We start from the raw sequence: 115,352 nt of genomic DNA on the forward strand, positions 1-115,352 counted from the left end.
AGACCCATACAGTAGGCTCCAGACGCTCCCATCTCTTGCACTGTAACATCACATGACATGCTCAGACACCTCCAACAAACCTCCACCCACCGCTGGCGCTGCCCAAACACACTGTAAATGTGAATGCGCATTTCTGAGCCAGGCGCCAGTCATATTTTTTACTGGCAACTTTTTCCTCTCACTGGCATTTACTGGCTGGAGAAAAGTGCCCATTTTTTACTGGCTGCTAATAAAAATACTGATGGTTGGCAACACAGCTTCACACCACAACACCCATAGCAATTCACGAAACCTCATTGAACACCATTTTACTGCACATTGACACATTTTTCATAAAAACGAGAGAGCGGTTCACCTTCGTAGTGTAAGTGATAGTTCACACCACATGTGTTTCAGTGTTTTTTTTTTTTCTGCATCCAAAACACATAGAAAGTAAGTTACATGGTCTTCATTGGCCTAGTTCACACCATAGCTTGCAGTTCCACTGTGTTGCGGTTCAAGAAAAAAAAGGAGAACATGCTGCATTTTTCCTGCACAGAACTGTGCTAGAATGCAGTAATGCGCATAAACAAATGCACTGGAATACACCAAATGCATAAAAAATGAACCAGACTCCAGTACAGTGAAAATAAAAACAGAAGGAAGATGAAAAAAATCACCTGGAACGCATACAAAAATGCACTGAAACACATAAAAAAAATTTGCATACAGAAGGGCATCTGGAATGGATCTGGAGTGTGTTTTTGTGATGTGAACTAACCTAAGGGAGAAACACTGAGCAAAAATAACAAGGGGTGGAGAAGAGGTAGACAAGGTGGAGAGGTGAGAGTACATGGAGAGGATTTTTATCTGAGCCCGCTCAGTCTCTAAGAATTCCAGTCAACAGATAAAGAGCAGGATCACTGGCAAGAAATTCTGGGAATATTAGGCCCCTGTCAGCTTTTCAGATGGATCCAGACTGAACCACAATGTGTGTCTATGGGTGGGTGGATGTACAGTGAAGGAAATAATTATCTGATCCCCTGCTGATTTTGAATGTTTTCCCACTCACAAAGAAATGATCAGTCTAAAAATTGAATGGTAGGTGTATTGTAACACTGAGAGACAGAACAGCAACAAAAAATTCAAAAGAAATGCATGTCTAACAAATGATGCACTGATTTGCATGTTCATGAGGAAAATAAGTATTTGATCCCCTATCATTCAGCAGGATTTATGGCTACCAGGTGTCTTTCATGCAGGTAACAAGCTGAGATTAGAAGCAGTCTCTTAAAGGGAGTGCTGCTAATCTCATTGTGTTACCTGTATAAAAGACATCTGTCCACAGGAGCAATCAAACAATCAGATTCCAAACTCTCCACCATGGCAAAGACCAAAGAGCTGTCCAAGGATGTCAGGGATAGGATTGTAGACCTACACAAGGCTGGACTGAGCTACCAAACTATCGCCAAGCAGCTTGGTGAGAAGGTGACAATAGTTGGTGCAATCATTCGCAAACCGAAGAAACACAAAACAACTGTCAGTCTCCCTAGGTCTGGTGCACCATGCAAGATCTCACCTCGTGGAGTGTCAATGATCATGAGAACAGTGAGGAATCATCCTAGAACTACACGTGAGGATCTTGTCAATGATCTACAGGCAGTTGGGACCACAATCACCAAGAAAACAATTGGTAACACACTATGCTGACAAGGATTGAAATCCTGCAGTGCCTGCAAGGTCCCTGTGCTCCAGAAAGCACATGTCCAGGCCCGTGTGAAGTTTGCCACTGAACATCTGAATGATATTGCAAGATTATAGCACAACTGAGTTTTAAAAGTGAAAGTAATTTAAAGTGATTCTAAAAGTATTTAAAAAGGTAAAAAAAAAAAAGTATACAGTATATCATACTTATGTGCTTTGTGCAATGGTATTGCACAGAATGGCCCTGATCCCCTCTACTGGGGTCCCATGCTGGCACTCCTGGCTCCTGCCCCTTTCCTAATGCCCCCATAGCAAGCTGCTTGGTTTGGGAGCACTCTTACAAGCTTGCTCCCAAGCCCTACTCTGTGTGCCCATGGACACACACAGTGTGGCGTGACCCCACCCCTTGCGCTCTCCTCACAGGCTGCGATTGACAGCAGCAGGAACCAATAGCTCCCTCTGCTGTCCTGTCCAATGAGGAAAGAGCCGCTGTTCTCGGGCATAATTCTGGATCGAGATCGGGTTTAGGTAAGTATACAGGAGGTGAGGGAGCAGCTGAACACAGAAGGTTTTTTACCTTAATGCATTAAGGTAAAAAAAACAAAAATTGCTTTTAGAACCATTTTTAAAAAGCACATATCATTACATTGAAATAATAAAGTATAAGTTCCTCAAAGACAACATACAGACACCCCATGAATATTAAACCTTAGTTTTATTATTTTTAAAACAGTAATGTGACCTTTTCTTGTTTAATGTTAATGGTATATAGCAGGGCCAGCTCTAGCCTGTCTAATGTGGGGGTGCAGTAAAAAATGTCAGGGGGGCAGAGGATGGAAGGTCAACAGGGCAGTGTACAGGAGATGATAGGGCAAGCATTTTGTATGGCAGTGTACAGAGGCCATTCGTTTGTAGGGCATTGTACAGAGGGTCAGAAGGGTGGAGAACTGGGGTCAGTAATAAGTGAGGCGGAGTTCAGGGATATGTACTCTACAGAGGTCAGGAGTGCGAAAGAACAAAATCCACACTCATCTATTTGTCTTTAACCACCTCCCGCCTGCCATATAGTCCAAGGACAGGCGCAAGGTGGTTCTCTTGGTCTGGGAGGACGTCATATGACATCCTTCCACTCTCACCGCGCGTGCGCGGCCCAGGGAGCGCGGCGATCGGCGGTGCGCTGTGTCACTTGGACACAGCGCATCACCGATCCACGGAAAGAGCCGAAGATGTTGGCTCGGTCATGTGATCAGCTGTGTCCAATCACAGCTGATCACATGTAAACAGGGAAATGCCAGTTATCGGCATTTCTCTCCTCACGAGCTGTCACCTCGAGAGGAGAGCCAGTAATCGGCATTCCTCGGAGGGGATATGTACACTGTCCATCAGGGCACTGATGATCAGTGTGGCCCCAGAAGTGCCACCTATCAGTGCTAGCTGTCAGTGTTGAACAGTGCCACGTGCCAATGCCCATCAGTGCCACATCAATGCTACATATCAGTGCCTAAAAGTGCACATCAATGCCACATATCAGTGCCCATCTGAGCTGCCTTTCAGTGCCACCTATCAGTGCCAGTCAGTGCTGCCTAACAGTGCCAGTCAGTGCTGCCTATCAGTGCCATATATCAGTGTTGCCTTTCAGTGCCCATCAGTGATGCCTGTCAATGCCCATCAGTGCCACCTACCAGTGCATCCTCATCAGTGCCACCTATCAGTGTCCATCAATGCAGCCTATCAGTGCCCATCACTGCAGCCTCATTAGCGCACATCAGTGAAGGAGAAAAATCACTTATTTACAAAATTTTATAACAAAAACTAAGGAAAAAAATTTTTTTTTCAAAATTTTCAGTTGTTTTCGGTTTGTTTAAGAAAAAATAAAAAACCCAGAAGTGATTAAATACCACCAAAATAAAGCTGTATCTGTCACAAAAAAATGATAAAAATTTCATATGGGTACAGTGTTGCATGACCATGCAATTGTCATTCAAAATGTGACAGCGCTGAGAGCTGGAAATTGGCCTGGACAGGAAGGGGGTATAAGTGTCCTGTAGGCTAGCGGTTAAAGGATCAGCGATTGCAGACAGATAATGTTGCCCTCTTTTATATGATAAGTTCACCTTTTAACAAAAAATAATAAATGCACATTTTTTTGCATTTTTTTTTGTTGTAGGAGCCTGTAAAGCATTGCATCAGCAATCAGCCTCGAAGGAGGAGAAGGATAGGGAGGGGGGGTTAGGGAGGACCTGGTGCTCAGCAGTGACAGGAGCATGCCAACCCCACCACCTCTGCGACCACTTGGTCTGGGTGAGTGGGTCCAGACGAGGCCTCTATAGGTGAGGGCTGCAGGGGAGGTGGAGTCAGTGGCTTGGATCCAGGTTTTGGTGACCGCTAGGAGGTTGAGGGAGTGGGAGACAAAGAGGTCATGGATGGCGGTGAGCTTGTTGCAAACCAAACGGACGTTCAGGAGTGCAACCGAGAGAGGAGGGGTGGATGCGGGGAGGAGGGGGACGGGTATAAGGTTGAGGGGGTTGCGGCAGCTGGCAGGAGTAGGAGGGTGCCTAGAGGGGGGGTGGGGGGCCAGGGATATGTCCCTGGCAGTTAGGAGAAGGGTGAGGAAGGTGGCATGGGAACGGGATGTGCAGGAGCATGTGGATCAGTTAGTGGTGGCGTGTGGGTTGGCGGGAGAGTGAAGTATCAGGAGGAGGTGGTGAGGAGGAGGTGGTGAGAGCCGTAGTGGGGAGAAGGAAGGAGTGAAGGAGCAATGTAGAGCTGTTTTGGGGGAGTAGGGGGGTAGAGGGAGGTGATTTTGGGAATGGAGGAGAGGAATACGAGGAGGAGGAGTGCAGGTGACATGTTAGGGTGAGCAGAGTGCTGGTCAGATCGGGGAGGTGAAAGGTTTCACATCTGGGCGTGAAGATGCGGAGAGTCTGTCACGTCGTGGCAGAGTTTATCTGTGTCCATCTGTAGGAGGAGAGTGAGAGTGGTGGGCAGCTGGGTCAGCAGCTGGCTAGTTGCAGTCTGTGGGTGCTGTAGGCTGGCGTCCGTGGGTGCTGTGGCACGGCGTCGGTGGGTACCGTGGCTCGGCGACTGGACGAGTTGTAGGGAGCGGTGTCTGGGGGTGTTGTAGGGCACGGCATCTGGGGATACTGACGGCTCGGTGTCTGGAAGTGCTGTAGGCCCAGCGTCAGGAGGTGCTGAAGGCCCGGCGTCAGGAGGTGCAGAAGGCCCGGCGTCAGGGGGTGCTGAAGGCCCGGCGTCAGGGGGTGCTGAAGGCCCGGCGTCAGGAGGTGGTGTAGACCGACGTCTGGAGGTGGTGTAGGCCGACATCTGGAGGTGGAGTGGGCTAGGCATTGGTAGGTGCAGAGGGGCCCGGCGTCAGTGAGTGTTATGGGCCAGTGCATGTGGATGCTGCGGGCCAGCGACTGAGGGTGCTAAGAGGCCCAGCGGTAGGGTCCGGCGATCGTAGGTGCCCTACACCCGGTGTCAGTGGGTGCTGGAGGCCGCGTGGCAGGCTCGCCTCCGCCGAATTGGACGGGACTCGGGGCTGTGCGGTGGCAGGGGCACGGCTGTGTGGTACACGGTGGGGTGCAGGGAAGCAGATCCGGTAGCGGTGGCTTACCCTCTCAGTGCCGATGGCGGCTTACCCTCTCGGTGCCAGTGGGGGTGGTTGCTGCTTCCCTTCTCTCTGCGGCGGCTGTAGGTAGGGGAGGCAGTGGTGGTAGCTCCCCTCTCACTGGTGCAGACGTTGGGCAGTAGCGAGGCTTAGAAGGCAGCGGTAGGCCGCAGGGGACAGGGCGCCCAGTACTCCTCCTGGGTGATGGCAGGACCTCCGGAACGGCTGGTGAGGGTACCAACAGGGGCGGGGGTGGTGGTGGCGTCCCCTCTGGAGCAAGGGTTGCGTCCCCTCTGGAGTGGGGCGTCTCGGTCGGCCGTGGTCCTCCGCGGTTCGCCGCAGCCGACAGGAAAGGTGGAGGCTTTAGGGGCCGTGGTAGGCCGCGAGTCGCATTGAGTCTGTATTGATCTATTCAGATTAGGACAGCTTAACAGATGTGGCATGAATGAGCCCTTAAAGTATACATTCTATGAAAATGGAAGGTCCATTTATATGACTGCCCTGCACCACCTGTTTGAAAAAAAATACAAAAAAAAGAGCTCCAAGCTTGTTTTAATTGTATTATCAGGCTCCCTGCTACAATGTAGAAGTGATCTGGCTTTCTGCCTCTCACAATGCAGTACAAATAGGTATAGGATTCTTTAGGTTGCTCCAGTGAAAGATCAGGGTGGAGAAGCACACGGGGGTTGATTTACTATAGGCAAATAGGCTGTGCACTGCAAGTGCACTGAAAGTATAGTTGCTCTAGGTCTGAGGGGAACATACAAGGAAAATTTAAAAAAAAAAAACAGCATTTTTGCTTGCACATGATTGGATGAAAGAAATCAACAGAGCTTCGCTTCTTTTCAGAACTTCCCCTCGAATCTAAAGCAAATACACTTGCAGTGCACAGAATATTTACCTAAATCAACCCCGTGTAGTAAAAGCAGGCACATTATTGTGTATGCTGTGCAGACTGTGTGGTTTATTATTTTGTGTCAGTACAGAGTCACTTTAAGAATTCTGGGTGGGACAGACAACTAGTATATTATCTCCAACAGACATCAGAGGAGGAACAACATATAATGTGGCAACTGTGGCATTTTTGGTTTATCAGTTTCTGGCCTTTTGGTTAAGATCAAGTGTAGTTTCTGTCTTCATCCGTATCCAGGAGGGGAAACCTACTGAGGATCTTTATTCTGCAGTGTTATTTGTTAAGGATTATCCCACCAAGGTTAATGGGGACTTTGAGGTTCCTTTTCCTCCCACTAGCTGCCTAATTTACGCATGAGATCAAACGGGTTTCTAAGGGGCCTAGTGTCTCCTGCCAGCCTAGGCCCAGAAAGCCTGTGGTGCTCTTCTACATTAAAGCAGTATTAAAGCGGAGCTGCAACCAAACAGGGAAGTTCCGCTTTAAGCCTTAGTCCCCTGCTCCCCATTAAGGATTGGCACATTTGGGGAGCGGGTACCCAAATTTGACAGGTACCCGCTCCCACTTCCGCTGCGATCTCCTAGGCGATCGGAAGCGGAAGTTGTCCTCCCCTCCCTCCCCGTAGTCTTCTGGGACACGTGACAGGTCCCAGAAGGCTACGGGGTCATTCACAAAGCGCAGCGCTTCTCACACATGTGCAGTGGGTACCCGGCTGTGAAGCCGCAAGCTGTCACAGCCGGGTGCCCACACTGAAGATGCCGGCACCAGGGAGAGAAGATGGCCGGTGAAACCAGCGGTGGTGAGGACCAAGGGAGAGGTTTTAAAAGTCAGCAGCTACAGTTTTTGTAGCTACTGACGTTTATTTTTTTTTTTTTAGGTGAACTCCGCTTTAAACCCAAAAGCAAACATTTACTATATTGCAGCTTACCAATTCTTAAATGTGATGGCTGCATTAGTTTTATTTTTTAGGCTTTCTTTCTTCTATTTTCTTCTGGCGATCCAGCCAGTAAGACTGTTATTTTTAAAAAGAGCAAGTTTTCCTGCAGATTTTATCAGCAGGGATGAGACAAACTATTTACCACTGACAGGGGCACTTACAATGATTGTTTTTTTATTTATGTAAAGCCTTTATCCCAAAAGGCCAAAAAAACTGTAACTGTTTATAAAGTATCAGTGGAGTTTGGCTTCAATTTGATAGTGTATCTAAATCTGCTAGCACATCTAACACCTTCTTCCCCTCAGACTGACATTTCTGCTGTCTAAATGTGCCCCCTGTGCTCCTTCATCCAGAGTGGGGACACTAAATACAGGAAATGTGTTTTTGGCTAGATCACCAGGTGAAATCAGAGGGAAAAAGCCCCCCAAAAGAAAACGAATGCAGCCATGTAATGATTGCTAGGCTGCAATATATTTAATTTTTGTTTTTTGGTTTAATACCGCTTTAAATGGCAACCAAGGGTGTCAGAAATAACTTTGGTTTGGGACCTCACTGTTCATTATATGGTATTATGGTCACTTCTTCACTTTGTTTTCTTCTTGCTTCTTGGGCTGGTCCTTTTGGCTAGGACAGTGGTCGGCAAGCCGCGGCTCGCGAGCCACATGCGGCTCTTTACACACTCTAATGCGGCTCTTCTGTGTGCCGGGCGCCCGCTCCCCTCCCTCCTCTCGGTCGGCCGCCCCAAAAGTCCGCGCGGACCTTTTAATCCGGCCCGCGGATGTGGCTGTCAGGATGTGTGTAGGCGGGGCAGCGTGACGAACGTGAGGGGAGGATAGCTAGGCTCCTCCCACAGTCCGCCCTGGAACGCGCGGAGCAAAGGTAAGTGAATTGACACGGGGGACTTGGCTTACTACTTGGGGGGGAATAGTACTGTGGGGGATGAAATACTATATGGGAGATGAAATACTATATGGGGGATGAAATACTATATGAGGGATGAAATACTATATGGGGGATGAATTACTATATGAGGGATGAAATACTATATGGGGGATGAATTACTATATGGGGGATGAATTACTATATGGGGGATGAATTACTATGGGGGATGAATTACTATATGGGGGATGAATTACTATATGGGGGATGAATTACTATGGGGGATGAATTACTATATGGGGGATGAATTACTATGGGGGATGAATTACTATATGGGGGATGAATTACTATGGGGGATGAATTACTATATGGGGGATGAATTACTATGGGGGATGAATTACTATATGGGGGATGAATTACTATATGGGGGATGAATTACTATATGGGGGATGAATTACTATGGGGGATGAATTACTATATGGGGGATGAATTACTATGGGGGATGAATTACTATGGGGGATGAATTACTATATGGGGGATGAATTAATATGGGGGATGAATTACTATATGGGGGATGAATTACTATGGGGGATGAATTACTATGGGGGATGAATTACTATATGGAGGATGAATTAATATGGGGGATGAATTACTATATGGGGGATGAATTACTATGGGGGATGAATTACTATATGGGGGATGAATTACTATGGGGGATGAATTACTATGGGGGATGATTTACTATATGGGGGATGAATTACTATGGGGGATGAATTACTATGGGGGGTGAATTACTATATGGGGAATGTATTTTCAGTTTTAAAAATGTGGCTCTCAAAATTAATTTCAATCGTGGTTTTGGTGAGATTTGGCTCAGTTGAAAAAAAAGGTTGCCCACCACTGGGCTAGGACAATAATACTTTTTTTTATATCGCGCAGAAGGCCTAACCAATGCCTTTGAATATAAGAGCACTTATTTATTTTCTCACTTATATAAGGTATGTAATAGTATAGCAAAGTTGGAGTGTCATATCCAGTCTTCCAGAGGTTCAAATGAAAACCTGAAAAACTATTTTTGACTTTTTGCTATTAAACATGTCCAGTAAAAAAATTTTAAAAATCAAATAAATTTACACCAAATTGTATTCTGCTACATGTCCTAATATGTGTAAATTAATTAAGTAAGGGCTCGTTACACTTGACTGTTTTACAAACAGCGTTTGGTAAGCGTTGGTCCGGCGTTTGCGGAGCGTTTTTTAGCGCTCCGCAAACGCCGCATGCGCGGTTTAGCGGTGTTTGCCGAGCATTAAAAACGCTCCACAAATGCCTATAATGAAGTTTAAATGGTGTTACCGCTCCACAAACGCCCCACAACCGCGTCGCAACCGCGCCGCAAACGCCGGCCGGGCATTTGCGGAGCGGCACCATAGACTAGAATAGGAGGCTTCAACGCCTCCTGACTCGACCAAAGGCATCCGTTTTGCCGCGACGCTAATGCTCCCGTTAGAACAGCACCATGTGCTGCAAGGTGCAGAATTGTCCGAGGCGTTTGGGAAGCGGTAAAAATGCTTCCCAAACGCCTCTCTGCCGCCTGCACACAACGCTAGTGTGAACGTAGCCTTACAGCGTTTGCAAACGGCGTTATAGATACTGGAATTTTTTTCTTTTCATTTTATTTTTACTAGTAATGGCCCAGTGATCAGAGACCTATAGCGGGACTGCGGTGGGCATTCTGACACTGGGGGGAACTGACTTGGTGACACTGACATCCACAGTGACACCAATACAGTGATCAGTGTAAATAAAAAGCACTGACTCTGTACTAATGGCACTGAGCAGGAAGGGGTTAACATCTGGGGCGATCAAAGGGTTAACTGTGTGCTGTGTGTGTTTTATTATGGGGCTGTGTGTGTGCTTTTAGCAGCCAGTGCTCCCCATCCCCAACACAAGGATGGCCACCTCCAACCTAACAGATCCTGTGCACACCCTGCGACGGCCACCAATGCCCTCCTGCCTGGCGTGGCCCTCCTGCCTGGCGTGGCCTTCCTGCGCTCGATTCGTCACCTCCCGCTCCGAGCTGCGGCTCAGTCACCGGCCTCAGGATTTATGAATGAAGCTCGGAGAGGAGGCCCCACCCACCCGGCACACGTGACTCTTGGCAGTCTGCGGGCAGGGGAGGTGGTGATGGTGGGAGATAGCGAAGAAGGGGAGCTGTGCACCTGAAGGCACACATCGAGCTCTCCTCAGGGTGGGTGTCAGCACACACTCGCCCCCACATTATTTCCACTCACCAAATACGAGCAGAAATTTCAAGGCAAGCAGTAGATGATAGTTTCTGCCCCCTCAATCCTTCATTGACAGGTAAGAGGGTCTGACAAATTAGTTTATCTTCATAACCTTTAAAGTATTTCTATTAATATTCTCCACCATCACAGCATAATGGTCACATATAGTCTGATCCGTAAATTGTTTTTCTTTTTATCTTCTCAGTAAAATGGTGAGGCCAACATCGAGAGTCTGGAAACATTTCCACAGAGCAAAACTGCAATTTGCAATTATTGTGAGAAGAAATAATCTTTTTCAAATGCTATGACAAAACACATCCTTGCATGCCAGAGGTGCCCTAAAGACATTTAAAAATATGGAATTAAATTATGAGAATCATAATGAAAGTACAAGTAGCTTTTCCCTCCAGAGGGATACTTTTATAAACACTGCATTTCGCCTTCCCAGTGTAACAAAACTACTTTCAGTTATTAAACTACTCCACACTGAATTGTTTTTTTCGGTTATTTCACAATTTCCATTTTTTTGGAAAAAAACAGGGAAAAAAATGATTTTTTTCGAATGGCTTCAGAATTCCTGGAAATGTTAAATTTTTAGTTAGGACAGTATGCAAGCACCTGAAACAGCAGAGAATATAAAGAGGCAAGGAAAGTTTTATCCTACAATAAAATTAGAGAATATTATCTGAGAGACAGTAGCCACAAATATTATTCAGTGGTTGGACAGTATGTTAGCAGCTTGGTTATGTCACAAAATAAGAGGCATAGACAAGGCAGATTTTATCTTGAAATAAACTTTAAATTGTATTATCTGAGAGACAATAGCCACAAATATTTCTGAGTAATGGAGCACTAGAATAAGAGGTGCAATTCGAAATTTTCTCTGCAGTGAATTCTAAAAAGTTGACTGCAGAGGTCCAGCTGCAGAAATATTGACTGTCAACTTCTAGTGTCTAGCGATTAGAATCAGCTGAAAACTTCAAGACCAAAAGCAGGATTTATCCTGCAGCAAATATTAGAATTCTGGTAGTTGAGGTTGAGCTGCTTAGACATTGTTTGGCAACATTACTGCTCTTGAGCAAAAAAAAACTATTCATGCTCACCTCTATGCTGCAGCTTCAGTGTAATGCTGCAGCTGTCCCATGTCGGCTCTAAAACTGCTTGATCGCATGACTGCTGATTGCTCAATTCTCAGTCTGCTAGGAGTGAAGTGCCTGTCAGTTATTGCTCTCCGCTCTGCTCCTTCAGTGCTCGCTGGATCCCCGGGCAGGAGAGGAACAGGCGCAGCTGGCTTAGACTCTCAACCGTGCACTGAGAGGCAGAGCCAGCTGACAATCAGGCAGCTGAGTGGATCCAGACAATATTGTCAGGATCCCTCCAGAGCCTGAGGCAGCTCTGCTACATCAGCTGAAAATGGGCAATAGCCTGCTATTGACTGACTCAGGGTCACAGGAAAACAGAAGTAAGTGCACTCTTGTGACCCACAAAGTATGACCAAAAAGGTGTTGGCCATACTTCTCATTTAAAGTGTATGTCTGGGCCAAAAACAAAGTATTCACATTTTCACATGTTTTGTCTTGAAAAAGACTACACATTTAGAAATATACTTTCTGATCTTCCAGAAATCCAGTAAGCTCCTATCTTCCTGTACTGAATTAACAATGGTGCACTGAAATTTCAAGCAGTGTTATTGGCTGTGTCCAGTTCTTCCTTCTGCGCTACAGAAAACCCCTTTCTGATGTTATGGGAGGAGAAGAGGGTGGTGTTCTGTAGTCTATAAGGTTGAACTGGGCAGAAATTTTAGTTCAGGAGAAGTACTGTGTTGTCAGCTAAAACAGAAAGTAAGAAACACACTGGACTTGTGGCAGATCATGTACTTGCAGCATTAAAGGGAAAATGCATAGGAAAATGTGCAAATATATTTTCTTTTTTTCCATGACATACAGTTTGAGAAACCTGGGAGGTACAGTTTGTGAATGCCTTAAAATACTAGTGGCCTGGATGGCCTCAATGCTTTCTGAGTCACTGACAAAGAACAATCATTAAGAGGAAAAATCAGGGTACAGTCACTTCTGATCTGTATACTTGCATTACACATTTTTCTTTTGTAGCCTAGGTGTACTATATGGTTGGTTAATGGATAATACTTCATGAATGTCTTGACAGAGAGAAAGACAGACATGTTTTAAGGTGTTACTAAACCCAGGACCCTGCATTCACTATATCTGGTCTCACACAGTACACAAAACATTGAAATGCAGTTATTTTAGTAAATATAAACTGTTAATTACCTTTTCTCATCAGCAGTTAGAACAGTCTTGTGACTTCTATCAGTGTGCAGCCGAGCACTGGTTAAAGCTTGGAGGAGGAGTTTTCTTTCTGCTTTAAGGATGCAGAAACCCTGACTTCTGTCTGGACAGTGCTGATTGGCCCTGTGCATTCTCCCAAAAAGAAAACCAAAAAATCTCGCTAGCAATACACACCAAACTGAGCATGTGCAGAGCACGGACACTGGAAGAAGGGGAGGATCAGAAAAGTCAGGATCAAACAGCATTTTTACACAATGCAGGGATTAACCCCTTAGGTTCCACAGTGAGTATAACAAGCATGCTTTATTGCATATAAAGACTGATTTTACTGTTGTGGTTTAGTAACTCTTTAACCTCCCTAACGGTATTCCTGAGTGTAGCTCGGGGTAAAATGTCAGTACCAAAAGCGGTAACCCCGAGCTACACTCGGGCTTACCATGCGGCGCTGCATAGGGAGTCCCTGCAGCACTTACCTTGTCCTGCGCTCCCGCGATGTGTCCCCTGCAGCGTCCCTGGCCATCTCCTCCGGCTGATGCCGGCATCCAGCTCCTGTGTTCCGGTCCCTGTGACGTCGGGACGTACGGGCGCCGCCGCCGGCGGCGGCGGGAAATTTGAAAATTTTAAAAAAATTTCATTTTTTTCAAAACGATTTTCCATAGTAAAACATTGCTGTTTCAACCCATTTCACATACATTTTGTCCCTAGTGCTCTGTCCTGTCCCCTGTCTGCATTTTGAATGTTCTTTCTGCCTGGAAACTGAGAAACGTCCATGGCATCCAAAAAGTGTCCCTTTAGGTCAAAAGTGGGTTTAGATCAGCTAGAGAACAGCGATAGTAAATCAGAACCACTTGCAGAATTGAGTGATAATGATTTGTGGGAGAAATTCGCCATCAGACACTGAAAACAATTTTGCGATTTTGCTCAGCAATGTGCGAACTTGGCGTTATATTTCAAATTTCAGTGTTTTTGGTTTGATTATATTATTGAATTAAATGTAATATTATTTTTTACGATTATTTATTAAATTATAATTTATGATTTTGTGTTTCAAATTTTATCATACCCGGGATGTTTAATAGACTCTTGTTCGGACAGATTTCAGTGAGTTATTCCTAAATATTACAGCCTACAATAAAAAAAACTACATATTTCCATGCAAAATAATGGTACCGCTTTCAGCACCAAAAATCTGAAATAATCATACCGCCAGGGAGGTTAAGGTAAAAGTCAGTGAAATACCAGTCCCCCACATTGGTTTCCACATCTTTTTGAATAAATAAGAAATAGTAGAAGAAGAAATAATTCTGGCATTTGAAATGGAAAGAGGATGTACTACGTTCTGGTAACAGATTGTGAGAGATAAGTTGTGGTTTGCCATGGAGAAGTTAAAAGGTTATACCTAATTGCAAAATTACTACAAACGTTTTAACAGCTAAATCAGGGACCATTTCACAACTGTGTTCATTTCAAAGCAACATGTTGGTCACAGCTGGCTTTTGATTGCTTTCTTTGGAAATAAACTCTCCAAGATAGAAATGAATATTCAGTTAATGCGATAAATGACAACTTAAAGTGATACTAAACAATATCTTTATTCTCCGAAAAAGTTATTTATACACATGCACAAATTAATGGCCCTGTAATCTATTTTTCATTCAATTGTTTCTTACTGCATTTTTCTGCCTCCTGTCCTCTGTGTGCTCCCAAACCTCTCTTTTTCCAACTCACTTTTGTTTGTTTGGAGTAACCAGTGCATGTTAGTTGTGGTCAAGTGCACGTTTCTATGTACACTACACATCCTGAATCCATGGGGGTTTATTTACTAAAGCTGGAGAGTCCAAAATCAGACTCCCTTCTGCATAGAAACCAATCAGCTTCTAACCTCAGCTTGTTCAATGAAGCTTTGGCAATGAAACCTGGAAGCTGATTGGTTTCTATGCAGAAGGGAGTCTGATTTTGGACTCTCCAGCTTTAGTAAATAAACCCCATGGTGTCTAGTCTAGTCCATCTGGGGAGTGAGCAAAAAAGGGTGGCTACATTCCTATACACAACAGGACAGCAGAGGATGAATATAGCCACCCTCTAACAGTGCATCAGATCACAGCAGCAAAAAAATTTTAATTCGCAGGAGGCTGAGAGCAATAGAAGGTGCTTTTTGAGTTATATATTAATGAGATTACATTAATATTATCAATGTGAGTTAGCTTATTAAAGGATATCTCTGCAAAGTGAAATAACATGCCATTGCTGACCTCTCCTTATGAAAATACTAGTTACCTGGCTGTCAGGCTGATGAGATTAATACCCTTTAAGCGACTGATCAGTTCTGACTTTTATCTGCAGCATATTTGTTACAGGCCAGTTACTCAAAATATTGCAGCCAAAAACAACTATCATTTTCATAGGCAAGCTAGCAATGAAAATCTAGATTTCTCTCATGACAGGTTTGCTTTAAATGAAGAAAAGTATCAACAAAATGGATTTTTAAGGTGCCATGGACGCAGTATAATTGAAATAAAATACTCAAAATTCAAGAAGTTGGTCACAATTATGGGACTCTCCCCAGATCCATATAGGGATTACCCCAACTATTGGGGGGTTTTATTGGCTGGATATGAAAAAAGTGAGTTTTCTTATTGTAAGAATACCAACACAAATCTCCCTAATGGACAGAAATTTACAAAACAATACGTATCACCAATCCAAGGGCCACCGGGCAACACTCTGCCGTATACCCAATAATGAGGGTGTCCTCTCAAACGCTAAAGGTCAATGCACATCACCACATACATTCTTGTTGAAACCATACGATCCCCTCTAATGTGCATATAGCTACCTAAGGCTCTATAAGACCACAGTATTTGGATCTGGAGAGAGTCTAGATCCATTTACAGTATCTGTATATGGATCTGGAGAGAGTCCCATAATGGTGACATCTTCTTGAATTTTGAGTGAACCACTTGCAGCTGGTCCTTTTGTTTACCCCCACATCTGCCCGTGGTAGTGGAGGTTCTGGCACCCGCTGAATGTTTCTTGTTTCTTGGTCTGGGCCGTCTTGGACATATTGTTGTTCCTAGGTTACCTTCTGATGAAGCAACCCCCAAGCAAAAATAATTTTTTGATTCCCATTGTTAGACATATGGTTCTATAAATATAATTGTATGCTGTACCTACTTGAGGTGGAGTATCCTTGGGGAAGTAATGGTGGAAACCTCCTACGCTTAAACCTAAAAACCTTTATCTAGTCTAAATAAATAACGGAAGCTGCTAGCATCCAATCATACACCCAAATGATTCAAGATATAAAAATACAGAAGTGATGCAGCGCTACTCTGATGATAATATTGATAATACTATATAAATAAACATATAAATGTTCATGGTATTGATTGTGTTTGATTTGCATATACATTGATTGTGTATAAAAACACTTTTATATTTTTTGGATTTGGATTTTTTTTATGCTTATGCACGTTTTGCACTTTTCATGCATTTCCTTGAGTTTTCTGTTGGACGTATCACTATTTAGTCCGATTTGGGCTAAGTTCATATATTTGTTTGCTTGATCTGTTTACACCATCACTTTGGATTCTAACTTGGGTTGTATGCTCAATTATACCATACGATCAGTATTGGTAAATCTGAAATTACCATCATTTGAGTGTCTCAACATTCACTGTGTACACCTGGGATCCATTTAGGATCAGTTCACTTATTATAGATCCCTGGAGGATCAGGTCACTGTTTATGGGTTTGTTGCACATTGTGTCACTTTTATACACTTTTTCATTTATATGTTTATTTATATAGTATTATCAATATTATCATCAGAGTAGCACTGCATCACTTCCGTATTTTTATATCCTTGGGGAAGTGACTTCTTTTGGAGACACCTGGAATATCCCCACGCTCTCCTCATTAGCTCACTGGCTGTGATTGAGAGCAGCGGGAGCCAATGTCTCAGTCAATGAGGACTGAGGGTCCCCATACAGCCGAGGCTTTTGTGAATATTGCTGGATCAGAGGGGGCTCAAGTAAGGATGGAGGGGGGGGTGGGGGAAGAGCGCTGCACACAGAAAGTTTTTTACCTTCATGCATAGAATGCATGATGGTAAAAAATCTTCAGCCTTTAGATTACAGTTGTTTTAATTATTTGTGATTTTATAATTCCTATGTAATAAAATCATGTTTAAAGTAAATTTTAATGTGTCCATGGCACCTTAAAAATCAATTTTGTTGATTCTTTTCTTCATGGATGTGGTGCCCCTCTCCCTTTTTGTTTCAGCCCATCCACACTCTTACTTTTTGAGGTTTGGTTTAAAGTTGCAGATTATTAGAATGAGTGAAAATGTGATAAATGATATAAAGGAAAGAGCCAACCAGCAGTATAACATTGAAGTACTATGAAAAGGATGAGGGGGAAAAATGGGGGAAAGTTGGGTTCAAGGTTCAAAGACCAAATGAAGAATCCAAGAAATTATATGGAATACAGGCTGTGGCTGGATTTTAATTTCACAAATATGATTCTACTAATCTTGTGGATAAAGAATAAATGGTTTGAATTTTGGGCCATCTAAAATCACTGAATTTTGTAATTTGTCTTTATGCTTGTAATTTTGTGTTAAATGAATTAAGGGAAACTGCAACATGTTCCCATTATGTATCATTTAGTTAACATATAACTCTTGTTATAATTGTGTATACATTGTGTGGTCATGTTTTTTTTTTTCAGGAATTCTTCTGTCTCTTTATATTGAAACTGGATAAGCTATATATTAAAGCTTGAACAAATACTTACCTTACTCCTCAACCCATCATTTTTCAGGGTATGTATTTTACTGTGAGCCTCAGCGGGGTGCATGTTGTGCACCTGAACAATGAATTTATCAGCTTGGGATACTTTGGAGTGCAACCAATTTATTTTACCATTTATTGCATATGCTGAGAGCATAAACAACCTCTTGTTTAGTTGTGCACCTGATGGGAAAGAGAAGCCAGTAGGACTTTAGTCTGCTTTTTTTTTCTTCAAAATTATCTTGACTGTTAAGCCTCTAGCAGGGGAATATATTATTCCAGTCCTGCTTGCAATATCAAATTTGACCAGTAGATGGAGCCGTTAATAAATTTACTGTTTTACAGAAACTAGAGACTGTTAAAATAAGAGTTAATAAAAATTCCCAATTCTGAGAGAAACGAAAGAGATGCATCTTGGGAGCTCAGACTCCATCCTAGAGACTGGGAGAGAAGGAGCCATCTATCAAAGCGAATGTTGGACCAAGACTCATCTTTTTGCATTCCCCAAAGGCAGCATTGCTGGTAGGTTTGAACCTTCTGCCATCTATTGCCTACTTATTTATTGTGTTTTCTGTATGTTCTCACATATATTTTATTTACTTCTTGTCTGTTTTTTCTTAAATTGACACTAAAGCTTCATTTCTTTTTCTTTTTTTTTATAAAATAACAAACATGTTATATTTACCTACTCTGTGCACAGCAGTTTTGCACACAGCTGCCCTGATCCCCTTCTTTTCGGGTCTCCTGCCTGTTCTCTGGATTCTCCCCCCCCCCCAAGCAATGTCCCCAGGGAAATCTGCTTGCCATGGGGGCACCACTATGTGCTTGCTCCCAAGCCATTGTCCATAAGACATATAGAGCTGTGGCTGCCCACCCTCCCCACTCCCACGCTCTCTTCATTAGCTCACTGGCTGTGAAAGACAGCAGCGGGAGCTAAAGTCTCACTCAATGAGGACTGAGAGTCCCCATATAGCCGAGGCTTTTGTGAACATCGCTGGATCACAGGGGGCTCAAGTAAGGATGGGGGGGCACTGCACATAGAAGGTTTTTTACCTTCATGCATAGAATGCATAAAGGTAAAATATCTTCAGCCTTTAGAACCACTTTGATATTTCATCCCACCTTGTTTTGTTAATAAAGCTTAAAAATTACACTCAGTCTGGCTTATTGCAGAATAGGACAGTTTAGCTGCATGTTGAGCTACACACTGGGAGAAATTGAATTTAGGTGTTTCTACTGTAGGATACTGCTAATCCTAAAACCCACAAATAAATTTTACATAATTGTGTACTTCTAACCTTTTGGCAACAGTTTAGAGAAGGTCCTTTCTGTTACAGCATAACTGCTCCTCTGTGCAGAATACCATGTCCACAAAGACCTTGTTGGATTAGTTTGGAGAGGAGAAACTTAAAGTGGTTGTAAAAGCACAGTTTTTTTACCTTCATGTATTCTATGCATGAAAGTAACAAACCTGTGTGCAGCAGTACCCCCTGCCCCCTCAATACTTTACTGAGCTCCATCGCAGTCCATCGATGTGCACAACAGCTTCGGCTGTTGCTGGTCTCTGCCTCCTCATTGGCTGAGACAGCAAGTGGATTGGGATGTCTCTTTGCTATATGGGGATGTCTCTTTGCTGGATTTGGCTGTCTCTTTGCTGTATGGGGATATATCTTTGCTGGATTAGGCTGTCTCTTTGCTATATAGGGATGTCTCTTTGCTGGATTGAGCTGTCGTTTTGCTGGATGGGGATGTCTCTTTGCTGGATTGGGCTGTCTTTTTGCTATATGGGGATGACTCTTTTACTGATGGGAATGTCTCTTTGCTGGATTGAGCTGTCCTTTTGCTGGATGGGATGTCTCTTTGCTGGATTGGGATGTCTCTTTGCTGGATTGGGCCATCTCTTTGCTGCATATATAGGGGGCACTGTGATTATTAGCAAGAAAAGGGAAGGCATCACTGCACGGGCCACTGTGATGAGGGGCTGTGATTTCTAGGGGCACTGTGATATAAAGAGGACTGCACTTTAATCAATATAGTGCCCCTTTACAGTGCAGTCCCCTTTATATCACAGTGCCCCTTTACATTACAGTGCGGAGGACCCACTCCGTGAATATTACATCACCAACCGCCCCCATGGATGCCCTTACCCAAACCCCCCCATCTTGCGCACCTACGTATGCAAATCTCTTTCTTGGGTGGTGGGAGTGTACTATGGTCTGTGTAGGAGAACTAGAATGTTTTACGTCACACATTCTTAGGTGGGTAAGATTAATTGGTGATGTGTTTATATTATGGCAAGGTTAAAAGGATCTGTTCTTGGAATTTGTAGCCATCTTAAATTGAAACAATATTGGGATGTATTCCACGAGTGAAATTAAATAGGATAGCATACATTTTTTGGACTTGGAGATTAAAAGGGGTAAAGGAGGCAATATTAATACAACAATCTATCAAAAACCAACCTCCACGAATAGCCTGTTACATTGGGGAAGTTCACATCCAGCAGCCTTGAAAAGGGGAGTCCCCACTGGTCACTTTATGAGAGAAAAGAGAAATTGCTCAATGGAAAGGGCATTCCAAATGGAGAGTCAAAAATTGTTTGATAGATTTATGAGACATGGCTATCATAAGACTGATTTGATTAAATCCTATGAGAAAGTAAAAAGGGGTTCAGAGAGAATCTCTGTTTGGAGAGAAGACCATAAAAGTGGATGACCAGCAAAGCATGCGTATCATAGGTACATACTCAAATTAATCAGGGCAGATTTTCAACATCATAAAGAGATATCGGAACATTTTGCATGAGGACAAATATCTATCACAGATCCTATCTAAAGACCATAAGATAACCTACAGACGGGGTAAGAATTTGAGAGACATGTTAGTACATTGTCGCCTAGAAAAAACCTCTAAAACATCAATGAAACACACCTGGCTACCTGAGAAACCAAAAGGTAGTTTCAGGTGTGGTCACTGTAAGACATGTACTTTCTTGAGCAATACCAAGGAGTTTGTTAACCCTAAAAATGGGAATATTATTAAAATAAGAGATTTCTATAATAGCAGTACAGAGGGGGTGTTTTATCCTTAAAATTGCCCATGCCCCTAATATATGTAGGAAAAACAATTCGTCTCTTTAGGAGACTAGTTCTTGAACATGTGAACGATTTTGCTCGAAACAAGGATAGACCAGTAGCAAGACATATGATACAAAAACATGATGGTAAGGCTGACCTCTTAAACTTTCGGATTATTGACAAATATAATCTGGGTCCTAGAAAAGGAGACCTAGATTAATGTCTTTTGAAACCTGAAGCAAAATGGATTTTCCATTTAGGCTCAAGGGTACCTTATGGTTTAAATGAAGGATTTACCTTCCTTCCTTTTGTGAATGATTAGGGATTCTGTGCTTTTCGTTTGATTTTGCTCCATAAATGCTATATAATGGTATGAACTGTAATTTTGGTCCTTAACTAGTGGGGCATTGACAGTGTTTGAGAGCACCAGCAGTGTCTATTGAGTTGTGGACTGATGTGCTGCTGTGGTGTTGTTTTTTGTCCACAAGGTGGCCTCTGTTGAGGTACTGAGCATGTGCGGGGGGGCCATTTTGATGGTCGGCATCTTTATATATAGAGGTGAAACAAAGGATAGGTGCCATTTCACCACCATGTGCAGCTAACCACAACCTCCAGCCACTATGTGACCTATTTTAATTCTTTATATTCCTGACAAAGCTCTGTTTTCTGGAGCGAAACATGTAGTTTCTTTTTTTCTTCGGGTCTTTCCTTGAGAGCACTTTTTGAATGCACTTTGGTATTCACTCCTTTCCCCCACCCCCCGTTTTTTTGGAGAGGTCTGTACTGCGTTTTACAGTGCATCATTTGCATTCCTCAAGACAGTGAGGTATTTTTGTCTGGATATGGTGATGTATGGGGCTTGTCCATGAGAGGCTGACATTTAAGCCCATGGATGAGTGTACCCGTATTACATATCTGTAGCAAGATAGATTACACTATCTAATTAGTTTTGTCCATGGGGTAACTCCATTTCCTTAATAGAGATTATATATTCAAGCTGATATGTTTATGATCAAACTACAGTGTCTCTTTTTATGCCATAACTTCATCTAAAATGGTATGGTATTTGATTTGGTCTGGTGCTATTAACCATTTGGATGTAAGGTAAGTAATTGCAATGGTATCCAGCCATATTGTTGTGCGCAGTACATTCTACTCTAATAGGCATTAATTACAGCTGAGCATACATTTTATACATTTGAATAAAGGTTATATTTTAGATTCATCAATTTTCCAGATGGTGCATAGGGACACGCACCCTCATCCGGCATAGATTTGTTATAAGTAAACACACATAAACAACAATGTTAAAAATTCTCATACTGTGACATATGAGAATAAATGTAGTCCTGGAGGTTAGACTGTGTAACAAGACATATATACAGACACTAATGGGACCAGGCTGCCAACTCCAATCTGGCTTGGGAAGACCGATATCTGAAATGAATAAATGGGGAAGAGGAGAGAGGCGCCCAAGGAGCCAATATAGTGTACTATGTCAATTTATAAAAAAAAATGTTTAAATCATATAATATTTCGCTCACAAGGGCAAAGTGTTTGAAGGCATGTCAATATGGGAAAAGTCCATAACTGCAGGCAGATGGATGGCTTGAGCCACTGGGAGTTGGATGGATAGGCAGCCACTGGAGGTGCAGAGAGGATGGTCACCTTAGAAAGCAGGATGCAAGGCCAGGAGCATAGCAAAATGTTCAGGAGCTTCAGCTGCTGTGTCCACTGGCAAATCAGTGGATTGGCGGATCACTGGAACTGAAGATTGACTGGACAGGACTGCCATGCAGGAAAGGATGAGCAGCCTGATAATACCACCGCAGGAGGGAGTGTGTGTGACTCTAGGGAACACTTTCCAGAAGGACAACAAACTTCCTTCATCAGCCTAACACAATAGCCTATCTCCTAAGATTAAATAGTGTGAGTTAATTGTTAGCCCCTGCTGATCTGAATTCTGGATGGAAATAGCCATTCTAATCTGGCCTATTTGGAATGACAGTTCCTGTGTTATCTGTCTTGATGCTAAGTACAAACAGACTCATATCATTAGGCAACATTTAAGCCAAAAAGAACAGTTGGAATAATAAATTATTAAGTGAACATCTTTAAAGTCTATATTGACATTATTATCATAAATCCTAAAAAAATTTAATATAATTAGATTTAAAAAAAAAAATATGGACATTGCCTGAGACCGTAGACTATGTCCAAAAACATCTCAAAAACAGAAGCTACTATCTTTAGGAAGGGGGATACTTGGATATTGATTCTTGCAAGCAGCAGCCAATGGGTTTTGTAATATGGAATGACCTAAAAGAGGGGAGACAAAGGCGGGAGAGGGATGATGTGCGTCTAACCATGACAAGAGATCCCACATGGTTGTAGCCTCAAAAGGTAAGAAATAATGGGAGATGAATAGGAATTGAGAATGAAAAATTGTTGAAAGGTGTTGGAACAGATCATATGATGGTATTAACTTCCAGTTCTTCATTTAGGCCATCGGGTGTAAGACTACCTAGTTTAAATATCCAATAGGTTTCTTGGGCACATAATTTTTTTAACCTCTCACTGATATGGAATGAATGGCTGTGACTCTAAGTTTGGAAGAGTCACTATTGTGATATTGTATGAAATGTCTAGCAATGCTGGATTCAGGGGCTTCATTTTCTACATTTTGCCTGTGTTCTCCAAACCTAGTTCGCAAGGGCCTGATGATATAACCCTGATAACATAGTTTACAGGGACAGGTGATGAGTGTCAGTTGACTAGTCAAAGAATGACTGGCACTATCGCCAATCCTCAACATGGCCGCAGGTTGCGCGCTCCTGTTCACATTGGTGCGTGCATCAGTGTGTGCACATGCACGGTGCCCCGCACAGAGCAAGATAGATTCTGGTGTCTATTCTCCTTTAAAAGGACAGCAGCTCTGACCACTAGTTTCTGAGTGATCATCAGCCCCCACTGTGTTCCTGTGCGTGCTGCCAAGTTCTGCCTGCCATGTCTGTGGAACATCAGCTCTGCAGCTGCTCCTGCCAGTCTTACATCTTCAGGTGGTTGTCATCACAAGCTTATCAAGCTCTTACAGCTGACAACCCATGCTTCTCTGGGCCGAGCACCTCTTATTTCTACCCTCAGGAGTGTTCTGCCGCAAGGGGAGCCCTCTCATCACTCCGGCCTCGGACCAGGTACGTGACAATGCGATCACAAAGTTGAGCATGTTCCTCTCATAAGACCGGCCATTCCTATCAGTAAATTGTTTTTGTCCACAAGGCATACATTTTTTCTTTCAGCACTGGAACATCCCTCTGAGTGAGAGGAAGGTGGGGATTATAATTTGAGATCGAGGGCCTTTATCCTTCACTTTACTAGGAGCTATTTGATTTTTTTTATATTTCTCTTTATATTTTGCTTTCTTAAACACCAAGTTTGGCACTTCTGAAATCTGGTCGTTAAGTTTAGGATTGTTGAGGAGTATCCCCCAGTGTTTAGAAATAATTCTACAAATCGACCAATGTTGGTCCTTGTGTAATGAAAAAAGGACCTTTTCTGGGTGATAGAGCTGACCTGGATGAAGCAGCATGGGGGGACTAATATGAGGTCCAATATTTGAAAATTGCCTGATCAGCATCCTCTTTATGACCTTTTTTGAGACTTGTTTTTTAGAATAACACTTTGAGCTTGATAGTCAGCTAGAGTGCTGCAGTCACGTCAAAGCCAACAAAACTGGCTGAGAGGAATATTGGAGATCCACTTCTGATGATGGCAACTGTTTCTATGGAGATATGAGCTAAGTGTGTGTGAGATCTAATTACAGACTGATCATGATACAACTCAAGGTAAAAAAAAATTAGAGTATTGGGATCTGTAACAATGGTAAATTTGATTCCAAAAGGGTTATCATTTCAATAACCGAAAAATTCCATTGTCTTCGCCTTGCCAGAGGATGATGACATCATCAATATACCTCCTGTAATATACAAAGTAATGGGAGAACAGGTTGCGGGCCCATATGTATTGGTCTTCCCATAATGCCATGAATAGGTTGGCATAACTTGAAGTGAAACTCACACCCATTGCTGTGCCATGGATTTGAAGGTAAAAATATTGAATAAATTGAAAATAATTGTGGTATAGTATAAACTTTGTGGCTTCCATCAAAAAATTGGCCTAAAGAGAATTTAAATTTCCTTTTTTAGCTGGGAAATATTGAACAGCAGCTAAACCCTTGTCATGGAGTATGCTCGTGTAAAGAGAGGTGACATCAAGGTAGATCCAGTAATAGTTTTCTTACCATATGTAACATTCCAGCATCATTAACCACTTCATGTCCAGCCCATGTATATAAACAGCCGGACAATGGCAGTGCAGGGTCGGGTGGCCGTTTATAAACGGTCTCCCCACCCTCTGCTTGTGCGCGCTCCCTGGGAGCGTGCAGCACCACGATCCGGACACGGTGGAGCACCAATCGTCGGATGGGACGTCTGTGCGAGGTCCCGATCATGTGATCACTGATTGGCCAATCAGTGATCACATGCAGAGTAGTAAGCAAGATGTCACTTATGACATCATTGCTTACTACGTGTGACATCTGTGAATTATCACAGAGGTCACATGGTACAAGGCTATTCACAACAGCCTTGTATAATGTAACAAGCTGTGACCAATCACAGCTCACATAGTAGTTCTCAATGGCTGCAAGAATGCAGCCAGAGAGAAGGAGAAATGATTGCTTTTACAGCCTTTATAGGTGTAAAAATAATCAGTGTAAAAAGAAAAAAAAATGTTCATCACCCCCCACAAGCAGTACAGTGTCACCATGGTGACACTGTACTGCTAGGGTGACCGTATGTAAAAAAAAACATAAATAATAATATAAACAATAAAAATAAAAATGTAAAAAAAAATGTTTAAAAATTATACTTTTTGGTTATAAACTAATTTGGATTGTTTATTTGCAAACATTTTAAAGAAAAACACTTTTTTCAAAATTTTTAGATTTTTTCAATTACATAGCAAAAAAAAAAAAATCCCAGTGGTGAATAAATACCACCAAAATAAAGCTTTATCTGTCTCAAGAAAATGCTAAAAAATTAATATGGGTACAGTGTTGCATGACCACGCAATTGTCATTCAAAGTGTGATAGCACTGAAAGCTGAAAATTGGCCTGGACAGCAAGGGGGTAAAAGTGTCTGGATTGGAAGTGGTTAAGAGATGACTGGAGTCCCTGATGTAAGCTGGAAGATTCTGGACACTGGGTTGGAGGAAGCTGTCAACATAATCTAATAGATGGCTTGTAAGACTGCCCATTGAGGCCACTATGAGTCTACTAGGAGGATTATGAAGGTCCTTGTGGACCTTAGGTAAGTGGTAGAAGTATGGAGAAGAACCCAGGGAGGAGGAAACGTTTTTCATTCGGATCGAGAACCCCCTCTCTGACTGCCTTGTCTGACTGACCCCCTGTATATTTACCTGTGCCCAATCTCGATCCAAAATTGTGCCCCTCTACAGCGGCTCTCTCTTCTCCCTCTGCTCATGGAGGCAGCAGTGGAAGCCATTGGCTCCTGCTGCTACCAAGCAAATCCTGTGAGCAGAGAGCAGGGGGAAGGGCTGAGCTGCTTTGTGTGTGACACACTCAGCTTGGCTTGAGATTGAGCCAGAAGATGTGCCCCCATACCTTGCTATAGGGGCACACAAAGAAGAAGAGTGCCAACTGGGGACCCCATAAGAGGAGGTTAAGGGCTGCTCTGTGCAAAACCATTGCACAGAGCAATTAAGGGGTTGATTTACTAAAGGCAAACAGACGGTGTACTCTGCAAAGTGCAATTGCTCCAGAGCTTAGTAAATGAAATAATGCTTCACTTTGTATGGAAATTAAACAAAAACAGTATTTCTGCTTGCACATGATTGGATGATGGAAGTCAGCAGAGCTTCCCCTCATTTACTAAGCTCTGGAGCAACTACACTTTGCAAAGTGCACAGTCTTTTTGTCTTTAGTAAATCAACCTCTAAGTATAAGATGTTTGTTATTTTTCATAATAAAAAGCCTTTATAACTGCTTGAAGTGGTTAAAGTACTTTGCCCATACTAAGCAAAACAAAAGATTTGCTGCATAGGAGGCACTGCACTCATGTGCTGCAATGTTGGGCCAGTTATGGGAAATCACTATGGATATTGCATTATTTATAAATGAATTAGGAAAGGTATGCAATCAAATTACATCACTTTGAAAACTACTACTGCCACGGAAAAGAATGATTTTGTTTGCTTGGTAATCCATTATTCTGCTAAGGCTGGTTGTGATGTCATTCCTTTCTTTGTGATGGAGAAGGCACACTGCGGAAGACGGAGGCTTATGATAAACTTTTTGCAGGGTGCTTGTGGGACTTAGTTACTGATGTGGTTTATGTACAAGAAGTTTATATTTGTGTAAAACCACATTCTCATCCTGAGTGGAAAGTTCATTGTGCAATGTATTCACAGGCAGAGCAACGGAAAGACATCTGAAACATCCAGCACTGTGGGCATTGAGAAGACAACACACCGCACTGATGCAATTGCTAAAAAGTTGAAAAACAAATGTTCAACCATTATATCACTGCCATTCACTTTTAACAATTTCTTCCCAAATAAGCAGGGATTGGCCAGCCAGCAATGAATGGTGCTAGGTGTTTGTGGCTATGCACTTATGTCTGTAAACAAGAGAAATGTGGGGACCAGCATAAGATCCCCTGACGGATGGAAGCAAGGTCTTTTTTGTGAAATTGGAAGTAATTCCACAATGTCTGGAGTATTTTTCCACTTTACATATTTCATTCTTCAATTTTCCCTGCTATCACTCACCTTAAAGCTACATTCCAGGTATGATTTTTTTTTTTGCATAGGTATTGGTTTAGATTGGACCAATTGCATATTCCTTATGTGGCTGATCCATGTGAAAACAGAGAATGACTATAGTGACTGTAGTCTCACTTTAGAGCTGCTGCTACTACAGTGATCCTCGCTGCCTTCCAGGTCCCGTGCCGAGTGGCTGCCCTGCTGCATAGTAACCACAGAGGTTGCCCACTTAGTACGGGCCTCTCCATCTCATCCAATCAGGTGAAGCTTTGCATTCTTTGAAAAAAAAATGCAGGCGTTCACTAAAGAAAAATGCAAGCTTTTTACTAAATAGCGCCCTTGCTGAGGGGGAAATCTCCTATGATTACTTTGCAGCAGGGCAGTAGGTTGGCATGTAACCCAGAAGTCAGCAAAGATCACTATAGTAGCGGGGGCTGCTACAGTGATTCTCAGCTTCCACATGAATCAGCCAGATATCAAATATGTAGACCTGGTTCTAAAATCTAAAAAACACCTGCCTCCCCTCACCAATCCAGTGCTATTCCCAGCTGCATCATTGATCCTTATCTTCCTAAGGTCCTGCTGCTCTAAAATTCTGTGAGGAAGGAGCGGGAGGCATGGCCAAACCACACTATGTGTATCTATGGATGCACACAGCTTGGCTTGGGAGCATGTCCACCGGGTGCACCCTCAGCACAGGGCTTGCTGAGATGGCACTTGTAAGAATAATGGGAGGACAGCAACGGTAGGGAACTTCAGAAGAGGAGGAAAGGGATCACTGTTCAACACCATTGCACAGAGCAGATAAGTATAACTTTTTTTAAATTAAAATTTAAATATCACTAATTAATCATTAATATCACTTTAAAGTGTAAATTAACTCAAAGAGTTATGATTTGTTGTGCTATAGGAATAAGAAGTACCATTTGTCTGAAATTTCTCCTGGACACTTCTGTAACAGTTAGCATCAGAACAGACATCCCCATGGAAAGATTTACTCTCAGCTTTTGTTCTGGTCACAACTGAAACATTTTGGATTTCCTATCACTGTTTGCTTGGTGCCACTGGTCACCAGGACAAACAGAAAAGCTGAAGTGGGAACACAGACAGCAATGTAAACTTTAAATATGTGCAAATTCTTCCCTATTCTATGCAAAACAAAAATAAAATGTTGGTTATACATACATTTTGAAAGCAAACCATTATTTTATTCTGTTAGTAAGGGACAGACTGTGATTTGAATAGCTAGTATATCAAGAAAAATTGCAAGGTAAAGTTGTTGTAAACCTCAGGCATGAAATATGAACAAAGGACATCCTTTTATACTGTGTGCTTGCCCCTATTCAAAACACTGAGATTTCTGTCTGCAGCCCTGTTACTCTGTTATCTGCATGACAGGGGAGGAGAGCTCCAGCATACAGCCAGTAATTGATATCCACAGCTCTGCATGTTCTGCGTGTACTGTGTAAAGGGGGGTATGTGTGTTTTTAGAACAATCTACAGTAGAAGTTCTGCAGATAAACAAGTACAACTTATGTTTATGTTGGAGGATTTGTTTAATCTCTGTGTATCATCTGAGGCCAGTCACCTCACTGGATATATGTGAGAGATTTCAACCACTTTGAGGACATACTGATCTAAAGGGATATCAAGGCTATGTTCTTTGTTAGAAGACCACAAGCAGAATTTCTGTATCTAAAGATATATGTGTTGATACAATCATGTATTGTACAGCTGTCAGTGTCCAGTAGAGATATACTCCTTAACCAGTAGATGCCAGTGTTTGAGTTTGCACCTGCATCTATGGTAAAACATTATGTCTAGAGATGAGCGAATCGAAGTAGGCGAAGTGGAATTCGTTTCGAATATTGGGAAAATTTCGATTCGCGTCGAATCCGAAAATAAGCAGACTTCGGATGCGCGAATCGAAATTTTTCCTAAAATGGCGGCGACATGTGCGGCGACGGAGCGGGGATGTCTGGGAAGGCGCGCAGACAAGGTGCGCTGACCCATAATGCATTCATTCATGACATGTGATCGCATTAGCCAATCAGCAGCCAGCCAGCCAGCACAGTGTAATGGTCGAGCTATAAATGGCGGCCATTTTAGAATTCTCCATTTGCCTCCAGTCATTCAACAGAGGCAGACCTGGCTGTATTCAGGGAGAGAGTTAGGGACAGAGAAACGTTAGTTAGGGCCACAGAATCGTTACTTAGGGCCACAGAAACGTTACTTAGGGCCACAGAAACATTACTTAGGGCCACAGAATCGTTAGTTAGGGCCACAGAAACGTTACTTAGGGACACAGAATTGTTACTCAGGGACAGACAGAATTGTTACTGAGGGATACAGAATTGTTACTGAGGGCCACAGAATCGTTACTTAGGGCCACAGAAACGTTACTTAGGGCCACAGAATTGTTACTTAGGGACAGACACAGAATTGTTACTGAGGGACACAAATTTGTTACTGAGGGCCACAGAATCGTTACTTAGGGCCACAGAATTGTTACTTAGGGACAGACACAGAATTGTTACTGAGGGACACAGATTTGTTACTGAGGGCCACAGAATCGTTACTTAGGGCCACAGAAACGTTACTTAGGGCCACAGAATTGTTACTTAGGGACAGACACAGAATTGTTATTGAGGGACACAGAATTGTTACTGAGGGCCACAGAATCGTTACTTAGGGCCACAGAATCGTTACTTAGGGCCACAGAAACGTTACTTAGGGCCACAGAATTGTTACTTAGGGACAGACACAGAATTGTTATTGAGGGACACAGAATTGTTACTGAGGGCCACAGAACCGTTACTTAGGGCCACAGAAACGTTACTTAGGGCCACAGAATTGTTACTTAGGGACAGACACAGAATTGTTACTGAGGGACACAGATTTGTAACTGAGGACCACAGAAACGTTACTTAGGGCCACAGAAACGTTACTTAGGGCCACAGAATTGTTACTTAGGGCCACAGAATCGTTACTTAGGGCCACAGAAACGTTACTTAGGGCCACAGAATTGTTACTCAGGGACAGACACAGAATTGTTACTGAGGGACACAGATTTGTTACTGAGGGCCACAGAAACGTTACTTAGGGCCACAGAAACGTTACTTAGGGCCACAGAAACGTTACTTAGGGCCACAGAAACTTTACTTAGGGCCACAGAATTGTTACTTAGGGACAGACACAGAATTGTTACTGAGGGACACAGAATTGTTACTGAGGGCCACAGAACCGTTACTTAGGGCCACAGAAACGTTACTTAGGGACACAGAATTGTTACTCAGGGACAGACACAGAATTGTTACTGAGGGATACAGAATTGTTACTGAGGGACACAGAAACGTTACTTAGGGCCACAGAAACGTTACTTAGGGCCACAGAAACGTTACTTAGGGCCACAGAATTGTTACTTAGGGACAGACACAGAATTGTTACTGAGGGACACAGAATTGTTACTGAGGGCCACAGAACCGTTACTTAGGGCCACAGAAACGTTATTTAGGGACACAGAAACGTTACTTAGGGCCACAGAATCGTTACTTAGGGCCACAGAAACGTTACTTAGGGGCACAGAATTGTTACTTAGGGACACAGAATTGTTACTCAGGGACAGACACAGAATTGTTACTGAGGGATACAGAATTGTTACTGAGGGACACAGAAACGTTACTTAGGGCCACAGAAACGTTACTTAGGGCCACAGAAACGTTACTTAGGGCCACAGAATTGTTACTTAGGGACAGACACAGAATTGTTACTGAGGGACACAGAATTGTTACTGAGGGACACAGAATTGTTACTCAGGGACAGACACAGAATTGTTACTGAGGGACACAGAATTGTTACTGAGGGCCACAGAACTGTTACTGAGGGCCACAGAAACGTTACTTAGGGACACAGAAACGTTACTTAGGGACACAGAATTGTTACTGAGGGACACAGAACTGTTACTGAGGGCCACAGAACTGTTACTTAGGGCCACAGAAACGTTACTTAGGGCCACAGAAACGTTACTTAGGGCTACAGAAACGTTACTTAGGGCCACAGAATCGTTACTTAGGGCCACAGAAACGTTACTTAGGGCCACAGAAACGTTACTTAGGGACACAGAATTGTTACTCAGGGACAGACACAGAATTGTTACTGAGGGACACAGATTTGTTACTGAGGGCCACAGAACCGTTACTTAGGGCCACAGAAACGTTACTTAGGGACACAGAATTGTTACTCAGGGACAGACACAGAATTGTTACTCAGGGACACAGAATTGTTACTGAGGGACACAGAATTGTTACTGAGGGACACAGAATTGTTACTGAGGGACACAGAATTGTTACTCAGGGACACAGAATTGTTACTGAGAGACACAGAATTGTTACTCAGGGACACAGAATTGTTACTCAGGGACAGACACAGAATTGTTACTCAGGGACAGACACAGAATTGTTACTGAGGGACACAGAATTGTTACTGAGGGCCACAGAACTGTTACTTAGGGCCAGAGAAACCTTACTCAGGGACACAGAATTGTTACTCAGGGACAGACACAGAATTGTTACTCAGGGACAGACACAGAATTGTTACTGAGGGACACAGAATTGTTACTGAGGGACACAGAATTGTTACTGAAGGCCACAGAACTGTTACTTAGGGCCACAGAAACGTTACTCAGGGACACAGAATTGTTACTCAGGGACAGACACAGAATTGTTACTCAGGGACACAGAATCATTTAATTAAAGAGTATGTCAGACAACATGCAGAGGAGTGGCAGAGGAGGCAATGTTTTAGGAGCGAGCAGACGTGGCAGCAGAGGAAGGGGTCGAGGCAGCACTATTCGCAGCCAGAGGCCAGTGCTCCCGGTGTCATCCAGCGGTCGTGTCTCCACCGACAACCCTGCCATCATCGATTGGTTGGCTCGGTCGTCTTCCTCTTCCCAGGTCACCTCTGACACCTACAGCCAACGGTCGGTGGGTACGTCAGACACAACCGTTAGTTGGCATGGCCCGGGAGCAAGCCCACTGAAATCACGTGTCCTCTACCTGCTCCTGTCCTTTGGTGTTCCCTCACCAAGCGAAGTATCGCATGCTGTGGGCTCAGCCCCACTGTACAGTGAGGAAGAGCTAACAGAGGGCGGTCAGGAACGGGGGGAGACATCCGCCTCTTCAGCAGCCAGGCGAAGAAGTAGTGGCGAGGAGAGTGGCTCCTGACCCAGACGCAGCCGAGGGGGCTAGTAGTGAGGAGGAGACCCTAATTGATGATGATGAGGCTGATCGCACTTGGCAGCCTCGTCGTCATCAGGCTATTGCTTCCGCATCATCAGGAGAAGAGGGTGGCAGCTTGGCAGCGAGCAAAACAGTCGGTGGGTTGCCCAGGAGGCAGCAGGGTCGCAGCAGTGTCAGTGGAGGCAAATGGCCACGGAGTACAGCACCAGCTCCACTGCAGCCTACCATCACGGCCAGTAGTGGTGCCGGTGTGCACGGAGGAAGCAGCAGTCAGCCAGTGAGGAGTATCGGGGGCAAAGTTTCCTACTCGGCGGTGTGGCAATTTTTTGTCAAGCCGCCCGAGGAAGTAAACGTAGCCGTATGTCGACTATGTGGCCAGAAAGTCAAGCGTGGCCAGGGGGCCCATGTTGGCACTACAGCGTTGCGGCAGCATATGCAGCGTCGCCATTTGGTGGCCTGGGAAAACCGTGATAAAGATACGGCGGTTCTGCCTGCCCCAGCCCCCGCTCCATCACCCGCTCCGTTACTTGCTCCGTCACCCGACGTCAATCGCCCTCTATCAGCCAGTCAAGGCTCCAACACCTCTGCTGAGGGGAGTTGTCGCTCGTTGCCATCTTCCGCTCGTTCAGATGCTCCTTCTCCTGCTACTCCTCTTCACGGATTACGTCAGCAGTCTTTCTTGGAATCCGTTTCCAAGAGACAACAGTTTGCGAGCACGCACCCGACGGTGCAGAAGCTGAACGTCCTCCTGTCCAAGTTGCTGGTGCTGCAGTCCCTCCCTTTCCAAGTGGTGGACTCAGCACCTTTCCGAGAAATGATGGCTTGTGCCGCGCCGCGGTGGAGAGTGCCAAGCCGTCATTTCTTCGCCAAAAAGGCAGTGCCAGCCCTGCATTCACATGTAGAAGAGATGGTGGGCCAGTCTTTGAGCATGTCGGTCTCTGCCAAAGTGCACGGCAGCGCCGACGTGTGGAGCTGTAACTACGGTCAGGGACAGTACATGTCATTTATGGCCCACTGGGTGAACGTGGTGCCGTCACAGCCGCACCAGCAACTTGGACAGGTCACGCCGCTTTTGCCTCCACGTTTGCACGTCCTTGGTCCACAAAAGATGTCCGCCTCTACCACCTCTTCTTCCTTCGTGTCCTCAGCCGCCACCCCCGTGCCAAGTCCCATTACCCGACCGGCATATCACATGTGCAGGGCGCAACGGTGTCACGCTGTGCTGCACCTGGTATGCCTTGGCGAACGTAGTCACACAGGGGAGGAACTTCTCAGTGTAATGAACAGAGAAATCGACAGATGGCTGTCTCCGTGCAAACTGAAAATCGGAACCATGTTGACCGACAACGGAAACAACATGGTGTCTGCTCTGCGTCAAGGAAGGTTGTGCCATGCGCCATGCATGGCTCACGTGTTCAATCTGGTTGTCAAACGGTTCCTAAAATCCACCATCCCACTGCAAGACATCCTTAAAATGTCACGTAAACTTTGCATGCATTTCAGCCATTCCTACACCGCAAAGCACACCCTCCTTGAGCTGCAGCGGCAGAACGGAATTCCACAGCATCGCCTGATCTGCGACGTTGCAACAAGGTGGAATTCAACCCTACACATGTTAGACCGCCTTTACGAACAGCGAAAGGCCATCACCGATTTCCTGATGTTACAAGCGGATAAAGGTACTCCCCTGTGTAACTTCGATGTCAGCCATTGGCAGCTCATGCGTGACACCTGCCGCTTGCTCAGGCCCTTTGAGGAGGCCACGCTATTCGTGAGTCGGCAGGACTATGGGATGAACGACGTCATTCCTCTGTTGCACGTCCTGGAACAAATGCTGTTAACAATGGCTGGTCAGGGTGCGGTAGACGTGGCGCACAGATCTCAACGCCACATGACCCCTGTGGGGGCAGGACAGGAAGAAGAGGAGGAGGTAGAGGAGGACATTGGTGCTCAGGAATTATTGAGTGAAATGGGTGGTTTTTCCACTCAGCGGACAGGAGTGGAGGAGCAGGAGCATCTGGTAGAGGAGGAGGAGGAGGAGACAGAGGACCCAGACGCACCGTGGCAGTATGCTGTGGAGATGGAGGCAGGGAGTCCCTCGCATTCCTTGGCACAAATGGCCCATAGCATGCTCGGTTGCTTGCGTAGCGACAGCCAAATAATAACCATCAGACAGAGGGATGACTTTTGGCTGTCCACCTTGTTGGACCCTCGCTACCGTTCAAAAATGGTGGCCTTTTTCACACCTGCTGAGAGGGAGGCCAAAATAACGTACTATAAAAACCACCTATGTAGTCAGTTGGTCTCTGCCTTTGTGCGCCAACGTCCATCCTCAGACACTGTGGGCCCTGTGCGCTCGCGTTCCGCTGCCATGGCAGCAGGGGAGGGGTGGGGTGGTAGGAGCAGTGGTAGCTCCACCAGCAGCGGCTGCCTCAGTCTGCAGTCAATGATGAGTAGCTTTCTTCACCAGCGCAGTGAGAAAACTACTAACCAGCCGCAGCAGCAGCAGCATCAGGTGGACCTGGAGCAGGACCTCAAACAACAGGCTTAGGTCAACTTGGACAGCACCCTGCCAACCGAGGTAGACAATCCCCTTGACTACTGGGCAACGAAACTTGACCTTTGGCCCCAACTAGCTGAATTTGCCCTTGAAAGGCTGTCATGCCCGGCCAGTAGCGTGGCATCGGAGCGCGTGTTTAGTGCAGCAGGAGGTATTGTAACTCCGCGGAGGACACGACTGTCCACCCAAAGTGTGGAGAGACTCACGTTTGTGAAAATGAATCAGGCGTGGATTAGTCTGGATTTCAAACCACCAGTTCCTGACACAACTGACTAAATCCGCCATGAATCATGCCCCTGCCATGTGCCACTTTCACGTCTCCTCACACTGCTGGTGTGTTCCATTTTTTGTCATAGGGTGCTGGCAGATTACGGGCCTCCCATAGCTGCTGCCAGGACCATAATCTGCCATGGGCCCCTGTACCGCCTCCTCATGCTGCTGCCAGGTCCACAGTGTCTCATGCCATGTGCCACTTTCAGGTCTCCTCACACTGCTGGTGTGTTCCATTTTTTGTCATAGGGTGCTGGCAGATTATGGGCCTCCTATAGCTGCTGCCAGGCCCCTAATCTGCCATGGGCCCCTATACCGCCTCCTCATGCTGCTGCCAAGTCCAGAGTCTCTCATTGGTCCCTGTACGGCATCCCATTGCTGCTGTTTCCATCGCCACACTCTGCCATGTGCCACTTTCAGGTCTCCTCACACACTGCTGGTGTGTTCAATTTTTTGACATAGGGTGCTGGCAGTTTACGGGCCTCCCATAGCTGCTGCCAGGCCCCTAATCTGCCATGGGCCCCTATACCGCCTCCTCATGCTGCTGCCAAGTCCAGAGTCTGTCATGGGTCCCTGTACGGCCTCCCATTGCTGCTGTCTCCATCGCCACACTCTGCCATGTGCCACTTTCAGGTCTCCTCACACACTGCTGGTGTGTTCAATTTTTTGACATAGGGTGCTGGCAGATTACGGGCCTCCCATAGCTGCTGCCAGGCCCCTAATCTGCCATGGGCCCCTATACCGCCTCCTCATGCTGCTGCCAGGTCCACAGTGTCTCATGCCATGTGCCACTTTCAGGTCTCCTCACACTGCTGGTGTGTTCCATTTTTTGTCATAGGGTGCTGGCAGATTACGGGCCTCCTATAGCTGCTGCCAGGCCCCTAATCTGCCATGGGCCCCTATACCGCCTCCTCATGCTGCTGCCAGGTCCAGAGTCTCTCATGGGTCCCTGTACGGCCTCCCATTGCTGCTGTCTCCATCGCCACACTCTTCCATGTGCCACTTTCAGGTCTCCTCACACTGCTGGTGTGTTCCATTTTTTGTCATAGGGTGCTGGCAGATTACGGGCCTCCCATAGCTGCTGCCAGGCCCCTAATCTGCCATGGGCCCCTGTACCGCCTCCTCATGCTGCTGCCAGGTCCACAGTGTCTCATGCCATGTGCCACTTTCAGGTCTCCTCACACTGCTGGTGTGTTCCATTTTTTGTCATAGGGTGCTGGCAGATTACGGGCCTCCCATTGCTGCTGCCAGGCCCGTAATCTGCCATGGGCCCCTGTACCGCCTCCTCATGCTGCTGCCAAGTCCAGAGTCTCTCATGGGTCCCTGTACGGCGTCCCGTTGCTGCTGTCTCCATCGCCACACTCTGCCATGTGCCACTTTCAAGTCTCCTCACACACTGCTGGTGTGTTCAATTTTTTGACATAGGGTGCTGGCAGATTACGGGCCTCCCATAGCTGCTGCCAGGCCCCTAATCTGCCATGGGCCCCTATACCGCCTCCTCATGCTGCTGCCAAGTCCAGAGTCTCTCATGGATCCCTGTACGGCGTCCCATTGCTGCTGTCTCCATCGCCACACTCTGCCATGTGCCACTTTCAGGTCTCCTCACACACTGCTGGTGTGTTCAATTTTTTGACATAGGGTGCTGGCAGATTACGGGCCTCCCATAGCTGCTGCCAGGCCCCTAATCTGCTATGGGCCCCTGTACCGCCTCCTCATGCTGCTGCCAGGTCCACAGTGTCTCATGCCATGTGCCACTTTCAGGTCTCCTCACACTGCTGGTGTGTTCAATTTTTTGACATAGGGTGCTGGCAGATTACGGGCCTCCCATAGCTGCTGCCAGGCCCCTAATCTGCCATGGGCCCCTATACCGCCTCCTCATGCTGCTGCCAAGTCCAGAGTCTGTCATGGATCCCTGTACGGCCTCCCATTGCTGCTGTCTCCATCGCCACACTCTTCCATGTGCCACTTTCAGGTCTCCTCACACTGCTGGTGTGTTCCATTTTTTGTCATAGGGTGCTGGCAGATTACGGGCCTCCCATAGCTGCTGCCAGGCCCCTAATCTGCCATGGGCCCCTGTACCGCCTCCTCATGCTGCTGCCAGGTCCACAGTGTCTCATGCCATGTGCCACTTTCAGGTCTCCTCACACTGCTGGTGTGTTAAATTTTTTGACATAGGGTGCTGGCAGATTACGGGCCTCCCATAGCTGCTGCCAGGCCCCTAATCTGCCATGGGCCCCTATACCGCCTCCTCATGCTGCTGCCAAGTCCAGAGTCTGTCATGGGTCCCTGTACGGCGTCCCATTGCTGCTGTCTCCATCGCCACACTCTGCCATGTGCCACTTTCAGGTCTCCTCACACACTGCTGGTGTGTTCAATTTTTTGACATAGGGTGCTGGCAGATTACGGGCCTCCCATAGCTGCTGCCAGGCCCCTAATCTGCCATGGGGCCCTATAACGCCTCCTCATGCTGCTGCCAGGTCCAGAGTCTCTCATGGGTCCCTGTACGGCCTCCCATTGCTGCTGTCTCCATCGCCACACTCTTCCATGTGCCACTTTCAGGTCTCCTCACACTGCTGGTGTGTTCAATTTTTTGTCATAGGGTGCTGGCAGATTACGGGCCTCCCATAGCTGCTGCCAGGCCCCTAATCTGCCATGGGCCCCTATACCGCCTCCTCATGCTGCTGCCAAGTCCAGAGTCTGTCATGGGTCCCTGTACGGCCTCCCATTGCTGCTGTCTCCATCGCCACACTCTTCCATGTGCCACTTTCAGGTCTCCTCACACTGCTGGTGTGTTCCATTTTTTGTCATAGGGTGCTGGCAGATTACGGGCCTCCCATAGCTGCTGCCAGGCCCCTAATCTGCCATGGGCCCCTGTACCGCCTCCTCATGCTGCTGCCAGGTCCACAGTGTCTCATGCCATGTGCCACTTTCAGGTCTCCTCACACTGCTGGTGTGTTCAATTTTTTGACATAGGGTGCTGGCAGATTACGGGCCTCCCATAGCTGCTGCCAGACCCCTAATCTGCCATGGGCCCCTATACCGCCTCCTCATGCTGCTGCCAAGTCCAGAGTCTGTCATGGGTCCCTGTACGGCCTCCCATTGCTGCTGTCTCCATCGCCACACTCTGCCATGTGCCACTTTCAGGTCTCCTCACACACTGCTGGTGTGTTAAATTTTTTGACATAGGGTGCTGGCAGATTACGGGCCTCCCATAGCTGCTGCCAGGCCCCTAATCTTCCATGGGCCCCTATACCGCCTCCTCATGCTGCTGCCAGGTCCACAGTGTCTCATGCCATGTGCCACTTTCAGGTCTCCTCACACTGCTGGTGTGTTCAATTTTTTGACATAGGGTGCTGGCAGATTACGGGCCTCCCATAGCTGCTGCCAGGCCCCTAATCTGCCATGGGCCCCTATACCGCCTCCTCATGCTGCTGCCAAGTCCAGAGTCTCTCATGGGTCCCTGTACGGCCTCCCATTGCTGCTGTCTCCATCGCCACACTCTGCCATGTGCCACTTTCAGGTCTCCTCACACACTGCTGGTGTGTTCAATTTTTTGACATAGGGTGCTGGCAGATTACGGGCCTCCCATAGCTGCTGCCAGGCCCCTAATCTGCCATGGGCCCCTATACCGCCTCCTCATGCTGCTGCCAAGTCCAGAGTCTGTCATGGGTCCCTGTACGGCCTCCCATTGCTGCTGTCTCCATCGCCACACTCTGCCATGTGCCACTTTCAGGTCTCCTCACACACTGCTGGTGTGTTCAATTTTTTGACATAGGGTGCTGGCAGATTACGGGCCTCCCATAGCTGCTGCCAGGCCCCTAATCTGCCATGGGCCCCTATACCGCCTCCTCATGCTGCTGCCAGGTCCACAGTGTCTCATGCCATGTGCCACTTTCAGGTCTCCTCACACTGCTGGTGTGTTCAATTTTTTGACATAGGGTGCTGGCAGATTACGGGCCTCCTATAGCTGCTACTAGGCCCCTAATCTGCCATGGGCCCCTATACTGCCTCCTCATGCTGCTGCCAAGTCCAGAGTCTCTCATGGGTCCCTGTACGGCCTCCCATTGCTGCTGTCTCCATCGCCACACTCTGCCATGTGCCACTTTAAGGTCTCCTCACACACTGCTGGTGTGTTCAATTTTTTGACATAGGGTGCTGGCAGATTACGGGCCTCCCATAGCTGCTGCCAGGCCCCTAATCTGCCATGGGCCCCTGTACCGCCTCCTCATGCTGCTGCCAGGTCCACAGTGTCTCATGCCATGTGCCACTTTCAGGTCTCCTCACACTGCTGGTGTGTTCAATTTTTTGACATAGGGTGCTGGCAGATTACGGGCCTCCCATAGCTGCTGCCAGGCCCCTAATCTGCCATGGGCCCCTATACCGCCTCCTCATGCTGCTGCCAAGTCCAGAGTCTGTCATGGGTCCCTGTACGGCGTCCCATTGCTGCTGTCTCCATCGCCACACTCTGCCATGTGCCACTTTCAGGTCTCCTCACACACTGCTGGTGTGTTCAATTTTTTGACATAGGGTGCTGGCAGATTACGGGCCTCCCATAGCTGCTGCCAGGCCCCTAATCTGCCATGGTCCCCTGTACCGCCTCCTCATGCTGCTGCCAGGTCCACAGTGTCTCATGCTATGTGCCACTTTCAGGTCTCCTCACACTGCTGGTGTGTTCAATTTTTTGACATAGGGTGCTGGCAGATTACGGGCCTCCCATAGCTGCTGCCAGGCCCCTAATCTGCCATGGGCCCCTATACCGCCTCCTCATGCTGCTGCCAGGTCCAGAGTCTCTCATGGGTCCCTGTACGGCCTCCCATTGCTGCTGTCTCCATCGCCACACTCTGCCATGTGCCACTTTCAGATCTCCTCACACTGCTGGTGTGTTACATTTTTTGTCATAGGGTGCTGGCAGATTACGGGCCTCCCATTGCTGCTGCCAGGCCCGTAATCTGCCATGGGCCCCCGTACCGACTCCTCATGCTGTGACGTTGCAACAAGGTGGATTTCAACCCTACATATGTTAGACCGCCTTTACGAACAGCGAAAGGCCATCACAGATTTCCTGATGTTAAAAGCGGATAAAGGTACTCCCTGTGTAACTTAGATGTCAGCCATTATCAGCTCATGCGTGACACCTGCGCTTGCTCAGGCCCTTTGAGGAGGCCACGCTATTCGTGAGTCGGCAGGACTATGGGATGGACGACGTCATTCCTCTGTTGCACGTCCTGGAACAAATGCTGTTAACAATGGCTGGTCAGGGTGCAGTAGACGTGGCGCACAGATCTCAACGCCACATGACCCCTGTGGGGGCAGGACAGGAAGAAGAGGAGGAGGTAGAGGAGGACATTGGTGCTCAGGAATTATTGAGTGAAATGGGTGGTTTTTCCACTCAGCGGACAGGAGTGGAGGAGCAGGAGCATCTGGTAGAGGAGGAGGAAGAGGAGACAGAGGACCCAGACGCACCGTGGCAGTATGCTGTGGAGATGGAGGCAGGGAGTCCCTCGCATTCCTTGGCACAAATGGCCCATAGCATGCTCGCTTGCTTGCGTACCGACAGCCGAATAATAACCATCAGACAGAGGGATGACTTTTGGCTGTCCACCTTGTTGGACCCTCGCTACCGTTCAAAAATGGTGGCCTTTTTCACACCTGCTGAGAGGGAGGCCAAAATAACGTACTATAAAAACCACCTATGTAGTCAGCTGGTCTCTGCCTTTCTGCGCCAACGTCCATCCTCAGACACTGTGGGCCCTGTGCGCTCGCGTTCCGCTGCCATGGCAGCAGGGGAGGGGTGGGGTGGTAGGAGCAGTGGCAGCTCCACCAGCAGCAGCTGCCTCAGTCTGCAGTCGATGATGAGTAGCTTTCTTCACCAGCGCAGTGAGGAAACTACTAACCAGCCGCAGCAGCAGCAGCATCAGGTGGACCTGGAGCAGGACCTCAAACAACAGGCTTAGGCCTACTTGGACAGCACCCTTCCAACCGAGGTAGACAATCCCCTTGACTACTGGGCAACGAAACTTGACCTTTGGCCCCAACTAGCTGAATTTGCCCTTGAAAGGCTGTCATGCCCGGCCAGTAGCGTGGCATCGGAGCGCGTGTTTAGTGCGGCAGGAGGTATTGTAACTCCGCGGAGGACACGACTATCCACCCAAAGTGTGGAGAGACTCAGGTTTGTGAAAATGAATCAGGCGTGGATTAGTCTGGATTTCAAACCACCAGTTCCTGACACAACTGACTAAATCCGCCATGAATCATGCCCCAAACATGTGCCACTTTCAGGTCTCCTCACACTGCTGGTGTGTTCCATTTTTTGTCATAGGGTGCTGGCAGATTACGGGCCTCCCATAGCTGCTGCCAGGCCCCTAATCTGCCATGGGCCCCTATACCGCCTCCTCATGCTGCTGCCAAGTCCAGAGTCTCTCATGGGTCCCTGTACGGCCTCCCATTGCTGCTGTCTCCATCGCCACACTCTGCCATGTGCCTCTTTCAGGTCTCCTCACACTGCTGGTGTGTTCCATTTTTTGTCATAGGGTGCTGGCAGATTACGGGCCTCCCATAGCTGCTGCCAGGCCCCTAATCTGCCATGGGCCCCTATACCGCCTCCTCATGCTGCTGCCAGGTCCAAAGTCTCTCATGGGTCCCTATACGGCCTCCCATTGCTGCTGTCTCCATCGCCACACTCTGCCATGTGCCACTTTCAGGTCTCCTCACACTGCTGGTGTGTTCCATTTTTTGTCATAGGGTGCTGGCAGATTACGGGCCTCCCATAGCTGCTGCCAGGCCCCTAATCTGCCATGGGCCCCCGTACCGACTCCTCATGCTGCTGCCAGGCCCGTAATCTGTCATGGGCCCCTGTACCGCCTCCTCATGCTGCTGCCAGGTCCAGAGTGTGTCATGGGTCCCTGTACGGCCTCCCATTGCTGCTGTCTCCATCGCCACACTCTGCCATGTGCCACTTTCAGGTCTCCTCACACTGCTGGTGGTTTCCATTTTTGTCATAGGGTGCTGTATGGCCTCCCATTGCTGCTGCCTCCACCGCCACACTGTGGCTCCACACTCTGGTTTTGGCCCCGTGACTGCCCAAATGAGTGAAGTGTGCGGTGATTCTAAGATCGACGGCACTCATCTGCATGTCATACTGACTGTCAGTATCATTTCTCTTCCCCAGCAGACTCCAAGGGCATTTAAATTAAAGGTACAGTGTTCTGCACTAATATAAAGGCTCTCTGAAGCCTAGAAACACCCTTTTATAAGGTAAATTCGCAGCGAATATATTCGACTCGAATCGAAATTTTTCCACGAATTCGCCGAATCAGTTGAATCGAATTTTTGAATACTTCGCTCATCTCTAATTATGTCTTTTCTCTATAATAAAGTTAATTTTTCCTGTTAGCAGAGAAGCAGCAGATAAACACACGTGGACTGTGCACTGTCTGTTCTGTAGGGCTATATACAGAATATCTAACAGGTTATAGGCCCAGAAACCCAGTCAGAGCCAACTACAGCAAATGAGTTCAAGATACAGCAACAGAAAGAAGACTGCAACAGAATAAAAGAAAATGGCCAATAACACAGCTACAACAAAGCTTTCATTTGCAAATCTGACAAACCAAAACTACTAGTTTTTGAAATTCAAGATGAAATTGCTGCTAATAAGAGAATGTATGTGGAAATGTATAAATTAAGGCAGGTCAGATCACCCTTCAGATAAGTGGATGGAGAAAGATCAGAAAGCTCAGAGCACAATCCCTCTTAGCATAGAAGATTATCAAATCATACATATATGTAAGTGTGAAACTGCTAAAGAAATGTGGGAAGAATTACAAAAAGTAATTACAAAAGGTGCATGAAAGAAAATCTCAGAAACAACCTGTATTTGATTTGAAAGCTATACCAAACCAAGCTGATGAAAGGCCAGTATATATGCAAGATTACATAGGGTACACCTTGAAAATGGTAGAACGCTGAGCAGCATAGGAGATGACATAAAACATTTTCATGTTGCAGTACTATTACTTTTTACCAATAAGTTATGAAACACTTGTCACAGCACTTGATGCAAATCCAGATGATGAACTGAGATTGGAATATGTTAAAAGCAAAAAAAGCTTGTGGATGAATATAAGCATAAAACAGAAATCATTAATAGTGATGGTGCCTCTGTCACAGAGTCTGGTTTAACCTGTTGCTGCCCAACCAATAGCAGAATGACGGCCGAGCGGGACTCTCGTCAATGCGGGTGGGCATAGTATGAAGTCCTTCCCGGATCGCTCTTCGTGTGTGCCCGCGGGGCCATGCTGTGGTGACATCTGTCATCAGCTGTGTACCCCGAACACAGTCAATGACAGATCTGTGTACTGGCCCATTGTCAGTACCATGTGACCTGCTGTAACCAATCACAGCAGGTCACATGACAATTGTAAACAATGGATGGATTCCTTTCATGCCATCCATTGTATGCAATTGTGTCACTAGATGTGATTGGTCACAGTGATTACATGTACAGACTGGGCCAATCACAGCCCATCTGTGTCATGTGATTAGTCGTGGCCAATCACAGCTAATCACAACAAAAAAACCTGAATTAATCGATTTCATTCATTTAAATGCTTGCTTATAGCAAAGAAATTCTTTGCTATAAGAAATCATAATGTGTAAAAAAAAAAAATATTGATCATTTTCCAAGAGTAGTACAATGTTACTATGGTAACAATATACTACTCTGGTTATAGTGTATTATGTAAAACAAATCGTAAAAAAAAGAAACAAAATGTAATAAAAAATACATTTTCTTTTTTTTGTACTGTCACCATTCAGTGTCTCTGATCACCTCCACACCAATTATATGATGACACTGTACTGCACTGGTGACAGTATGTAAAAAAAAAAGTTGTCAATTTTGCAAATTTGTGAAAATAATTTTTTTAATTTCTTCATTTTCCAAAACATTATGGCAAAAAACATGACAACTTCAAAAAACTCGCCATGCCTCTTACTAAATACTTTGGACTGTCTACTTTGCAAAAAGTGGGGGATATCTGTACTGTTCTGACATTTTTGGGCCTCAGTACTTCAGGATTGATCGAATTTCAGACATACCATAGTTTGTGAACTCTATAACTTTCCTACAGACTAAATAATAAATACTTATTTGGGTTATTTGTGTTATTTTCATCAAAGAAATGTAGAAGAACACACCTTGGCCTAAATTTATGAAGAAAAATTATTTATTTGCAAAATTTTATAACAGAAACAAAGAAAAATGTGTATTTTTTTCAACATTTTTTAATTAATTTAGCAATAGATAAAAATCCCAGTGGTGATTAAATACCATAAAAAGAAAGCTCTAGTTGGTTGAATAAAATGATAAAAATTGAGTTTGGGTACAGCGTTGCATGACCGCGCAATTGTCATTCAAAGTGTGAGAGCGCTGAAAGCTGAAAATTGGCCTGGGCAGGAAGATGGTAAAAGTGCCCGGTATTGAAGTGGTTAAAAATGCAAAATAGGAATAAAAAGAGTAACATTCACCAAGAAATGTGAATGCTTTGTGTGCAAGAAACAAAGTCATTTAAAACAGATCTTTAGAATCTGAAATCTAGAATGCAAAAATAAACTAAACTGCAAAAGGCTAAAAGTGTGAAGGAAGAAACCGATTTTTCTTCAGACAATTAATATGTTTTTCAATCCAAAAGCACCTTATCTTTGTAGGCATGGTGTGTTGATTTAGGAGCTATGAGTCACATGACAAATGACAGAAATTTCTTTATTCACCTTGAACAGAGTAAAAGGGAAAAAAATCAAGACAGCTAATGGGCAAATAATGGAATCAAAAGGAATAGGAGACGGTTTTCTTTATTGTCATATTTCCCAGAGTGTCACCAGAAAGATACTTGTGAAAAATGTCCTATATGTCCCTGCTCTTGAAACTAATCTCTGTCAGTGAAGAAGCTCAAAAAACAAGGCAATGTAGTGACCTTCCAAGGTAACAGTTGTGCCATCACTAAAGGGGATATCTTACTTGCAAAGTGTAAAATTACAGATGAAACTACAATGTTTTCAAAATTGAATGAACTAGCACCAACCCTTGAAACTGAGAGAAATTCCACATCAGTGTCACATGAAGACAAGCAACAAAATGACACAGAAATAAAAATTAATGCAGACAATCCAAATACTATAAAATATGAAACCAGGCCACGAGAGACTTCACTCAGGAAATGCACCAGAAGCAATAGCAAGGCATCCCAGACAAACTTTTGTCCTTTTGCTCGCATAGCATTTAAACCAGAGCCAGAGTCATGGGATGAGATGCAAAGACTTCCAACCCAACAAAAGTGGATCATTTGCATGTGCATTTGACAAAACTGATTACAAGAAACAGATTCATTGGACTGATATCCAAAATGGGACTAATATAAGGGGTAGTTGTTGAGTGCGGGTGTTGGAATTTCTCTATAATAAAGTTCCTGTTCCCTGTTAGCAGAGAAGCAGCAGATAAACACATGAGGACTGTGCACTGTCTGTTCTGTAAGGTTAAATGCATAATCTCTAACAGTCTGCTAATGTCCTTGTTCAAATTTGGGTTTAATAAAAGACAAAAACATGTTAAACATGCACTATTTTACTATATAAAGTACGGTATGGTAGTTTTGGCAGTTTTGCATTGAAAATACTGCCATTATGCACTGTGTAATTCCCCTTTATAGTGTAACCCCACTTTTGTTGAAAAAAAAAAAATTCTCCTCTGGGTGATTAATCCTTTTGGCCAATAGAAGGAGCTAGAGACTCCGAGCGCATAGCCTGCTTGTCCCACGTCTGTGTCTTGTGATCCAACTGACCCTCCGCCTCTTCCGGTGACGTCACGTCCGCCTGGTGCGCTCCAGGCTGGTTACACCGTCTTTTCCTGTACAGATGCTGCTGGATCTGCCACACAACACCATCACACTGCAGGATTGACTCTTACTGTGACTTCTTACTACTCCATCAGCCAGGCACACACGGTGGTGCCTGCAGGACGTTGAGGAAAGTAGTAAATTACATTTCTGAAGGGATGTTCCATATACTATATGAATAGAGAACTCTTCCAGGTTGCCATATTGCATTTTACCAAATTCTTGTGCTGTAGATTGGAAAGGAAAGGTCATTTTTAATAACATTCAATTACAGCATTGGATATGCTATATTATTTATTTTATTTGCTATTTTTTCCCCGTTAAAGTGGAGTTAGCTTAGGAGAGATGCTTGCTCGCTACTACTTTAAAGCAAATTTTTTATTTCCAACTCACTTTAGGGCTCGTTCACACTTGACTATTTTACCAACGCTTGCCAAACGCCCCTATAGCGTTGTTCCGGCGTTTGCGGAGCAGTTTAGCGGAGGTTGCTAGGCGTTTGCCGAGCGTTAAAAACGCCCCACAAACGCCTATAATGAAGTTTAAATGGTGTTACCGCTCCGCAAACGCCCCACAACCATGTCGCAACCGCGCCGCAAACGCCGGCCGGGCGTTTGCGGAGCGGCACCATAGACTAGAATAGGAGGCTTCAACGCCTCCTGACTTGACCACAGGCGTCTGTTTTGCCACAACGCTAACTCTCCTGTTAGAACAGCACCATGTGCTGCAATGTGCAGGATTGTCCGAGGCATTTGGGAAGCGGTAAAAACGCTTCCCAAACGCCTCTCTGCCACCTGCACACAACGCTAGTGTGAACGTAGCCTTAATGTTTATACTATATAATATCCATGTCAGCCAGCCCATACCTACTGAAATGTGACTATATTGTGATCAGATTCCATAACACATGCTAATAAATGTGAAAACACAATCACAGTAATAATTTTCACAGTAAATTCCTTGTGTAAATGTGGTGGTCTCTTACTAGTTAAAGTGGAAATGAACTCAACAAAGGAAGATCTGATATCTTATATGAGAAACATTTAGAAGTATACATTCTGCCTAAGCCAGGGGTGTAAAACTCAATTTCATCATGGGCCACATCCGCATTATGGTTGCCCTCAAAGGGCCAATTGTATCTGTAAGACTAGATGTAGCACCCCTTCTTACATCAGATGTCAAGAGCCCCCCACCATCAGAAGTCAAGAATACCCCACCCTCCCTTACATCACAATGCAACCCCCTTTACCATGTGTTGCTGCTGGGAAGCAGAAAGTGCAGGGTCTGGAGGAGGACCAGAGGAGGGCAGGAGTCAGCTGCTGAAGCCTACTGAAACCCTGAGACCAGGGATGAGGGGATACTGTTGCAGAACAGAGAGGTGCACAATCTGTAGAAGTTCTGTCCTGCTCTCTACTGCTGACTGATGAGACGGGGGACATAGACAAGCCTCTTTGCAGCTGCATGGAGAAAAGCAGGATCTGGTGGAGGAGTTCTGTCCCATACTCTGCTTCCAACTGCTGATACAAGGTGGGGATGGAGATGAGGAGAGTACCACAGCTGCAAGAGAGGTGTAAGGGCCACATAAAAAGGCCTGGCGGGCTGGATTTGGCCCGCAGGCCTTGTGTTTGACACATTTAGCCTAAGCAGAACCCTAAAAATATACCTTTTATCTGGAATTCCTCTGGAATAAAGCAATGTACTTCTTGGTATGTGAATGTGGCTAGACACTCCTGTACCTACAGCCTCAAAGCGGTATATCAGATGTGAGAGATCTAAGTCACTGTTGCCTCTTACACATATACTACTATGCTGTCCACTGTTCTTCTTGATATAAACTCTGACATGAAGAAGGGCAAGCTTGTAACAACATGGACACCTCAACATAGAGTCACAGTGCAGGACAAGGCATGGTAAGTCAATAAAGGGGTAGAAGATCAGCTTCAGGTAGACCATAGGCAATTCTAGTCCTTTGCCCTCTGTCTGTCTTTTTTGGCCACAACTTCCAAAGCTCAGTTCTTGTTTCTTTAAAAACCTGTGAGGAGGGAGCGGGGGGGGGGGGTGGAGCCAAGCCACACAGTGTGTGTCGATAGATGCACATAGCTCAGCTCACGATCGAGCTCCCACAAACGCCCCTATAGCAAGCAGCTTGCTATGGGGACAATCAAAAGGGGGGAGAAGCTGGGAGAGCCGGTGGGGGCCCACAGAGGAGGTTCGGGGCCACTCTGTGGAAAAACTATTGCACAGAGCAGGTAAGCATAACAAGTTTATTATTCTAAAATAAAAAAACAACTAACCTTTACAGTCACATTAATTGTAGTTTAATCCATTGATTCATACACCTGTAAGCATTGTCAAAGGCAATGCTCAGCAGATGGCTGAGAACGTGACCATAAGAGATGCCTATAACCTAATTGATTTGGCATTTATAATACCAATTCATTTTCACTTTGAGTTGAACCACTGTCACTGGTATCTAGTTTTTTTTTTTTTGCTCCTACTTCCAAAGGCTCCTATACATTTGGGATATTGTAAAGATTTATATTCACTCATCCCTGCATTTAGCTTGCCTTAGTTTGGCTGAGGATACATTTTGGATCTAATGTGGGAAGCCACCTAAGGTCCTTCAGTTGCTGCCTTGTCAACTTCCTCTACTGATACCCTGAGCTGGCGTACAGTGAGACTCCAATGCTCAGAGTGGGACATGTCTGTGCTGGGAAGGATTCATTAATGTGACAGCTCCCTGCACAGGGCTCTATCCATAACCCCATTCAGCTATCAGCCAGGTTATACCCAGGCCCAAAGCTATAAGGAAAAAAAAGGGTTCGGGGATACAGGCTGATATTGTCCAAATATGCCTGTGCCCTTATTTGTTCAATGATGAGTCACTTTGGTGGTAGACCTGATGAAGAACTAGTCTCAGAGTTCCCATCATGCTCCACCAGACCAACTTCAGGGTTGCAGCACCTGTTTTGTGCTGTCAATCAAAAGCAAAGCAGACATGTTGGGGAACTACTCTGTCAGTTCTCCATCAGGCTTCATGCACCTCACCATGAAACTCCTCACCTATGTGCCTGTGTGTGTTGGGCAGCACTGACGACAGTGTCTGGCCACCTCCTAAAACAGATTAATGCACCTGCTCCACATGGCGCATTAATCTGTTAATGCAAACATCAACAATTTTGGTGTGGAGGTGCAAGGGAATTCTAAAGATTGTCTGTGACACTCTTTTTTAATTCCCCTCCAATATATCCTAGGCAAAAGTAGAGGAGATCAAATGTCTACAGGGAAGATTTACAGCTTCTGTCAGGCTTTTTTTTACTGTCTATGCCCCTTTTGTGGAAATTTACTTTCACATCCTATAAGGGCAGCAAGAGATAGGAAATATCTTCAGTGGTGAGTCAAACCAAAAAAAAACATGTTTGTGAGCATGAAACGATTAGAAAATCGTACGTTGTTATAATGTTGTCCATTCCTTCCTGTCCCAGTGACAGCTATTCCCCCTTTGCTTACACAAGCAGCTTAGCTTTCTTTTCTTGGTCTTTTTATATATTCAGTTCACCTGGTAATCCTTCCAGTGATGCACGTCTTGTGTAACCCTAGGATCACACCTAAGTGTTTTCTGCAGCGTTTTGTCCATTTAACAATATTCTCCTATGGGACACGTTCCCATCTCTGTATTTTCACCCAGTGCATTTTTTGGAAAGGGTCAGGGACTTTTTTAAACACAAAATGTTGTATTTTTGTTTCTATAGACTTCAATGGAAACGCTGCAGAAAAGCATGCAATGCGTTTTTGCTGCATTTTGCGTTTTAAATCTGCCTAGCAACAAGAAAAAAAAGCATCAAAAACGCATGTGCAAAAAACGCAAAAGGCAACACAAAACGCACTGCAGAAACGAATCAAACACAAACTGCATAGGTGTGAACCTAGCCTTAGGGTGGCTATGCTTTATGGAGGAGCAATTTAGGCACCCTTGCACAGCAGTATCTGTCAGCCTGTGGAGATGTTTGTGTTAGATAGACTAGTAGATTTAGATAGATTTTTTATAACTGACTAACAAATTAAAGAATAACTTAAGCTAACACTCTTTAGGCAGTTATGGAAACAGATTTTTCCTTTTTGTACCACTTTTGCTAGACAGCTTGGTCTGTTAAAGGAAATGTAAAAATAACAGGCTTACTGGTAGGATCAACAGGTAATAAAACTAATGTTATGGGGGATGCAGAAAAAAGACTGCTGTTACAGAGATACATAGTTGGAAAAAGGAAACAGCAATCTAGTTTAACAAACAATAAAATAAATACATTGAAAACCTCCATATACAGAGCCCTTTACCCACAATATGCTGTGCATGCTATTGACAGACTGCATCGTAAATGTGATATTTTATTTTACTTATAGTTCCACTTTTGTTTCCATTTGATCTCCTAAATTACTATTGAACATGTTTTGTTGTGCCTGTCTTTGCTGATTATCAGTTAGCATTGTTCCATCTTCTCTATATGTGAACTAGAGAAAGGAAGGGGGTGTTCTTTGGTCCAAACCACCCACCCTAGAGCAGCAGAGTTGCTGGTCCATGTATTCTGACAGCGGAGAGTCCTGCTGTCAGAATACAACATCTCAGCAAGGGGATTCCTCCATCCACGTTGCTTGTGTGGATGGAGCAATCTGTTCACTTTTTTCATTCAGCCCGATGACTTGCTAATAAAAAAATGAATCATTTATGACCAGCTTAAGGCAACAACCCTGCTCCTCCATACAATACAGTGAGTGGATGTTGCTATCCTAGGACTGAAAATGTGTTTGTGGCAGGATCATCAGGAGATAATAAAGGAAAAAAAGAAAGACTGAAAAAAAAAAGATAACGCAGCCACCACATCTAAGGACTGGAAAGCTGCAGAATGTCACATTTTTGTTCTTGTGTACTTCAGTTGATGCTGAGCTTTTGGATCTTCAACAGTTGTAGCAAGCATATCCAAATGGAAGACGGCACAAGGAATTTATGAAACAGCATTTATAGAAATGTCTTGGAATCCTATGGGAGGAGCTGGAGTCCACGCCTTGGCAATAGTTAGTCCAGCTTGGCTACTGTACCTACATTTTATAAGAGAATAGATGGTAGGAATATTAATAAACAGATGCATCCATGACCTATTACAAGCTACAAGCACAGATGTGTATTTTAATCCAGCTTCAAACACTTCCAAGCAATCATGAATGGATTACCAAACAAATAATTATATTTAGGCAATGCACATGGAATTTAACAGGCACATGAACAATAGCAGTCACATTAAAAGAATACAATACATATCTATATGCTGTAACATGTAAATGTAACAGAACAGCAGCAAAGGCTTGCATACTCTCAGCATGGCCCAGATAAGTATACTCCGTACAAGTTCTTACTACGCTGATAACAGAGCTTTATCTCTGGTCCACAGGGAGACATTTTTGCTGTACAGCCAGCTGTCCAGTCGTATACACAGCCACAGTCTCGCAAACTGATACTTGATTACTACCACATACTGCTAAAAACCATACTAGAAAGGTGGTTTTGTATTGGTGGATTCGTAAAGGGGCTAGTGAGCTGTCAGGCCAGAAATTATAGCGTCTATCTGAGTCTCAGCAGAAGCCAGGGGATGGGGAGGTGACGTAAACTGATGGGACCAGAAATTAGACCCATGTCCCACTAAAACACATACTCAGTTGCTGCAAGAACCAGTGTGAATGTAGCTGTCGTGGATGGCGCTGGTCTGCGTTTAAGGCCTAGTTGCCACGTGTTTACCCACATTGAGATGTAACAAAATGTCCCCAGCACACCACAGATTCCTCAAACAGGTCCAAAGATTTATTCAGTCTTCACATAGTGTAGACAAAGGAAATGTTTCAGAGCCACACAGGGCCACTTTGTCAGGAAAGTGACAAGTGCAATACACAACAGCAGGTATTTAACAAACAATCCACCAATCAAGACAGCAAACAGAAGTAAAATCCCACCCCTTGAAGTCACAATGACCTCATAAGCCCACCAGAACACTCTGTTTAACAACTTCCCACCTGCCCCATAACAGAAATACTGCTACAGGGAGGCACGGGTGCAAAATCATGTATATATATATATATATATACGTGATTTTGCATTACTGGGTAGGCGGCGCATGTGAGGCCCTACATGCGCCACCATTCGCGGCCACAGCTGTCAATTGCCAGGTCTCAGCCGGTGATTACTAGCCGGTGGCCAGTGATTGCTGAGCATCTCTGATCGGGGGAGACAATACAGTTCTCCCTGTCAGCTCCTGCACAGCACAGCCATTCAAAGCAGTGTGCTTACCATGAAGCACACAGACACAGCCCAAAGTAAAACAGCACACAGTTAACCCTTTGATCGCCCCTCATGTTAACCCCTTCCTGCCCAGTGCCATTAGTACAGTGTCAATGCTTTTTATTAGCACTGATCACTGTATTGGTGTCACTGGTGATGTCAGTTCCCTCCAGAATGCCCACCGCAGTCCCGCTATAAGTTGCTGATCGCCGCCATTACTAGTAACAAAAAAAAAATCCCAGTATATATACCGCCATTTGTAAATGCTATAACTTTCACGTAAACCAATTAATTTACACGTATTGGGATTTTTTTTAGCAGAAGACATTTTGGCCTAAATTTATGCCGAAATTAGATTGTTTACATTTTTTACTGGACATGTTTAATAGCAAAAAGTCAAAAATATTGTTTTTTTTTCTCAAAATTGTCGGTCTTTTTTTTTTTATAGCGCAAAAAAATAAAAAATGCACAGGTGATCAAATACCACCGAAAGAAAGTTCAATTTGTGGGAAAAAAAGGATGTAAATTTCATTTGGGTGTAGTGTTGCATGACCGTGCAATTGTCAGTTAAAGTAACGCAGCCCGTAATGCAAAAAAATGGCCTGGTCAGGAAGGGGGGTAAATCTTCTAGGGGGCAAGTGGTTAAATAATAACTGATGTCAAAGCAATCAAACAAAATAATGGTCATCAGTGCTAATGGCGGAAAATGCATGGCCATTATTTTGCTTTGATGTCATTATGACATCAATGGGCGGGGTTTTACTTCATTTTGGTGCACTGATTGGTGGATTGTCACTTGCCTGATGAAGGGGCCCTGCGTGGCTCCGAAACATTGCATTTGTCTACACCACAGGTGTCAAAACTGGAGGCCCTCCAGCTGTTGCCAAACTACAAGTCCCATGAGGCATTGCAAGATTGGCAGTTACAAGCATGGCTCCCAAAGGCAGAGGCATGACGGGACTTGTAGTTTTGCAAAAGCTGGAGGGCCACCAGTTTGACACCCCTGTTCTACACTATGTGATTGAGAAATAAATCTTTGGATCTCCTTGAGGAATCCTTGTAGTGCTGGTGACATTTCTTTATATAAAGTGTTCTAGGCTCCCAGCCTGTGGTCACTGCAGCACCCAACTATATTGAATAGCCTTCTCCAGGAACATGTGTGTTGGGAATATTGTCATTGGACGTACTCACATTGGGAGGCACAGGTGTTCCATGCATCCTTGTGCAGGCACTCCCATTCATGTCAGTTGGGATGCAGTGGCTGCTCTGACACTGCCGCTGCTCCCAATTTGACAACCATGCAGATGCGCATGCACAGCCCCAAAACACACTGTCTGCTTTCAGAACTGTGCACCTGCATGGATGTTGAACTGCCAGAAGCGACTGTGTCCATACAGCCTCTGTGAACCCGGGAGCATTGAACACCTGTGCATTCTGCATGGGCGTACAGTAGACACATGCGTACAAAGCCTAAAAGGTTGATGATATTATGTTACCAGCGACACAATTTTATTACCTTCCTGTCACTTTGCCACCATTCTGGCTTATCCCAAACAGTCTGCACTACCCCAATGCAAACCTGCATTTAGTGACAGTGCTGCTTTCTGCTGTCACTAATGGACTTTGGTTCCTTTCTGTCACATGATCTGCTGAAAAGCAATAAATAAGTTATTGGTGGCAGGAGAATGCCTGTGGCAGGATAACCAGACACTACAATATGACAATATATTGTGCAATTCAGTCTTGCCTGCAAAGGTGTACTTTCTTCTGGAAATCTATATAGTCAACTTTGCTTGAGCTGATATCAGTGAGAATTATGCCTGTCCCAACGTTGGTACAAATTCATTTTGTTTTGTGTTTTGTTTGGTTTGGTCTAACTGGATGCCCTTATAGACCTGTCCTCTGGCTTGTTAGCTGACTGCTTTGTTCAACTTTTGTCCCCACCATGCTCTGCTTTATCCAGTGGTACTGCACCTCCAAGTCTGGTTCTGACCCAAGCCTGTTTGGATGGTCCATCTCCTGCACCTGGTTGGGGACAACCACATTGTTCAGGCTCAGTAGTCCAGCACATAAGTACCTGAGGTCACTTAAGTAAGCGGCAAGGACATAAACCTTTCCTGAAAGATGGTTGGTGGAGGAAAGTGGTAAAAAAACCCTGAAGCAGCAGTCATCCTCAAGTGTGGACACTGACTATCCCGTACAGAAGTATGTTTAGAAAAACAGGAGATTGGACAGGTGTGTAAGTCCAACTGCCGTGCACGGCCAACTGCCATTTCATATCTCTCACATTTTACATTATTTGACTGACTAATATACAGTACATTTCCTTTTTATAACTAAGAATAAAACTAAAGAAATCATTGGGTGGTAGACTTTGTTTTCCCTTAAATACTATAGCATTATTAGCAACTAAAATATATCTACTTTGCAACTTTTCTGTACTGACACTGAAACCGACACATATGAAATGTGTGCATTTTTATCTCGTTTAAACAACTGTCCCTAATCTTTACTCATGGACCTCAGTGACTATAGAGGAGGGAACTGTGATCAAGAGGGTGGGGAGAACTAAGGGTGGGGAGAGGATGCCCCTGTCTCAAGTTTGTGGTTTTACATCCTAATACAACCAGCAAGAGCTGATATAGAACTATGTGCAGGCAACGCTTGTACTGATATGTCCATAAGTCTGTCATGATGGGTGCAGAAAGGTAAGGAGCATTGACCAAAGGAGGGGAAAGCTATGGATGCTGAACTATAAATGTGACATATCTGAATGAAAGGAAAGAAAAACTGATACACAGAGAAAAAGGCAGATTATTTTAAGAAGAAAAGAATAAGAAGAATGTAATTGTACATACAAAAAGGGATCGAGACACAAAAGAAAGAAAGCCTGATACAAAGTCGAAAAAGGTAAATGAATATGAGAAAACAAAAATAAGAAGAATGTAAAAGTAGATGCAAAAAAGGGACCAAGAAGCAGATACACAGTGGAACTTAATGAGAGAAGGGTGACAGTGACTGTTGGATATTAATTAATACACATCGTTTCAGAAGAGGAGATTCCGACAAGGAACATTGCATTTGACAATAACAAGGTAACAATTATACATGGCAAACCTACAAAGGAAACCCAATGCAGTTTGTAAGCAATATTTAACCAAGACAGCTGATCAACCCATGCCTCTATCTACAAAGAAGGATACGCTTAAGTGTGAAAACTTCTGGATTTCGTCCATTTGAAGTGATTACATTTGATCATTGCAACACCTAGGTAAGATAATTCTATGAAACAACTTTAAAGCTGGCTGTACCCATGAGATGGAGGTTGAATGCTCTGACCACCGAGCAATTGTTTTTATAACCACCATGCATTCATGTTAATGTATATGGAAGATGGAGCTTGGACAGAACCACAGCATTGTTTAACGTACACTCTTACACCTGTGGATTGCCATTCCTGGCTCTGTATGAAAACAGTAGCTGCCTGCCTGTGTCTGGCTACACTACGTCTGAGTCAAAGTCTTGGATTATTTTAGCATTAGATTAAATTCAGAGTTAATTAAGAATTAGTTGGGATTGATTTACTAAAGGCAAAAAAGCTGTTCTCTTTACAAGGCAATTTATCACAAGTGAATGTGATGAAAATCCAGTTTGCTAGGAATACCTGGTCATGTGCAGTTTTGCTTGCATACAATTGAATGACAGAAGTCTTCAGAGGTTCACCTCATTCAAGGAGCTAAAGTACAATTCCCTTGCTAAGTGATCAGCCTTATTTGCCCCAAGTAAATCAACCACTTTAGCTCAACACTTGTTTCAGGTCTGTGACAATAGATCAGTATTTGACAGCCTACATAATAATTTGTAAAGTCAGGTTTCCTTTAGGAAACAGTGGTGGGTACCAAACAATACAACTATGATGATTGTTTGTCTCCCATTTAGAAGTGTCTTCTAGTAGATTATATCCTGTAGATATAATCATATCCTGATCTAGCCAAAATCAGCCAGATCTTGTGGGGATTGTCTCCTGTCCATGGGCATTTAAAATTGTGCAGGCTAGTATGGCAAAATGCCTAATTTAGTCTAACTGCAAATCCAAGCTTAAAACATATCTAAACTGAAAAAAAAATGTATTATATCGCAGCTGACCAATAGATGTGGTGGTGGCATTCGTTTTTTTTTCCCTTTATTTTCACTTGGTGATCTGGCCAGTAACACACTTCCTGTCTTAAAGGGTGTCTCCACTCTGGAAAGAAAGGCGATGGAGACACCCCTGGATAACTGTCTGGAGAGGATGGTGTTAGATGGACTAGCAGATTTAACAGACTTTACATAAGTGACTAACCAATTAAAGCCTACCTTCAGTACCATTTTTAGGCAGTTACAGTTTTTCTCCTTTTGGGATAAAGGGTTTACATAAACAAATAAAAGCTGATCATTGTAAGCACCCCTGTCAGTGGTAAATGGTTGGTCTCAATCCTCTAACTGCTGCTTTGTCTGGTACAAAAAATACAAAAATGGCCACTGCCCCAGTCTATAACTGGCCTTCACAGCAAGGAATACATGGAAGGGCGATGCATGTCAAACAACAAAAATTCCCAGCTCAACTTGCCAGCCAGCCTGCAAACAAACCGAATTAACTTGTCTATCAGTATGTGTTAAAAACAGGGGTTTAGTTAGCACACATTTGCAAATACAGGTGTAAGCTACAGAGCCTCGTCACCGCACCCTGATATTCTGTAGTTCATAACTCTACCAATTTTGAGAGAACCTTGGTCTGTTAAAGAAAGCTGGAAAATAACTGACTTACTGGACAGATCACCAGGTGAAAAAGAAAAAAAAGGCCTAAAAAGAAAACTAATGCAGCAACCACATTTAAGGACTGGTAAGCTTCAATATAATGTTTTTTTTGCTGTTCAGTTTAGATGTGTTTTAACCACTTTCCCGCCACCCTATAGTAGAACTACTGCTACGGGGGGCAGAGCTGAGCAAAATCACGTGTATATATATATGTGATTTGCACTTCCAGGTAGGAAGTGCACGCTCGCCACCCTTCCCATTCCACCATTGGTGGCTAGGGATGTAGCGATCGCCGTGTAAAGCTGACAGGGGAGAGACCTGTGTGTAAACAACACAGGTCTCTGTACTGCCCGCAAGGACATGCTGCTTTATATTTCTCTGCACAGCAAGTAAAACACACACAGAACATAATGTTAAACAGCACACAGTTAACCCATTGATGGCCTAGATGTTAACCCCTTCCTGCCCAGTGTCATTAGTACAGTTTTTTCAAAATTGTCAGTCTTTTTTTGTTTATAGCACAAAAAATAAAAACCAGAGAGGTGATCAAATACCACCAAAAGAAAGCTGTATTTGTGTGAAAAAAGGACATAAATTTCATTTATGTACAGCGTTGCATGACCGCGCAAGTGTCAATTAAAGTAACGCAGCGCCGTATTGCAAAAAATGGCCTGGTCAGGAAGGGGGGGGGGTAAATCCTCTGGAGGGCAAGTAAGTTTTAGAAAAAAATTATAAATGCAAATTTTTTTGCAGATAAAAAATGTGCATTTATTATTTTTGTCTGCAGGAGCCTAGATAGCATTGCTCCAGCGATTAGCAGATCAGTCAGTACATCTGCTTGCTCATATGGAATGTACGAACAAGCAGATATTCAGACAGGAAGAATGAATGAGCTACCACGGAGTGCCATGGTAGTTTATTGAAGACTACAAGCTGACAGCCACTAAGGCTGTCGGGACTTGTAGTCTCTCATTCACAGATGACTGTGAATGAGTGACACTGAAGCCACATCTTTTTTTTATTTAACTGCTAACGAGGGGGGAGAAGATCCCCCACTAGCTGTCAAAGCGGGGAGCGGGGACCAGTCTGATCATAACATGTTATATGCAGGATATGAGTGTAAGAAATAACATGTTACGAAAGATGAACTTATCCTTTAAAGTTAGCCTGTTTTTGGAGGGCATCATAAGCCTGGTGCAGATACAGCGAAATTGAAAGATAAAGAAACATCAGTCAGCTGTTTAAATACTGCAACATTAACACAGACATTAGACTCTCTTAGACTGGCAATTAACAGGTTAACATTTGTGACCAGTCTTTTCCATTCCTAACTATTTTACTACATGTTCCTGGAGATGGTTCTTATTTGTAGTGTTTAACAATAATTTTCTTCATTTAGATTTTATTTTGTAAAGTTTTATAACAGATAGACAACAAAAACAACTAGAAAAACAAAAAACATTTACACCAAAGTCAGATTGCTACGCTAAACAATATCAGTATCAGGGGTGGACTGACCGTTTGGAAACTTGGACACTGCCCGGGGGCCCGGGGTCAGTAGGGGGCCCCATGAGATGCCCCTGGTACCTTTTTCATAGGCTTTTTTGAGTTTGGGCAAGGACACAGGGGCCCCATGATCCCCTATTGCCCGGGGGCCCCATGAGTTGTCAGTCCGCCCCTGATCAGTATCAATACATTTGATACATTATCATCTAATTTTCCAGAAATATTCAAAGATATGCTATATTATTCAAACATATTCAGAAGTATTCCAGAGAAGATGTTATAAAAAACTTCACTGTGACAGGCCTTCCCTATCTATTAAAAAACATGCCCAATCTATCCATTTTCTCCATATCTTTTCAATGTATTGAACTGTATTGTTGCTGTATTGTCTCCCTCCATAATGTAAAGCGCTGAGCAAACTGTTGGCGCTATATAAGTCCTGTATAATAATAATTCTTGCAGTTACTTAAATAGGTTGTTGGGTCTTCATATGAAAAAATAAACCCTTTGTAATAAAGCACAGACAAGCATAAGGTGTGCTCTCACTAGAATTAAACCTGTGCAGTTTTTTAAACAATTGGAATTCACTGCAAGTTTTAGGAGGCAATGTTAGTTCTGTGCCCTGACTTCCCATGGGGAAATATATGTCCTTTCTTCCCCACAAATGGAGCTTTCTTTCAGGGGTATTTGATCACCTCTGGGGTTTTTATTTTTTGCGCTATAAACAAAAAAAGACCAACAATTTCGGGAAAAAAAACAATATTTTTGACTTTTTGCTATAAAACATATCTAGTAAAAAAAATTAAAACAATCAAATTTCTTCATAAATTTAGGCCAAAATGTATTCTGCGACATGTCTTTGCTAAAAAATAATCCCAATACATGTAACTTAATTGGTTTACATGAAAGTTATAGCATCTAAAAATGGAGGTATATATTCTGGAATTTATCTTTTTTTTTTAAATACTAGTAATGGCAGCGATCAGCGATTTATAGCGGGACTGCGGTAGGCATTCTGATACTGGGTAGGAACTGCCTAACTGCCACTGACATCCCAATGACACTAATGCAGTGATCAGTGCTAATAAAAAGCACTGACATTACTGATGACACTGGGCAGAAAGGGGTTAACATCTAGGGTGATCAAAGGGTTAACTGCATGCTGTGTGCTGTTTAACATGATGTGCTGTATGTGTTTTACTAGGGAGACATGCTGCTGTGTATTCCTCTGCTGTGCAGCAGCATGTCCTTGCTGGCAGGAGAGAGACCTGTGTTGTTTACTCACAGGTCTCTTCCCTGTCAGTTCTACACGGCGTTCGCCGGGTGCCGCAGGGAATCTCCGGTCAGGACCTGGTGATTTACATCCATAGCACGTGCGTGCCCCCTACCCAGAGATGCAAATCACGTACTGTATATATACTATACGTGATTTTGCGCAGCCCTGCCGCCCTGTAGCAGTAGTTCTACTATAGGGCGAAGGGAAAGCAGTTAAATCAACCCATACTTTGCTGGGGTCTGCTGTGAACTTTCCAACAACTAATATCTTTAGAAGATGTCCATTATTTTCAATATGGGATTCCTTGAATATTCAGGGCATATCATATATATTTTTTTAGCATGTCATTGAATCATGGGATACCTTGATTTATTATCTATAGTAAATAAAGTAGAGCTATCATTAACATTTTCACTTAATACAAATCAATAGGACATGTGTTTGTAGTATCAAGTCACATTATTTCGAGCAGAAAAATTGTCTTTCCTAATTCCAGCCTAAGTAGTTCAAGTGTTTGGTCACCAATCCTTCCTGCTGTGAATGTATGGTTTTTAATCAGCAGTGAGGTAAGGCCCCATGCAAGAGATAATTGCAAAGTATACAAAGGATTTTTTGTAAGAATTAACATGTCAATAAAATGTATAACATTAAGTGGATTTCCTATACATATTCTAAAAATTATTTAGAAGACGTTTCCTTGAATATTTGTATTCTAGTGCACAAAGGTTATAAACCAAATATATTTCAGCGCAATTATATATCACCCTGTCATACTCTCCACAATAGACTGCTGCTGGCGCTATATGTGCTCCCACATATACAGTATATCACAATGTAATAGCAGCACAGCACACAAAGGTAACTATAAGCACCCCCCCCCCCCCCCCCCTCCAAACACACACACATACACATACTCTGATATAATTTCCTTTTCCTAAGACAATGTACAAATACATTATCATTAGCCAAGTCCTCTGTGTCACAATGTTCTGAGCCAGTTATGCAATAACTGAAAAACCTGCATTGCCACTACTGGGCACATCTGTTTAGGCTTTTGTGCACACTTAATAAATGAAGAAGTGTTGTACAGTAACTCTTAGAAGCCAATAAGAAATCCAATTTTAACATCATAAAATACCTTGGCTGCTAAGAAATTATTTCTTGTTTGTTTAGATCATGTTACTGCATACGTTGGTGTTTGCACTTAAATATCAAAAAACACCAAATGTCCCAATATGAGATACCAATGGCAGCGAAAACACTTAGAGAAGACGTTTAGGTATGCATTTTATTGCATAGCTACATTGATTCAGCTATGACCAATGTGGGAATGCACATCTCATACTGGAGCGATTCCTGTGGAAGCTGCAGATTACTGTAGTAGTAGCAGCTACTACAGTGATAGCAGCAGTCTTTTCATTGCTGAGCAGCTGACCTTTTGCATAAAAACCACAGGACATTGCACACTCAGCACTGCCACCATGTACATAATGCATTGTATTTTTTTTTTTTTTTTTTAATAATACAAGGTGTTCTCTGATTGGGTAGGATGGAAAAGATCTCCACCTTGTTCAATTAGAGAACACCTCTTTTGGCACTGGTCCTGGAAGACTACTTCTATCACTGTAGTAGTGGTGACTACTTAAGTGATTTTCAGCTGCCACAGCAATAGTTCAAGTATGTGATATGCATACTTACATTGGACCAATATAACTATGGAATAAAATCCATACCTTCAGCTTCAAAGCATATCTCAACCCCTTGAAAATTGAAATGTATTGCATATTACCAGTCTTTATATATGGTGGTTGCATTCGCTTTCTTTAGGCCTTGTTCACACCATACATGCAGAAAAACTGATGGAAACGGACACTCAGATTTCACTTGCAGACACACCAGTTTACATCAGTTTTCATGCCCATTTCAGTGAGTTTTATACACATTGCAGAACAAATCTGCATGTGATACTAGTGATGTTGTGTGAACAGGACACATAGAGAACAATTTTTTTGTGCCCTTGCAGAACATGTGCAGAAAAACTCTGCACACTAGTGTGAATAAGGCCTAAAAGGGGAAGCCAGCTATATCTGAGAATCACAAAGTAAAAATGTTATTTAACCTCCCTAGCAGTATGATTATTTCAGATTTTTGGTGCTGAAAGCGGTATCATTATTTTGCATGGAAATATGTAGTTTTTTTATTGTAGGCCTGTCATTTTTAGGAATAACTCACTGAAATCTGTCCGAACAAGAGTCTAGTAAACATTCCAGATATGATAAAACTTGAAACACAAAATCATAAATTATAATTTAATACATAATTATAAAAAATAATAATATAATAATAAATTTAATTCAATAATATAATCAAACCAAAAACACTGAACTTTGAAATATAGCACCAAGTTCGCACATCGCTGAGCAAAGTCGCAGAATTGTTTTCAGTGTCTGATGACGAATTTCCCCACGAATCATTATCACTCAATTCTGCAAGTGGTTCTGATTTACTATCGCTGTTCTCTAGCTGGTCTAAAACCGCTTTTCACCTAAAGGGACGCTTTTTGGACGCCATGGACTTTTCTAAGTTTCTAGGCAGAAAGAACAGTCAAAATGCAGGCAGGGCACAGGACAAAGCACTAGGGACAAAATGTATGTGAAATGCTTTGAAACAGCAATGTTTTGCTATGTAATAATCGTTTAAAAAAAAATGAAATTTTTTAAAACTTTCAAATTTGCCGCCGTACGTCCCAACGTCACAGGGACAGGAACACGGAAGCCGGATGCTGGCATCGGCCGGAGGAGATGGCCGGGGACGCTGCAGGGGACACATCGCGGGAGCGAAGGACAAGGTAAGTGCTGCAGGGACTCCCTGAGCAACGCCACATGGTAATCCCGAGTGTAGCTCGGGGTTACCGCTTGTGGTACTGACATTTTACCCCGAGCTACACTCGGGAATACCGCCAGGGAGGTTACAGTGGAACTAAGCCAAGGAAACTGCCATCTTAGCCTCTGTTTGATCTGCAACTGCCATTGTGCTGCACATATAATCAGTTATGACACCAGCCATTTGATAGTTTGACAGTTTGGTTGAAAGCACAAGCAAATGTGACAGTTAGAATTCCTGACATGCCGGTAATGTAACTGATTTTTTTTAAATTGTTAAACTGATTGGTTTCAGCTTCAATTCATCTTTATTATTCAGAATAAACTCACCCACCCATTCATGTCCCCATGCTTTATTTTGGAGAGAAATCACTTTGAATCCCCCCCAGGACTTCTAGCCACAGCCTTCTTGAGTAAAGCCAGATGATTCATGTAGAAGTTACTTCCTGGAATCAATCTCCCCTTAGCTCAGGTATGCAGACAGGAGGGCATGCTTAGCTGAGAAAGCACCTCCTCCAGATGAAAGAAACAAAATGCCCATGAAGACTCCTGGAATGTATGACATCATTTTGGCCTCGGTCAGAACCCAGGAAGCAACTGAACTAAATGTAAAAAAAATATTAAAACAAGCAAATATAATATAACTTCCTCTCTGTTTACTAATGCTAGCAACATAAGGAATAAAAATAGTTAATGTTGTTTGAGAGCATTTAGTTCCACTTTAATTTCTCCTGGTGATCCTGCTGGTAACAGTTCCTGTCCTAAAGTGACAGCTCTAAGTCATCGTACTAAATCGATGAAGGTGTAGTGATTTTTAGGGTTTACATATACCTTAAAGCATAACTCCAGGTTTTATTTACTTTAAATAGTTTGTTTGGACCAAGTTGGTATACCTCACTAATACAAATGCCTACTGGGAGTACTGAACAAACTGTACAGTACAGCGAGTATACAGCGCTGTATTCCAGCAGCGGTACAGGGACTTCCCATTCCATTCCGAGAACAAAATCAAGTCAAGCTCAATACTACTCAGCCATTAACAGGATGCTTTGTATTTGTGTGAATGAATACAAGGCTTCTTCTGATTGGCTGAGGTGGATATCATGACATCATCTGCCCACCTCAGCTATTCAGAGGGAGCCTTGAATTCATTCATAAAATACAAGCCTCCCTGTGAATAGCTGAGCAGGAATGGGAAAGGAAGTTCCAGTACAGCTGCTGGAACACAGTGCTGTATAATGTATGTAACTGATGCTACATAAACTTTACGCACCACGCCCAGTGTGCAGATATATTAAGAAAGGAAATAGTTCATTTGGACCAATTTGGTCCAAACAAACTATTTAAAGTTGAATCAAACCTGGAATTCCGCTTTAAAGGTATTGCTTGCATGTGTCTCCTTTGCTTTTGAATGATGGGTGTGAGGGCCCATCATTTCATTTCAGTTTACACTTTTAGATGCTATTTATTTCCGATCTAGTACAGTCTGTAAGAAAAATGTTATCCATTACAGGGATGAGAACATTTGGAGTGTGAAATAATGAGGAAAAACAATTATTACTTGTAAGAGTTAATATTTCCAAATGCGGAAACTGTGGTAAATGGACTATTCAGGAGCACGTGGAATTGACAATACATAAAGAGATGTGGTAACTTGAACTCACCAGCAGGCTTGAAGCCAATAGCTGAACTTCTACTTACACTATATTGCCAAAAGTATTGGGACACCCCTCCAAATTATTGGATTCAGATGTCCCAATCATCTCCATGGCCACAGGTGTATAAAATCAAGCACCTAGGCATACAGACTGCTTCTACAAACATTTGTGAAAGAATTGGTTGCTCTCAGGAGCTCAGTGAATTTAAGCATGGTACCATGATAGGATGCGACCTGTGCAATAAGTCCATCTGTGAAATTTCCTTACTACTAAATATTCCACAGTCAACTGTTAGTGGTATTCTAACAAAGTGGAAGCAACTGGGAACAACAGCAACTCAGCCACGAAGTGATTGGCAACGTGTAATGACAGAGCGGGGTCAGCGCATACTGAAGTGCACAGTGTGTAGAAGTTGTCAACTGTCTGCAGTGTCAATAGCTAAAGACCTCCAAACTTCGTGTGGTCTTCAGATTAGTACAACAGTGCGTAGAGAGCTTCATGGAATGGGTTTCCATGGCCGAGCAGCTGCATCCAAGCCTTACATCACCAAGTGTAACGCAAAGATGCAGTGGTGTAAAGCACGCCACCACTGGACTCTAGAGCAGTGGAGATGTGTTCTCTGGAAGGACGAATCACGCTTCTCTGTCTGGCAATCCAATGGGTTTGGTGTCTGGGTTTGGTGGTTGCCAGGAGAACGGTACTTGCCTAACTGCATTGTGCCCCGTGTAAAGTTTGGTGAGGGGGGATTATGATGTGGGCTTGTTTTTCAGTGGTTGGGCTTGGCCCTTTAGTTCCATTGAGGGGAACTCTTCAGGCGTCAGCATACCAAGACATTTTGAACAATTTCATGCTGCCAACTTTGTGGGAACAGTTTGGGGATGGCCCCTTCTTCTTCCAACATGACTGAGCACCAGTGCACAAAGCAAGGTCCATTAAGATATGGATGAGCAAGTTTGGGGTGACTGGTCTGGCCTGTGTTCTGACCTCAACCCGATAGAACACCTTTGGAATGAATTAGAGCGGAGATTGCAAGCCAGGCCTTCTTGTCCGACATCAGTGACTGAGCTCACAAATGTGTTTCTGGAAGAATGGTCAAACATTCCCATAGACACACTCCTAAACTTTGTGGACAGCCTTCCCAGAAGAGTTGAAGCTTTTTTAGTTGCAAAGGGTGGGCCAACTCAATAATGAACCCTGCGGACTGAATGGGATGCCATTAAAGTTTATGAGCGTGTAAAGGCAGGCGTCCCAATACTTTTGGCAATATAGTGCATTTAGTAAGCATTTACAGCCTGTATATCACTAGTTTTGTTGTAGTTTCTCCTTGTATCATTCACTCTTTAGGATCAATGAAAGTCCCATGTGGAAATGATCTGTTCTGGAAGTAATACTATAGGAATCACAGTTTACATTCTTCATTCAAGATCCTCCATAGGCAAAGTGCTATATTTTACTTGTCACTCCAGCTAAGATGATATGTACTTTGTGAAGACTGGAATGTTTTGGAGGCCTCTCTTGCACCTCCCGCCTAACACTCCTGGAAGTCCTAACACTCCTGAAAGTGGAGACAGAGAGTGTGAAGGCACGAGTGCTGGAGTAACTGGCTGGCGTTGTCCACTTCTAGGTGGGTAGAGCTGGAAGTTGCAGTCCTCAGGACAGGATGCTGAAGCAGCTGGGCACCAGAGCAGAAGATGGAAGCAGAGCCAGGAGGCAGACAGCAATCAGCTATGGTTGGACGGCAAGGAACCAAATCAGCAGACAGAGCAAGTCAAGGAGACAGGCCAGGGTCAATAATAGCCGGGCAAAGCAGTACAAGATCAGCAGAAAAAACAAGTCCAGTAAACAGGCCATGGTCAGAAAAAAACAGTTGAACATGTAGAGGCAGGAGCAGAGGCGACATCCAGTGGAAAGCCAGGTCATACACGGGTAAGAATAAGCAGCGGGTCAGGACTCAGGAACAAGCTGAAGACCATTCAGCAATTTCTCATAGTGACAGATCAGTTTAAATAGGCCACTGGTAAACTGTCCATGGCAAACTGTCTGAGACTGAAGGATTTGGGCACCCCTAGAGCAAGAGAACTCATACACATAATCATATTCAGATTCCTAAAGGCTAACATACAGAGCAACTGAGGGCCAAATGCTAGAGAAGGAAGTCAGTTGATAGCAGGTGTCATAACTGCATTAGACTAGATAACTATGGTGCACATAGACTAAAGGATCATATAACCGGATGTTACTATGTTACTAGAAGCTGGCAATGAGAATGTCTGGTCTTTGCCAGAGTTTCTGATAATGGAGCTGGAGTTGTAAAGCAAACACTTCCATGCAGTGGACATGACTGGCGACTCAACAAAGTCTGACGGACAGTGAAATGGACACTGACAAACAAGCACCAACAAGGAGCATAGTATAGCACAAGGTAAAACCAGGCAAGGATGGACAAAAGGTGATGAACAAACACTGAGGGTAATAGAGAAAGCTGGAAAACAGCCAATACCCTAAATCAAGGAGACCACACAGGAAATGTAAGGCTAAGGACAGGAGGGGGTAAAGAGATAAGAGCATACACCAGACTAAAAACATGATAAAGACCAAAAGCAAATGTTACCATGGGCATGAGACAGGAAATAGCAAGCAGGGCATATACTCAGGACACCAGAATAAAAAATGTAGGAGCTATGAGCACAGGTCAAAAGCTGGTCAAGGTTCAGATGAGAATATTGTAGAACAAGACAAATGGACACATTTAAACAGCAGAAATATGGAAACTCTGGACTCTGAACAATATAGCTGCCAATCAGTGAGGGATAGGCAGGAGGCATATACATAACAGACAGTCAAGGGAAATACAAGAAAGGTATGTGCTGTGAAGTACAGCAAGCAAGCAAAGTATATGTCTAATTCCTTAGGTTTGTTCTTTTTTAGCAATCAACAGAATTTTACTATTGCATGAAAACTTTCAATTGATCATAATAAGTATTTCTGTTAAGATTTTAATTTATCCATATCATCTTATAGTTAGTAGTAGTCACATTCACATCCTATTGCCTGAACACAGTTTTGCAACCTTAACATGTGTTAGTAAAACTGTAAATATCATCACACCTGCTGCTTAGTGTATCCAGATGAATTATACCTTGTTTTTTTTCAGGACATATTAGGCCTTCATTTGGTGGTGAATGGCAATGGATATCTCCTGATTTTTTTATTATCAAAATGCAGACTGTCACAAAATAGTAAAAAAAAAATTTTTTTTTCATTTAGCTGTTGCTTTTACCATAACCTACCACCAAAAAACAACCCAAAATAAATTCTCCTGCTCCTGTTGATTGCAACGGTACAACATATGCGTATGTTTTTTGTTTGTGTAGTAGGACCCAGAAACAATACACCACATTTTGCTTTTTTTATCCAGCCTAAAACATACTGCCATTGATACTAATTTTAAAAAGTGCTTTGTTCTAGTCCTACCTAAAATACACTGACCCTCACTTTTGACCCCAGCCCTTGACCCTGACCTTTGACCCCAGCCCTTGACCTTAACCCTTGCCTAGATCAAACCATGATCTACCATCTTTATCTTTTTTTTTTTCTATTATTTTTTTTACACACATTTGTCTTTGCCTATACTTTTCTCCTAGCAAGGAGAAACATGTACATTGTATTTTTTTCTCCATTGAATAGCAGAAAAAAAACACAGGGACAGGCTGCACAGTGACTGATCACTATAATAGTCAATCATAGGCTATCACAGTGGTCAGGTGATCAGGAACCACTCCTCCCAGTTCCTGATTATTAGAACGGGACCTGGACCCTCGGTGAGAGCCCAGTGCCGGTGCTGTGCAGTGCATCCCATCACAACCACAGCTACACATATATGAGGCTTCACAAAAGACAACCCACTTCTGTGAGGCCATATATATGTGTACACGTGATGGGAAGGGGTTAATGTGGAAGACGTTTTGCTTCTTTTTTAGTTCTGAACTGAAGAAGGCACTTGGATAGACAGTGAAAGTCCATCTGAATGATACTAACTACTATGATTACACATACAGTGTATATCATTTATAGCAGCAATTGTGTGTTTTTTCTGCATGATTACGAATATTGTACAAATGTCTCTTGCTCTGTCAATGTGCTGTTCTTTCTAAATTTAATTCTATGGATTATACAGCAGGTAAAATAAGTATTGAACACGTCACCATTTTTCTGTGTAAATATATTTCAAAAGGTGCTATTGATATGAAATATTCACCACATGTCAGTAACAACCCATGCAATCCATACATACAAAGAAACCAAAACAAATAAGTTCATAAATTATGTTATGTGTAATAAAATGGAATGACACAGGGAAAAGTATGGAACACATGAAGAAAGGGAGGTGCAAAAAAGGCATGGAAAGCCAAGACACCAGCTGAAATCTAACATAATTAGAAAGCAGTCCTGCCCCTTGTTAGTGCAAATGAATATCAGCTGGTTTAGTCTCAGCTGATGGCCTATAAAAAGGTTTCTCATTACCAAGGTGTCACACAAGAAACACCTCATGATGGGTAAAAGCAAAGAGCTCTCTGAAGACCTTTGCAAGCTTATTGTTGCAAAACACACCGATGGCATTGGTTACAGATGGATTTCTAAACTTTGGAATGGAAAAGAACATAATTTCACCATAAACCAGCCACAACCAGGTGCTCCCTGCAAAATTTCTGACAGAGGAGTTAAAAGAATTGTCAGAAGAGTTGTCCAAGAGCCAAGGGCCACTTGTGGAGAGCTTCAGAAAGACCTGGAATTAGTAGGTTTCAAAGAAAACAATAAGTATTGCATTTAACTGCCACAGCCTGTATGCACGCTCACCATGTAAGACTCCATTGCTGAAGAAAAAGCATGTTGAAGCTCATTTAAAGTTTGCTGCTTAACATTTAGACAAGCCTGTGTCAGGACTTGTGTCATCACCTGGGTCACCTGCTGGTGGCACTGTGGTTCCCAGAGTCAAAGGGCGCAGTTCCTGTGGTCACCAGCGGGTGTCTCCCAGCAGCTGGGCTGTGCGAGTAATTAGGCTGCACCTGACATGGGCTGCTGGGAGACCAAAACTGAACTTTTTGGATGCCTAATGCACACCATGTTTGGAGGTCAAATGGCACTGCACATCACTCCAAAAACACCACCCCAACAGTGAAGCATGGAGGTGGGAACATCATGCTGTTTTTTATGGTACTGGCAAACTTCACGTCATTGAAGGAAGAATGAATGGAAAAATTTACCAAGACATTCTTGATATAAATCTGCAGCCATCTACCAGGATGATGAACGAGGGTGGGTATTTCAGCAAGACAATGTTCCCAAACACAAAGCCAAGGAAGCTCAATTGGTTTCAAAGAAAAAAAAATAAAGCTGCTATAATGGCCCAGCCAATCACCTGACTTGAATTTAATGGAAAATCTATGGAAAGAACTAAAGATCAGAGCTCATAGAAGAGGCCCACAAAACCTTCAAGATTTGAAGACAGCGTGTGGAAGAATGGGCCAAAATCACACCTGAGCAATGCATAGGACTAGTTTCTCCATACAGGAGGCATCTTGAAGCTGTCATTACCAACAAAGGATATTGTACGAAGTATTAAATACATTTCAGTTAGCGTGTTCAATACTTTTTCCCTGTGTCATTCCATTTTATTACACATAACTTAATTTCTGAACTTATTTGTTTTGGCCTCTTTGTATGTATAGATTGCATGGGTTGTTACCGATATGCGGTGAAAATTTCATGCCAATACCACATTTACAAAAATATTTACCTAGAAAAATGGAGACGTGTTCAATACTTATTTTACCTGCTATATTTGGCATTTACATTTTGGAGCAAATGATAATCAAAGATAACATTAATTCGGTATAGGAATGCTAAAATTATTCAATCTATATGTAGACCAAGGGGCATAGGTACTGAAAAGTGGAACATTTTAAAACTAAAATTGATGACCATATGAGCTAGATATTTGCTTTTGTTTTTTGATCTAAACCAGATAATTGAGACATGGTCTTTAACCCCTTACTGCTGCCCCCTGACGGCCCTATAAATAGGCTTTAGTGTGCAGGAGATGGTGCTTCTTGGCCTTCGTAGTCACATAATTAGGAGCCTATCCTGTTGCCTCCCAATCAGAAGCCTTGATCAAGAGTTGTGGGTCTCAGCACACACATCTCATTTACACATTTCTGTTGATTAAGAGTAGAAGAAATGAACATCCTTTTATTGTACTCATATACAAATGTAAAGATAGATACAATGTGAAATATGTTGACCTGGAAAAACACGTGGCAGAAAAAGAACTTAGCGTAGATGGAATACTTAAAGCTAGTTCGGAGAACCAAGTACTTATTTTAGGAATGGAAAGATGTAATGGGGCTGGTTTACTAAAGGCAAATAGAATGTTCACCTTGCAAGGGAAGATGCACTTTGCAAGGGAATTTTCTGCAGAGCTTGTGAATGAGGTAAAGCTCTGCTGACATCTTGCATGTGATTGGGTAGTCTTTACAAAGTGACATTTCACCACATTCACTAAACTCTGGGACAAGTTCATTTGCAAAGTGCAACTACCTTTGCCAAGCGAACAGGCGATTTGCCTTTAATAAGTCAACCACAATATATTCTATCATATGGATGAAAGATCTGTCTGTGTTTGACTGATACAATTTAGTACAATGGTTCTCTGTATGAGGGGATAACCGATACCACACACCACTAGCTCAAGAGGTGGAGAGGTACGTGAACAGCCTCAGCCTTGAGCTCCTCCTGAGCCACTCTTCTGATGCATTTTTCCCCACCCATCGAGGCTTAGTCACAGAGGTGAAGAAGTGGAGCAAGACAATTCTATTTATACATCATTAAAACATAAGATTAACCTTTTGCTGACCGCCTAATTTAGATTTATGGCAGCAGTGCTGCTGCTCTGTGTTGGATCGCATACCTAGTATGCTGGCCTGGCTTTGCTGTGATTCGTTACAGCACAAACCGATCATCTAGTCCCGGCCAATGATTAACCACTGGGACCCACTGATTGGCTCAGTGTTTAACCACTTCCCGACCACCCTATAGCAGATATACTGCTACAGGGCGGCACGGGTGTGCAAAATCATGTATATATATGTGATGTTGCATTTCCAGGTAGGGGGCGCACACCCTACTCACACAGCCATTATCGGCCATGGCTGTAAATCACCAGGTCCAAGCCGGTGGTTACTTGCCGATGCCCGGTGATTGCTGAGCATCTCTGATGAAGAGGAGAACTGTTTGTAAACAAAACAGTTCTCCTCCCTCTCAGCTCATGCACACTGCGTTGGATGGCTGTGCACAGCACAGCCATGCAAAGCAGTATGATTACAGTGAAGCACACAAACACAATTTACAATGAAACAGCACAAAGTTAACCCTTTGATCGCCTCTCTTGTTAACCCCTTCCTGCTCAGTGCCATTAGTACAGTGTCAGTGTTTTTTTCTTTAGCATTGATCACTGTATTGGTGTCACTGGGGATGTCAGTGACACCATGTCAACTCCCCCCAGTGTCAGAATGCCTGCCACAGTCTCGCAGTCCTGCTAGAAGTCAATGAACACTGCTATTACTAGTAAAAATAAAAAATAAAAAAATTCCAGTATCTATACCGCCATTTGTAAATGCTATAACTTTCACGTAAACCAATTAATTTACATGTATTGGGATTTTGTTTCAGCTAAGACATGTAGCAGAATACATTTTGGCCTAAATTTATGATGAAATTTGATTTTTGAAATTTTTTTACTGGACATGCTTAATAGCAAAAATTCAAAAATATGTTTTTTTTTCTCAAAATTTTATAGTGCAAAAAATTTAAACCACACAGGCGATCAAATACCACTGAAAGAAAGCTCAATTTGTGGGAAAAAAAGGACGTAAATTTCATTGGGGTGCAGTGTTGCATGAACGCACAATTGTCAGTTGAAGTAATGCAGCGCCGTAACGCAAAAAATGGCCTGGTCAGGAAGGGGGTAAATCCTCTGGAGGGCGAGCGGTTAATGGAACAGAGCTCAGACCTTCCTTCAGATATGCATTTTATACCATGTATATTTCATCCTCATATTCATTGCAGTATGTGTTGTTTATTTTATGCATCATGGGCTAGCTACCGTATTATAGATACACCTACATGGTTTATCATACAGGGCTGTGGATGCAAAGCCACACATGTGGATGCAAAGCCACACATGTTTATAGGTGTTTTCTCTCCTTCTTGTGATTCACTTTGTGGGCGTACCTCGGTGAGTCCCACTCGTTTGGTATGTCTTGAAGGGGGGTGTATTTCAGTTCTATTATTGTATTGATTGCCTTATAAATGCAAGAGCAGTAGGTGTAATATTTTAGCTCTGAAGAATGGAGTGTGTCTCCCGAAACGCGTCAGTTACCACATCAAGGATCTCCCACTATCTGGGACTGTTACCACTGGCTCTTTGTCTCTGTTTTTATGTCTCCTTTGGTTTGCGAATATGCACTTTTATGCATTATAATAAATTTGCCAGTTAGTGTATCCCCCCCCCCCCCCCCAGCCAGCGTCAGCTAGTGTCAGATTGCCTGCTATAAGTTGTTGATTACCACCATTACTAGTATAAAAAAAATTCCAGTAAATATACCATATTTTGTAGACGCTATAACTTTCATGCAAACTAAAGCCATGTAGCAGAATACATTTTGGCCTAAATGTATGAATAAATTAGATTTTTTTTTATCAGATATGTTTTATAGCAGAAAGTAAAAAAATATTGTTGTTTTTGTCAAGATTTTCTGTCTTTTAGAGTTTATATAATGAAAAATCAAAACCCCAGTGGTGATCAAATACCACCAAAAGAAAGCTCTATTTGTGTGAAAAAAATGATATAAATGTCATTTAGGTACAGTGTTTAATTGCTAGTTAAAGTAGCACACTGCAGAATAGCAAAAAATTGCCTGGTCATGAAGGGGGTAAAACTTTCAAGAGGGCAAGTGGTTAATTGTGAAAGCAACACATACAAATAGTGCTGAAAACGTTTTTAAAGCGATAGCTGCCTTTCCAACAATGATATAACCAGAATATGATGGCAATTTCTAAATGCAAATAAATAAATAAAATTAAAATTAAAAAAGCAATTTTAACAATTGGAATAATTAATTTAATATTTTCCATCATAATAAGAGTCTTGCTAAAGGCAGAGACTGGGCTATAGTGTTAAAACCCTGCAATGTTAGATCCCTATAAATTACCCATTTCCTCTGTGAATAATGTGCTATTTACAAAAATGAAGAATGAGAAGTAAACAAGGGATATAATATATGATGTATAAATTGATGGAGTTATGTATAATATTTGACTCTATGCATTTGGCTACTTAAACTGTGAGGCTGAATTTGAATGACAAGATAAATTGGTCAGATTAAAAATATGTTACATTGTAAATGACATGTGTCATTGACACAGGGCAGCACAGTGACTAAATGGTTAGCACTTCCGCCTGGCAGTACTAGGGTTGTTGGTTCGAAACCCAGCCGTGACACCTTCTACCTGGAGTTTCCATGTTCTCCCTGTGCCTGCGTGGGTTTCCTCTGGGTACTCCAGTTTCATCCCACACTCCAAAGACATGCTGGTAGGTTAATTGGCTCCTGTCTAAATTGGCCCTAGCATGTGTATGTATGAAAGTGAGTTAGGGACCTTAGATTGTACACCCCTTGAGGGTTAAGGACTGATGTGAATGTACAATATATATGTAAAGCGCTGCATAAATTGACAGCGCTATATAAGTACCTGAAATAAATGTGTAAATAATGTCAAAACTAGAAGTAATAGTAATAAAATTGAATATTTCTGAGAAGTAAATAGAGTCAAGGAAGGTGTCAGAGATCCTCAAAAAAGAGGTGGTAGATTTGAGCATAAAGTGTTGCTTGTGCAATCAGAAAAAACAAATCAAGAGAGAATAGATTCCCTATGAAAAATGTTTTCAGAACTAGGGTAGTGAAAATATATATGGTGCAGACCAGAATACAAAGCCTGATGCCTTAAATGTGATAGGTGAAGTAATGCACAAACGTGCTAGAGGAGTATATAAGTGATTTACCAAAAATATATATGCAGGTATGCTAAGGGTCCAAATGCTGCCAAATAAAACAAGTGTGAGCACAATGTGCCAGTGGTAAAGATCTTAAATTCCCCTTCTAATTGGTATGCAAGAGAGTTTGTACTGGCGTGAACATAGCAGCACTACAAGTGGTTATGGAATATTTCTCTGTAGTTTCGAATGGTATGCAATCTCAGATGAGCACATAATAATGATTATATTCTACTGAAGATTTTTGTTTCAAGTTTGATTATTTCAGGTCAGTTTTCTACACGGTAAGACTTCTTTTTGCCAAGTATTGTCATGGTTGTGCATAACCTGCTACTGCATGCCACTGCCTGGGGTTATGTAGAATATAATCTGATATTTCCAGTAATGTTGCAATTGTTTTGGTATCTAGTAAACTGGTCAGTCTGAAACTAGAATAGGAAATGGAGCAATTAACCACAGAAGTGTAATGTCTATTGCAATAAAGTAGTAAGATGAAGCACAAATAAATAACATCAGAGAGGTCACTTTTATAACCGCAGACATTCCGATTTGTACAAAAAGGCAAAGTTGAAAGCAATGATGCTGTGTAAAGTACCATAACCCACAGTATCCAGCAAGCTAACTTTAGTTATGCCCAGAAAGCAGGAACAAGCAATCAGCCTGTAGAGTCTAAAAACTGCCATTCTGCATACATACTCCAGGTCAGTGACTCACCAGGTAGTGAAGCCATGATCAGGATGACTGTTACACAAATTGCACTTTAACCCCTGGTCACTGTAAAATAGCACGTTACTGGCACGTTCCCCAGGATGTCTATAAAAAATGTTCTTTTCACAAAGGCACCACCCTTCAGAGATCATGGTAATATCCAGGTGGACTGCACATTGCTACAGAGGGGCCATAAGCATAGCTCCCAGCTGCCCCCAATTTCGATGGAACTGTCCCTCATTTGGAACAAAGTCCCTCTGTCCCTAGTTCCTCCTCATTTGTCCCTCATTTTGGTCTGATCTATATAGTTGTATATTATAATGGAACCAGACCCCGACTGCACTAGGGTATTTCCGTTAAACTCCCGCTTCCCTGTCCGAACACAGATCCACAGACACCACTCCAAGTAAAATCAGGAAATAGACTGCTTTATTTTAACACAGACACAAGATATAAACATTTAAGGGAACAACCCACCTCCCTGCATAAGGACACAGGGCGGGGCAAACCAAATCTAGCAGGAAAGAGACACATCAGCAGACACATCCCACCAAGCCAATACACAAACACATACATCCCATAATAGTTTGCTCCCAAGCAAGATACACAATAGAACAATGGGATGCACCACTGGGCAGTAAACAATGAATAACCCCCACACCCCACCTATACATGTCTACACAATATCAGGACATTCCACCCTGTACCCCTAACAGGCAAAGGGTGACTTACACATAGGAGGAATATGGGGAGCTGAGACAGGGGTCTCCCCACCCCTCCAAAGTGAGCTGTGTTCTATGGGCCCGCCATCCAAAGTCACTCCCGTCAAATATATAAAATGCACTATTTATCTATTAAAAAGTGTTTTACAATGCTAAACCTTCCATCTAATTTCTAATTTGCTGCATTTGTAAATTTCAACAGCCAATATAAAGGAATAGTAGTGTTAAAAAAAAAGCACTTGTGGGTTTAACCAATAATTCTCCTTTAAGGGGGCATGGCAGGGGGTGTCCTATGCCTGCATGCTTGCTATTAGGTGTCCCATCTCAGAAATTTGGGAGGTAAGGTTTGACCAGTAACCAAAACTGAGTGGTTACCAATCAATGGCACACTGTTATGGCAGGCTAGTGAAAAGATGAAAAAAAAAAAACATTAACTGTGATAGTGGCCGTAGGTATGTTTTCTATTAATGGTGCCCCTTCTTTGTTTAATGTAGAAGTGATCTGGATATTTGTATAGACACTTGGTCACTTCTACATGGTAGTGAGGAGGTGGTCACATTGTCACCTGCCTCTGTGTGAGCCTGGGACACTTTTAAAGGCTAGCAAGTAGATGAACACAAAAGTGTTCAGCTCTAAGCATTTCAGGTTCCACATTTAGGGCTATCAATTTAGCTTAACTCTGAAATGATGAACTGTAATTGCTTTTTAATGTGTTTGCTTATTAAGTTTTAGATATTTTGGTTTATTGGTGTTTAGCATGCAATTTGAGCATAGGAATAGTTATGTATTGAGTCAACACACTCCCATCTATTTACCCAGTTCATACTTTTTTTACATTAGTTTCCCATCTGTGGTACTGCCAGTTTGACTTTAAAGTAATATTAAACCTTCATTTTTTCAGAGCACTTTCAGCAGCTGATAACACTTGTTGAGTATGCAGCTTTTTTATTTTTTAATCCTTGCCTATGTTCCAGTTTAAGCTGGAACCATGACTGCTCTTCTAGGTTTCCTGTTTCAGGGTGGCTCCATTCTCTTGCAGCATCCTATGAAGCCACCGTTGCATGTGCCTCCCTACACTGTACACATTAACACACAGTGCTATAGTCCAGGATGGCACTCCTCCATGAGTGTAGCACCAGAGGTCACAGGGGTCACAATTGCGACCCTGTCCATAATCCAGGGGACTGTTATGGGGCAAGCAAAATCCAGGTCAGAATGCAATGTCAGCAGCCAGATCTTTTGGTGCCATTTTCAAGTCCTGAGCAGAGATCTGGAGAGTAGAGGAGGGAGGACGGGGTGAGGCCAGCCCTGGACAGGAAAGTGTCAGTGCTGAAAAGCAGGCAGGGACCTACACTGAGCTGTCACAGGACTGAGCGAGTAGGAGAAGGACTGTCCAGGAGCTGGCACCACTGTCATCGGTGACATAAGACACTGGTCAGATTCGTGCACACAGACAGACAACACTTGCTGACACTCACACAAAAATCCCCCCAAAAATTCTGAGGGTCTTCAGGCTCCAGGGGCTTTAGACTTTTCTGTGTCAGTTTGAGCAAGATGAGCAGAGGGTGGGCTGGGTTGGGAATCTGTCATTATCAGCATGGGGGAAGGAGGGGGAGAATATGTCATTACCAGGAAGTGGGGGGCTCCTGAAGGAGGAGGTCATCTGTCATAACCAGAAGGATGTTGGGAAGGCATGTGTCATTACCATGAAGGCGGTGTCACCTTTCCCCAATATCTTGCACCTCCACATCACTGCAGCCTGGCCATGAGAGAGGTAGCTGGGTGTTGTTTATTAATGTATAAAAGAAAGGTGCTTTTTTTTAAATTAAAAAAAAAGGTGTGATATCCCCAGTGGCACACTCTCTTATCAGCTCCCCAACCAGCCCAGTACAGACCCCCCTCCAGCCTTGCTCAGCCCTGCATGTGCACACAAGGTGGGGGCAGGCAGGCCACACTCTGAGCTGCCGGGTGAAAGCGGTGGGCTTGTATGTGAATCTAGAAGTCAGAGGCCTACTGAGTTTCCTCTTTTACATTAAAGCCCACCACTTTCACCTGGCAGCTCAGAGTGTGGCCTGCCTGCCCCCACCTTGTATGCACATGTAGCAGGAGAGAGAGACAGTCACCATACAGCTACCATATCTTGGCACATGGTGGGAGTATCTTGGCGCACAGTGGAAGGTAGTAGGGGGCCCCAGGTAAACTTTTCCATCAGGGTCCACAAGCTTCAAGCTATGCTTTTGCACTCCTCCCTTTGACATATTAACAGACTGATTGGAGGCTGCACTGTCTGGTGTTAACTGGAAGTTCAGTGTTGGGGTGAGAATTTTAACAAAACGTTTACTAGGGAGTGTTTATTTCATTGTGCTCAATGTTTTAAGCTACAAAACAATGAAGGTTTAATACAACTTCAACCAAACATTTGAATCTGGAGTTTTTTGTACCCTTAAAGTGGTTCTAAAGTCAAGAAATTTTTTATTCTAATGCATTTCCTGCATTAAGGTAACAAAAATTCTCACAACTTGCTCCCCCCCTAAAAATGTACCTCTCTCGATCCAGCGCTGTGCCTGTCTGCAGCAGTGCTGCTCTCTCTTCCTCTCCTCACTGAACTCACTGAGAGAAGCAGGATCCATTAGCATTCAAATCCTGAGCTAGGCTGTGTGTGTCTATGGACACACTCAGCCCAGCTCAGGAGCGAGCTTGCACGTGTTCCCCTCAGCCCACAGCTTGCTGAAAGGGTATTCAGAGACGAGGCGGAATGGAGAGCAGAGAACCCCCTCAAAGTAGGTAAGTGGCTATTCTCAATATCATTGCATTGCAAATAAGTCTAAAGAGCATACAGATCATTCTAGCACAGTGGTTCTTAACCTTGTTGGAGGTACTGAACCCCACCAGTTTCATATGCGCATTCACCGAACCCTTCTTAATTGGAAAAATAAAATATGATTTTTAAAATTCAAAACATAGGTATATATTTATACATAGGTGCACAAAATGAACAAAACCGTTAAGAACAAAGAACAAAACCATTAAAACATGATTTTCACACAAAAACAAAAACATAATAATGAATATTTACTGCACGAATCATATGAGTCGGGTGTGGGTCTTCACCTCTGCCGAACCCGCGAGACTGACTCACTGAACCCCTGGGGTTCGATCGAACCCAGGTTAAGAACCACTGTTCTAGCATGTTCATCGATGTAGCCCTGCGGTCCGTATTGGGGTGTGATCGGTGGGATCATTCTGATGGGATACTGATGGATGATCACCTTGTCTCCACTTGTTGACATATCCGTCTCACAACCATCTTCCTTTGCTTTCCTCTCTTCCTTCAATATCTTTACATCTGGTGTCTCCCTTCCCCCTTTTCCTCCCCCCCCCCTTTTTTTTTTTCTCTCTCCTTTTCTCTTTTTCCTCTCTGTCTGAGTGTACTCTCATGGTTTTATGGAATAATCTCATTATTGTTGAATATCGCCTGTCTGGGGATGCCCCCCCTGTATCTATGTGTGGATTCATCTTCCTTCATCCCCATGGATCATACTGATACCTATGTTCTTGTTTTTTTTGCCCATTCCATTGACGATGTTCTTACTATTTTCTTGCTATGTATTGTTTAATTTGATACAAAATCTAATAAAGACAAATTTGCCTTTAAAGAGTATACAGAGACTTCATAACCACTTTAATTATATCTCCAACCCAAGGTATTCCTTAATTTTACACTTAATACTAAAAACATCTGCTACTGTTAGATTGAGTTTTGCTCAGTGTCTGGTATATATTAATTTGTACTTTGTACACTTGAAGTTTCACAGTTTTTCCAATAATATTGCTCATAATTGTGATAAAATGCGTGTGCACTGGATTCTCTGTAAAAGGCACCTAGGACAACCGAGCACCAAAGAATGTGAAAGTACATGTTCTTAGTACACAACACCAAAAGGAGTGAATGTTCTTGATAATATGTTATCTAGTCAGTGCAGCACAAGGAAGGGAGGGAGGAAACAGCAATGGCTATAGAAGGGAAACTATGGACGGTAATGCTATCTCTGAGGACACTAAAACAATGGACATAGTTTTTTCCTCAGCATTCAGCAACATTTCTCAACATCAATGGTATCTCCGAGCATAATATAAGTTTCCTTAATAGGGTTTACAAATATTTAACAACCATATGTCTTTATATTAGTCCTCATCCTCTACTGCCAGCTCAAATATAGGTTACCTGGCCAGGGCAGCTACACTCTGAACTCTTTATAAAACCAGGGGTCTTTTCTCCATCAAAGTGACTCTGTAGCAAAAATACATTTGTAAAATTAAGTCCTTCTCAAAAGGAAGTTGCAACTGTAATGAAGGGAAACTGCTATTCAAAGAATCTTCAGAATCCAACCCTTCCAGGAGTGTCAATTACCTGGTCCCTTGCTGAACACAAAGGTTCAATCTACCATTACCCCCATCACTCCTGAAGTGACACATACTGACTGGTGAGACCATAGAGAGTACAGACTTTCCCTATTCTGAAAAGGCTTTTCACAAGATTTTGGAATTTTCTGTGGGAATTTGTGCCCATCCACCCCTAATGTGAATTTGTGAGGGCAGGTACTGATGTTAGACGAGAAGACCTGGCTCACAGCTGGCATTACAATTCACTCAATAAATACTCAGTAGTCCAAATTCGGTACAGGTTACATGAGTTCTTTCACACTGTAAAGATAAAACCATACCTTAATGGACCTGGATATGCATTATTAAATTTGTTCTAAAGGCTCAAGGTTTTTTACCTTCATGTAATCTATGTATCAACGTAAAAAACCTTCTATGTGCAGAGCCCCCCCAGCCCTCCCCCAATCCTTACTCATGTCCCATCCAATGCAGCGACATTCTTGACAGCCGCTGCTCTCTGGGGACTCTTCCTCCTCATCGGCTGAGACAGCAGCAGGAGCCCATTGGCTCCCGCTGCTTTCAATCACATCCAGTGAGCCAATGAGGATAGAGTGGGGGGACGAGCCATGCCATGTGTCTTATGGATGCATAGAGCAGCGGCTAGGGGAAGAGCACACAGCGGTTCCCCCAGGGTGAGCAGCTTTCCCTGGGGGCACTGCTAGAGGGGGAGGAGCCAAGAGCACCAGACGGGACCTGAAAAGAAGTGGATCAGGGCTTCTCTGTGCAAAATCACTACACAGAGCAGGTAAGTATAGATATGTTTGTTATTTTTAAAAAAAACAACAACAAAGCTTTAGTGTCACTTTAAGCTTCATACACTCTTTCCTGCACTATTTCTCACCTCTCTTTTCTAACAATGACATTCCTCTGACTTCCTCTTAGGGTGCACTCACACTAGCACAATGAACCAGGCACGGTTCAGCTCCTTGGGCCTGCTCGTTTGTGTATGTGTGTGTTCAGAACTGTGCACAGGACCACTTGGAACAGGAAGTCCCAGACGCGATTGTCTTCTGATCTGGTACAGTTAGCTGCAGTATAAGTGCAAGCCATTTACAGTCCACTTCACAGAGAACTGTGTACTGAAATAGGGATTGCTGGCCTGGTTAGCAGGGGAGTGTGTCCAGGAACACTTGCAAGCATTCCCAGGAGCATTTTCTTACAATCCGGTGTGAGTGCAAACCAGCAGGGAAGTAGGTAGTGGGCACAGGTGAACCTTGGCAGGATTCACAGTTCTAGTGTGAGCCCACCTTTTATCTGGCCATACAGGAATCCGTTTTTTTTTTTTTCTTGTTTAATTAGTGGGTAGAACAAAAAAAGCTGACCCGATTCCCCCATCCACACACCACCGACGGCCTTCGATCTCAAACGCTCCTGCGTCAATTCCGGTTCCAGTTCGCGTCAATTCCGGTCGCCGCACAGCCTCGCCTTGGCGCGTTTCATCCCTTCCTACTTATTCATAAGGGACTGGAATTGACGTTAGCCAGAAGTGATGCGGGAGCATCTGAGATCAAAGGCTGGCGGTGGTGAGAGCACTTTTCCGGCTTTCCTCTCACAGAAAGCTTATACAAATAACATCTTTGGGCTTTACTATATATTTGCATTTTGTAAGTAGCACTTTACTGTGGCAATAAAATTGTTTAAATGGTACTACACCATGTGGGGTTCTCAAGTTTTTTATCTTCTATATGGTCTAATGTGAGTGGAGTATTGGAAGGAGGATTTTTTGCCTTGGAGATTGGGAACAGTAATCCTAGGATTCCAGTGCTGCAAGTTGAAGGGAAAATCATTTGATCTAACCCTTGGGAAATTATTAACCAAAGCTCAGTGTGCCAACCATAAGAGTGTGAGGCAACACAGCATATATATCATTTATATATATGTATAATATATATATACATATATATTATATATGTATATATATATTATACATATATATAATTTATATATTATATATAATATATATAATTTATTTTTTGCACAGCTTTTTCACATGGTGATTATTTGATGGACTGAATTATTTGTTTTTTCTTGAAATAACATGAATTATCTATGATTTTTTTCACATGGTGATTACTTGATGGACTGAATTATTTGGACTTTTATTTTTTAATTATTTTTATTTAGTTTATTATTCAGTTTATATTATCAACATTAATAACATTAATAATAGTATTATGTATTTATTATTTACATATGATTATATTTTTTGTGAGGATTTTTACACTGATAACACTGTTCAACAAATTTTTATTTTTTGCCAGTTTTGGAAACAAAAGGATCCATTTCTTAATGAATTTCACATTCTGAGTTCAAATATAACAATGAAATTTGTCAATTGGCTCTAGTTTTTCTGTAAACGGAAAGTTTTCTACTATAGGCGTAATGACTAATAATGCACAATAATTATATAGATAGATGTCTTTCCACAAATATAAAGCAAGTGATATTGACTACATAACAAAGCCTAAATGGCATAATATATTGCATAGGATTACCAAGAAAAATTATAGCCATAAGCTAAGTTGAATCATTTTAATACTTAGGATTCTCACTAGTTTTGTCTTCAGTTTGTGTCGGTTTTGCTTCTCTTGGCTTTTCTCTTGTATTCGAGGAAAGGGCTATCTCTTACAACTGCACGTGACTACACGCTTCAGGTTCTTCCTCACTGGACTCAACCACGAAGGATTCTGGTGCTTTGGGAATTGGTAGCCCCTCTCCATGAGGAACTGGACGTATTGCCGATGGAATATTTGGATAGTGCACAGATAACTTTTTCTTCTTATTTAGCCCTTTTACAATTGGAGGCACCATACAAAAGTAACAATTACTAACATGATCTGTTGGCTCTCTCCAAATCATTGGCACAGCGAAAGGCATAGATGCCTTTTTTCCATTCAACCATTGCTCCAGTGCCGTCCCACAAGAATTGCAGCATATATGTGGTGCCCAGCTCTTGTCCTGGTCTCCTATCTTGCAGCCAAAATACAAGTTGTAGGCTTTCTTAATCATTCCTGTTATCCTCCTTTTTTGTGAGATAAAAGTTATTTCACCGCAGATATAGCAGAAATTATCTGCTTTATTCACACAAGTTCGAGGCATTACTGAGTAGCCTATATAAGCATAAAACAAAATGTAAAGACGCTGTCCAACTACAATCAGCTACAGATACTGCAGCTTTTATGCAGTGAAGTGATGCAATTAAAGGCTAATATTGCATCATCTCAGTATACATGCAATTTTCTATTGGTCACCAGTATCAATTGCGCAATATGCAGCTGAAGTTGCATCATCATTTTGAATGGCTTACGTCATTAGATGGGTGAATATATCATGGAAACTAGAGCCAATCAACATTTTTTAGGGTCATCTTCGTTTTCAGCACCCCAAAATTATGTCAGATTAGCTAATTTTATGCCCAAAACATTTTACCTGTTGAACAGTTTGATGCATGCGCCACCGGATTATTTTTTCTTTGAAAAATATTTTTTTGCACATTTATCCATGTGTGGCCACCTTTAGAAAGTAAAAGAAAAATGTTAGGTTCAGCTAGCACAGGCATTAACTAACTTTATGATGATGGGCTCTTAAGTGTTCTTTCTCAGCATAATTATAATAAAAACTCACTTTTTTTTTCTTCAAAGGCACAGCAAATCAAGAAATATTGTGAACTTTCCTGGTTGTTTAATGTTACTATGTTCGGTGCCCTCTACATGAAATGCAAATCTGAAACACTTTTTCCATAAGTGGGAGAACAGTGCACTTAAGGAGACATGGATCTTACTTGGCAAGAGATCATGTCTATTACTGAACTACAGGTAAGTGCAAATGATAGGGCTACCCAAAAATATATTTTAGTTTTGGGTAGATAACAGACTAGCAAAACCAGCTTATTATATAGTTCAGTCTGTAAATACAGCTGAAGCTCGAAAAATTTGAATATCGTGCAAAAGTTCATTTATTTCAGTAGTGCAACTTAAAAGGTGAAACTAATATATGAGATAGACTCATTACATGCAAAGCAAGATAGTTCAAGCTGTGATTTGTCATAATCGTGATGATTATGGATTACAGCTCATGAAAACCCCAAATCCACAATCTCAGAAAATGAGAATATTACATGCAATCAATAAAACATGGATTGTACATAGAACAATATCCAACCTCTGAGAAGTATAAGCATGCATATGTACTTAGTATTTGGTTTGGGCCCCTTTTGCAGAAATTAATGCGGCGTGGCAAGGAAGCTATCAGCCTGTGGCACTGCTGAGCTGTTATGGAAGACCAGGATGCTTCAATAGCGGCCTTCAGCTCTTCTGCATTGTTCGGTCTCGTGTCTCTCATCTTTCTCTTGGCAATGCCACATAGATTCTCTATGGGGTTCAGGTCAGGTTAGTTTGCTGGCCAATCAAGCACAGTAATCCCACGGTCATTGAACCGGGTTTTGGTGCTTTTGGCAGTGTGGGCAGGTGCCAAGTCCTGCTGGAAAATGAAGTCAGCATCCCCATAAAGCTTGTCTGCGGAAGGAAGCATGAAGTGCTCCAAAATCTCCTGGTAGACAGCTGCGTTGACCTTGGAGTTAATGAAACACAGTGGACTGACACCAACAGATGACATGGCTCCCCAAATCAATAGAAGATGAAAGAAAGAGCGCACAAACCTTGCGCATTACCTCAATAAATAGTGACTCATTTTATTATTAAGGAAATATACTCACAAAGTGATGGTATAACAGGCATAAGTAACCATAATCCAAACAGGGTTACAGGTAAATCCAAAAGGGGGGGGAATGAAGGCTAACGCGTTTCGAAGGGTGTTCCCTTCTTCATCAGAGCTGGGTTGAGCAGATAGAGACTTCAGTATGGCAGAGTTCCCATGGCAAGGAGATATTCAGCCACTGAGTGTCAGTGCAAGCATCTTGCAGTGTGTGCCTCTCCATTCTTCCTCCATACTCTGGGTCCTTGGTTTTCAAATGAGATGCAAAAGTTGCTCTCATCAGAAAAGAGGACTTTGGACCACTGAGCAACAGACCAGGTCTGTTTTTCTTTAGCTCAGGTAAGACGCTTCTGACGTTGTTTGTTGTTCAGGAGCGGCTTGTCAAGAGGAATACGACATTTGAAGCCCATGTCCAGGATCCGTGTGTGTGTGGTGGCTCTTGATGCACTGACTCCAGCCTCAGTCCACTCCTTGTGAAAGTCCCCAATACTTTTGAATGGCCTTTTCCTGACAATCCTCTCCAGGCTGCAGTCATCCCTGCTGCTTGTGCACCTTTTTCTTTCACACTTTTCCCTTCCACATAACTTTCTATTAATGTGCTTTGATACAGCACTTTGGGAAAATCCAACTTCTTTTGCAATTACCTTTTGATGCTTTCCCTCCTTATGGAGGGTGTCAATGATGGTTTTCTGCACAACTGTCAGGTCAGCAGTCCTTCCCATGATTGTGATTCCTACTGAACCAGACAGAGACCATTTAAAGGCTCAGGAACCCTTTGCAGGTGTTATGGCTTAATTAGCTGATTAGAGTGGGACACTTTGAGCCGAGAATATTGCACCTTTTCACAATATTCTAATTTTATGAGATTGTGGATTTGGGGTTTTCATGAGCTGTAAGCCATAATCATCACAATTATGACAAATCACGGCTTGAACTATCTTGCTTTGCATGTAATGAGTCTATCTCATATATTAGTTTTACCTTTTAAGTTGCATTACTGAAATAAATGAACACGATATTCAAATTTTTTGAGTTTCACCTGTACATAGAAAATTGGCTTAAATGTCGTATTCAGATATTAGCGATTAATGAATCATACTCTGAATGAACCAAGGTTATTAGTGGTGTACCCCAATGTTCAGTGTTGGGACCCATTACTTTTTAACCTATTTATAAATATAAAGTTTGGACTTAAAAATACTATTTCTATGTTTGCAGATGACATCAAGCTATATGGGTCAATCAGGTGCCTAACCGCTTCCAGACTGCCCTATAGAAGAACTACTGCTACAGGATGGCAGGGCTGCGCAAAATCACACATATATATATGTGATTTTGTATTTCTGGATAGTGCACGCGCCGCCCTACCCGAGCTGCCATTGGCAGCTATAGATGTTGATCACCAGGTCCAGGCTGGCGATTCCCCGCTGGCACCCGGCGATCGCCGAGGAACAGTGACAGGGAAGAGACCTGTGTGTAAACAACACAGGTCTCTGTCCTGCCAGCATTGACATGCTGCTTTGTATTTCTCTGAACAGCAGAGAAATACACAGCAGTATGTTTCCCTAGTAAATCACACACAGCAAAACAGCACACAGTTAAGCCTTTGATCGCCCCAGATGTTAACCCCTTCCTGTCCAGTGTAATTAGTACAGTGTCAGTGCTTTTTATTAGCACTGATCACTGTATTAGTGACATTTGGATGTCAGAAACAGTTAGTCAGTTCCCCCCCAGTGTCAGAATGCCCGCCACAGTCCCACTATAAGTTGGCGCCATTACTAGTATAAAAAAAAATCTCCTACCCAGACATGCAAATCACGTATATATACGTGAGTTTGCGCAGCCCTGCCACCCTGTATCAGTATTTTTGCTATAGGACGGCACCCAACTGGTTAATAAACGACTTGTGAAAAACTGTTGTGTTTTTACTCACATTTTACACTTTTGGGTGAATAAGAACCACACCAGGCCATCAACCACATTCCTTCAATATGGGGGTTGTGCTTTGAGGTAGGGAGGCCCCCCCCAAAGCAGCTTGTCCCCATGTCGATGAGGTCAAGGGCCTCTTCCCCACAACCCTGGGTTCTGGTTGTGGGAGTCTACAGGCGGGGGGCTTACTGGAATCTGGAAGCGCCCTTTTACAAGAGGATCTTAGGCCCCCCACTCCCCATGTGAATAAGTATGGAGTACTCATTCACCAAAAAGTGTAAAAAGTGTAAAACACAACACTTAATAAATTTACCTGAAAGTAAATCCAATGTCAATCACGTCAATGAACACCAACCTAAATAAAAAAACAGCTCAGCACCCGACAGAGGCTCTTGCTGACAGTTCTCGACCCTTTGACAGTTCTTAAATAACCAAGGGGTGGGGCCACCTGATTAAGTCACCAGGTGACCCTTCCCCCTTGAGTCATCATCGACCAGGGCATTCTGGTTGATTAAGTAACGAGGGTGCAGGGTCCGAGCCTTAGCTTATTTAGGAATTGTCAGATGGCAGCGTTCATCATGATTGACGTTGGATCTACATTGGGAGACAATTTTCTTTTAGTTATATAAATAAAGGACTTGTCAAAAGCTGTTGTTGTGTTTTTACTATCTTTACACTTTTTTGGTGAATGAGTAGGGGTACTATGTACCCCATTCACAGAGGAGGGCCAGGATCTGGGGGCCCCCTTGTGAAAGGGGGCTTCCAAATTCCGATAAGACACTCCCCGCACCCCACAACCCCCATCTTCAGAGCATGTGGCCGGGGGGGTGCTAGCTCGTCCCCCCCTTTTCCAGAACATCCGAACTGAATGCTCAAATAAGGGTCTGGTAAAGATTTTGGGGGTGGGCCCCCACATCATTTTTTTTTATAATTTTGGCATGGGGTTCCCTTTAAAACCTGAAGGGACTGGTATGGATGGGGGGGCATGCAGTTTTTCTTCAAATTTTTGAATTGCTGGCTTTTTTTTTTTTACATTCAGCTGTCAGTGGGGAACCCTGCAGACAGCTGATAAGTCATTGGTTGTTAAGGACATGGTGGGTGGCTTGCCAGTCCACTCTTTAGCAACCAGCAATTATTTACACAGAATTCGGATCGGTCGAGCAATTTTCAGCCGATTCTAATTCTTAAAGAGGATTACTTGTAGCTGATGTTCTCATTGGCCACAGGCAAAGTTGCCTTGCATGAAAGTGGCTTCAAAGTCACATCAAGTCACCTGGCAAAGTCACACCATAAGTTGTGCGACTTTCAGGTTGCAGTAGTCTGAACCGACACTAAGGGTTTTTTTTTCCTGTTGATCAACTGTGGGTACATCCTTATTTATATAGAAGTGTTCATCTTATTAATTCTTTTTTTTTTCTATTCGTTGAATTAGTTGACCCGACTAACTATCACCTCCACAACATCTCCAAGATACGCCCATTTTTAACCGAATCTTCTATTTCTCCTATCAGTTCATCCCCACAGTTATTACCTTTTGTACCACCAGCCCCTCCCTCTTAGATTGTAAGCTCCAAGGAGCAGGGCCCTCTTATCCCTCTTGTAGTGAACTGTATCATTGCTGTATTGTCTCCCTTTATATTGTAAAATGCTGAGCAAACTGTTGGCACTATATAAATCCTGTATAATAATAATAATATTTAAGTTATATACCCTTGGCTTTATAACCAATGCAGGGAGACACAGTCAAATATCAGTGATTTCTTGCCACTGAAGAAATTAGCAGGTGATTCAATTCATCTGTGCCTTCTCAGAAATCAAGTATCATTTGGTTAAGTTAGCTTTTAAAGCAAACCTGTCACCATCTCTATGGGTGTTGCTACTATCCAAAACTTCTGGGTTTTACTGGATCATCCCAATAACAAGATGTGGTTATTTATGCGGACCCCCAAGTCCCTACAGAACACAGATGCTGTTAGTCTAGGTGGCTGGGTTATTTTTAACAGTAAAGGTGGCAGTATGATGCTGATATAATGGTGATACTGAAAGCTTGTGAAACACCATTTTAAGAGCTACCAGGAAAGGCAATAAGTTGTGTGTTGGATATCTCTCCACTGTTCCATTTGAATTTAAAGTATGTTTTGATTATTAGCAAGAAGGGTTAGCCGCACACTGGAGGATTGATGAGTATAATAAATATTTATTGATCCATAGGACACATAAAACACCAGGACATATATACAGAACTTGGTAACGGGTTTCACATGATCTTGTGCTTCATCATACGTTATATAACTTAAGCTATAAGCTATACTCATCAATCCTCCGGTGTGCAGCTAACCCTTCTTCCTATTGCATCACGTGTGGTGGAGAGCCAGAGCCTGCACCCGTCTTGGATTGATCCGGATTGTTTGCCTGAGCGGTGATACCTCTGTTCTTTGGATGTTTTGATTACTGTTGGAATGTTAAACACCTTTTACATAAGTGATCATGTACAAGAGCCGTGTTTGCCTGCATGGGATGCATAGGTGTTCTGTGCATCCACGTGAAGGCAGTCTCATTAATGTCAATTCAAACAGCGGCTGTGCCTGCTGCACGGATACAGTTGCTGCTCACAATATGACATCTGTGTGGGTCTGTGTTCCTGAACTCACGCTTTCTGAATTCAGGGACATGCACCCGCATGGATCTCAAATTGGGAGCAGCGGCTGTGTTCGTGCAACTGCTGCATACCAAATGACAAACATGGGACTGCCTGCACGCACATACGCAGAACACCTGTACATCCCATGTCGGCCCTCACACAGGTGTACTATTAAGTATACCCATGTATATAAGGCCTTACATTATTGTTTCATTAGAGGCCCATTGGTTTTGTCTGAATTTAAATGTTATATTTTTAATACTACCTGAGATCTAGCTAAGGTGACTTTCCACCACTTCATGTTCTACTTATGTTATTACCATGCTGGAAGTGAGGAAAATCCTGTAAATGTAACACATACGGCAGTAAAAGGCTGACAAGGGTAGTCTTCCAGTACGCTACAAAAAAAATGTTTTCATTACTGTTCGTGTACCTGCTGATTTTCCATCTTGTTAGGAAAGTTGTCACCAGGACAGGAAGAGAGCGAGTAACCCTTCCCCATTATTGAGAGCAAAACAAATGGCTAAAGGTACACCAAAACTTTAGGTTTGGATAGGGTAGGGAATTGTTTTTCCTGTAAGTACTGTCCCATGAACACAACAAAACGTGAGAGAAAATCTCTCCAAAGTGAGTAAAAATCCCCTGACAGGGGTCATGGCAACAGGGTTCCTACTGAAAGATATACACTCTGTCCATGTGCTGGTGACAATTAAATATTTTTGGATCTTCATTCGGTGATATTAATTACTAGGCCAAACAGTGCATCCCGCAGTTGAGGAAAAGACAGCAATAAAAGTTCAGTTGTTCTTGAATTACTAATACAAGATATCCAATGTCTTGCATGACTGAAACTTTTCACTGAAAAATATTTAATATTCTTTCTTGTCTTATTCAGGGGCTGGATATGCACTCAGATTCTGCATATAATACTGAATATGGATGCCAGCCACCTACAGTGCCGTTTTTTGGATGCAGTCCTGCAATTAACCCAAGAGACAGTATCGTGCCAAATGCAAGCCAGGGCATGTCAAACTTGGATCGACTTTACCTGGACCCCATTTCTCCTCAAGCTCAGCAAGTACCCACTCTTTCTTTGGTTTCTGAATATGGTCCAACATCCTGCACAGGAATGTTCATGTCAAATGTGTCTCAAATGGGTGCCATAAATCACTATGCTTCAAAGCTGGTGCCTACAAGTGGGATGAGTGCACAAGACCATATAGCATTGCCAGAGGCTTGTCTAAATGGTGTCCATTCCCTACACCAGCCCAGTAAAGGCCAAGATGATTTTGAATCAGACTCTGGCTTATCTTTAAACTTCAGTGATGGTGAATCGATTGAAATAGATAACATAGATACACAGAGGCTGCAGTCAGACTTTATGGAAATAATTCCACCACATGTCTATCAAAACCAGTATCATATGACTACAAACCTAACACAGTCTTTTATGGAACACAACCTGTGCGAAACCCAACCCTACATTACATCTCGAACTCAAGAACTGGTCTGCAGTAGGGATGAGAGAAGGGCAGTTGCGATGCAAATTCCATTTCCTATAGAAAGAATCATCAATCTACCTGTGGAGGACTTTAACGAACTTCTGTCACGCTACAAATTAACAGAATCACAGCTGGCTTTGGTCAGGGACATTCGTAGACGTGGGAAGAATAAAGTAGCTGCACAAAATTGCCGCAAGCGCAAGATGGAGAACATTGCTATTTTGGAAACGGAGATAGATCAGTTGAGAACAGAGAGAGAAGGACTGCACAGGGAACGAGAGGAGGTTGAAAGGGTCATGGAAGAAGTGAAGACCAATCTGAAAGTGCTTCAGCAGGAGTTATACGGCATTTTACAAAATCAGGGCAGTCAGTTTTATCAAGAAGATACTTTGTTTAAGCAGACACCAGATGCTAGTATTTCTTTCCCTGCAAATTAGAAATTTGTTTTATAAATCATGTATGTTGTTCTGGATCAAATAATGATAAAATGGCTGCTGAAAACAAGTTCTGTTATAGGCTCCACAAAATTCCAGCAGGTAGTCTATGATGGCTAAAAAAAAAAAAACTATCCTTTTCCTTTTGCATTGTGAAAATTTAAATGACTGTAGATGAACTTTAGTTATGACTAAAATATTGCAAATTATATGCAAGCTAAACTGCCATTGTTTCATATCTGTCTTATTATTTCCTTAAAAAAAGTATATTTTCATTTTCTTTGTGTGTAAGAATGTAACTTTAATACAATTGTTAAAACAAATCATTAATAAATACTATGTAAACTTTTGTCACATACACAAGCATAATCAGTAAGGCAAACTTCCTGCAATGTGCATTACATTATGCCAGTATATCAGGTACTGTAAATATCTTTGATCGATCATTATATTTAAACATAATTATTGGTCTGTCCATCAACTTATTAGATAAGGGATTGGAAGAATCCTGTGCTGAGGAAATATACTGGCACTTACTGCTGAATTCCATATGGCTTCAATAATTTTGTATTACTGAACTGTAAAGGGTATGTAAATCCTAACCCTAAAGTGCTTTGTTATATCTGTACAAAAAAAAAAACAGCTCTTGACCTTATCAGCAATCCAATGACCTGTGTAATTTTCTGTGCATTCTATCTGTGCATTCTCAAGTGTAAAGCTAGCCATACATGGCTCAAACTTTGGAAGATTCCTGAAGAACAGGCCTAAATTCAAGTCGTGGGAGGCCCTGTCTGCAAGACCCAAATCGACAAAAGTCGATTTAAAAATCAGCTGAGCTGGGCAAAAAATTATTGGCCAAATGACTGCATTCAGCAATGCTGGGTCCTGTTCTTTTCAATGTGTATATTAACCTCTTGGAGCTGGCGCCTCCTGGCCCTTTAAGAGTTTCAGAAACCGGGAGGCGAAGCAGGGCTTTTGGGTCATGTGACCGCCGTGATTTGCCATCACGGCAGTCACATGATCGAAAAAGGTCCTGATCGAAAGGGGAGATCGGGACCTTTCCGAGAGTAGCGGACATATGTGCAGGGCGCACACTCTCAGCACATATGTATTTTTTAATTGCACGCAAATATGTGACCGCTCGGCATCAAGGCCCAGACACGGAGAGGCTGCATATTTGTGTGCGATCGGCGTCAAGGGGTTAATGAGGGTTCTAATTAAACATTTAGCAATATTTCCAGTTTTGCTGATGACACAAAATTATGTACAATTAGTAAAAATGAGCAGAATAGTGATGATTTTCACAGGCATCTTAACAAAACAAAAAACTATTTAAATTGAATATTGTGCAGTTGTGCATCTAACCAATGAAACAGCATTACCTCTTGTGCATTAATGTATATGTAAAAACATAACTGAATGACATTTAGTTTACTAAAGCAGTGTGTACCATGAACAACTACCATGTTTTTTTTTCATACATTATTGCATCTCAACCCTTGCCTTGCCATGTGCATTAGCATTGCTGCTTGTAGTTTCTATTGAGAAAACATATGGGATACAGGAACAGTGTTACCACCCCTTAGAAAAAAGTGCTTAAACAAGGACATTTAATTGGCAGGATGGCTGGGTATTATTTTATTGAATACAACAGTTAAAAGTAAAGAAAATGTCTTTTGAAATTACAACAACATTTTAAATATTATAAGATTAGATAAGGTTCTAAGTTGTTATATATATATGTAAATTGAATACAGCTAGGTGAAAGTGGGATGTATACCTGAGATAAAAATATGATGCTTTATTAGGTACACCTTGCTAGTACTAGGTTTGACCCCCTTTTTCTTTCAGAACCGCCTTCATTCTTTGTGGCATAGATTCAAAAAGGTGTTGGAAACACTCCTCAGAGGCTTTGGTCCATATTGACATGATAGCATCACACAGTTGCTGCAGATTTGTGGGCTGCACATCCATGACGCAAATCTCCCATTCCACCACATCCCAAAGGTGCTCTATTGGATGGAGATCTGATGACTGTGGAGGCCTTTGGAGTACAGTCAACTCATTGTCATGTTCAAGAAACCAGTTTGAGATGATTTGAGCTTTGTGACATGGTGCATTATCCTGCTGGAAGTAGCCATCAGAAGATGGGTACACTGTAGTCATAAAGGGATGGACATGGTCAGCAACAATACACAGCTAGGCCATGGCATTTAAATGATGCTCAATTGGTACTAAGGGGCCCAAAGTGTGCCAAGAAAATATTCCCCACACCATTACACCACCACCACCAGCCTGAACCGTTGGTCCAAGGCAGGATGGATCCATGCTTTCATGTTGCTTACACCAAATTCTTACCCTACCATCTGAATGTTGCAGCTGAAATCGAGGCTCATCAGATCAGGCATTTTTCCAATCTTCTATTGTCCAATTTTGGTGAGCCTGTGCGAATTGTAGCCTCCGTTTCCTGTTCTTAGCTGACAGGAGTGGCACCCGATGTGGCCTTCTGCTGCTGTAGTCCATCTGCTTGAAAGTTCAACGTGTTGTGCGTTCAGAGATGATATTCTGCATACTTTGGTTGTGACGAGTGATTATTTGAGTTACTGTTGCCTTTCTATCAGCTCAAATGAGTCTACCCATTCTCCTCTGACATCAACAAGGCATTTTCGTCCACACAACTGCCACTCACTGGATATTTTCTCTTTTTCGGATCATTCTCTGTAAACCCTAGAGATGGTTGTGCATGACAATCCCAGTAGATCAGCAGTTTTTGAAATGCTCAGACCAGCCCCTCTGGCACCAACAACCATGCCACGTTCAAAGTCACCTAAATCCCCTTTCTTCCCCATTCTGATGCTCGGTTTGAACTTCAGCAAGTTGTCTTCACCACATCTAGAGGCCTAAATGCATTGAGTTGCTGACATGTGATTATCTGATTGTAAATTTGTGTTACCAAGCAATTGAACAGGTGTAACTAATAAAGAGGACAGTGAGTATATAATTCAGTTAGTACAGCTCACTCTTTAGACCACACCTAGAATTCAAACTCTGGTTTTGTGCACCGCATTGTAAAAAGAACTTGAGGTTCAAAGGCAGGCAGCTAGCTTTCAAGTGATACTGAACTAAAAAACAAAAAAATTATATATTGCAGCTTATCATTTCTTAGATTCTCTGCGCTGTTCACAACTGAAAGAGTAAGCTCCATGTAACGATAATATTATTTATCAAAGCTTCTGATTACAGTTGGAACCACTGGGGTAGATTTGCTAATACTGGTGCACTCAGAATTTGGCAGTTGTGCATGGTAGCCAATTAGCTTCTAACTTCAGGTTGTTCAATTAGGCTTTGGCAATAAAACCTGGATGCTGATTGGTTTCTATGCAAAGTTGCACCAGAAAAAAAAAGGCCCAGTGTTTAGCTTGTGAAAGCCTTATTTTCCATAGAAGTGGCTTTAGCTATACAGAGCAAATCGCAGCTTTTATTTTGACAGCCAGGATTTGCTGGCAAGAGCAATGGTAAGGAGAAAGGCACAGGTGCACTGTCTATAGGAAAATGCTCCCAATTCCACCACCTTTCTAGCTGCTGTAATGCTGTTAGAAAAACCAACTTCAAGGTAAGATGCCACCATTAGCAGGTCTTTTACAGGTGGAAAGAAAGAGACATTAAAACTTGAAGCACCAAAAGGGAGACCCCAAGACAGAAATAGGTGTTTCCTTGGTAGCCTTAAAGTGATACTAAAAGTACAATAAAGTTACCTGCTCTGTGCAAAATCCTGTTTTTCTTCTTGGGTACCCCGCTGGTGCTCCTGGCTCCTCCCCCCTGCTGAATGCCCCCAGAGCAAACTGCTTGCTCTGGGGGCACTCATGCTTGCTCCTGGACTGCCTGTGTTTTCATAAGACACACAGAGAGCAGCTCAGCCATACACCCTCCTCACTGCCTGTGATTGACTGTAGTGAGAGCCAATTGCTCCCTCTGCTGTGTCTCAGCCAATGAGAAGGGAGAGACCCAGGAGAGCCACTGCTCTCATGCACATCATTGGATTAAGCTCAGTAAGTATTGGGGGCTAGCTGCACACTGAAGTTTTTTCCTTCATGCACAGAGAGCATGCAGGGAAAAAAAAACCCTCAGCCTTTGGAACCACTTTATTTCATTGGTGCCATTTATTTTATCAATATCTATAATGGTTCAATCTTAACCTTGATGGAACTATAGCTTTGGCATTTCAACAGTGCAGACTGGAGGAACTCCAAGAAATCAGACAAGTTGTGGGAAACTGGTGCACACCCTCTTCTTTGAGCAAAATCCAAGAACATATGCAAGGCAGAATATATGCAAAAATAGGTGGAAGTTTTAGATGACTTTGCTTGAAGATGGGTAGAAATTACATCCTTTGAAAGATTCAATACTTGTAACACGCCCCTTGCATTAGCCATGTCGCTAAAAAAAAAAAGATGTGGCTCAAGGCTCCGAGGAAGAAGGATATTCCTTCGAAATGCGTCAGCCTTCATGGACCCTGGTGTGGCCCCCTATGCTTTGGAGACTGTCCTATCTAGAAATATATGGCCACAGAAGTGGGGTTTGATGAGCGTTTTTTACTTCAATGCTTGTGGGTAGTTTTATATTGGATTTATATTAAAAATGTCTTGGATAATGCAATACGCTGGTGCGCCCTCTCTTTTTTCTGCTGTTTTCTTCTAGTGAAAAAAAAGATGTGCCAGACCGGGGAACAGTCATTTTTTCTGGATGAGAAGATCCTGCTTGCAGAAGCCATGGAGGGGCCACTGTCATTGGGAAAAGAGGGTAAACCACGGTCTCTTGGGCCAATACGGCAGAATGATGATTGTACAAAGCACCTCTGAATCCCTCAATATCAGAGCCGTGTGAGAAAAATGTGTATACCAGGGGGAAGTTCCAACTCCTTGGTATAGCAATGTGCCCCAGAGCCTAATAGCACCAGTTCCTGAAAAGGAAGAATAGAAGGCGAGCATTTTTGATGTTGCCGTCAAATCGATTGTTGGAGTGTCTTGGGCCACAAACACCTGCTGGATAAATTGATCATTAAGAAACCACTTGTTCCTGTTGGGAAAGTTGCTGTTGGGAAAAGTTGCAGCCCAAAAAGATCTGCATCCACTTTATATGCTTGACAGCCACTGAAATTGTAGCTGTCAGGATGCTCAGAAAAACCATGTAGTCTCTTGCATTCAGGGCCAATGATCAGACCACTTTTCCTGCCTGCTGAACTGCTGCACCTTGGCCACCTTGTGTTCTGGGAAGAATACTTTCTCTGCCACTGAACTGAAAAGAATTCCCATTTACTCCATTTAATGACAAGGCTGCAACTGGTTTTGCAGAAATTCAGAAGTTTGGAGGACAATGAAATTGTGAGGCTGAAGCTGCTGTTCCAGTTCCCTCAACATAATGAGATTATCCAGGTAGAAGATGCTCTGAAGTTAAAATGCTAAGCAAGCCAGAAAGATTTTTGAGAACATCCTTGGAGCTGTGGATGGGCCTAACATAGGACATCAAAACTGATAATGACAGCGGAATACAGAGAGCCGAAGGAACTCAAAGAAATGGGAACATGCAAATTTGTGTGCATTAGATCCACGGAGAACATCCAATCATTGCAACCACATAGATAATGATCGATCATGGCTTTATCCCGAAAACCTTTGTCTTTAATGTATTCATCGTGGCTCTTGAGGTCTAATACTGACCTGAATTTGCCCAACAGCTTTCTTTACTAGAGAAAGAAGGGGGGGAATGTATAGGAAGGATGCGATGCTAATCTTAACCTGGCTATAAATAGATCAAATTTTCTCCGGTTCACAAGGGGCCAAGAATCAATCCATGGTCAGGCTAATTGTACTCAAGTTGATACATTGATCGATTTGGGTACAACCAGCATGTTGGATTTTTATTCTGCGATTATTGCCAGCAGCTATACCCGCTAGCAAAATTTGTTGTGTTCTCCCGGCTGGGATGGCTCCCCTTGCCCCCTGCAGGGAGAACACAATAGCTCTGCGGGAGGGATTCCTCCATCAACACTGACTGTGTTGATGGGGGGGGTTCAAGAAAATCACTTAATCTCTGGCCTGCCTTATCCTTCCTACACATCTAAAGTGTATGTAAACCCAAACACTAGACTTGTGTAAATAGCACCTTTTTGTCTTATAAATGTAGTTGTAAATGGTTTTTTATTAGTGTAAGTAAGTGTGGCATAATTACCGGTTAATCCTGGCAGTTCCTGCTTTTTCCATAGGAAGACAACCAGTTTCCAAACTGCAGTGCAATGGTCAACTGTCTTTCATTCAGTCTGCTGAAGTCAGTGGCCTTTGCTAATGCTCTGACCATTTAGCAGCCAAAACAGGGGATTTCTGTAAATGTAACTGCTTCTTTTGCTGGACAGCCTAACCTGTTAAACATAGTGGAAAAATAACAGATCTACCAACAGGATCAACAGACAACAAAACTAAGTTATGGGGTGGGGGTAATGGGGGCAAACATTGCTGTGTTAATGCTAGTGACAGTCTGCATCATATATGTCATTTAATATTTTGCCTATATATTAAACTTTAAATGTAAGTTCATATGTACTAAAGGTGGACACATACGCATTGATATGATCATAAATTATTCAATGCGACTAAAATACTCAAATTTACTGAAAAGCGCAAAACAAAGTTCATCTATTCGATCAGTTATGTGAGCGTTTGATTGCTTTTAACTCTGGCAAGGTGATTGGTGAATGTCAGAATTTGGTCTATTGCTTCTGATCAAACAAATGTCTGCATGTTTTGGGAGAAAAACTCATAGTTTAGATTGATTAAGTGATCGTTATTTAATTGATCATTACATTTCTACATTATAGACTGTATTTTCAATCTATATTTTGAGTTTCACAAACTTGTGTATGTGCTGTATCATTTGATATTTAATCGGTAATAGACCACTTGATTGTGATTGCTCATATCTAAATTGATCACAAACCACTAGGTGTACAGCCCCTTTTATACTTTTCTCTTTGCCGCACAGCAAATTCTCATCTCATGCAGCTTCATGTATTCGGGGGACAACTCTACCTTTGTCACCCCCATGGAGGCTGTGCCTGCTTGCACTATGCTGGGAAGAGAGGGTATGGCAGGAGAAGTGTTAGTTACTGCCAAAGCTGGCCATAAATAAATTGAAATTCAGCCAGCTCAGCAAAAATCGCCTGAATTTCGATCCATGTATGGCTGTTCCCATTTGAGAGGAGTTGATCTAGTGATCGACTCCTCCCAAACAGGTCTGTTGGTATACTTTCACTCAATCAGTACTTACAGTGAATTGGTTGCAGCTCTGATTAGTGCAATTTGATAGTGGAGGCATTCTGTTTCCAGAATACAATAGTGCAGCAGGGGGATTCCTCCATTCACCTCAAATGTGAGCATGGGGAAATTGGTTTAGTTGTTTTTTTTTTTTTTATCAGCCACCTGGCTGATGAAAAAAAAATACATCTATGGCCATCTTTAGTCACAAGTCTGTAGCTTTTCAATCAGCAGCTCACCACACCAAGCCCCGAGTTCTGCTTCCTGGAATGGTAGTGGTGCTTACCAAACCCTCCCAGTGGGAGAACCTTAGAGGGGAAGCCAGAGAAGCACAAATTGAGGATTTAGCTCACTCAGAGAAAGTTTTTTGCTGTTTATTTTTGCCTAGTATGACACCATTCCATCCCCTAGTCCACTGTAGCTAAGGAGGGAGCAATGGTTGCCATCCAGGCTGCTCTCCTCACTTAGACTCTGAATATGTCTTCTTTAATTTATTTTTATTCCATGGGGAAAGAGGATATTTTAACTTTATAGAAAAAATAAATTGGGATTTTTGTATGAATGGTGAGGTGAAATACAAAGCAGTACTCAATTTACTCCAAGAAATAGATTTCAAGGTAAATACAAAAACCCTATTTTCTTTCTCTCATGTTGTGGGACACATGAATTCAGATACAGTTGAGACATCCAAAAGCAGGCCACCTGAGTGCTTCACAAAACAAAAAAAAATCACTACAGGCTTCACTAGGAAGACTAGGGACTGTCTGCAGCCCAAGAGGGGCCCTGAAGGGCCAAAGTCCAAATCTGAAAGGATGAGGGGAACCTCCTACCAAGTAGGGTAAGTTGATAACTCAACCAAAGGGAGAGCATGGAGATCAAACGGATGCTCCAGACCTGTATGGAAGGGTCATGGCCAGAGGAGAAGGGGTCTCCACATGGAAGGAAGATTAAATCTGAGCCAGTAAGTAGATGAACTACCAGAACCCACCCAAAACATGTGAACTAATAACTTCCCAACAGGGAAGGAACCATAACTGGACAGGGTTGCCAGAGAGGAAAAGGTTTTCAAGATAACTGCCAGTCTACATTGGAAGATCAAAGGCCTGTCATCCCTAGGGTCAAGGTAACACTCCATGATTATGGAAGGTTTGCCTAGCCTGACAACCAAACTCACTATGGATGGAAAGTCTGAGAATGTATGGTATACTACATCCTAATAGCCCATGAGGGGACACAAGGCCATTAGGAACTCAAAGGTCCGTCCCCTTGAAGATAACATGAAAAGGGCTCAGAAAAACATGAAAAGAGTGACAGAAAAATGGGGGAACCCCCATAAATGGTACGGGACTTTAAGGGCAACTACAAGGGATACTGAGGTAAAATACAAAGAACTTTATTTAAAGCAGAGGTCCAGTCAAAATCTAAAAAAATAAAAGTCAGCAGCTACAAAAACTGTAGCTTGTGACTTTTAAAAAACAGACACTCACCTGTCCCTCGATTCAGCAGTGTCCTCACTGAAGCCGATTTCACCGGACATCCTCTCTCCACGGCTCCAGCATTTTAAGTGTGGGCACCCGGTTGTGACAGTTTGCAACTTCACAGCTGCGTGCCCACTGCGCATGCCCGAATCGTCCCATAGTCTCTTCTGGGACCTATCACAAGTCCCAGAAGACTATGGGGAGAAGGGAGAGAGGACAACTTCCACTTCCAATTGTCTAGGCGATCGCAACGGAACTGGGAGTGGGTACCTGTCAAAATCAGGTACCCGCCCCTCCCCCCTCACTCCCTAAAAGTTCCAATCCATAACAGGGAGCAGGGGACAAGGCCTTAAAGTGAACTTCCCCTTTTTGGTGAAGCTCCGCTTTAACATAATGAAATAAAATTATACAGTTTCACCCATAGATAAAAAGTAGAAAATAATGGCTATATTTCATAGAAAGCTGAAAATATTAGCTTGTGTACGTAGAACATCCTCATTTATTCCACTAGAACTTCATCCATGGAACCTCTGACGTGTTTCAGAATACTTTCTTTCATCAGGGGTGAATAATAGAAGAGGATGGTGTAGATGAATTCTGTAATATACCAGGTTACAGTGAGAACATTAAACAATAACAGAATTTTAAACATGGTTCACATATGTTACAAGTGAATACACACTATCCTATGTACAGTACATACACTGGAATTACAAATAGCCATAGCATAATAAAAGCAGTCTGCCAATGTTTGCCAAAACCCACAGAAATGACCGAATGTGGACCCCCTCCCCCCCACACTGGTCCAGACGACCCCAGCACTGAGGTTGCCTTAGAGCAGCCCCACCCAAGCTAAAAAATATTTAAAAAATACTAAAATAGTAAACCTACGATAAAGACTCATCCCAACAGATCTATATCTCAAACAAAAAAAAGGGGAGAAGGGAGAACAAGTACCTGAGTATAGGATCAGACTAGTGATTGCAAGGAGCTCAAAGTGTTACTAAACCCACAACAGTAAAATCAGCCTGTATAAGCAGTAAAGCATACTTGTTATACTCACTGTGGAACCTAAGGGGTTAATCCTCTGCATTGTGTGTAAAACTGCTGTTTGATCCTGACTTTTCTGATCTTCCCCTTCTTCCAGTGTCCTCCTCTTATCTCCTGATAAGACATATCATGTGGAGTCACTCTGCACATGCTCAGTTTGGTGTGTATTGGTACAGAGGTTTTTTTCTTATCTTGGGAGAGTGCATGTGATCAGCACAGGGCCAATCGGCACTGTCCAGACAAAGGTCAGGGGTCCTGCATCCTCCTAGAGCAAAATGAAAACTCCTCCTATAAGCTTTACCCAGTGCTCGGCTGCAGACTGATAAAAGTCACAAGACTGCTCTAACTGCTGATGAGAAAAGGTATTTAAAAGTTTATATTTACTAAAATACATGCACTTCCATGTTCTGTGTACTGTGGGAGACCAGATATAGTGAATGCAGGGTCCGGGGTTTAGTAACACTTTAATAGGTGATGGGTATATACTATAGAATGAAATAAGTGCAGTATGGATGTATTATTCACAAATGCACTAAAATGGCTTATAGCTATCAATATATATATATATATATATATATATACACTGTATATATGTCCATCATCTCATATAAGTCCTAGAGTGCTAGGAACCAGAGGTGGGACCATACTGATTAGTCTCAGCCAGGGAATATATTAGAAATGAAGCACAGAGCTGGGACAACAGAATGTTATAAAAAGAGTGCAGGTATAAAGTTGTAGTCTTAAACAGGGAGGAGGTTACCCACACCTGCGGAGCAAGCGATGGAGACCCCGATCCAACTACACTCCCTGTTCTGTACAGCAGCCCCCGCAAAGTATACCAAAATACACTGGAGAGTAGGTCCACGCTGTACCTAAATGGTTTCCCCTTGGTACTCTGATCAGCGCGCTTCAGGAGCGATGACATCTGGGGTCCCCATGGGCATACAGACATGTGCCTCAACACCTATTGTCCTGCTCCCTGTCAGGGATCTCCCCGATCCCTGCCGCAATGGTCCCGGCGCAGGCGCAGTGCACCGCCCTGTGCAGGGACACGGGCACTAGGTCCGGGCCGGCCGCGGCGTTCGAGTTCGCGCATGCGCAGTAGAAGCCGCGGCCGCCCGCTGGGCACCAATGGCAGCGCAGGGCGGGATATTTAAATGGCCCTGAGCTGTCATTCAGTGCCTTCTGGTCTTTCCTGCATCCTGTGAACCTGTGAACCTGTACCCTGTAAGTTATTGACCCGGATTGTACCTGACCTTGCTGTTTTCTCCTATTCTGACCCTTGCTTTGCCTGACCTCTCTCCTGAATGCCCCCTATTGGATTTGACCTGCTGTTGCTGACCTGGCGTGTGACCCGACCATTCTATGCCCGCTGCCTTGTACCTTGCCGCCCTCTCTATTACCGACCCGGCCCGTCTGACCTTGCTCATCCATCCATCCATCCCGTGCAGTGGGGTCTTCTGACCTCCTCACATCAGACTCTTCCCCGTGGGAGCCCCTTGCGCATACTACTACCACTGACGGACGCACCCAGTAGTCACGACCTGGTCTCAGGGAGCTCCAAGTCCATCCCCACCATCAGGGGCCCTGGTGAACAAGCACCCTGGGACTTAGACTCCGTGCGCTGGGGACGCCTATTCAGTGGAGTGCTAGTAGTACCGCCGGGCGGTCCCTTACAGTACCAGAAGGCCATGACTGAGTCTAGAGGAGGTCCCTCGCCGCTGGAGGAGATCTGCAGGCACCTGTCCAATTTGACACAGACCGTATCGGCCCTGCAGGATAGATGTCAGCGGATTGAAACTCAATTCCAGACCTGCACTATATCCGCTGCCGCCCCACAGGCCGCGGTTCCCACATCTCCAGCTGTAGCAGCCCCTGTGCTGGTGTCTGGGGCATCCGCACCACTCCCGGCGGCCGACCCCCGAGTACCCTTACCGGAACGTTTCCACGGGGACCGCACACGTTTCAGATCATTCCGCGAGTCCTGCCTCCTCTATTTTGAGCTACAACCCCGAACCTTCGTGACTGAATCCGTGAAGGTGGGGTTCGTCATCTCCCTCCTGCAGGGTGAACCCCAAGACTGGGCCCATCGATTACGGGGAAAAAATGACCCTCACCTCAGTTCGGTTGACAGTTTTTTTGATGCTATGGCCATCCTTTATGATGACCCGCAGCGGGCAGCTTCTGCTGAAGCTACTCTGTACACGCTCCGGCAAGGCCGCCGAGCGGCGGAGGAGTACGCAGCTGAATTTAGGAGGTGGATGGGGGATACTCGCTGGAACGAGTTCGCACTCCTGCATCAGTTCCGTATTGGCCTATCAGATGGCCTGAAAGACGAGCTCGCCCGGGTGGAGGTACCTGAGACTTTAGAGGACTTAATAGCTCTGACCATTAAAATTGACCGTAGACTGCGGGAACGCAGGTTTGAGAGGTCCGGCCAGGGTCATGGAAATCCCTGGGGATCATTTCAGGGTCCCAGTCAAACACCTAGGCCAATCATCCAAAACCGGCCACCTGGAGACAACCCCGAACCCATGCAGCTCGGCCTGGCACGGCCTAAACTATCCCCAGAGGAACATCTGCGCAGACGATCCCAGAACCTGTGCCTCTATTGTGGCGAAGCTGGTCATATGGCGCGTTCTTGCCCGCAGAAACTGAGTAAGTGCACCTCTTCTTCCTTATCCATTGGCAATGTTGGTCCATCCCAATACTTAGTGGTACCCCTTTCCTTTCAGCTTCCAGAAAGGACCGTGGAAGTATCGGCCATAATTGACTCTGGGGCATGCAGCTGCTTCGTGGATATTAATTTTGCTCACCAGCAGGGTATTCCCCTTCAATTGAAACAGAAGGGGTTCAATATTTATTTGGCCGACGGTTCCCGAATAAAATCGGGGGTAGTGAACCAGGAAACCCCCTCCATCACCACTGTCATTGCCGGCCAGCACCAGGAATTCCTCCGCCTGGATGCTATAGCTTCACCCCTCTTCCCAGTCATTCTGGGGCTCCCATGGTTACGGGCCCATAACCCCCAGATTGACTGGGAGACCGGAGTAATCACGTTCCCTTCCCCATACTGTCGGATATACTGCCGCACTTCGGGCCCGGGGGCCCCCCAAATCCTCCTGTGCTCTGAGGGGGAAGCTGAATTAAAACAAGTAATCCCTGCGGTCTACCATGGGTTTCTAGATGTGTTCAGCAAACGGGGAGCTGATACTCTACCCCCCCACCGCCCTTATGACTGCCCCATTGACCTCAGAAATTCCTTTTGGGCGAATCTTCCCCCTTTCAGAGCCCGAATTGGGGGCCCTAAAGGAATATATCGAGGACAGCCTCCAGAAGGGGTTCATCCGCCACTCCACCTCACCGGCGGGGGCGGGAATCTTCTTTGTTGAAAAGAAGGACAAAACCTTAAGGCCATGTATCGATTACAGGGAATTGAACAGGGTCACGATAAAAAACCGTTACCCACTACCGTTAGTACCTGAGCTGTTCCAAAGTTTAAAGTCAGCAGTGGTTTTTACCAAGCTGGATCTGAGGGGGGCGTACAACTTGATTCGCATAAGGGAGGGGGACGAGTGGAAGACGGCCTTCCGCACCCGCTTCGGTCATTTTGAATATCTGGTCATGCCGTTCGGGTTGTGCAATGCTCCGGCCACTTTTCAACACTTTGTAAATGATATTTTTAGGGACTTTCTGGATGTCTTTGTGATCGTTTATTTAGACGACATTCTGATTTTCTCCCCGTCTTTGGGGGAACACAGAATACATGTAGCAAAAGTATTGGGGCGGTTGCGGCAGCATGGGTTGTACGCCAAGGCAGAAAAATGTTGTTTTGAACAATCCAGCATTGCCTTCTTGGGCCTGATTATCTCCACCGCGGGGGTCGCGATGGATCCCCAGAAGGTCGCTGCAATACTGGATTGGCCTGAACCCACAGACAGGAAAGGCGTCCAACGATTCATCGGCTTTGCAAATTTTTACCGGAAGTTCATCAAGAACTTCTCGGGTCTGGTCTCCCCCATTACTCAGCTAACCAAGCTGGGAACCCGATTCAGATGGACACCAGAAGCGCAGGGAGCTTTCGAAGTCTTAAAGAAGCTGTTCACTTCGGCACCCATTTTGGGTCACCCAGACGCCGCTCTGCCCTATATCTTGGAGGTAGATGCATCGGAGAATGCGGTAGGCTCCATCCTCTCCCAACGAAAAGGCACCAAGGAATTGCTCCACCCTGTAGCGTTCTTCTCACGGAAGCTGACCCCAGCGGAGAGGAACTATGATATCGGTGATCGAGAGCTACTAGCGATCAAAACGGCGTTAGAGGAATGGAGGTACCTGCTGGAAGGTGCGGTGCACCCCATCTTAATATTTACTGACCACAAGAACCTAGAGTATCTGAGAACCGCCAAGCGTCTACGCCCGCGACAGGCGAGATGGGCACTATTCTTTCCGAGATTCAACTTCCACATTATGTACCGGCCGGGATCAAAGAACACTAAGCCGGATGCGTTATCACGGATGTACGAAGACGCCAAGGAGACCCCAGTACCTGACACCATCCTGTCCTCGGGTAACTTCTTGGTCCTTCAGTCGGACCTTCGTTCCAGGCTAATGGAGGCATCCACAAACTTCTCTACCCCAGGTGGAGGGCCGCTCCGGAACAAGGGGGGACTCCTATGGAGGGAAGACCGAATTGTGGTGCCGGAAGAAGCCCGAACCTTGGTCTTGGGGCATTGCCACGACCACCCAATGGCGGGGCACTTTGGCCCAGAAAAGACCCTGGAACTTCTCCGACGCTCATTCTGGTGGCCAGACATGGCTAAGGATTGTAAGGGCTATGTCAGGTCCTGTGTCACCTGCCAGAAGAACAAGCCATCAAGAAACAAGGTTTGGGGTCTGCTGCGACCCTTACCTATTCCTGAACGGCCTTGGCAAAAGATCTCACTAGACTTTATAGTCGAGCTTCCGCCATCCCGAGACCACACGGCAATCCTGGTAGTCGTGGACCGCTTGTCCAAGATGGCCCACTTCATCCCGTTGAAGAAAACCCCCTCGGCGGCCGAGACCGCGCGAGTCTTCATTCGTGAGGTAGTCAGGTTGCATGGGGTCCCCGAAGACATTGTCTCGGACCGAGGGGTCCAGTTCACGTCCAGATTCTGGAGGGCACTGTGCAAAGCCCTGGACATCAAATTATCTCTCTCCTCTGCGTTCCACCCTCAAACGAACGGTCAAACCGAAAGGACCAATCAGACCTTGGAGCAATACTTAAGATGCTATACCTCGTTTACTCAAGATGACTGGCTGCCACTTCTTCCTTTAGCGGAATTTGCGTATAACAACGCCCGCCACTCAGCAACAGGGCAGTCCCCGTTCTTTGCCAACTATGGCTTTCACCCAGTCTTCCTCCCGGATTTGGTGTCGGAATGCCCAGTACCAGCAACACGAGATGTGGTAACGTTCTTCGCTGCGAACAATAAGAAGCTTCAAGTGGCCATCAGTCGGGCCCAGGAAAACTACAGGAAAGCATTCAACAGGAAACGGAGAGGAGATCTGGTATTGCGGCCTGGGGAGAAGGTTTGGCTGGCGACGTCCAATCTAAAGATGCTTTGCCCGTCAAAGAAATTGGGACCCAAATTTATAGGCCCCTTCTGCATTAAACGGATGGTTAACGAAGTAGCCTACGAACTCGCCCTCCCTGACACGCTCAAGATCCACCCGGTCTTTCATGTGTCCCTGCTGAAGCCAGTGGTCCCAGATGCCTTCCCTGACCGGGAATCTAGACCCCCGGAAGCGGTAACGGTCGAAGGAGAAGAAGAGTTTGAGGTTGAAACAATCCTGAAGTGTCGAAGGAGGGGAGGCCAGACCCAATTCCTTATCAAATGGAAGGGCTATGGTCCTGAGGACAATTCTTGGGAACCAGCCCATAATGTCCATGCACCCAGACTTGTCCGGAGGTTCTTTCGCGATCACCCGTGGTGGAGAGATCGGGTGGGCATCCGGAGGCTGCCCGTAGGGGGGGGGGCAATGTCAGGGATCTCCCCGATCCCTGCCGCGATGGTCCCGGCGCAGGCGCAGTGCACCGCCCTGTGCAGGGACACGGGCACTAGGTCCGGGCCGGCCGCGGCGTTCGAGTTCACGCATGCGCAGTAGAAGCCGCGGCCGCCCGCTGGGCACCAATGGCAGCGCAGGGTGGGATATTTAAATGGCCCTGAGCTGTCATTCAGTGCCTTCTGGTCTTTCCTGCATCCTGTGAACCTGTGAACCTGTACCCTGTAAGTTATTGACCCGGATTGTACCTGACCTTGCTGTTTTCTCCTATTCTGACCCTTGCTTTGCCTGACCTCTCTCCTGAATGCCCCCTATTGGATTTGACCTGCTGTTGCTGACCTGGCGTGTGACCCGACCATTCTATGCCCGCTGCCTTGTACCTTGCCGCCCTCTCTATTACCGACCCGGCCCGTCTGACCTTGCTCATCCATCCATCCATCCCGTGCAGTGGGGTCTTCTGACCTCCTCACATCAGACTCTTCCCCGTGGGAGCCCCTTGCGCATACTACTACCACTGACGGACGCACCCAGTAGTCACGACCTGGTCTCAGGGAGCTCCAAGTCCATCCCCACCATCAGGGGCCCTGGTGAACAAGCACCCTGGGACTTAGACTCCGTGCGCTGGGGACGCCTATTCAGTGGAGTGCTAGTAGTACCGCCGGGCGGTCCCTTACACTCCCTAAGTAGCACATGCACACTTGGTGCTGCATACCATGCATGCTCGGCAAGGATCGCCATGGCAACCCCATGAGCCAGAGGTGTGGGGCGGCACCCTGAGCACTGATGGAATGACACTGGCGTGCCTGATGGGGACCTGGAGAAAGTGGATAGCAACAGCTGAAACAACTTGCAGATGCAGAGCTGTATGCCAGACTTGCTGATCCCCATCACAACAAGAGGCCCCCCAAGGGATCACGGATGGGCCTGGGCATGCCACGTGGGGATCGGTCAAACCAGCAAGGACACAGTAGTGCCCTCCTGTGGGGAAAAGACAATAAGGCAGACCAAAAACCTCAGTATTGCATCACAGACATATTAAATGCAAAGAAATCACAAATTTGATTAAAGATATTGCTATACAAATTGTGTAACCTGCAATTATGTACAGATTGCCAATATGAAATACACTGTTCAAAAAAATGAAAGAGATAACAGTATTTGCTCTGCAACGGTATGACCTCCAGGAGAAAAGGATCCTGGGAATCCAGTGGAGGGAAGGGAGACCAGATGACGTGGGAGCACACAGTGCACTGGAGCAGCTCTTCAGACTCTAGTAAAATAAATAGCAAGGAAGGCGCCTCTAAGTGCAGTTTATTGAGTAGTAAAGGTTAAAAGCACTTACAAGATAGCAGTCAGATAAAAGCTCATCAGGTATAATGCCAGGGAGACACACTGAGCCGACAAGCGGTAGTGAGTGTGGTGGAACGCACGGGCAAGATGGCCACCGTACTTCAAGGACAGGCATGGAACACACACCGGAAGTGACATCAAGGGGGCGGTAACACATTTCGGAGCATGTGCAGACACTCCTTCCTCAGACCATGAACCCCCATGACAGAAGCCACTACTTATAGTAACTAGGAGCGGAAACTGGAATAATTAACAAAGCGACCAATCAAAATGGGTACATTGACATAAATGGGCCTCAAAATAGTTGTCGCAGTGACACCTAGGGGAGCATTGGCATTACACATAAAGAACAAAGAGAGAATATATATACATACTGTATATATACAAACAGACTAAGTGAGTACATATGAACATACATACAATGGCTGTAAATAATATATGTAAAAAAGTATCTATAATAAGGTGAGATACATTTTTTTAACTTACAATAAAATAAAAATAACAATAAATAGAAAAAAGTAAGAATACAGGAGAAAAAAAAAGGTGGATGGGGGGGTGGGTGTGGGACATGGCCTCATAATATAAACACATCCACTTACTATTGTAGTATATGCAATTAATTTAAAACAAGTAATAAGAGTGAGCGCACAAGATAAACCAGAAAGGTAGCTGCTAGCATAAAAGGATAACCCCCTTAAGGCTCAAATAGACCATAGAATAAATATGCAGTGCTAAATAAAGTGACTAAGCACATGAATCGCAAATATAGAATTTGAGCTAAATTGGTGGATTTTAACAATGTCAACAAAGTGACAAGTGCAAAAGTAAATGGATGGGCGAAAAATCAATAATTAAAGTGACATTTGTGAATGTTTCATAATTAAAATAAATCATAAAACAGGTCAAAATATTGTAACAGGTCATAAATGACATAAGGTAAATTATTTCAATAAGTCCAGTGAAAAGGTGAATGGATGAGAACCACTATGAATAAGAAATTCCAATATTTCCAGCAATTCCAGGATTTCCAAGTTAAATGGTGCAGGTGACTTCTTGTGGGAATAAGGAATGAAGTGTGCTTGCACTTACCAGTAGTGACACTGACTCTAGCCAAATGCAAAACTAGTGAAAAACAGTCAGAAAAGATGAGTAAGGAAAAAATGTCAGTGGCCTCCACCTGTAAAGCCATTCCTGTTTTGGGGGTTGTCTCATTGTTTCCCATCTAGTGCACCTGTTGTTAATTTCATTAACACCAAAGAAGCTGAAACTGCTTAACAACCCCTCTACTACCTAACTGACCAGATCAATATCCCAGGAGTTTAACCACTTGCCGCCCTGCCACTGTAGAAATACGGCGGCAGAGCGGCACGGGCAGGCAAAACAACATTTTAAAACGTGTGTTTTGTAAACAGGTAGGGGGCGCGCGCGAGGCGCGCCGCCGCCCTACCTGTCCCGCCGATCACAGCCGCGGATGTCAGTCACCGGGTCACAGCCGGTCCTTACCGGCTATGTCCCGGCGATCGGCGGCAATCAGTGACAGAGAGCACAGCTGCAGTAGCTGTGCTTTCTGTCACTTCCCTGACAGCTCGAGGACACGGTGATCGGGACAGAAGAGTTTCACTCTCCCGATCAGCTGTGTCCCCTGCAGTACACACCCCCGCCCCCTAGTAAAACACTCCCCCTCACACAGTTAACCCTTCCCTGCAAAATAAACTTAACCCCTTCCTCCACAGTGCCATTAGTACAGTGTCAGTGTTTTTTTTTTTTGCACTGATCACTGTATTGGTGTCACTGGGGATGTCTTTGACCCCAAGTCAGTACCCTCCCAGTGTCAGAATGTCCGCTGCAGTCCCGCCATAAGTCGCTGATCGCCGCCAAAGTCCCTGATCGCCGCCATAAGTCGCTGATCGCCGCCATTATTAGTATAAAAAAAACTAAAAATCCCAGTATCTTTCCCGCCATTTGTAAACGCAATAACTTTCACGTAAACCAATTAATTTACACGTATTGGGTTTTTTTTTTTAGCAAAGACATGTTGCAGAATGCATTTTGGCAGAAATTTATGACTAAATTTGATTTTTACATTTTTTTTTACTGGACATGTTTTATAGCAAAAAGTCAAAAATATTGTTTTTTTTCCTCAAAATTGTCAGCCTTTTTTTTTATAGCGCAAAAAATAAAAAACGCACAGGTGATCAAATACCACCGAAAGAAAGCTCAATTTGTGGGGAAAAAAGGAGGTAAATTTCATTTATGTACCATATTGCATGACCGCGCAATTGTCTGTTAAACTAGTGCAGCGCTGTATAGCAAAAAAATGGTGTAAATTGCAGTATTTATACCATAGTTTGTAGACGCTATAACTTTCACACAAAGCAATCAATATACACTTATTGGGATTTTTTTTACCAAAAACATGTAGCAGAATACATTTTGGCCTAAACTAATTTTGAGTTTACAATATATTTTTTATAGCTGAAAGTAAAAAATATTGTTTTTCTTCAAAATTTTTGGCCTTTTTTTGTTTATAGCGTGAAAAATAAAAAGCGCACAGGTGATGAAATAACACCGAAAGAAAGCTCTAGTTGTGTGAAAAAAAGGACGTAAATTTCGTTTGGGTGCAGCATTGCATGACCGCGCAATTATCAGTTGAATTAGTGCAGCGCCGAGTAGCAAAAAGAGTCCTGGTCATTAAGGAGGGTAAATCCTCTGGAGGTCAAGTGGTTAATTAACTTGATGCTATACTCTGATTAAACAGTGTTCCTTTAATTTTTTTGAGCAATGTACAAAAATACAGTATATTAAATGCAGAAAATCATAAATGTGATTACAAGAATTGATATACAAATTATTTTACATGCAAATATGTATGGATTACCCATATTTTCAAATAATGAGATAGAGAAGGGGGGGAACGGGAACAAAGTAGACCAATCAAAGCCAGTGTCTAGGCCTCTGTGTGTATGTCTAATTTAAATTTAAACCTAACTGCAGCAAAGAAAGAGTTTTTGCTCATTAGAGATGTATATAGAGAATAATGATAAAGCAAAAGAGACAAATATAAATTGCTGAAGCATAAATGGCATAGCGGACCTGAACTGTCAGATTGAATGTTCAACAATATTAGTTAAATGCTCAATTGTCAATAGACTTCAATTGGTGTAAGATTGAATGGTGTAAATGGGACAGACCCATAATCTGTATGTCATATAGAGCATCCTGTGTCTATTTATTTCTCACATCCTCCTGATACAAAGCCTTGTAGAAATGGTTTGAAACTCAATGTATTGGTCAAACCAGGAAAGAATGTAGCTTTTAATGAGACAATCCACCGGGTCTCGTGTTGAAGTAATATTTTATTCCAATCTCCTCTCCTACTAGGATGAACCTGATCTACAATCAAAAAGGAAATCTTGGGGAATTTTGCATCATGTATATCTCTTACATGGTGGCCAAGAGGTAGGCCGGGATTGGAGGATTTCATACCAGCAATATGCCAATATCTCCAAAATTCCAATTTAGTCTTCACCACATAAAATCCCCCCACACTCACAGGTCAATAGTGTAAGGAACCACCTGGCGGTACCTCTAGCAACCCACTGGTTAGGATTCCCCGGAGCGCGGAGTCTAAGTCCCGGTCTGCTTGTTCACCAGGGCCCCTGATGGTGGGGATGGACTTGGAGCAGACCGAGACCAGGTCGTGGCCCCCGAGTACACCTACCCATGGTAGAGGGATCCGCCAGAGGTATCTGCAGGGTGAGAGCCTGATGTGAAGAGGTGGGTGTGCCAGAGCAAGGTGGATGGATGGATGAGCAGGAGCGTGGTCAGACAAGCCGAGTCAGTAGTCGTGGGAGCAGCGCGGTACAAGGCAGCGGGCAGAGAATGGTCGGGTCACACGCCAGGTCAGTAACAGGAGATCAGATCCAATAGGGGGCATCCAGGAGAGAGGTCAGGCGAGCCAGGGGTCAGAGCAGGAGAATACAGCACAGTCAGGGACAATCCGGGTCAGCAACAATCAGAATAACGAGTACACAGGATCAGGAACACAGAGAAACCAAATGGCAATTCATGTCAGCGCAGGGTGGATTTAAATACCGCGCCCTGCGCTGTCATTGGTGCCAGGCGTGCACCCGCGGCTCCGAGTGCGCATGCACGAGTTCCGTCTCAGCCGCGGCCGGCCAGGACCTAGTGCCTGTACACCAGTGTGAACCAGCACACTGCGCCGAGCCGCACGTCGCGGCGGTTCCTGACAAATAGTCAACTTCTATAGTTGGCAAAGTCTTTGGGCCTATAGGGGTCTCTATTTAGTAATATGGTTCCTTTGTTCATGTATTGACAATAAGGGCACCCCCCACATTTAAAAGTACCCAACTTTTTGCAGGAATCTGATGTAAATTTACCTACAAATTCAGTCTGTACTAAATGGTCTTTTATGGATCTAGCTCTATGGTAGGTTGCTGGAGTTTCCGGAATGTAGGGACTCAGAGTGGGGTCAATTTAAAGGAGGCGCCAATATTTTTGGATGATTCTTCTAACAGGTTTGTGTTGTCTTGTATAGCAGGAAATAATCCACAGACCTTTTGATTACTTTGATGTTTTTTTTTAGAAGAGAAGATCATGTTTCGATTGGTTTTTTAACCCGTTTGGATGCTTTTTTCAAACGTGTGTGTGTAACCCCTTTCTAATAATCTAGTTCTTAATTCGGCTGCTTCTTTGTTAAAAGTGTCTTCATCAGAACAAGTGCGCCTGATTCAGAGATATTGGCTGTAAGGAATAGAGTTGATTAAAGGGCGGGGATGTGAGCTGTGAGTGTGCAGGGTCGTATTTCCTGCAGTAGGTTTTCTATAAAGTCCACTGGATAAACCCTCCTCTGGCTCTTTCCTAATAGTTACATCAAGGTAGTTAATCATGGTAGAACTGTGAGACATGGTGAACTGTAATTTGAACTTGTTTTTATTCATGGCTTCAACACACTGAAATAGCATGTCCCTGGGACCCTCCCAGACCAGAAATATGTCATCTATAAACTGATACCACATTAAAATGTGACTCGTTAATGGTGACACCCCTTCGTCTGAGAGGAAGGAACGCTCCCATTCCCCCAGGTACAGATTGGCGTAGGATGGGGCACAACAAGTCCCCATCACTATTCCCTGCACCTGGAGGAAGTAGGAGCCCTCGAAAGTGAAAACGTGTGAAAGAATATATTCTGATCCTAAAATAATGAACTCAATAAGTTTCCATTCTTGTTTATGTCTCTAGGAGAAAATATGGCTAATTGCCCCAATTCCTCTCTGGTGAGGGATGGAGCTATTAAGGGCCTTTACATCTATAGCAACTAAAATAGCCTTTTCAGATAGCTGCACCCCTTCTAACGTTTGTAAAAGGTGAATCGTGCTACAAATCTAAGCAGGAAGATTAGCCACATATGGTCTCAGTTGTTTTTCGACAAAGCGACTGAGGTTTTCTGTAAGGGAACCACGGTCAGAGATTATAGGTCTACCAGGGGGATTGTTCAGATCTTTGTGAACCTTCAGGAGAGTATAAAAAGTATGGATTTGTGGATGATTTGTATAAACAAACTGCCACACTGATTTTGTGATGATTCCCTCTGAGTAGGCATTACCTATCTACCTAAGATAGAATTCACAGTTGAATTTCGTAATTTTAGATTGTGGTATAGAGTGGTACCATTCCTGATTCTGCCACACCTTTAGGCATATTTTTCTATATTGGTCATTGCTCATGATCACTACATTGCCTCCTTTGTCTGAAGGTTTTATTGTGAGATCGTGGCAGTTGGATAGATTTTTTAAAGTCTGTTTTTCTAACTCAGTAAGATTGTTGGATGACTTAGTAATCTTCAATTTGTTTCTCTTTCAAAGTAAGGGTAATGAATGCTGCTACATTGGTATTAGTGTTTATTGAGGGGAACTTGTCAGATTTTTTCTTTAAAGTTAATGTTGTAAGAGGGGGATCCTCCCTGATCAGTTGTTCTACTAAGAGGGATTCAATGTCCAACTGATCAATTAAACTACCGGTTGTTCCTCATTTAATAAGGCCATGAAATCCTCAAGAGCCCTATCCCTCAGACCTTTGGAATAGGTGCTCTTTAGTAGTAGTTTGATCTTCGGAAAAGGCGCTCTTGAGTAGTAGGTTTCCTAAGTGGAAGACGCCATGATGACCTTCTGTGAA

General features: G+C 43.7%; 1 protein-coding gene across 2 annotated transcripts; it reads left to right on the forward strand.

Annotated features, from left to right (window-relative positions):
* The first annotated feature begins 55,238 nt into the window (after positions 1 to 55,238).
* NFE2 (nuclear factor, erythroid 2) lies at positions 55,239 to 92,299 on the forward strand. Of its 2 annotated transcripts, none has more exons than XM_089691410.1 (3): positions 55,239 to 55,879; positions 84,350 to 84,523; positions 90,887 to 92,299. In XM_089691410.1, exons 2-3 carry the CDS (start codon positions 84,479 to 84,481, stop codon positions 91,928 to 91,930), a joined length of 1,089 nt encoding a protein of 362 aa, XP_089547536.1. In that variant the 5' UTR covers positions 55,239 to 55,879; positions 84,350 to 84,478; the 3' UTR covers positions 91,931 to 92,299. The 2 variants fall into 2 exon arrangements, with proteins under 2 accessions (XP_089547536.1, XP_089547537.1); XM_089691411.1 differs by having other exon boundaries at positions 55,239 to 55,703.
* Positions 92,300 to 115,352: the final 23,053 nt, after the last annotated feature.

The sequence above is a fragment of the Staurois parvus genome, unplaced genomic scaffold (genome assembly GCF_062004578.1).
Source record: "Staurois parvus isolate SC_StPar_1 unplaced genomic scaffold, SC_StPar_1.0 ptg000562l, whole genome shotgun sequence".
NCBI classification, from domain to species: Eukaryota; Metazoa; Chordata; class Amphibia; order Anura; family Ranidae; genus Staurois; species Staurois parvus.

Excerpts from the sequence above, each read along its gene's own strand:
- NFE2 (XM_089691410.1), top strand. The coding sequence starts at position 84,479 with ATGGATCTTACTTGGCAAGAGATCATGTCTATTACTGAACTACAG. Across the intron at positions 84,524-90,886 it reads TGTCTATTACTGAACTACAG|GGGCTGGATATGCACTCAGA; the intron begins GTAAGTGCAAAT and ends TGTCTTATTCAG.